We start from the raw sequence: 140878 nt of genomic DNA, 5'->3' as shown, positions 1-140878 counted from the left end.
TTTCTTCACCATTTTAGATGTACAAATGTGGAGTTTGTAGGACAGTGCCTTGCATATGGTGAGGCCTCTGTGTTTGTTAAAAAAATAAAACCACCCTCCATGAGAAAACCAAACACAGAGGGTTTTGCTGTATATCCTTTTTTAAGTCCCTCTGACTAATTAAAGTATTTGTTGATTTCCAGTCCATAGTTTCAATCAACCCAGGGGGATTTTCAAAGGCTTTGGTATGTCATTGGCAAAATACCCTTCAAATGAGGAATGAGCATTCCCCAGACTTGCAGAGGCCTGTCAGAGGGCAGCTCAGCATTCTGTCCCACAAGCGCCAATCGCCTCCTCAGTGTGAGGGGGAAGGGCAAGGCTGCTCCCAGGGCCCCCTGAATGTTTGCCCCACCCTTCCTGCCAACCCCAGCCAACTCAAAATTACAACTCGGACTTGCATGGCCCCTTTCCTTCTGCATCTGCAAACCGTGCTTCCTCCCAGTGTGATGAGGGAAACGACAGTGCAAGGCCAGGCTATGTGTCTGGGGTCCCAACAGTGCAAGGGTTCCCTGTGGACCTAGACATAGCCCAGAGTAGACCCACAAGCTTCTCTACCTAAACTGTAGCCCACAGCTTGTGTGAAGCCCTTGCACCAGAAAAGTCAGCTCCAAGGGCCCATTTATGACCATGACCCAAGTAACAGCAATAGGACACCACCTCCGAAAACCACCCACACCAAGGCAAAGTGGTTGCTTTGCTTGGGGACGTTTGCGTTCCTAGCCAGGTCTGTTTCCAGCTGGGGGTTTGACAGTCGCAGAGAGGTAGGGAGGCCCTCTCAGCAGCATGGGGAGCCCCAGCACACATGGCCACAGGAGGGTGGGCTGGTGTCACCAGCTCCCCAGTCTGCAGAGGGGCTGGGCTCCTCGATGGCCCTGCAGTCCCGAGAATCTAGCCGAGATCAAAGCCGGGACCCAGAGTTGAGGTGGGGGGCAGGATTCCACTGACTCTGGGTGGAGGCAGGAAAAATCTTCCTTCGGTTCTTCCCCGAGGCAGGGCTGTGTGAGGAGGCGCCAGGGCTGGCACACGGCCCCTCTGCCCTTGCCCATCCTGCTGAATCTGGCTCTGTACTCCCAGACGGGGCTGCCAGCCGCTGCCCAGTGAATAGGGTGATTCATGCTCTAACTATTGCTCCCCACTTTTTGTGCTGAACACGCATGGGATAGAAAGCCTGCAAAGGCGAGGACGCTACCACTTTTTTTCTCTCTCAGAGGGTATGGAACGGCTGGGGCAGGGCATAGGGGCAGTTAGGGAGCTCAGGTGCTGAGTGCTCACAGGGCCAGAGGTGGTAGAAGGAGAATGGAGTGAAGGGCAAAGGACAAAGAGTCATAAGCTCTGCCATCAGAGGGTGCCCAGACTAAAGCGGACCGGGGCCCACCTTCTGGACATGGATCCAGGGAAGGAAGCTGATGGATGGGACTCAGAGACACAGAATGGGCCTAGGGAGAGCCTCACACCAAGATCTGGGGAAGGAATGGAGGGAAATGCCTTATGTCTGCCAGGTCAATTCAACAAACGTTTGCTGAGCACCTTCAGTGTGTCAGGCTGGGCTGAACGTGTGGTGGTAATGTGAAGGGGAGCCAGCTGTGTTTCCTAACCTTGGGGCATGTCCGATTCAGTGAGACCCAGAGGCTGTGTGCAAAACCATCTTCTGTTACCTGTGGGGTCTACTCCTCACATTTCCTGAGAGGCTTAAAGATTGCAATGGGGCTCCGAGGAGGGAACCTTGGGCTGGAATTGCAGGATGAGTCCAATCCCTGCCTATGGACACCTGGATTTACCCTTCTTACTGCCTGCTCTGTGAGGGAGGTTAGGGTGTCCTGCCCCCTCTGTGGGCAGACCCACAGCGCCAGCCACTACAGCTTACTTAGCACTGTGCTCGTCTTTGCTGATGGGAAAGGCTAGGCAACGTGTGCTGCCATGACTTGGTCACTCCCTCCGTGGGTGCCCGGCAGAGCAGCTCAGTGAGCTCGCTGTAATCCCTCCCTTCCTGCCACAGTGCAATGCCGGGCTGAGGTGGGACTCTCCCACACTGCGGTGTTACCAGTGCCTGGCTCCCCACCCCCGTTATTTATAGCTGTCCAGGTCTGGCACTGCAGGAGAGACCACCTTACCTGCTGGGAGGAGGGTTCCCACAAAACTCGGACTGAAAAGTGCCACCTCCCCCCACCCCCACCCCAAGTCAGGCACCTAAACACTCCCTGCCACAGTTACTCACCACCCACACACTCTTGATCCCTGGCATTAAATCTGAGCTTGGCACACTCTCGAGATTCTCAGACTGGCCAGAATGCATTCCTGTTCCACTGAGTCCTTCTCTTTCCTCTACACAGCTGGGAGGAGGAGGGATGGAGGAAAGAGAATGTCCCAGTGTCTTGGGAGGGGTGGGGCTTCCCCGAGGGCAGCGGACTGAACCCAGGACCTGTGCGGGGGTGCAGGGTGCTTAGCCTGATGGTGATCTTCCAGTGGAGAGGGAGAACCATGCTAGGAGTCCTCAGACACCTGCTTTCAGCTTGGATCTGGTCTCTCAGACCAGATGACCCTGTCAGGGTCCCTAAACACTCACATCGGTCCCCCAAGAAGCAACCAAGTGTGAAATTGGCAAACTCAGCAAAATTAATCTCCGAGAGCTTCAGGAATTCTCCAGGTGGCAAGGCAACCCAGACCTCATTGCCCAAGACCTGGGAGGTGAGCTCTGGCTATCGGTCTGTCTGTCTGGATTTACCTGTCCACTGCTTGCTCATCACAGCCCTCTGGTGAACAAGCACATCTTAGCTGATCCCCGGTAGCCTAGAGTCATTTTCCCACAGCTGCGGCTTCTCTGGAGACAACCACAAGCCTGACTAGAGATTCTCCAGTTTGGGCTGGGTTCTCATTCCTTTACTCTTGAGAATGTACTTCCTCGGCCCCAAGGCTCTCAATCCATCCCCTACGTCCCCAGGAGCACCCTGGCCCTGTCCCAGCTCCTAATGGCCCAGTGCTGTGTGGACTTAGAGTCCTGCTTCTGTATTAGGGAGGCCGAGAGGTGGCCTCACTCATGTCTACAGCTAAAAGGGGGACGTGCTTTAAGACAGACACGTGCTCAAACCTAAGCAGACCACTCTCCTCCACGTGGTGCCCACCGGGACCAGCACAGCAGAGGGGACTAGCAGGAGTCCTCCCTAAAGAAGCTGTGTCAGACTGTGATGCCGGCTGCCCGGTCCCCCGGGTTGGTTCCACGGGGCCTAACTGGCAGGACAATCCACAGTCTCAGAATTCCACTTCCCATGCCCCCAGCCCTCAAGGAAACTCTGGGCTGGCGCTTAGAGAGAGCGCAGCCGTCCCCGCTGCTCGCAACGGGGTGGTTCTCCGTTATAACAGGCCGGCGGATTCTCAACATGTTCCTGATGAGATTAGGAGCTCCTGCAGGTATGTGTTTGTGGCAGCCTTTAGCCTGTATCAACAGATACGATGACTCATTTCTTCCCTAGTGGAATAACTGAGGGCTTGCTGGAACACACCTGGGGGGCTGGGGGAGCGGGCAGAGCAGCTCCCTCTGAAGAGAGACATAACTGCCAGACTGAGTCTAAGGACCTTTTATGAGGGCTTGCATGGGGACCCCGGGTTTGCTAAGGCCCCGCGGGGTCCTGGAGAGGCTGAAGAGCAAGGGGAGAGGTCAAAGCCACGGAAAATACTGAATCAGGAGGAGATGTGGAGGGATTGGCCTGGCCCTGTAGACCTATAGACCTGGGACTAAGAATGTCCCACATTCTCTGTTTCTGGAGCTTGTGGCTTGGGGAGATTTCCTGGCCCAAATCCTGCCAGAGAATCTGCCGAGTGGGCTCTGGGATGATAACTTCACCTCCCCCCAGGAAAGGGAATTCTGCAGTAAAGGACAGAAGTCTATTCTCCCCTCTAGCACATAGCTGAGATGTCAGGTCACATTGCCTTTCCAAGTGCCAAGGTCCCTGCAACAGCCCTCTGCCTAAAAGAGTACAAAGAGCAGATCTCTCGCAGTGGGAGACTCTCTTGGCCTCCAATTCATGGACAGTATGCCCCATCTTGAGATGGCTGACGATATCCCCAGTCCTGTAAGGAGCCCTCCGGACATTGGTCAAATGTACCCTGCCTTTCTAGTGTCCTTCTTGGGTGCTTACAGCCCCAGGCCCCCATGGTGGAGAGAGACTGGTTGGCAACATCGCCAACTTTCTGCCAAGACATCAGTGCTGCAAGGCAAGGTTATTCCTAACTGAGCACAGCCTGCCAGGAAGCAAGCGTTTGCTCCCCACACCACTGTGCAGGTGTGCCGGTGAGCTCACAGCTGCCCCCCGGGCATGCCCAGCCCACTTAATCATTCACAGCTCGACAGCTCTCCCGCCCAACCCAGTTCTAGAGAATAAAAAGGGGGGATTGCAGTTCCTGGGTAACAGAGCCACTTTCTGCATCCTGCTGAGCTCTGTTCTCTCCAGCACTTCCCAACCCCAAGTGCCCGGTACTCTTGCTCCACCAGGAACGAGCCATTATGTCCCGCCAGTCGAGTGTATCCTTCCGGAGCGGAGGCAGCCGTAGCTTCAGCGCTGCCTCTGCCATTACCCCGTCTGTCTCCCGCACCAGCTTCACCTCTGTGTCCCGGTCCGGGGGTGGCGGTGGCGGCTTTGGCAGGGTCAGCCTGGGGGGTGCTTGTGGAGCTGGTGGCTATGGCAGCCGGAGCCTCTACAACCTGGGAGGCTCCAAGAGGATCTCCATCAGCACAAGTGGTGGCAGCTTCAGGAACCGATTTGGTGCAGGTGCTGGTGCTGGAGGAGGCTATGGCTTCGGAGGTGGAGCCGGGAGTGGATTTGGTTTTGGCGGTGGAGCTGGTGGAGGTTTTGGGCTTGGTGGCGGCGCTGGCTTTGGAGGCGGCTTTGGTGGTCCTGGCTTCCCCGTGTGCCCCCCTGGAGGCATCCAAGAGGTCACCGTCAACCAGAGCCTCCTGACTCCCCTCAACCTGCAAATCGACCCCGCCATCCAGCGGGTGCGGACTGAGGAGCGGGAGCAGATCAAGACCCTCAACAACAAGTTTGCCTCGTTCATCGACAAGGTGAGTGGGATCGTTTGTGAAAAACCACCACATGTGTGGAGTAAATGCCAAAGAAAGTGGGAAGATGGGAGATTTTCTGACTTTGTGCAAAGACCTCCATAGTTGGCCGTTACAGTTTTTTCTGTGTCCTGGATTTGTGGCCCATTTTCTTAGTTAGACTGCTTCATTGGCTGCTTAAGAGAGAGGGTCTTATTTCTTCTCCTTCTGAGATGACCTCATAAGGGCTTCTTGATGACTATAGGGCAAAGGGAAGAGTTCTGTGCTCTCTATAACAGGGCTGATTGAACAGAAAGATAGATAAGTTCATCCGGCAGTAGCTTGAGAGTCTTTACAGCTGCCCAGCTGTGTCCAGTGCAGTCTGGGAGTCTTGTCTCCCATAGAGGAGTGAGGCAAAGCACCTCACTCTGGACCTCCATTCTTGGGGCCCAGGGCCTGGCACTGTACATGGAAGGAGTAGGGGACCAGCATGAAATGGGAGGGAAATTGGTGAACTGATCATCAAAACATGAAATTCAGGTTTCTCCACCTTCAAACCCTGCCCTCTCCAGGTGCGTTTCCTGGAGCAGCAGAATAAGGTCCTGGACACCAAGTGGACTCTGCTCCAGGAGCAGGGCACCAAGACCGTGAGGCAGAACCTGGAGCCCTTGTTTGAACAGTATATCAACAACCTCAGGAGACAGCTGGACAGCATCCTAGGGGAGAGGGGCCGCCTGGACTCGGAGCTGAGGAACATGCAGGACCTGGTAGAAGACTTCAAGAACAAGTGGGTTGCAGGGAGCAGAGATGGGGCGGGTGATATCCTCTTGACACCAGATGTACTTTATAAACACGCTGCCACTTATGCCTTCCCCACGGGCTAGATGCATGTATGTTTCATGGGTACCTGAAGCACTGGGGAAAAAAATCCTGCCCATGTTTATAAAGTACCAGCCCCAAGCTCAGTCCTTTGGTACCACCAGCACTTAGCCACCAGTCAGAGCAAGAGGCTCAGTGCCCTTGGTACTGCCTGGTAAAATGAGCCATAATGTAATCCTTATTCTTTGGGGGCTTTTCTCCCCAGTATACCCAAAGTCCACAGCATGGGTGCTCTGATAGATTTTCCCCAAACCCAACTTAGTGACTCAAATAATTTCTTTAGTCCTTATGAAGCAGCAGCTGGGTTGATAGTTTTTTGGTTTTTTTTTCACAAGGCTATGAAAGTTGAAAAAAAGCACTAGGGAAATTGACTAGATATGGAATTGGGGAGAAATAACACAGCTTCTTTATGGGAATATCCTTGAACCAACTGAATGATAGCAATAACATAATGATGATCTGGTAAGCAGTCGCAGAAAAACTGATGTCCCTATAGGTGGGGACCATGCCGAGGGGCTCATACAACCAGCACTCTCTCCCTCTCTGGCTGTATGGTGTGAGAAGACCCTTCCTAGCATGAAGGCAGGCTGACAGTGGTCTTCATGCAACAAAGACCCCACCCCCACCTGTCCCTCATTCTCTGATCAGCAATTCCCATCCTTTTTACCACCAGGTATGAAGATGAAATCAACAAGCGTACCACTGCTGAGAATGAGTTTGTGATGCTGAAGAAGGTGCGTGGGTAGAAGACAGTCCACAGCCCAAGGCTATGCTGTCTTAAGGGGTCGTTCATTTAAGGCAGGGTAAAATAGGGTGCAGTGCCAACAATCCCTGTTTCTCTAGGATGTGGATGCCGCCTACATGAACAAGGTGGAGCTAGAGGCCAAGGTTGATGCCCTGATGGATGAGATCAACTTCATGAAGATGTTCTTTGAGGCGGTAAGAAATGCCTCCTATTTGGGACCTAGAGACATGGGACGTCACCAGGAATTAGGGGCTCTAGGATTGACTTCAGTGTCTCTCCTTCCCCTTTGGTACTACTCACACTTTATTACTTTATGAAGCCAACAGTTTAAAAAAAGAAAGTCAAATTTAAAGCAAAAGATGTCTTCAGCAGTCATTGTGCAGAGTGAGGCGTGAAGTGCATTACTAAAGGCACGGCTTTCCTGGCCACCTCCCCTTTCTGGAGTGGCGTCCCTTCTCTGTTTTCGCCTAGCATGCAATCCATGCAACTAGACTATTCTAAAAATACGTTATGGTCCAAGAAGATGAGAGTCTGAGAGGTTACATGAGAGGGGTTTCTTGGAAGCTCAAAGTTGTTTAAGTTTTTTTAAAAAACTAGGTTGAGTCATGATCTGGATTGTTTATTGACTTATCTTGCTTTTTGATGTAGGTGGTTATTATTTCTTTTCTCAAGTTAACATACCACAATGAGTGGAAGATTTGAATGGACCCAACATTAAATGACAGAATGACTGACTTCAAATCTCCCCACAGGAGCTGTCCCAGATGCAGACGCATGTCTCAGACACATCTGTGGTCCTGTCCATGGACAACAACCGTTCCCTGGACCTGGACAGCATCATCTCTGAGGTTAAAGCCCAGTATGAGGAGATCGCCAACCGCAGCCGGACAGAAGCTGAATCCTGGTACCAGACCAAGGTGAGTGCTGTGGCAAATGCATCCTGAGTGAAGGATGGACATGTGTCTAGGATTCCAGGCCATTGACAAAATGTTAAGGATAAGGCTCCTGAAACCTGCTGAGTGAGGCATTGTGGGGTGACTTATGGGAATAGTCATGCATGACATTTGCCACATAAATTTAAGAACCTTAAGAATCTCATTCTGAATCCCACACCTCTGTCTCCATGAAAGCAAAGGCACTAAGGGGAAAAGTATCTAAGACCAGGACCACCTGGACAAAGCTGAAACCAGCCACAGCCCTCAGATAAGGATACTACTTGCCACTTCTTGGTAGCTCCTGCCTGTGAGTGTTGAGAAATTGTTTCCATTCTTAAACAAATGGGGTCTTTCCTCTTTTCTGGTGGCTTCAGTATGAAGAGCTGCAACAGACAGCAGGCCGGCATGGAGATGATCTCCGCAACACCAAGCAAGAGATCTCTGAGATGAACCGGATGATCCAGAGGCTGAGAGCTGAGATCGACAATGTCAAGAAGCAGGTAGGGAGAGGTTGCAAGAAGGCAAGGAAGGGACCTGAGCTCTGAAAATGAGACCCATTTGTTTTATTTTACTTTTTATAAACATACACACACATGGACGTGCACACGCGTGCGCATGCACACACACACACACACACACACACACACACACACACACACACCCCAGAGCTGGAACAAGTACCAGCATTCAATGTTCCACCATGACCAAAGTTCCACAGGAAAAATGTGCTGGCTTCTCCCTGGGATCCCAGAAAGAGACACTTCAGGCTTAGGTCAGCTACTAAATGGTTCCCACTCACTTCTTTCCCTCTGTAGTGTGCCAACCTGCAGAATGCCATTGCTGATGCTGAGCAACGCGGGGAGCTGGCCCTCAAGGATGCCAAGAACAAGCTGGCTGAGTTGGAGGATGCCCTGCAGAAGGCTAAGCAGGACATGGCCCGTCTGCTGAGGGAGTACCAGGAGCTGATGAACACCAAGCTGGCCCTGGACGTGGAGATCGCCACCTACAGGAAGCTGCTGGAGGGCGAGGAGTGCAGGTGGGCATCATGACGTAACTTCACAAGCCCAGGATGGCCTCCCATTTGACAAAATGGAGCTTCTTCTCCACTACAGGGTGTAAATCACACACACGAGTGAGCACTATCTTGTACATGATAATTATTCTTCACTAATCCAGTTTCAATCCAACACCTAGGCAAACAGCTGACCTGGGGACCCCAGGTCACCCCAACTCACTTTTCTGACCCTGTTCCCACCACTAGGATTCTTTCTCACCCTGTTCCCACCACCAGATTCCTCTCCTTCAAATAACTCAACAAATGTCTTCCCCATTCTTCAAGTACCCCTTCCTTCAGGAAATCTTTCATGATCACTCCCACTGACTTAAATTCACTTGCCTTTGGATTCTCAAACTACTCTGTTTTCTGCAATCTTCTGACACTACCTATTGCATCCTTCCTGTTAGAAATATTTCTGTCCATGCCAAATTCCCTCAAAGAATGTAAGCTCCTACCAGGCCAAAACTGCTTGATACATATGCATAGTTCCCATAACCTCTTACTCATGTTTTCCTGATAATGGGTGGAGGAGAATGTGAATTACAATCTTCTTTCAATAACCTGTTTTCAGGTCAAACAGGCTGATACTCCTCTTCATTGGGAAGTCACTTTAGAGGGCTCTCTTTCTCTGATTTTAGCAGCTTTGGGGTATGCAGGCTTCTTGCTTGTAGGACAAGCTTTAAACATGACTACTACTGTCTTTTGGGGGAGTTTTTAACTCTTACTTTAATTTTTCCCATTTTAGACTGAGTGGGGAAGGAGTTGGACCAGTCAACATCTGTAAGTAACTTTGAATAAACCTTAACAATGATGATTATATGTGGGTATTTGGTGACAGCTCAGAATCCTATTGTTTCAAGATACCAGAAACTCCCATCTCAGTATATAGTTATTCAGTATATTAGAGAGAGGGACGTAGTGGAGGGAAAAGAGCACAAATTCAGACATGAACCAACATGGCTCATGTCTTATTTCTTAAAGCATAGACCCAGTATTCCATACATCCTGTACCCTCTCCTCTCACTGTCCTACCTCCTGAGGACCATCCCTCGCCTTCTATGCTCACCAACCTTTGTTAGGGACCTTAACTAAATGGCATAGTCCTGAGCCACATTTGCTATTCTGTGAAAGAGGCCAGGTACAGTGCTAACACTAGTGGGATCAAATAATTTGGATGTGTATGATCAATCTAGCATGCTGGTCTCACCAAGTTCTCCCTCCTTTCTCTGCAGCTGTCATCACAAACAGCGTGTCCTCTGCCTATGGCGGCGGCAGTGGCTTTGGTGGCGGCAGTGGCTTTGGCGGTGGCCTCGGTGGAGGTCTTGGTGGTGGCCTTGGAGGAGGTGGCAGCGGAAGCTACTACTCCAGCAGCAGTGGAGGTGTCGGCATGGGCGGTGGGCTCAGTGTGGGGAGCTCTGGCTTCAGTGCAGGCAGTGGCCGAAGCCTGGGGATGGGCTTTGGCAGTGGTGGGGGCAGTAGCTCCAGCGTCAAGTTTGTTTCCACCACCTCCTCTTCCCGGAAGAGCTTCAAGAGCTAAGAGTCTGCTGCAAGTCACTGCCTCCCAAGTGCAGCAACCCAGCCTGTGGTGACTGCCTCTTCCAGGTGGCTGCCCAAGCCAAGTTTTCTTTTTCTGGAGTGTGGTCTAGACCACTGTATTGCAGAGCAACGTTCTTGGTTCCTGGCAGTATCTAATCCTCGGTCCCTAGTCTCCCATGTTGTGATTCTATGTTCTGCTTCAAATCGGCCTGTGGGTCTCTATAGCATGGTCCTTGACGAGAGAAGAATCTAAAGTTTTCTGGTGTCTAAACCTTCAGAACAGGGTCCCCATTCAAATCACAAATTTTATTTTGGTTCTGACTACCTCCAGAGTGTGTTCAATAAAATGCTTTTATAATATAAGCTGTTGCGAAGAATAATTTTTTTTCAAGGTCTACAACCAGCCTAGAGACCCCATGAGGGTCAATTTGTCCAGATGTGATTGGTTCCTCTGATGATTCATGGGGAGACTAGAATGACCATCAAGATCCAGTGGCCAACATGGGTGGTCCAGAGACTCCAAGAGGCATGAAAGGATGTTGCTAAAACCTCTAGAATGAGGTAGTGTCTGGGGGGCATGAACGGTAATGTCCACTATATTGCAATTTGGACAGATTTTAGAGCTTTTGTTGGAGAGGATCCCCATTCAAGGTGGGCTGACTTGTAAGTAATAGCTTAAATGGGCTTAAGTAAAATTTGTAAATAAGGAATATGTTACTTTCACAACTCAGAAAGGGCCTCAAATATGTTAGGCCTGTTCTAGTATTGTGGGTGCCAAGCAAGTCAGTAGATGTTTCTTGACAGTGTCCAGGTGGCCTTCAGATTACCAGATAATTCCAGGTTTTTAACTGAGGTAGCAAGAATTTGAACTGTGTGTGGAGAAGTGACCTATCCTTCTTTGTGACCTCCTTTGTATTTGCATGTTCTGAATGAATGTATCAATGAATCTCTTCCAAGGAGGATTCATCAGTGTAATATTATACCTGTGCTCCTGGAGAAAGTCCAGGCATTTAAGATCTTGCCTGCAAAGATTGTGTGCAATGGCAGGGTTATGGAGGCTTTCCCTGAACATCTGAGTTAAAGATGTATAGTGCCCCATCAGGGGTGAAGGCAAACTGTGGCTGAAAGGCTGTGGGAATGGGTACTGAACAAAATATTGTTAGCCAAATCCATAAAAGCAAAGTATTTACCAGTTGCTGATTGGGTAGAGTCAGCAATTTCATTAGTATTGGGTAGGGGCCTTATTGGATGTGACCATTAGATTAAGGCTGTGGTAATCCATTGTGAGATACCTTTATTTTTTCCACATTTGAAACCAAACCAAATTGGTTGTTGATGGAGAAACAGTGAACATAATCCCCTTTCTCTAAACAGATCCCATATAATGGGTTTTACTGTTTGAAGACCCTGTTCTAATTTACATTGGGACATATTAACTGGTTTTTTTTAAACTAGGGGAAGGTCTATGGAGTCCCATTTTTTCAAGCCAATGTGTAAGTGTTGAGGACTTGATTTAATTTTAGTTTGTTACTTATTGGTTTTAAATGTGCATAACCACTGTGGGAAGTTTTAGTGTCCATGAATGAAATTTAGGCAAATCAATAGCTCTGATAATTAAGGTGAGGCATATCTGCCTGTTCTCTATTTTGGGTTCAAAAACTCCCCCAAGATTATACGGGTACCTTGTTTAAATTTAGTGAGATCCCAAGCAGAAGTGTAATTTGACCTCTAGTATGAATTAAGACCATGAAGATTTTCCAGCTAGTGTATTTCAGATGTTAAAGTTAATTCAGAACTTATATGGTAGATGCACAAGCCAATTCATGCCTTAAAAAAAATCTCTTGATGTATAAATTCTTTTAGTAAACTGAATTTCCAGTTGCATCAGATTGTGTTTCAGCTCTTTGTTTCTTCCTTGTTTCCAGATTTCTTTCTTTCATTCCTTTCTTTCTCATCTCTTTATCTCCTTTTCTTTTTCGCTTTTTCTCTCTTCTTTCCTTCTTTCCTTTGTTCCTTCCCTTCCTCCCTCCCTTCCTTTATCCCTCCCATTCTCTCTTTTTTTCTTTCTGTGTTTATCTGATATCCTTGGGGGAGAGAGGGATTATTCCCTACCTTGCTCAAATCTATGACTGTCTTCCTCCAGAGAACTTCAAATTGGTATCATCAGGGTTTAGGGCTTCCTTCATGGAAATAGTTGAATTAACCCCTTAGTTGTGTTATAGCTGTACCATATGTGTTTTCCCCTATAGCCCTGAAGGTGAGGACCTTTTTTGGCAACAAAGTAGTGAGAAGCAGCAGTCAAAGTCATTTTGCAGGGTCCTAGTAAACCACCTGCTTTTCACAGTGTAGCCTTAGCATGCCACATAGGAACTGCTCTTTCTCCACATAAGTGATCACCTGATGGGACAATATATTGCACAGATTATTGATCTTTCCTTTGAGCACTTCACAGGATGGAGACCAACATCTCCTTGAGACACACACTAATGTTCACAGGGTAAGAGTCATTCTCATGATCTTAGCATCAGTCATTGTTTTTGGGAGGATCGAGAAATACAGTTCTATATGAGACATACAGACAGTCTGGGATGAGTGCATGGCCCAGTGCCATTTTAAGGAGGGCCCCAGCCCCACACTCTTGTCTCTAAATGACAATTATTGACACTTTTGACATAGGTCAGTTAAGTCTGTAGCAGATGTCTTGGTAGAACTCAGTAAATGTAGCATAAAACAGTGTAACTCAGAATGCAAGTTTGAGAGCATGCAGCAATATGACTCAAAGAACCTACCAGATAGAAAGCAGTAGCTCAAACTGAATGCTCACAAGTACACAGCAGAGCTATATTACAAAGCAAAGCAAGAAAAGAAAGACCTCAATGGTAACATCATCCTCTAGACAACCTGCTCACAGTACCAATCACTGTGGCCCCCCTAAAGAGGCAAAATGGATCTCCACTCAAAATTTGGTTCAACTATTGAGACTGATGACAGTGCAAACACACACACACACACACACACACACCCCTCAACATGGTATGAAAATACATCACTAACATAATAAGGGTTTCTGGGGAGAGAAGGGAAAGCCTCACAAGCTAATCCAAATGTGGCTTGGAAGAGCAGAGAATGGAGATGGAGTGGGGTTTTTATGGTAACTAGGTGTGAGGCCAGGCTGAAGATTCCCACACATGGCTTGAAGTTCTCACTGATCACAAAAAAGGGAACACCCAGGCTTTTTTATCTGTTTTCTCAGATTTGGGAAGAGGAGAAGAGGTAGTAATAGGGCTTAGAAGCTGTCAAATACCATTACAGTAAGGGTGGTTCTTGTGGAACATAAGGAATTACATAGAGGATGTTGGGAGATGGAGTGGAGAAGTGAGTTGGGGGAAAATGGAGGGGGAGACAAACCATGAGAGACTGTGGAGTCTGAGAAACAAACTGAGGGTTTTGGAGGGGAGGGAGGTGGGGGGTTGGATGAGCCTGGTGGTGGGTATTAAGGAGGGCACATATTTAATGGAGCACTGGGTGTGATGCATAAACAATGAATCTTGGAACACTGAAAAAATAAAATAAAGTTAAAAAAACCATGCACACAATTATGTAATACACAATGTTAACAGAATAAAAGGAGAGAAACCAAATGCTCTCCTTCTTTCTCTCTCTCTCTCATACACACACACACACACACACACACCAGCAAATATCATGCTAGTGCAATGAGGCACGACAAAGAGGTAAACATCTTAAGGATTAGAAAGAAAGAAAACAAGCTGCAGTTATTCACATATGACATGATTATGTATGTTGAAAATGAAAATATTCTCTATTAGAATTAATATGTAAATTTATCAAAGTTAGTAGAAAATTAATATAAAAATCATTGGATTTCTATATACTAGCAAGAAACACTTTAAAAATTAAGTTCTAAAAGTAGCATCAAAAATGCCTCCATCAGGGCGCCTGGGTGGCTCAGTGGGTTAAACCGCTGCCTTCGGCTCAGGTCATGATCTCAGGGTCCTGGGATCAAGTCCTGCGTCAGGCTCTCTGCTCAGCAGGGAGCCTGCTTCCTCCTCTCTCTCTCTCTGCCTGCCTCTCTGCCTACTTGTAATCTCTCTCTGTCAAATAAATAAATAAAATCTTTAAAAAAAATGCCTCCATCAGAAAGGACGAATACCCAACTTTTGTATCAACATGGACGGGACTGGAAGAGATTATGCTGAGTGAAGTAAGTCAAGCAGAGAGAGTCAATTATCATATGGTTTCACTTTTTTGTGGAGCATAACAAATAACACGGAGGACATAGGGAGATGGAGAGGAGAAGGGAGTTGAGGGAAATTGGAAGGGGAGGTGAAACATGAGAGACTATGGACTCTGAAAAACAATCTGCAGGTTTTGAAAGGGAGGGGGGTGGGAGGTTGGGGGAGCCTGGTGGTGGGTATTATGGAGGGCACATATTGCATGGAGCACTGGGTGTGGTGCATAAACAATGAATTCAGTTACACTGAAAAGAAATTTTTTTAAAAAAGATAAAACAATCTGAGGGGTTTGAAGTGGCGGGGGGGTGGGAGGTTGGGGTACCAGGTGGTGGGTATTATAGAGGGCACGGCTTGCATGGAGCACTGGGTGTGGTGAAAAAATAATGAATAATGTTTTTCTGAAAATAAATAAATTGAAAAAAAAGATAAAAAAAAATCTGCTACCTAAGAATAAAGATATGCAAAACATATACACAGAAAACTATAAAAGCTTACTGGAAATGACTAAAGAAAATTAATAAAGAGAGGTATACACAATCTTCATGGATTGGAAAACTTAATATTGTAAATATGTCAACCCCTATTTGAACTATGGATTCAAAGTACTTTCAGTGAAATTTCAGGTGGTATTTTATGGAAATTGATAAAACTATTCTAAAATTTGTATGGAAATGAAAAAGATCTGAAATAGTAAAAAAAAAAAAAAAAAAAGAACAACTTTAAAAAGACCAAAGTTTTTAGAGTTCCGGATATTGAGACTTACTATAAAACTATATCGAGTAAGAGAGTGTGATGTTGGGAAATGAATGAAAAATGGATTAGTAGGATAATATATAGACTCTACAAACAAAATGCATACAGACTCACTTGATTTGCATCAATGGTGCCATTGCAGTGTAATAGGGAGAGAAAGGCTTTGCACAACAAATGGTATAAGGTCAGTTGAGTCTTCATATGATAAAAACTGTATCATGAGTCCTAATTCACAACATGGACAAAAATCAATTTAACTATATTAATCGTCTTATATGTGAAAGAGAAAATGATAATGTATGTAAAATAAACAAATTTTTTGTGATGACCTAAGGATAAACAATATTTCTAAACATCATAAAAAGTGCTTACCTTACCAAAGGTATAAACTTCTACTCACAAAACAACAAAAAGAGCAAAAAAGAAAGCCACAACCCAGGAAAAGATGTTTACATTACATATATCTCTCCAAGAAATTGGATTCAGAACATAAAATATCTATATGATATTCAAAAACTATCCACAGCAACATTCTTTTCAAGTATACATGGGACATTCACAAACACAGACCATGTTCTGAGCCCGTTTTATAAGATTGACATTATATGAAAAATGAAATTATATGGATTGTTTTATAACTGGTACATTAAGTTAGAAATAAAAAAACAATGAAATATCTCAAAAATCCTAATTATTTGGATACCAAAACAAATACTGCTAAATAACCCATGGTAGTTTATAAGGGGATAGTTTAAAGGAAAGGGTCTAAAGTTCAGTCATTACCTATTGCCTGCTCCTTTACAATAGAAATCCAGAGCAGCAGCCCAATCACCAGTGCCCTTATCTGTAGTTCAACATGAGGGAAGATCTATATTGGTGTATATCAGTGTTGCCAGAATTAGAAAATAAAAATATGAGATGTGTTCTTCAATTTGAATTTCAGATAAATGACACATAATTTTTTGGTGTTAGTATATTCCGCGCAATATGTAGGACATACTGAATTTCTTTTTTTTTTTTTTTTTAGATATTTATTTATTTATTTATTTATTTTTCCAATTTATTTATTTTCTTTTTTTTTTTTTTTATAGCAAGTGATTTTTATTTTTATTTTTTTTTCCAATTTATTTATTTTCAGAAAAACAGTATTCATTATTTTTTCACCACACCCAGTGCTCCATGCAAGTTGTGCCCTCTATAATACCCACCACCTGGTACCCCAACCTCCCACCCCCCCGCCACTTCAAACCCCTCAGATTGTTTTTCAGAGTCCATAGTCTCTCATGGTTCATCTCCCCTTCCAATTTACCCAAAAGCACATACCCTCCCCAATGTCCATAAGCCTACCCTCCTTCTCCCAACCCCCCTCCCCCCAGCAACCCACAGTTTGTTTCGTGAGATTAAGAGTCACTTATGGTTTGTCTCCCTCCCTATCCCATCTTGTTTCATGGATTCTTCTCCTACCCACTTAAGCCCCCATGTTGCATCACCACTCCCTCATATCAGGGAGATCATATGATAGTTGTCTTTCTCCGCTTGACTTATTTCGCTAAGCATGATACGCTCTAGTTCCATCCATGTTGTCGCAAATGGCAAGATTTCGTTTCTTTTGATGGCTGCATAGTATTCCATTGTGTATATATACCACATCTTCTTTATCCATTCTTCTGTTGATGGACATCTAGGTTCTTTCCATAGTTTGGCTATTGTGGACATTGCTGCTATAAATATTCGGGACCCTCAACTCTATGGTCAACTAATCTTCGACAAAGCAGGAAAGAATGTCCAATGGAAAAAAGACAGCCTCTTCAATAAATGGTGTTGGGAAAATTGGACAGCCACGTGCAGAAAAATGAAATTGGACCATTTCCTTACACCACACACAAAAATAGATTCAAAATGGATTAAGGACCTCAATGTGAGAAAGGAATCCATCAAAATCCTTGAGGAGAACACAGGCAGCAACCTCTTCGACCTCAGCCACAGCAACATCTTCCTAGGAACATCGCCAAAGGCAAGGGAAGCAAAGGCAAAAATGAACTTTTGGGATTTCATCAAAATCAAAAGCTTTTGCACAGCAAAGGAAACAGTTAACAAAACCAAAAGACAACTGACAGAATGGGAGAAGATATTTGCAAACGACATATCAGATAAAGGACTAGTGTCCAAAATCTATAAAGAACTTAACAAACTCAACACCCAAAGAACAAATAATCCAATCCAATTTATTTATTTTCAGAAAAACAGTATTCATTATTTTTTCACCACACCCAGTGCTCCATGCAAGCTGTGCCCTCTATAATACCCACCACCTGGTACCCCAACCTCCCACCCCCCTGCCACTTCAAACCCCTCAGATTGTTTTTCAGAGTCCATAGTCTCTCATGGTTCATCTCCCCTTCCAATTTACCCAAAAGCACATACCCTCCCCAATGTCCATAACCCTACCCCCCTTCTCCCAACCCCCTCCCCCCAGCAACCCACAGTTTGTTTCATGAGATTAAGAGTCACTTATGGTTTGTCTCCCTCCCTATCCCATCTTGTTTCATGGATTCTTCTCCTACCCACTTAAGCCCCCATGTTGTATCACCACTCCCTCATATCAGGGAGATCATATGATAGTTGTCTTTCTCCGCTTGACTTATTTCGCTAAGCATGATACGCTCTAGTTCCATCCATGTTGTCGCAAATGGCAAGATTTCGTTTCTTTTGATGGCTGCATAGTACTCCATTGTGTATATATACCACATCTTATTGATCCATTCATCTGTTGATGGACATCTAGGTTCTTTCCATAGTTTGGCTATTGTGGACATTGCTGCTATAAACATTCGGGTGCACGTGCCCCTTTGGATCACTACGTTTGTATCTTTAGGGTAAATACCCAGTAGTGCAATTGCTGGGTCATAGGGCAGTTCTATTTTCAACATTTTGAGGAACCTCCATGCTGTTTTCCAGAGTGGTTGCACCAGCTTGCATTCCCACCAACAGTGTAGGAGGGTTCCCCTTTCTCCGCATCCTCGCCAGCATCTGTCATTTCCTGACTTGTTGATTTTAGCCATTCTGACTGGTGTGAGGTGATATCTCATTGTGGTTTTGATTTGTATTTCCCTGATGCCGAGTGATATGGAGCACTTTTTCATGTGTCTGTTGGCCATCTGGATGTCTTCTTTGCAGAAACGTCTGTTCATGTCCTCTGCCCATTTCTTGATTGGATTATTTGTTCTTTGGGTGTTGAGTTTGTTAAGTTCTTTATAGATTTTGGACACTAGTCCTTTATCTGATATGTCGTTTGCAAATATCTTCTCCCATTCTGTCAGTTGTCTTTTGGTTTTGTTAACTGTTTCCTTTGCTGTGCAAAAGCTTTTGATTTTGATGAAATCCCAAAAGTTCATTTTTGCCCTTGCTTCCCTTGCCTTTGGCGATGTTCCTAGGAAGATGTTGCTGCGGCTGAGGTCGAAGAGGTTGCTGCCTGTGTTCTCCTCAAGGATTTTGATGGATTCCTTTCTCACATTGAGGTCCTTAATCCATTTTGAATCTATTTTTGTGTGTGGTGTAAGGAAATGGTCCAATTTCATTTTTCTGCACGTGGCTGTCCAATTTTCCCAACACCATTTATTAAAGAGGCTGTCTTTTTTCCATTGGACATTCTTTCCTGCTTTGTCGAAGATTAGTTGACCATAGAGTTGAGGGTCTATTTCTGGGCTCTCTATTCTGTTCCATTGGTCTATGTGTCTGTTTTTGTGCCAGTACCATGCTGTCTTGATGATGACAGCTTTGTAATAAAGCTTGAAGTCCGGAATTGTGATGCCACCAACTTTGGCTTTCTTTTTCAATATCCCTTTGGCTATTCGAGGTCTTTTCTGGTTCCATATAAATTTTAAAATTATTTGTTCCATTTCTTTGAAAAAGATGGATGGTACTTTGATAGGAATTGCATTAAATGTGTAGATTGCTTTAGGTAGCATAGACATTTTCACAATATTTATTCTTCCAATCCAGGAGCATGGAACATTTTTCCATTTCTTTGTGTCTTCCTCAATTTCTTTCATGAGTACTTTATAGTTATCTGAGTATAGATTCTTAGCCTCTTTGGTTAGGTTTATTCCTAGGTATCTTATGGTTTGGGGTGCAATTGTAAATGGGATTGACTCCTTAATTTCTCTTTCTTCTGTCTTGTTGTTGGTGTAGAGAAATGCAACTGATTTCTGTGCATTGATCTTATATCCTGACACTTTACTGAATTCCTGTATAAGTTCTAGCAGTTTTGGAGTGGAGTCTTTTGGGTTTTCCACATAGAGTATCATATCATCTGCGAAGAGTGATAATTTGACTTCTTCTTTGCCGATTTGGATGCCTTTAATTTCCTTTTGTTGTCTGATTGCTGAGGCTAGGACTTCTAGTACTATGTTGAATAGCAGTGGTGATAATGGACATCCCTGCCGTGTTCCTGACCTTAGTGGAAAAGCTTTCAGTTTTTCTCCATTGAGAATGATATTTGCGGTGGGTTTTTCATAGATGGCTTTGATGATATTGAGGTATGTGCCCTCTATCCCTACACTTTGAAGGGTTTTGATCAGGAAGGGATGCTGTACTTTGTCAAATGCTTTTTCAGCATCTATTGAGATATCATATGGTTCTTGTTCTTTCTTTTATTGATGTGTTGTATCACATTGACTGATTTGCGGATGTTGAACCAACCTTGCAGCCCTGGGATAAATCCCACTTGGTCGTGGTGAATAATCCTTTTAATGTACTGTTGAATCCTATTGGCTAGTATTTTGGTGAGAATTTTTGCATCTGTGTTCATCAAGGATATTGGTCTATAGCTCTCTTTTTTGATGGGATCCTTGTCTGGTTTTGGGATCAAGGTGATGCTGGCCTCATAAAATGAGTTTGGGAGTTTTCCTTCCATTTCTATTTTTTGGAACAGTTTCAGGAGAATAGGAATTAGTTCTTCTTTAAATGTTTGGTAGAATTCCCCCGGGAAGCCATCTGGCCCTGGGCTTTTGTTTGTTTGAAGATTTTTAATGACTGTTTCAATCTCCTTACTGGTTATGGGTCTGTTCAGGCTTTCTATTTCTTCCTGGTTCAATTTTGGTAGTTTATATGTTTCTAGGAATGCATCCATTTCTTCCAGATTGTCAAATTTGTTGGCGTAGAGTTGCTCATAGTATGTTCTTATAATAGTTTGTATTTCTTTGGTGTTAGTTGTGATCTCTCCTCTTTCATTCATGATTTTATTTATTTGGGTCCTTTCTCTTTTCTTTTTGATAAGTCTGGCCAAGGGTTTATCAATTTTATTAATTCTTTCAAAGAACCAGCTCCTAGTTTGGTTGATTTGTTCTATTGTTTTTTTGGTTTCTATTTCATTGATTTCTGCTCTGATCTTTATGATTTCTCTTCTCCTGCTGGGCTTAGGGTTTCTTTCTTGTTCTTTCTCCAACTCCTTTAGGTGTAGGGTTAGGTTGTGTACCTGAGACCTTTCTTGTTTCTTGAGAAAAGCTTGTACCGCTATATATTTTCCTCTCACGACTGCCTTTGTTGTGTCCCACAGATTTTGAACCGTTGTATTTTCATTATCATTTGTTTCCATGATTTTTTTCAATTCTTCTTTAATTTCCCGGTTGACCCATTCATTCTTTAGATGGATGCTGTTTAGTCTCCATGTATTTGGGTTCTTTCCAAACTTCCTCTTGTGGTCGAGTTCTAGCTTCAGAGCATTGTGGTCTGAAAATATGCAGGGAATGATCCCAATCTTTTGATACCGGTTGAGTCCTGATTTAGGACCGAGGATGTGATCTATTCTGGAGAATGTTCCATGTGCACTAGAGAAGAATGTGTATTCTGTTGCTTTGCGATGAAATGTTCTGAATATATCTGTGATGTCCATCTCATCCAGTGTATCATTTAAGGCCTTTATTTCCCTGTTGATCTTTTGCTTGGATGATCTGTCCATTTCAGTGAGGGGAGTGTTAAAGTCCCCTACTATTATTGTATTATTGTTGATGTGTTTCTTTGATTTTGTTATTAATTGGTTTATATAGTTTGCTGCACCCACGTTGGGGGCATAGATATTTAAAATTGTTAGATCTTCTTGTTGGACAGACCCTTTGAGTATGATATAGTGTCCTTCCTCATCTCTTATTATAGTCTTTGGCTTAAAATCTAATTGATCTGATATAAGGATTGCCACTCCTGCTTTTTTCTGATGTCCATTAGCATGGTAAATTCTTTTCCACCCCCTAACTTTAAGTCTGGAGGTGTCTTCGGGCTTAAAATGAGTTTCTTGGAGGCAACATATAGATGGGTTTTGTTTTTTTATCCATTCTGATACCCTGTGTCTTTTGATTGGGGCATTTAGCCCATTAACATTCAGGGTAACTATTGAGAGATATGATTTTAGTGCCATTGTATTGCCTGTAAGGTGACTGTTACTGTATATTGTCTCTGTTCCTTTCTGATCTACCACTTGTAGGCTCTCTCTTTGCTTAGAGGACCCCTTTCAGTATTTCCTGTAGAGCTGGTTTGGTGTTTGCAAATTCTTTCAGTTTTTGTTTGTCCTTGAAGCTTTTAATCTCTCCTTCTATTTTCAATGATAGCCTAGCTGGATATAGTATTCTTGGCTGCATGTTTTTCTCGTTTAGTGCTCTGAAAATGTCATGCCAGCTCTTTCTGGCCTGCCAGGTCTCTGTGGATAAGTCAGCTGCCAATCTAATACTTTTACCATTGTATGTTACAGACTTCTTTTCCCGGGCTGCTTTCAGGATTTTCTCTTTGTCACTAAGGCTTGTAAATTTTACTATTAGGTGACGGGGTGTGGGCCTATTCTTATTGATTTTGAGGGGCGTTCTCTGAACCTCCTGAATTTTGATGCTCGTTCCCTTTGCCATATTGGGGAAATTCTCCCCAATAATTCTCTCCAGTATACCTTCTGCTCCCCTCTCTCTTTCTTCTTCTTCTGGAATCCCAATTATTCTAATGTTGTTTCGTCTTATGGTGTCACTTATCTCTCGAATTCTCCCCTCATGGTCCAGTAGCTGTTTGTCCCTCTTTTGCTCAGCTTCTTTATTCTCTGTCATTTGGTCTTCTATATCGCTAATTCTTTCTTCTGCCTCATTTATCCTAGCAGTGAGAGCCTCCATTTTTGATTGAACTTCATTAATAGCTTTTTTGATTTCAACTTGGTTAGATTTTAGTTCTTTTATTTCTCCAGAAAGGGCTTTTATATCTCTGGAGATGGTTTCTCTAATATCTTCCATGCCTTTTTCAAGCCCGGCTATAACCTTGAGAATTGTCATTTTGAACTCTAGATCTGACATATTACCAATGTCTGTATTGATTAGGTCCCTAGCCTTTGGTACTGCCTCTTGTTCTTTTTTTTGTTGTGAATTTTTCCGCCTTGTCATTTTGTCCAGCTAAGAGTATATGAAGGAGCAAGTAAAATACTAAAAGGGTGGCAACAATCCCAGGAAAATATGCTTTAACCAAATCAGAAGAGATCCCAAATCATGAGGGGGGATTTCTCCCCCCTCACGATTGGGTGAGGGATCTCCTCTGATTGGGATCTCCTTTGATTGGGATCTCCCAATCTCTTCTGATTGGGATCTCTTCTGATTTGGGGATAAAAAGAGGTTCAAAAAGAAAGAAATAAAAAAAAAAAGAATTAAAAAAAAGAGATTGAATTAAAAATTCAATCAAGAATTTAAAAAAGAATTAAGAAAAAAAAAGATTGAAGAGATTAGGATCTCTTCTGATTTGGGGATAAAAAGAGGTTCAAAAAGAAAGAAATAAAAAAAAGAATTAAAAAAAAAAAGAAAATGAATGAAGAAAAGTATAAAAAAGAAAAATATATATATTAGATATTCTAGTTAAAAAACGTTAAAAAAGAAAAGGGTAAAAGTTATAAAAAATTTTAGCAGAAGAAGAGAAAAAAAAATGAAAAAGAAAAAAATTAAATTAACTGCAAGACTAAAAAATCACAGGCAGAAAGCCATGAGTTCCGTGGTTTGTTTTCTCCTCCTCTGGAATTCTGCTGCTCTCTCCTTGGTATTGAAACTGCACTCCTTGGTAGGTGAACTTGGTCTTGCCTGGATTTCTTGTTGATCTTCTGGGGGAGGGGCCTGTTGTAGTGATTCTCAAGTGTCTTTGCCCCAGGCGGAATTACACCGCCCTTACCAGGGGCCGGGCTGAGTGATCTGCTCGGCTTTGCTTTCAGGAGCTTTTTTTCCCTGAGCGCTTTCCGTAGAGTTCCGGAGGACGGGAATACAAATGGCGGCCTCCTGGTCTCCGGCCCGGAGGAGCTGAGAGCCCAGGGCCCCGCTCCCCTGTGCGCCCTCAGCGAACAGCTCCTAGTAACTCGCGTCTGCCTAACCTCCGGCCGCGCTCCAAGCTCACCGAGCTTGCGACCGGTTCAAGGCAACTCCAAGCTGTGAGCTTACTGTGGGCTCTGTCTCTGCAGCCAGCTTTCCCGTTCCAATAACCGCAAGCTCTGCGACACTCAGACACCCCCGATCCTTCTGTGACCCCGCGGGACCTGAGGTCACGCCGACCCCGTGTGGGCTTCGCCCCGGTTTAGCCTCCGGAGCGATGTCCCTCAGCGGAACAGACTTTTAAAAGTCCTGATTTTGTGCTCCGTTGCTCCGCCGCTTGCCGGGAGCCGGCCCCTCCCCCGGGGGTCTATCTTCCCGTCGCTTTGGATTCACTTCTCCACCAGTCCTACCTTTCAGAAAGTGGTTGTTTTTCTGTTTCTAGAATTGCTGTTCTTCTTCTCTTCGATCTGCCGATGGATTTGCAGGTGTTTGCAATCTTTAGATAAGCTCTCTAGCTGATCTCCTGCTAGCTGAAGTAGTCTCAGCCCGCTACTTCTCCGCCATCTTGACTCCTCAGCCCATACTGAATTTCTTATGTTTATGTGAAATTGAAATTTAACTATATGTCCTCTGTTTTGGCAGGGTGGCCCAATTCATAGGTGACTGGGATAGTAATGCCTGCCCTGAGTATCAAACCTGCTGGTAAGTAGTTGTCCTTCATAGAACTAGGAGTCATTTGGGCTTTACTCAAGGATGTGAGGGAGGCCTGTAGGGTAACCAGCTGTTATAGAGCTTCTCAAACAGGGAAGGACAACCAGAGTCTAAGTCTGACTCATTAAAAGTTTCCCTGTCAGCTTTTGGGATTTTGTTCAGCATGGCAGTTCCTAAGCTCCTCTTCCACCATACCCTTGACCTCAAATTCTAGAGCTGCATAATCGAAGGATAGGGAGGTAACTAATATTCAAAAGTTTCCCTCAGCACCAAAAGTTCTGTCTAGCAACCTAACCCCCTTCAGTAGCAGGGGGTGGGGGACAAAATCTTTTCTGTGGCTTCAAATTAGCAAAATATTATTATAACAGAATTGGTTATTGTTGTTCTTGTGAAATTTTTTTCTGCATTTTATTATTTGGCATATAGGTAAGCCGCAAAGATAAACTCAAAATGGATAAAAGACCTCAACGTGAGACAGGAATCCATCAGAATCCTAGAGGAGAACATAGGCAGTAATCTCTTCGATATCAGCCACAGCAACTTCTTTCAAGATATGTCTCCAAAGGCAAAGGAAACAAAAGTGAAAATGAACTTTTGGGACTTCATCAAAATCAAAAGCTTCTGCACAGCAAAGGAAACAGTCCAAGTAAACAAAGAGGCAACCCATGGAATGGGAGAAGATATTTGCAAATGACAGTACAGACAAAAGGTTGATATCCAGGATCTATAAAGAACTCCTCAAACTCAACACACACAAAACAAACAATCATATCAAAAAATGGGCAGAAGATATGAACAGACACTTCTCCAATGAAGACATACAATGGGATTCAGTCTTTTGGGGACAACCACATTTTGTGAATTTTAACTCTGGGAGTTCTATCAAGGGCAAAGACTAGAAAAGAGTAACAAATATGGTAGCTATTAATCCAACTATATCAATAATCACTTTAAAGATCAATAATCTAAATACATCAATTAAAAGAGAGATTATCGGAATGTATCAAAGCCACAAGACCCAAGTGAAGATTGAATACAGCAAACTCATTTTAAATATAAAGACATACACAGAGTAACAGTAAAGAGATGGGGAAAGATATACTATACTAAGACTAATTAAAATAAGGTTGGTGTATTTGTATTAATTTCAGAAAAAGCAGACTTCAGAGCTAGGAAAATAATCAGGGAGAAAGAGGGTATTACCTAATGATAAAGGGATAAATTCTCCAAAAAGATACAGCAATCCTTAATGTATATATACCCAACAACAGAGCACCAAAATACATGAGGCAAAAACTGATAGAATAGCAAGGAGAAATAGATGCCTGTACTCTTATAGTTGGAGACTTTAACAACCCTCCATTATTAATGGAGAGATCTAGTAGGCAGAAAATCAATAAGGACATAATTGAACTCAATAGCATCATCAATCAACTGGATATAATTGACATCTATAGAATACTTCATCTAACAACAGCAGAATACACATTCTTCTCAAACTCACATGGAGCATTCAGCAGGATAGAAAGAACAGGAGTCATGCAATCTATGTTCTCAAACCACAACAGAAGTAAATAAGAAACAAATAAGAAAAAGATAATGGAAAAATCCCCAGTTATGAGGAGATTAAACAACACATTTCTGTAACATGTGAGTCAAAGAAGAAATGCCAGGAAAAATTTTAAAATATTTTGAACTAAGTGAAAATGAAAATATAATTTATCAAAATTTGTGGGATCCTGCAAAAGCAATGCTTAGAAAGAGATTTATAGAACTGAGTGCATACATTAGAAAAGAAGAACCACCTAAAATCAATACTCTACGCATCCATCTTTGGTAAGTAGAAATAGAAGAGCAAATTAATTCCAAAGTAAACAAAGGGAAATAAATAATAAAACTAGAGCTGAAATAAATGGAATAAAAACAAGAAATTGATAGGAAAAAAATCAATGAAACCAAAATCTGATTCTTTGAAAAAAAATCAAAAATATTAATGTGCCTCTAGCCAGGTTAACTAAGAAAAAAAAAAAAGAAAAGAAAAGACACAAGTTGCTAATATCTGAAAAGAATGAGTGAACATCACCATGGATCCCCTGCACCTTAAAAAGATAATAAAGGAATACTATGAACAAACTCTATAACCACAAATTTGATAACCTAGATGAAATGGGGCAATTTCTTGAAAGACACAACCTACCAAAATTCATATAAGAATAAACAATCTTGACAAGTCTCTATTTATTGAAGAAACCAAATCAATAATTCATAGCCTTCCAAAATAAAAAAAAAATCAGGCCCAGATGAGTTCACTAGTGAATTCTATGAAACATTTAAGGAAGAAATTATACCAATTCTGCACAATGTCATTCAAAATAAAGAAACAGAAAGAACACTTCCTAACTAATTCTATGAGGCCATCATTGACCTAATACAAAAACCAGACAAAGACATTATGAGAAAGGAAAACTATAAACCAAAATATATCATAAACATGGATTAAAATATCCTCAGAAAAATGTTAACAAATTGAATCCAGCAATGTTTGAAAAGAATCATACACCATGAGCAAGTGAGATTTATTTAAAGTGTATATATAAGGTTGGATCAACATCCAAAATCAATGGTTATAATCAATCACATCAACAGGCTATAGAAAAAAAGATCACACAATTTTATCAGTAGACTCAGAAAAACCATTTGACAGAATCCTATACCATTTATGATAAAAAAAAAACCTCTCAGCAAGCTAGAAATAGAGGGCAACTTCTTCATCTTTTTTTAAATTAAATTAATTTATTTATTTTCAGAAAAACAGTATTCATTATTTTTTCACCACACCCAGTGCTCCATGCAATCTGTGCCCTCTATAATACCCACCACCTGGTACCCCAACCTCCCACCCCCCTGCCACTTCAAACCCCTCAGATTGTTTTTCAGAGTCCATCGTCTCTCATGGTTCACCTCCCCTTCCAATTTACCCCAACTCCCTACTCCTCTCTAACACCCCTTGTCCTCCATGATATTTGTTATGCTCCACAAATAAGTGAAACCATATGATAATTGACTCTCTCTGCTTGACTTATTTCACTCAGCATAATCTCTTCCAGTCCCATCCATGTTGCTACAAAAGTTGGGTATTCATCCTTTCTGATGGAGGCATAATACTCCATAGTGTATATGGACCACATCTTCCTTATCCATTCGTCCGTTGAAGGGCATCTTGGTTCTTTCCATAGTTTGGCGACCGTGGCCATTGCTGCTATAAACATTGGGGTACAGATGGCCCTTCTTTTCACGACATCTGTATCTTTGGGGTAAATACCCAGGAGTGCAATTGCAGGGTCATAGGGAAGTTCTATTTTTAATTTCTTGAGGAATCTCCACACTGTTCTCCAAAGAAGCTGCACCCACTTGCATTCCCACCAACAGTGGAAGAGGGTTCCCCTTTTTCCACATCCTCTCCAACACATGTTGTTTCCTGTCTTGCTAATTTTGGCCATTCTAACTGGTGTAAGATGATATCTCAACGTGGTTTTAATTTGAATCTCCCTGAGGGCAAGTGATGATGAACATTTTTTCATGTGTCTGATAGCCATTTGTATGTCTTCATTGAAGAAGTGTCTGTTCACATCTTCTGCCCATTTTTTGATATGTTTGCCTCTTTCGTGTGTGTTGAGTTTGAGGAGTTCATTATAGATCCTGGATATCAACCTTTTGTCTGTACTGTCATTTGCAAATATCTTCTCCCATTCCGTGGGTTGCCTCTTTGTTTTTTTGACTGTTTCCTTTGCTGTGCAGAAGCTTTTGATTTTGATGAAGTCCCAGAAGTTTATTTTCGCTTTTGTTTCCTTTGCCTTTGGAGACATATCTTTTTTTTTCCAATTTATTTATTTTCAGAAAAACAGTATTCATTATTTTTTCACCACACCCAGTGCTCCATGCAAGCCGTGCCCTCTATAATACCCACCACCTGGTACCCCAACCTCCCACCCCCCCACCACTTCAAACCCCTCAGATTGTTTTTCAGAGTCCATAGTCTCTCATGGTTCACCTCCCCTTCCAATTTACCCAAATTCCCTACTCCTCTCTAACGCCCCCTTGTCCTCCATGCTATTTGTTATGCTCCACAAATAAGTGAAACCATATGATAATTGACTCTCTCTGCTTGACTTATTTCACTCAGCATAATCTCTTCCAGTCCCATCCGTGTTGCTACAAAAGTTGGGTATTCATCCTTTCTGATGGAGGCATAATACTCCATAGTGTATATGGACCACATCTTCCTTATCCATTCATCCGTTGAAGGGCATCTTGGTTCTTTCCATAGTTTGGCGACTGTGGCCATTGCTGCTATAAACATTGGGGTACAGATGGCCCTTCTTTTCACGACATCTGTATCTTTGGGGTAAATACCCAGGAGTGCAATTGCAGGGTCATAGGGAAGCTCTATTTTTAATTTCTTGAGGTGGAGACATATCTTGAAAGAAGTTGCTGTGGCTGATATCAAAGAGATTACTGCCTATGTTCTCCTCTAGGATTCTGATGGATTCCTGTCTCACGTTGAGGTCTTTTATCCATTTTGAGTTTATCTTTGTGTACGGTGTAAGAGAATGGTCGAGTTTCATTCTTTTACTTATAGCTGTCCAGTTTTTCCAGTACCATTTATTGAAGAGACTGTCTTTTTCCCACTGTATATTTTTTACTGTTTTGTCGAAGATTAACTGACCATAGAGTTGAGGGTCCATATATAATCTCTTGAAAGCCGCCAGGGCAAAGAGGCTCCTTACTTACAGAGGGAAGCCCATCAGAATAACATCAGATCTGTCCACAGAGACCTGGCAAGCCAGAAAAGGCTGGCAAGATATATTCAGGGCACTAAATGAGAAGAACATGCAGCCAAGAATACTTTATCCAGCAAGACTGACATTCAAAATGGATGGAGAGATAAAGAGTTTCCAAGACCGGCAAGGCTTAAAAGACTATGCAACCACCAAGCCGACACTGCAGGAAATATTAAGGGGGTTCTATAAAAGAGGAAAAATCCTAAGAATAGCATTGAACAGAAATATAGAGACAGTCTACAGAAAGAAAGACTTCAAAGGTAACTTGATGTCAATAAAAATGTATCTATCAATAATCACTCTCAATGTGAATGGCCTAAATGCGCCCATAAAACGGCACAGGGTTGAAGATTGGATAAAACGACAGGACCCATCCATATGTTGTCTACAAGAGACCCATTTTGAACCTAAAGATACACCCAGACTGAAAGTGAGGGGATGGAGAAGCATCTTCCATGCCAATGGGCCTCAAAAGAAGGCTGGGATAGCGATTCTCATATCAGATAAATTAGACTTTAAACTAAAGACTATAGTCAGAGATACAGAAGGACACTACATAATCCTTAAAGGGACTATCCACCAAGATGATCTAGCAATTGTTAGATCTATGCTCCCAATATGGGAGCAGTCAATTACTTAAGAAAACTGTTAATCAAGATAAAGAGTCATATTGATATGAATACACTAATTGTAGGAGATCTTAACATGCCTCTCTCAGAAATAGACAGATCATCGAAGAAGAAAATCAATAAAGAAACAAGAGCATTGAATGACACATTGGACCAGATGGACCTCATAGATATATACAGAACATTCCACCCTAAAACAACAGAATACTCATTCTTCCTAAGTGCACACGGAACCTTCTCCAGAATAGACCACATACTGGGTCACAAATCAGGACTCAACAAATACCAAAAGACTGAGATGATTCCCTGCATATTCTCAGATCACAATGCTTTGAAACTGGAGCTCAATCACAAGGAAAAGTTCAGAAGGAACACAAACACCTGGAAGCTAAAGACCACCTTGCTTCAGAATGCTTGGATCAACCAGGAGATCAAAGAAGAACTGAAACAATTCATGGAAACCAATGAGAAAGAAGACACTTCGGTCCAAAACCTATGGGATACAGCAAAGGCGGTCCGAAGGGGGAGGTACTTAGCCATCCAAGCCTCTCTCAAAAAAATTGAAAAATCCAGAATGCAGCAGCTCTCTCTACACCTTAAAGAACTGGAGAATCAACAACAAATCAAACCAACTCCACACATAAGAAGGGAAATCATCAAGATTAGAGCTGAGATCAATGAGGTAGAAACCAGAGATACAGTAGAACGTATCAATGAAACTAGAAGCTGTTGTTTTGAAAGAATCAATAAGATTGATAAACCATTGGCCACACTAATCCAAAAGAAAAGAGAGAAAGCCCCAATTCATAAAATTATGAATGAAAAGGGAGAGATCACAACTAACACCAAGGAAGTAGAAACAATCATCAGAAGTTATTATCAACAGTTATATGCCAATAAGCTTAGCAACCTAGATGAAATGGATGCATTCCTGGAAAACTATAAACTACCAAAATTGAACCAGGAAGAAATCTTCAACCTGAATAGACTGATATCTAATAACGAGATTGAAGCAGTGATCAAAAACCTCCCAAAAAACAAGAGCCCAGGACCTGACAGATTCCCTGGAGAATTCTACCAAACTTTCAAAGAAGAAATAACACCTATTCTCCTGAATCTGTTTCAGAAAATTGAAGCAGAAGGTAAACTTCCAGACTCTTTCTATGAAGCCAGCATTACCCTGATCCCCAAACCAGGCAAAGACCCTACCAAAAAGGAGAATTTCAGACCAATATCACTGATGAATATGGATGCTAAGATTCTCAACAAGATCCTAGCAAACGGGATCCAAGAGCACATTAAAAAGATTATCCACCATGATCAGGTGAGATTCATCCCTGGGCTACAAGGATGGTTCAACATTCGCAAATCAATCAATGTGATACAACAAATTAATATGAGAAGAGAGAAGAACCACATGGTCCTCTCAATTGATGCAGAAAAAGCATTTGACAAAATCCAGCATCCGTTCCTGATTAAAACGCTTCAAAGTATAGGGATGGAGGGAACATTCCTTAACCTCATCAAATCTATCTATGAAAGACCCACAGCAAATATCATCCTCAATGGGAAAAAGCTTGCAGCCTTCCTTTTGAGATCAGGAACAAGACAAGGATGCCCCCTTTCACCACTCTTGTTCAACATAGTATTAGAAGTCCTAGCAATAGCAATCAGACAACAAAGAGAAATAAAAGGTATCCAAATTGGCAATGAAGAAATCAAACTCTCTCTATTCGCAGATGACATGATTCTTTATATGGAAAACCCAAAAGACCCACCCCCAAACTACTAGAACTCATACAGCAATTCAGCAACGTGGCAGGATACAAAGTCAATGTGCAGAAATCAGTGGCTTTCTTATACACTAACAATGAAAATACAGAAAGGGAAATTAGAGAATTGATTCCATTTACTATAGCACCAAGAACCATAAGATACCTGGGAATAAGCCTAACAAAAGAGGTAAAGGATCTGTACTTGAAACTACAGAATACTCATGAAAGAAATTAAAGAAGACACAAAAAGATGGAAGACCATTCCATGCTCTTGGATCGCAAGAATAAACATTGTTAAAATGTCTATACTGCCTAGAGCAATATATACTTTTAATGCCACTCCGATCAAAATTCCACTGGTATTCTTCAAAGAGCTGGAGCAAATAATCCAAAAATTTGTATGGAATCAGAAGAGACCACAAATCGCTAAGGAAATGTTGAAAAACAAAAATAAAGCTGGGGGCATCACGTTACCTGATTTCAAGCTTTATTACAAAGCTGTGATCACCAAGACAGCATGGTACTGGCATAAAAACAGACACATAGACCAGTGGAACAGAGTAGAGAGCCCAGATATGGAACTTCTTCATCTTGTTAAAGAACATCTACAAAAATTCTACAGCTAACATCACAGTTAATGGTAAGAAACTAGCAGCTTTCCCACTAAGGTCAGGAACGAGGCAAGGATTTTCCTCCTCATGGCTCCTTTTTAATATCTGGATTTCCTAGCTAATGCATTAGGACAAGAAAAGGAAATAAAAGGTACACAGACCAGAAAGAAAGAAATGAAACTTTGTTCACAGAAGATTAATTGTTTATGTAGAAAACACAAAAGAATTGATTTAAAAAATACCCCTAGAATTAATAAGTGATTATAGAAAGGCTGCAAGGTATGTAGTTAATATATAAGCCAATTGCTGTGCTGTATACATCAATGAAAATTGAAATTTGAAATAAAAAACCCAATTCCATTTTTATTAGAAGCTCCCAAACTGACCACCAATGAACAATTGAAATTTGAAATTAAAAGCCCAATTCCATTTACATTAGCAGCCCCCAAACTGACAAAGTATATATAAGATCTGTATGAGGCAGGGCACCTGGGTGGCTCAGTGGGTTAAGCCTCTGCCTTCAGCTTGGGTCGTGGTCTCAGGGTCCTGGGATTGAGCCCCACATCGGGTTCTCTGCTCAGCAGGGAGCCTGCTTCCCCCCCTCTAACTCTCTGCCTGCTTCTCTGCCTACTTGTGATCTGTCTGTCAAATAAATAAATAAAATCTTAAAAAAAATCTCTCTCATGGTTCATATTATGGACTCTGAAAAACAATCTGAGTGTTTTGAAGAGGCAGGGGGTGGGAGGTTGGGGGAGCCAGGTGGTGGGTATTATGGAGGGCACATATGGCATGTAGCACTGGGTGTGGTGCATAAACAATGAATTCTGTTACGCTGAAAAGAAATTTAAAAAATCTATATGAGGAAAACTATAAAACTCTAATGAACAAAATCAAAGGACTAAACACATGAAGAAACATTCCATGTTCATCAATAAGAAGACTCAATATTATTTTTTTTTCAATTTATTTATTTTCAGAAAAACAGTATTCATTATTTTTTCACCACACCCAGTGCTCCATGCAAGCTGTGCCCTCTATAATACCCACCACCTGGTACCCCAACCTCCCACCCCCCCCGCCACTTCAAACCCCTCAGATTGTTTTTCAGAGTCCATAGTCTCTCATGGTTCATCTCCCCTTCCAATTTACCCAAAAGCACATACCCTCCCCAATGTCCATAACCCTACCCCCCTTCTCCCAACCCCCTCCCCCCAGCAACCCACAGTTTGTTTCGTGAGATTAAGAGTCACTTATGGTTTGTCTCCCTCCCTATCCCATCTTGTTTCATGGATTCTTCTCCTACCCACTTAAGCCCCCATGTTGCATCACCACTCCCTCATATCAGGGAGATCATATGATAGTTGAGAAGACTCAATATTATTAAGGTGCCAGTTTTTCCTCCAACTTAATCTATAAATTCAATAAAATTGCAATCAAATTCACAGCAAGTTATTTGTGGATATTGACAAATTGATTTTAAAGTTTGCATAGAGAGGCAAAAAAATTAGAATAGCTAATACAATATTGAATGAGAAGAACAAAGTCAAAGGACTGATACTATCTAACTTTAAGACTTACTATAATGCTATGGTAATTAAGACAGTGTGCCATTGGTCAAAGAATAGATAAATAAGTCAATGGAATAGAATAGAGAGCCCAGAAGTAGACTTACACAAATATAGCCAATAGGTCTTTGACAAAGGAACAAAAGCAATACAACGGAGAGGCAATCTTTCCAACAAACGGTGCTGAAACAACCAGACATCCACGTGCAAAAATGATTCTAAACGCCTTTCATCTTTTACAAAAGTTAACTCAAAATGCATCATAAACCTAACATAAAATGCAAAACTATAAACCCTGAAAGACAACATAGGAGAAAATTTAGATGACCTTGGGTTTGGCAATGACTTTTTAGAAACAATATCAAAGGCATGATTTATGAGAGGAAGAATTGATAAACTAGATTAATTAAAATTAAAAACTTCTATTTTGCAAAAGGCACTGTCAAGAGGCAGAAGTCAGGCAACAGACTGTGAGAAAATATTTGCCAAAAAACCCACATCCAATAAAAAGACTGTTATCTGAAATATAAAGAATTCTTAAAACTCAACAGTAAGAAAACAATAAGAAAAAAATTGATAAACAATAAGAAAAAATAAGAAAAAATTGATAAACTAGATTGATTAAAATTAAAAACTTCTATTTTGCAAAAGGCACTGTCAAGAGGCAGAAGTCAAACCACAGACCGTGAGAAAATATTTGCAAAAAAACCACATCCAATAAAAAGACTGTTGTCTGAAATATAAAGAATTCTTAAAACTCAACAATAAGAAAACTAACCACCCAGGAGCACCTGCGTGATGCACTCAGTTAATGCATCGGATTCTTGGTTTCAGCTCAGGTTGTGATCTCAGAGTCATGGGGTCTGAGCCCCAACCGAGGCTCTGTGTTTGCCATGGAGTCTGCCTGACACTCTCCCTCTGTCCCTCCCCTCCTAAAGAAAATAAATAAATCTTGGGAAAAAAAAAGAAAAGAAAACAAAGAACCCAATTAGAAATTAGGCCAAAGACCTTAACAGACAGCTGACCAAAGAAGATACACAGATGGCAAATAAGCATATGAAAAGATGCCCACATCACATGTCATTAGGGGAATGCAAGTTAAAACAATGAGGTGCCATTATGCACCTTTTAGAATAGTGAAAATCTAAAACTCTGACAATACCATGGTGATGAAGACCATAGAGCAACAGGAACTCCATTCCTTGTTAATGAGAATACAAAATGGTACAGCCACATTGGAAACAGTTTGGCAGTTTCTTGCAACACTAAACGTACTCTTGCCATATCCAGCAATTATGCTCCTCAATATTTACCCAAATGAACTGAAAACTTATGTCCGTACAAAAGCCTACATGTGATGTTTATAACAGCATAGATTCCTCAACTGTAACAAACGTACCACTCTGGTGAGGGATGCTGATAGTAAGGGAGGCTATGTATGCGAGGGGTCAGTATATATGAATTCTCTGTACTGTCCACTCAACTTTGCTATGAACTTAAAACTCTAAAAATTAAAAAATTAAAACTAAAAAAATTACCAATTTTTAAAAACGGTACAATCATTTTGGGAGACTGAAACATGTTTCGTGTGCGTGTGTGTGTGTGTGTGTGTGCGCGCACACATGCGTGCGCACATGTTTATGGTATAGGTGAGATGTACCTGGCTGGGCTGGTCATACATTTACTTTTGATGCAACAGTTCTATTTCCAGGTATTTATTTGTTTTAACTAAAAAGGTATGTCCACACAAAGCCTCACGAGTATGTTCATAACCATTTTATGGAAGGTAATAAACTGGAAATACTCATCAGTCAGAATGGGTAAAGAAACTGTGGTATATTTATACCATGGCACATCACTCAGCAATAAAAGAGACTGAGCTATCAATCAACAATGAACTATCACAACAATATGGGTGAATCTCAAAAACATTTTGCTGAGTCAACAAATCCAAACACACACACATGTAAATAATATATAAATATATAGAGATAATAAGCAATAAATATATTTTTTAAAGTATATACTGTTGATTCCATTTAAAAGTTCTAAAATGAACACATTAATCTAAGATGGAAAAATTCAAAACAGTGATTGCCTGGGAGCAGTGGGATTAAAGGACATAGATTTCCTGGTGTAACAGAAATCTTCTCTATCTTGGTATTGTGTGGGTTACAGAAGTGCATGGGTTTGTCAAAATTGATTGAACCCCCCACTAAAGATCTGTGCATTTCACTGTACATAAATTATATCTAATAAACTTCTTAAAGATCTTGAGAAAAAGAATGTCTCACTTTCCAAGTTTCTATAGTGGAGATGGGAAGGAAAGTATGGAACTGGGAATGGACTCTAGAATACCCAGTCAACAGATTCTACCACAGGGTACAAACGCTCTGCTCTTCTATGCCTATTTGGAAAAATCCAGGCTGTTTCCTGGAAGCAGCTGAGGAAAGTTTAGAGGAAAATGGGAAAGAAGTTGAACTTATCAGATCCCCCGAGGCTTCCTTCAGCACATTAGTTCCACAGACTTGTGCCAAAGAATCTATTGAAGGGAGAAAAAGGAAGCAAGGGCCAGACATGGCTGGCAGTCTCCAGGCAGAATTCCTGAGGCATACGGATTGCAATAGTCCTACAGCTCTTTCAAGGACTTGCTTCATTGCTTTACCCTTGTAGCTTTGCTCTTGTTAGTGTCACTCTCCCCGATTGCTGCAAATGCTCCTCAGAATTTGTTGTCAATGACCTCCAGGGCATACGTGCCACTGATACACATCTGAAGAGTGTCAAGACTGTCTTTTACTAGGCAATAGTAAATAACCCTATCTTAGCAGTGGTTAGTCCCTTGTGGTCCTGAAAGCCCTGTTTCCAAATTTCTTAGAGACTTCCACTATTCTTAGCCACCAATAACTAGAAGGGATATAATCAGCCACTCCTCATGACCCCAGTGCAGCTCCTTCTGCCCACGGGTCCTGTCCCTGTGCGGTAATAAAAGCACACTTTTTGCACCGAAGACATTTCAAGAATTCTTTCTTGACTGTTTGCTCCTGGCCCACATCACATCATTGAAGATCTGTCACTAATCCTAAACCCAGGCTTAAAGTGAGATTGCAAAGGATTAACAGATGGAAGTTGCCACTAAATGCCAAGAAATCTCAGAGGAACACTTCTGAGGCATGTTTGCTCTCTAGGATATTCATAATAAGAGCCAGATGATTTTGAGATGCATTTTTTGAAGTAGGAATTACTGTAAATCATCCTGAATTTGGGGGACTTACTCAAAGTACCCATCATTAACTAGATGTCTTCCCCACCCTCCATACTGACATTAAGGAAGTCTCACCAAAAGGCAGATGTAGTAAGACATCATCCCATAGGCTGCATCTCAACCAACCACTTACAGTATTTAAACCAGGTCTTTGTGCATCTCGCTGGAGGGTTGTTGGAGTATTTTTACCCAACTATAATTGTTGTTTCTATGACACAGACTAGTGAGGTGGACACTTCAGTGTTGAGGAGGCAGGATACAGATAGGAGGTGGGGGACATGAGGGAGTTGGCGGAGAGAAGCAGAAACCAGGCTACCTAGAAATTTTGCCAGTGCCAGGCCACCTAGAACTTTTGTCGGTGCCTGGGGAGGGCTGGCTAGGCTCTCCTCAACCCCGGTTGTTATGGAGGACCTCATAACATGATAGGAGGAGGCTCCCCATCCATGCCCTTTCACCCTGCTCATCCCAGGCCTGATCTACACCAGCCCTGCTGTAAGGCTTCTCAAATCTTTTTGAAAGATCTTTCTGCCTCCAAAATTGCTTTTTGCCTCAGAGCCTCAAAATGTTTCACTTCCTCCAGACAGTTTCCATACTGTCTGAATTGCTCTATATGTCATAAAGGGCTGTGTTTCTACTCCAACTTGAGTGCTACTGGCTCTCCATGTTGATCAGGGAAGGCAAGCATTGTCCCCTTCATCTGAATCTGTCCCAATCCCAGCTTAATTTTGCACCTTTCAGTTATTCAACCATTCAAATGCCCTTACCGACCCAAGACCAGTGTGTACAGGGTGAGTCAAAAAGAAATGAACACTTTCAAAAATGTGTTATGCAGTAACTAGGTTTTATAGGAATATGCACCAAAATCAATGTTTAAAGGAACATCAGAGTTTTTCTATAATTGTACAAACACTCAATTTGTGTCCTTCAAGGCACATGACATGCATCAATCCTAAATGCTAATAATTGTAACCCAATTCATCCCAGACCCTTTGTGCTTATTACTTTTTGTGGTTGAAATGATAGCCACAATGCTTCCCTTCATTACTTCCAGGCTGTGAAGAAGAAGCAGGACAAATATGAGGTTCTCAACTTATACTAGAGGTCACATGGGGTGGTGTCAGGGGGTCCAGGACCACAGTTCCATGGACAGGCAATGCTCTGAACTGAACATCTCACTGAGCACCATGGAAGGTGTTCTTTTAGTGACCTCTGGACTCCATGACTGACCTGAGGTAGAGCCTCATCCCACTGGAAGACAGGAGTTGTCAGAAACTTCCAGCAGATGTGGGTAAAGCCACTCAGATTTCATGCCCAGATATATGATCCTGTCACTGTATTCTCTGCAAAAATGGATGCACCTTGTGTGTGAAAATTGAGAAATACAAGGGAATTTCTACAGTTTAGTGCAACTATATGTTCACGACAGCCTAGTTACTAAGTCATGAAGCTTTGGAAGTTTTCATATTGTCTGAACAGCTCTGTAGATCATAGAAGGCTGCCTTTCTACTCCAACTTGGGTGCTACTGTCTACAGTCTTTACACAGGTGGCTGCATGTGTTTTTCTTTCAGTGGGTGCTCCCTAGGGACAGGACTGGGTCTGTGGGATTCCCTCTGAACAGCATCATCCTGCGCTGGGGCTGGCAGGGTTAGGCACTCAGTCTTAAACTTTTGATGGATAGTGACAATAGCCTAGCCCTTAGTCTCATCTGCCAGATCCACCCAGGGAGGCAGAAAGACAAGGCAAATTCCTCTTGAGGCAGACTTTGCATGGACTCGGGCTTCTGGGCTTCCTTGCTGCCTTCCTCCATGCTGGGAAAAATGCAAGGAGTGCAGGTGAACCCCTGGGCCCTAGAACAAAGGCCTTCTTCATTCCAAGACCAACAGACAGCAGCAATGAATGGAGGATGTCCTGGCAGAAGAAAGAGGCTGGGTTCGGCAGCCTTCTGGGGAGGAGGCTAGCTGTCATCGGTGTTACTCACATTGCTTGCTTTAGTTTCTCTCACATATTTGCCTGAACTATCACCCTTTGTTTCAATCTTGTTATGAAGGTCTGGCCTTCTCCACCCTGCTCCTCTGGGAAAATATAACCACCACGGGACATGATTCAGGAACGCTGGAGAGATTTCATTGAAGAAATCAATTCTCTAACCATCCAGCAGGTCCCCTGTGAGCACATCCCTCTCCTGAGTGTGGAAGCAGGAGCAGAGAGCAGAAGACTGGACTATAGAGGAGGAAAAAGGACAGCTTATCCCCGAACGGCAGTGTCAAACTAGAATGCAGAAGAGAGGGCACCTCCCTGCAGTCAAAGATACAGAAAATCAAGGGCAAATGAATCAAGTACAAAGAAAATAGTGAAATCAGAAATGGATCTGCCATGGGGCCCCTCCACTGTAACTCCTTCTCTGCTGTTGTAGGAGCCTACAGCCGCTCTTATGAGCCTTCCTAGCTGACCTCACTAATGGTCAGCATTTCCAGAATTGGTTTTAAGGCATCATTCCCTGGCAGGTAGTGATGCGAATCTTGGGGAAAAATGTATCTTTATATATATCTTAGAGAGAACATAATGTAAAATAATATATTACAGAGTGTCTTAGAAATCTATTGATAGGAGAAATACTTGTGTGGGGAAATGAAACTTAATAGTTTATATTGCTGGTGCTCTCAAGTGCACATGCCAAGCTGGGAAGTGGGTAATATGTTCAAGACAAACCATCCTCTGACCAGATAACTGGTTGAATGTGAAGTTTCTGCTGCTACTACTGAATTACACACTTATTCAGGGATGAGTCTTCCCCCACCCTAGAGAAGATATAAAATCAGTACTAAAGGAGGCACTGATCTGGTCATCCATGTTGGTTGATGGCAGCCTGTCCCTCCATGCAGAGTCCTGAGAACAGAAGAGGGTCCAGCAGAGGATGGCCCAAGGGAGACTGATTCCACACAGGACAGAGAGAGCAGTCTGCTTGGCTCCTGTCAAAGACACAGATCCTCCTCTCTGGCCACTGCTTCCTTCCAACCACTTGGGCAGGAAGCTGCATCTGCACTAGAGCAGAAATTTTCCCTGTCCTGTTGCTTTGAGCACCAGCAAACTTATAACTCATACTTCTGCTTCTGTGGCTCTTCTGACTTCCATGGTGCTGTGCTGCTTCTGGGAGCAAGTGCAAACCCCCACATGTGGCTTCCAGGCTTACCAATAGGACACAGACCTTCAGTGCTGGCATCATTTCTTCTGTCTCCGTCCCCTCCACCACAGGCACAGCTATACCTGTAGTTCCAGTTCTTGAGGATTCTCATGTATCCCTGAACTCACCAATCTTCTTCCTACTTGCATTGTAATAGTGATATTAACTCAGCTTAATGGAGCACTTCTGTGCAGGCCCTATGCTAAGGCTTCTGCATTATTTCCTCCAATCCCCACTGTGAGGTAGATATTATTTTCACCCCCACTTTACATCTATAAAAATGAATAATTTTCAAAGACACACATGAGCCTAGTTAGGAGCCTGAGCACTCCATCTCCAACCCCTATGCTCTTAACCAGGGGTTGATATACTTTTTCTTTAAAGGGCCACATAGTAACTCTTTTAGGTTTTGCAAGCCATGCAAACTCAGTGGCAACCACTCCACTCCACCACTGCACTGTGAAAGCAGCTATAGATATAAATACTGGGGAAAATGTGTGCTGCTCCCACCTGACTTGCCAATCCTTCCTACCCCTCCTGTATCATCTATGCCAAACTTCTATCTCAAGACAGTAGAACAGAGCAGAACACCATGCCATGGAAAGGAACACTTCTTTCCCAGAAATGGGTGGAAGCACATTGTGCAACGAGGGTGGAGAGAAGGGAGCTGTTTCCGTTGTCTTGAGAAGGTATCTCTTCCCTATGCTTAGATAACACCTCTTTGGGGCAGGAAATGACCTGCTCTCCTGGATATTGTGCACCCCAAAACACTGGGGAGATGAGACATTTCTAAGATATTAACAAGAGCTTTTCTCTGGTCATCTCAATGTGCGAGTTTGTCCTTCCTCTGCTAGTTGCCATTGACCCATGTGTTCTCACAGAACAGCATGCCTAAAACTGCCCTCAGTGCTCCTGGTGCTTAGTACCTAATGTGTGGGCTGGGGGAAAAGGACTTCATTCCTCTCCAGGCCAAACACCACACTCACTCACTGCCTTCTTTCCCTCTGAGGTGTATAGCCATTTCAGATTTTAAGTACTGAGATTAGAAATATAAATTTGGAATTTACATGTGACATAATCACACATGTAAGGGCACATTATTATGATTCACTGTTTCCATATGCCCCTCAACTTTCTGTACACACCCCATTAAGGTGTCTGCTTTTTTATTCCTTAGAAGTGTCAAAGTGTGTTGGAATCAAAATTCAGTAAATTCCTCAATAATTTTTGTCATACTCGTTTTAGATTTCTTAAGTTCTAAGTGATCATTCTAAAACGAGAGAAAAAGGTGTTTATGGTTTCCAGTTGGACAAAAAATTAGCATAATAACAAGTCATTGGGAAGCAAAAATTGGGGAGGGAGGTGCAGGTCTCTAGACGGAGTTGTCTTTGGTGATGTCTCCTGTCCTTTCAGGAAACTGCCAATTGGCGAGCTTATCACATAGGACAGAGAGCAAACGCTGACTACACAGTGTAAAAACCCAACTCTTCCGGCCCTTTGTTTTTCAAAGGAAGATTATGTCCCCAGTATAGCCCCCATATTCATGCCCAGGCCACCAGGAAGAAGCCAGGAGTTACAGAAGGACAGGCAGAAACATGATGAAAAACACTGCAGGCCACTTCTTGTGCAGGCCTTTGGGCAAATGCCTATAAGAACTCAGAGTCAGTCCCACCCTGATGGGAAGGGTGGTGCTTGTAGAGGAGAAAACCTGTGTGGGAAGGGGGCACACAGAGGAGTGTCTGAGTAAGCAGAAGGAAGGGACAATTATCACAAATCAGCTCCTTGTTTCCTTTGTTTGAGAACATGACTAACTCATGACTTCAGTGAATTCACATCCAGGCTTATTGTGTTGGGATCATCAAGGCTGGAAGGCAAGAGAATTTCTCCATGACTAAAGGAAGCCAAAGAAGCAATCTTCATGTTTCATACCTTTAAGAGGCTGGGGCTGATCTCACTATTTGTAAAGATCAGCCCTTCCCAATCTGCAAGCTCACCTTCCAGGACGGAGCCCAACCCATTTCCACCATATATAAACTGCTGCCGGGAGGTTCATCTCACAGATCTGCTCCTCTCAGCCCTACCCTTCAGCCTCTCACACTTTCTTCAGCCTTCTCCTCTTCAGAAACCATGTCTAGCAAATCTACCATGAGGAGCCAAAGCATCAGCCACCGTGGCTTCAGCGCCAGCTCAGCCAGAGTGCCAGGGGTCTGCCGCTCTGGCTTCAGCAGTGTCTCCGTGTCCCGCTCCAGGGGCAGTGGTGGCTTCGGTGGAGCATGTGGAGGAGCCGGCTTTGGCAGCAGGAGCCTCTATGGCCTGGGTGGCTCCAAGAGGATCTCCATCGGAGGGGGCAGCTGTGCCATCAGTGGTGGATATGGTGGCAGAGTTGGAGGCGGCTTTGGCTATGGAGGTGGAGCCTCAAGTGGATTTGGTTTTGGTGGTGCAGCTGGTGGTGGCTTTGGGCTCGGTGGTGGACCTGGCTTTGCTGGTGGCTACGGGGGCTCTGGCTTCCCTGTGTGCCCTCCTGGAGGCATCCAAGAGGTCACCGTCAACCAGAATCTCCTCACTCCTCTGAACCTGCAAATTGACCCCACCATCCAGAGGGTGAGGACTGAGGAGCGGGAGCAGATCAAGACCCTCAACAACAAGTTTGCTTCCTTCATTGACAAGGTGAGCCACGAGCACCTGCCTCCACTGGGATTCCAGAGTCCCCAAACTAGACAACTAACCAGTGTCCTAGCAGGGGGAGACTCAGGAGGAAGGGAGGAGAAGGGGACTGGGACTCGCTCTCCCCTGAGATGCCAGTTGGGCTCCATGTTCACAACAGGCAGAAGGTGATGGAAATCATTTAAAACCACTGGGTCTCTTAAGTGTCCATCATTCCCAGGGAAGAATATTCTACTTTTGATAAGCATGAAGCAAAAGAAGGCAGTGAGAGAATGGAATCGGTTAGCTTTCCCTTCTGGAGATTCCTAGAGATTAAAAAATAATGCCAGCAGAAATCTCCTCGAGGACTCTGGGCATGAGGAAAGAGTGAGAAAAAGAAAAGAAAAGGACTTCTGCCTGGCTTAGAAGGAAAAGACCTAGGAATACTAACTGTGTAGAACCAGAGCATGACCATTAAGGTGTTTCTTGTAGAGGGCAACCATGTACTAAAACAGAAGTTATTGGAATCGATCATTAGCTACATTGGATTTAATTGTTAGATTCTGCACATTTAATATGCTTTTAACTGAAGTACGATTAAAAAAAAAACTGTGCAACATAATGGGGAAATATATGATTGTGTTTTTCAATGAAAAGAAAAGAACTGTTAAACATCATTGATAAGCAGCATAACTTACCTAGTGAGAAGACTTCATATGTCCATGGAAGAATTTCACACAGCATCACTGGAGTGGGAAGGCAATAGGTTTGTGGGTCCAACACTGTCAGCCTGAGCCTCTGTATATGCTGTGTAGTAGCCCAGGTGCTGGGTGACACCCCAGGTGTGCCTGGGCACCTGACAATGCCTACCTCTTTCTCCTTTGCTTTCTCCGGCAAATAATCACCTTGTCTTCCTCCAGGTGCGGTTCTTGGAGCAACAGAACAAGGTCCTGGACACCAAGTGGACTCTGCTGCAGGAGCAGGGCACCAAGACTGTGAGGCAGAACCTGGAGCCCTTGTTTGAACAGTACATCAACAACCTCAGGAGACAGCTGGACAGCATCCTGGGGGAGAGGGGCCGCCTGGACTCAGAGCTGAGGAACATGCAGGACACAGTGGAGGACTTCAAGAACAAGTGAGTTCAAGGAGAAAAGGGGCTTCCGTTCCCTGAAGCAGACGCTTGAAGACTGCCAGGTGACCAGGTCCAGATGTGGGCATGGCTCCATAGGGAAACAGGTCCATGGAAATGAAAATCACAATCATTGTCCCAAAACAACGCCCAAAGAACAAATGGGCCATATAAGTGGGTGGGAGAGAAAAGATATGAGGAATTGGGGGAACACACACACACACACACACACACACACAAGGGGTGTGTGTGTGGGTCAGTGGCAGGAAAGCTCAATTTGGACCTATCTGTTTTGTGGAAAGTGGGGATCCCAGGCTGATCTTGCTGTATGCTCTCCAGCTCTGGCTCAATTATGTCTTACCTTCTTCTAATTCTAGATATGAAGATGAAATCAACAAGCGCACAGCAGCAGAGAATGAATTTGTGACTCTGAAGAAGGTGAGCTGATAAAGATCAGGGGCTCATGCTCCTTTGTAGAGGGGGAGGACTCTGGGTCTCTGCACACATCCAAGAGGGGAATAGAGGGGGAGACTCAAAGGTGTGGAGACTGGGAAGGAGGGCTCAGCTGACTCCAAGTTGTTGGCTTATTCCCCAGGATGTGGATGCTGCCTACATGAATAAGGTTGAACTGCAAGCCAAGGTAGATGCTCTCACAGATGAGATCAACTTCACCAGAGCCCTGTATGACGCAGTAAGCATCACCACTCCTCTTCTATTTGTTGTGATGGGACTCTGCAAAGGGTGGGTGATCTTGGGACTGGATACATCAGTCAGTGCCACAGGAAAAGATGATCTGACCATCTTCTGCTCTGCAGGAACTGTCTCAGATGCAAACCCATGTCTCAGACACTTCCGTGGTCCTGTCCATGGACAACAACCGTAACCTGGACCTGGACAGCATCATCGCTGAAGTCAAAGCCCAATATGAGGAGATCGCTCAGAGGAGTCGGGCTGAGGCTGAGTCCTGGTACCAGAGCAAGGTGAGCCTTGAGTTGACAGCCGCCCAGGAATGTCCCTACCTGATCACTAGCGAGGCTACAGACTTTGCTGGACAATCTGCTATAAGGATGCTGATATTTTCTCATAAGATGTGTACCCTGCCCTCTTAGACCACGCATTAACAGAATTTATGTCCAAATTTGATAATCCAAGAACCCAAGTCACTAGATAAAGACCTAGTGTTCTTTGCTTTTGTCCTCTCCCTTATCCTGGCTCTCAGAAACAGGATACAGAACATTGTTGGTCCACAAATGAACTAGGCAGACAGTGGTCCATTAGAGAGAGGGTCTGTGATCAATGTACAGTATCCAATGACCATGGACCACGTCAACTTTCCCTAAAAACCCTGGTTGAGAAACCACTGGCTTCATGGTCCAAATGTGTTAAATGCCTCGTTTGGAAGGCAAGCCACTGTTGGGATGTGAAAGCCCATATACACCATCTTCTCTCTCTTTCTCTCTCCCTGGATTTCAGTATGAGGAGCTGCAGCTCACAGCAGGCAGACACGGGGATGACCTGCGCAATACCAAGCAGGAGATTGCTGAGATCAACCGCATGATCCAGAGGCTGAGATCCGAGATCGACCATGTCAAGAAGCAGGTATGGTGGGGGGCTCTGGAGAGGAAAAACATCCTTTCCTTGCTACACCACTAGGTGGTCGTCAGCCACCTTTGGGAAATGCTCGGAATTGAGGGAACAGCAGAGAGAGGGGAGAACACACAGCTCCCACCCTTGAGAATTCCCACAGATCCGGGCACATGGATGCCAACTCTACAGAATGATACAGTCACATCACAAGAATAATCCCAGTTAGTCAGATGTAAAAAGATAGTCTTGGAGCTTTAAAAGAGATTAGTTAAAACAAAAGGTTATTTTAGGAATATAAGAAACAAGTCAGTAAAGAAAAGAGGTCAGGACGAGGCAAGATTGCTTCAAATCTGCTCAAGATTCAATGGAAAAAGAAAGTTAAGCAAGGACCCAGGGTGAAGATCAGTGTTGCCCAAGTGTGATAGAATCTGTTAGGAGTGAGGAAGTCAAGATCTCCACAGCTAGATGTGAAGCTCATCTGCTTAAATGAGGATGTTCCTAATTTTGTATAAGTTAGTGTGGCATCCACATGAGATCATCAGAAGAGATTCTTGTCTGGCTTTGAAGATGGCACAAAAGAAATGAGTAGGTCCATTTCTTCCAAATCTGCTGGTATTTTGTCCAGTGTAGTGCAGGGAGGTTAAAAAAGGGCACAGGTTTTCTCATGTGGCTCCCAGACTAACTCATTTGTGAAGAACAGAGAAAGACTGGACAAAAAGAGGAAGAAGGCTCTTTCTATGATACGGGACTTTGGAACTCTTCCTCACTAGAAAGATGTGTGTTTAGTATCCTCTGGAGGACTATATCTCGAGTTCATCCTGCCTATGTTCCTCCTCTAGTGTGCCAACCTGCAGTCCGCCATCGCTGATGCTGAGCAGCGGGGGGAGATGGCCCTCAAAGATGCCAAGAACAAGCTGGCTGATCTGGAGGATGCCCTGCAGAAGGCCAAGCAGGACATGGCCAGGTTGCTGAAGGAGTACCAGGAGCTGATGAATGTTAAACTGGCCCTGGATGTGGAGATCGCCACCTATAGGAAGCTGCTGGAGGGCGAGGAGTGCAGGTGGGTGACTTACCACACAAGCCCCTCAAACATCCTGGATCCAGGGTTAGGATGTTGGGCCATGAGCACAAGTTGAAGGCACCCTAGTTACGGCCATAGCGGCTACTCTCAGAGAACCACTTCCAAGGCAGCTTCCCCATGGGCTATCCTCACATCGAGGCTTCCCACTCTGGTCCCTTGGTAGCTCTCTGAGGTCTCATGCCCCCCCCCGTGTCTTCTCCCTTCCTAGGCTGAGTGGTGAAGGCGTTGGACAAGTCAACATCTGTAAGTACCTTTGCTCACCTCCTTCCCTTGCCCTTATGCTCCTCTGACTGGACTGAAGCTGGCAGAATGAGCTCACTGTGTCCTGTGTGTCTTTGTCCCTCTCTCCTTCACAGCTGTGGTGCAGTCCACCGTGTCTGGAGGCTATGGCAGTGCTGGTGGCTATGGCAGTGCCAGCGGTATGGGCGGTGGCTCAGGCCTGGGCGGAGGCAGCGGCTACTCCTATGGCAGCGGCCACAGCCTTGGAGCTGGCTTCAGTTCCAGCAGTGGCAGAGGCATAGGGGGTGGCTTCAGCTCCTCTGGAGGCAGCAGTTCCACCATCAAGTACACCACCACCTCATCTTCCAGCAGGAAGAGCTACAAGCACTAAGCCCTGCCATCGGCTCTTGGTCCCACGTTGTCCCCATCTACAGCTGCATTGCCCTCTCTTGGGCCACTTCTCCTCTCTTGTCTCTGATTTCTCTTACTTTCTGAGTTTGAGCTGAAGTTGCTGAGCACCTTCATGTCTCCTCACTGTCTCTACCTGCCCCACCTGAGCTTCCATTGCTCCCCATCAGATGGTCACTGCCTGGGTCTTGGTCCAGAAAAAGGCAACTCTTGCTTTTACTGGTCCAGGAATTCCCATCTTTCCAACATTGAGATCCTCCCTCACAATGGTTATGAAAGCACAAGTAATCAGGTGTGTGATAAACATGGTTTGTATCTCTGTAACATTTTCTGTTCTTTGCTCTCTTCTAATTGCAATAAAGCAGATTTATAATATAATTTATGGTGTAGTATTGACTTGCTTTATCACTTTTAAATCTTTAGCTTTTTCATTGCACAAGTGTCTTATCATGTGATAGATACTCCCAATATCCATGTACTTTACTCTCTTCCTTCAGACAGTTTCAATAAACTGCCGTTTGGTATCCTGATGTTCAGAATTCCTTCCCAGATCAGATTCCATATACATTTTTGGCTAATGGAGTGGCAAGGATCTGGTCTACCATCATTATAAAGTTATTTTTACTGCCTGTATTATGTAATAGTAGCTTAGTTTCTCTAACTTAGTCTCTAAGACTTCTCTGCCACTTGCCCAGTGGCTACCCATAATGCCCAGAGAAAATAGTTCAAATGCAGGAGGGTGTATGTATATCGATGTGAATTCCAACGATCTTCACAATTTGAAAAAATTGAAAACTCTGTAACTGGACAAATTAAGGGTCCAAAAATGCAGGCACAAAACTTATATGCTGATTTCTTGAAGTGTGAAGGCAGAATGAGAATAGAAACTCCCTCTTCCTTACCTCCTAAGGTTTTCATGGTGGCTCAAAGAAGCCAAGTCCTGTTGCTCTGGCGAGATGGTTCCACATCCCTTCTAGGTGTGCCCTGGCCTGCTTTGACTTCTAAGAATGGTTAAAGGAAAATAGGATACAGTGCAAGGATGGTCTGTTAACTTCTGCTTCCTGAGGGCCAGTTACTGTTTCCAGTACATTTTCTCCATGCCCCTAACCCCAACTCTCAGTACAAGAGAAATTCTCAAGGATTGGCTAATTTATTAAGGTATTTCTGGATCCCACTGTACCAGTATTTTTCTGTGTTCTCCTCTAACCATTCCTGCAGGGAGCAGAGGTAGCCTTTCATTTTGGCACTGACTCACTTTCTGCACAGGGTTCATCTAATACCAGATTTATGACATTTGGCTTCCAAAATCTAAGCCCACTCACCACACACTAATATTCCCATGAAGAATAATGGAAAGTAAAATAATTGGCAAAAACAGGGGCTTAAGTGGGTAGGAGAAGAATCCATGAAACAAGATGGGATAGGGAGGGAGACAAACCATAAGTGACTCTTAATCTCACGAAACAAACTGTGGGTTGCTGGGGGGAGGGGGGTTGGGAGAAGGGGGGTAGGGTTATGGACATTGGGGAGGGTATGTGCTTTTGGGTAAATTGGAAGGGGAGATGAACCATGAGAGACTATGGACTCTGAAAAACAATCTGAGGGGTTTGAAGTGGCGGGGGGGTGGGAGGTTGGGGTACCAGGTGGTGGGTATTGTGGAGGGCACGGCTTGCATGGAGCACTGGGTGTGGTGAAAAAATAATGAATACTGTTTTTCTGAAAATAAATAAATTGGGAAAAAAAAATAATAAATAAATAAATAAATAAAATCTTTAAAAAAAAAATAATAATTGGCAAAAACAGACACATGAAAAAATGCTCCAAATCACTTGGCATCAGGGAAATACAAATCAAAATCACAATGAGATATCACCTCACACCAGGCAGCATGGCTAAAATTAACAAGTCAGGAAATGATAGATGCTGGCGAGGATGTGGAGAAAGGGGAACCCTCCTACACTGCAGGTGGGAATGCAAGCTGGTGCAACCGCTCTGGAAAATAGCATGGAGGTTTCTCAAAAAGTTGAAAATAGAACTATCCTATGACCCAGCAATTGCACTATTGGGTATTTACCCTAAAGATGCCTGCCTCTCTGTCTGCCTGTGTTCGCTCTCTCTCCCTCTCTCTCTGACAAATAAATAAATAAAATCTTTAAAAAAAAAAAAAAATGTAGTGATCCAAAGGGACACATGCACCCGAATGTTTATAGCAACAATGTCCACAATAGTCAAACTATGGACAGAACCTAGATGTCCATCAACAGATGAATGGATAAAGAAGATGTGGTATATATATACACAAAGGAATGCAGCCATCAAAAGAAATGAAATCTTGCCATTTGCGATGACATGGATGGAACTAGAGGGTATCATGCTTAGTGAAAAAAGTAAATCAGAGAAAGACAACTATTATATGATCTCCCTCATATGAGGAAGTGGAGATGCAACATGGGGAGTTAGGGGGGTAGGAGAAGAATAAATGAAACAAGATGGGATCGGGAGGGAGACAAACCATAAGAGCCTCTTAATCTCACAAAACAAACTGAGAGTTGCTGGGGGGAGGGGGGTTGGGAGAGGGTGGTGGGGTTATGGACATTGGGGAGGGTACGTGCTATGGTGAGTGCTGTAAAGTGTGTAAACCTGGTGATTCACAGACCTGTACCCCTGGGGATAAAAATACATTACATGTTTATAAAAAAATTTAAAAAAAAACTAAAAAAATAATTGGCAAAGAATTTTATCTGGGATATAGCAATACACAGAAATGAAGTTTCTCTAACTTAGTTTCTCTAACTTAGTATATGCTGAGAGAAATGAGTCAAGCAGAGAGAGTCAATTATCATATGGTTTCCCTTTTTTGTGGAGCATAACAAAGAGCATGGAGGTCAAGGGGAGACGGAGAGGAGAAGGGAGTTGAGGGAAAATGGAAGGGGAGGTGAACCATGAGAGACTATGGCCTCTGAAAAACAATCTGAGGGTTTTGGGGGGGTGGAATGTTGAGGGAACCAGGTGGTGGGTATTGCAGAGGGCACGGATTGCATGGAGCACTGGGTGTTGTGCAAAAATAACGAATACTGTTACACTGGAAAAAAATTAAAATTAAAAAAAAACTGTATATGCATATATGGATTTAAATTAAAATCATATGGTGCAGGGACATCAAAACTATAATCAAGAAAAACTGCAAACAACTCAATACTTACAAATTTGATAATTTAGATGAAATTGGCCAAATTAGAATGACACAAAACTACCAGAGTTTACACAAGGAGAAACAGATAATGATAATAGTCTTGTACCTATTGAAGAAATCAAATCAATAATATATAACCTTCCAAAAAAGAAAGCACCAGTCCTGGATATTTTCATCAGTTAATTCTACCAAAACAATTAAAAAAGAAATTGTACCAATACTTGACAATCTCTTCTAGAAAATAGAAACAGGAAGAACACTTTCTAACTCATTCTATGAGGACAGCATTACTTTAATATCAAAACCAGATAAAGATGTTTCCAGAAAAGAGAAGTACACTCCAATATCTATTCTGATCCTGGACATGAAGGTGTTCAGCAAAATATTATCAAATTGAGCCCTATGATGTATAAAAGAATTCTATACCACAATGAATGAGGCTTATTATAGACATGCAAGGCTGATTCAACATTCAAAATCAATCAATGTAATTCACCATAGAAAAGGCTAAAGAATAAAAATCATATGGTTACATTAATAAATGCAGAAAAAAATTATATAACATAATGTAACATCCATTCTTGATTTTTTTTTTAAAAAAGGCAACTCACCAAACAAGGAATAGAGGACAAGTTCCTAATCTTAATAAAGAACATTAAAAAAAAAATCTTATAGCTCATATCACACTTACTGGTGAGAGACTGGACCCTTTTTTTCTGAGGTTGAGAATGAGACAAGCATGTGTTCTCTCTCCACTTTTATTCAACATTGTCTTGGAAGTTCCAGCCAGTGCAGTAAGATGAGAGAGAGCAATAAAAATTATACAGATTAGAAGTGAAGTAATAAAGCTGTCTTTATTCCCAGATGACATGATAGTCAATGTTTAAATCTGAAAGATTTTGGGGGCGCCTGGGTGGCTCAGTGGGTTAAGCCGCTGCCTTCGGCTCAGGTCATGATCTCAGGGTCCTGGGATCGAGTCCCGCATCGGGCTCTCTGCTCAGCAGGGAGCCTGCTTCCCTCTCTCTCTGCCTGCCTCTCCATCTACTTGTGATTTCTCTCTGTCAAATAAATAAATAAAATCTTTAAAAAAAAATCTGAAAGATTTTGTCAAAAATCATTTGCGGGGCACCTGGGTGGCTCAGTTGGTTAAGTGACTGCCTTTGGCTCAGCTCAGGTCATGATCCCGGAGTCCTGGGATTGAGTAACACATCAGGTTCCCAGCTCCATGGGGAGTCTTCTTCTCCCTCTGACCTTCTCTCTCATGCTCTCTCACTCTGTCTCTCTCTCTCTCACTCAAATAAATGAATAAAACCTTTTTAAAAATAAATAAAATAAAAAGTCATTTGCTTTTTGATATACCAGTAGTAAAGAAGTGAATGTTGAAAATTTAAGAAGTATCATTCATAGTAGTACCAAAAGATTAAGTACTTAGGTATCAATCTAATAAAATATTAAGAGCATCTGTGTGTGGAAAATTATAAAATACTGATGAAAGAAATCAAAAGTGTAAGTGTAGAGTAGACATTGTATATTTATGGATTAGAAGATTCAGTATTATTCAGATGTCAATTCTTCCCAATTTGCTATATAGAGTCAACACAATTTCAATTGAAATTTTAGCAAGCTCTTTTGTTGATCATCAACAAGTTGATTCTAATTTTTTTTCATTTTTTTAAATTTATTTTTTATTTATTTTCAGCATAACAGTATTCATTATTTTTGCACCACACCCAGTGCTCCATGCAATCCGTGCCCTCTATAATACCCACCACCTGGTACCCCAACCTCCCAACCCACACCACTTCAAAACCCTCAGATTGTTTTTCAGAGCCCATAGTCTCATATGGAAAGGCAAAAGACTTTTGCAAGGTTAAATAAGTGAAGCACAGGATGACATATTGAGGGCAGTTAAACTTTTCTCTGTGATACTGTAATGGTGAATTAACAACACTCTGAATTTGTTAAAAACTCACAGAATTTTGTAGTGCAAGAGTGAAATTTAATATTTGATAATTAAAAAGAGGGTGCCTGGGTAGTTTGTTTGGTTAAGCATATGCCTTTGGCTCAGACAGGGTCCTGGGATCAAGCCCCATGTTGGGATCCCTGCTCGATGGGGAGCCTGCTCCTCCTTCTTGCTCTGATGCTCTCCTGCTTGTGCTTGCTCTCTCTCTCTCTCTCTCTGTGCAAATTAAAAAGGAATAATTATAAGATTGAGCAATCCCAAGATGAAATGTAAAATGTGGAAAAAAGAACTACTGTATCATGGATGTATGAAACAACCTCACGGAAGGGGTTCGAGCTAAAGCCTGACCTAAGCAACTTTGGAAATGAGTGGAATCTGTAAGACTAAAGGCTAAGAGGAACTATACATACATGCTATGGTTGATAAGGTTGATTCCCATAGGGATAAGGTATAATAATTGTGAAGCCACTATACACATATACTGCCATTAAATAATTAAATAAATGGATGGCATATGCTTAGAGCCGGGTTTCTCACTGTTGGTGCAAGTTTACATATAAGCAAAGGAAAAAGCTAAAATGATCTTTATGATAATAAATTAAAGATGTAGACATCAGCATGGGTTTATGGTTAGTTTAGCATAGATACAGATGGTTACATAAGGTAACATTTATAGATATGTGTATATGCAGGAAATGCTAGAATGTACACATTGGTTTTTTTACTTCCACCACCTAAGGGCACCTGGAAACAATGACACTCTAGTGGCACATCTAGCACCCAGATCTTGGTTTCTAATACCATGACCCATATAAGTGTGATGGTTAATTTTATGCGTCAAGCTGACTAAGCCATAAGGTGCCCAGATATTTGGCCAAAATTCATTCCGGGTATTTATATTAGGAAGTTTTTAGATGAGATTAACATTTAAACTTGTAGTTTGTGTGGAGTTGAATGCCCTTCATAATGTGCATGGGCCTCATCCAGTCTTCTGAAGGTCTGGAGAGAACAAAAGTCTGACCCTCCCCTAAATAATCAATTCTCTTGCTTTGAGGGCCTACAAACAGGGACATCAGCATTTCCTGGCTCTGCAACAGCTTGCCAGCCTTCAGACTTGAACTGGAACAGCAACTAAGCAGATTTTGGACTTGCCAGCCTCCATATCACACAAGTGAATGGCTTGTAATAAATCACTTTATATATAAATATATATATAATATATGTGCATACAAATATCATATATAGATATAGATACATGCAAAAAAGATTTATTATAAGGAATTAGTTCATGTGATTATATATTATATAAAAAGCATTTATTATATATATAAAACATTTACTATAGATTTATGATATATAACTATATGTATTTATATATAATTATCTGTATTGTATATGTCATAAATCTATAATGTGTTTTTGTACATATATATGTGGTATATGTGTGTGTGTGTGTGTGCGTGTGTGTGCGCGTGCATGCGCGTGTGTATCTGCTTGGCTCTGTTTCTTTGGAAAACCCTGACTAACACCATTAAGAATAAAGAAGGCGGGGCACCTGGGTGGCTCAGTGGGTTAAGCCGCTGCCTTCGGCTCAGGTCATGATCTCAGGGTCCTGGGATCGAGTCCCGCATCGGGCTCTCTGCTCAGCAGGGAGCCTGCTTCCTCCTCTCTCTCTCTGCCTGCCTCTCTGCCTACTTGTAATCTCTCTCTGGCAAATAAATAAATAAAATCTTTAAAAAAAAAAAAGAATAAAGAAGGCTCCCTGGAGAAATGACTGATTCTAGGACTGGGATAAGAAATACACAAAATAACTCTAAAGCATCTTTCAGTGCCAAAAATTTAGGAAATAATCAAAAAGCCCACTGAAAGAGCTCCTAATGGTCAAACTGGAACAGTTTTTTACCAGAAAGGAAGGTAGGAGGGAAGGAAGGAAGAGAGGGAGGAAGAAATATCTGATTGTAATAAAAATATAAAATAAATAATCATGAGCCCATACTGATACAAATAAATGATTTAATTAATTAATTAATGAGGGAAGATAGACTACTCTGGTGCAGAATCCCCAGTTATTTACATTGGTGCCTCCCTTCCTGCAGATAGTGAGTAACTCCTCCCCTCCCGAGTGTGAGCTATGCATGCTTTTGTTCCAAAGAGAATGAAGGAAAGGGGTGAAAGAATGACTTCATAATGACTTTACAAAAATCTGAGAAACACTTCTTCAGCCAGATGATCAAGGTTAACATCAATAGTGATAAATCATGTCAATAGCATGTACCCTTGATAATATGTGATGAGAATGGCAATTCTCATTGCCAAAAACGTCTTCCTCTCAAAATACCATAACATCAGGGTCATCATGAAAAAATAGGAGACAAAGCCCAATGTCCAAATGTGGAAATCTACAAAATATCTGGCCACTGCTCCTCAAAACTTTCAAGGTCATCAAAACAAGGAAAGCCTGACAAACAGTCTCAGACAAGAGTTAAGGAGACATAATGACTAAATGTAATGTAGTATCCTGGATGAGATCCTAGAATAGAAAAAAGAACATCAGGTAAAAGCTAAAGAAATCCAGATAAAGTATGGACTAGTTAATAATAATAATAAAATATACATTCCTTCAATGTGACAAATGCACCATACTAATGTGAGATTTTTTTTTTTCACACTTGAAGACCAGTTTTATTTGGGAAGAATTTCTAAAAAGCTGCAAGCAAGTTTTTTTTTTTCCCCACAATTACAGTTCTACAGACCTAGTAGTTCCAGAGACCCCAGTGTTCAAAAATATTTCAAAATGAATAAAAACCCACATCAAAAGGAAAGACCTTTTAGATCTGGAATGTACAGCCACAGATTTCAGGTGTTCTCAGATTCAAGCCAATTACTTCCTTGGAAATCAGATAGGATGAACTCCACATCACAAAAAGAAATGTCTTTAAATAAGTTAGCTACTTGGACAAGATTATTCATTCGGTAGAAAATACAGCAAGGTATCGAGTCCCAGTTGGTGGGATACATTGGACAGCACCAGTTTCACAGGGAGCGCATGGGATCCGAGGGTCAGCAGCTGCTGGCATATGGCACACAAAACAGAAGCAGTCACCAGAAGTGGGCAATGCCCTGCAGGGCAGGCAGTCTCTGCCAGTCTCACCCCCACTTTTCACTTGCTAACAGGAGAGGCTCTGTGCTACGGTATCTTTGGGAGAATGTTTGCAATAGTTAAAAAAAAAAAAAAACAGATCCCCCCTCCCCAATTTATTCCCCAGAAAGTCCACAGCTGCAAAGAAAGAGGGACCTGGTCAGGGTTCCCATGGCGGACTGTGCCTCCCATCCACCTCTGTTTCCACATGATATAAGACATCAGCCAGAGTATGCTCTACCACAGCGCCCCAGCCCATGTCACTCATAGGGCGGTAAGTGAGATCCTTTGGAGGATACTTGAAGCATGGTCCAAAGTTAATGGAAACCGTGCAACTCTTATACAGTGAGATGGCTGGAAAATAAACCCCCTCAAAAATATCTTTGTAGGCTACACCTTGATTGACACCGTTTTTATAAAATATTATCTCACTATGGGGAGTCTGCTTTAAGCTCTTCTCTGCTTTATCCACAAAGTCTTTTTCCTCAAAATACAAATAACTCTTGAACTTTATCAAAGCCTTATCTTTATAAGTATCAGGAAGTGACTTGGCTGTTTCTGTGTCTTCCGGAAGATTGATATAGAATCCTAGGACGTCTCCCTGTCCATAGCCAGAAGAGTAGTGTTTGCCAATTGACTGGTGGAACTTGGTTCCTTTTTTGCTCCGCCATGAATAGCTAAATTTATCATAACCTAAGGGAGCTTGAAGGTTACCTAAGGGCTGGGACCAGCCCAGTCTGGCAGCAGTGTCTGGAGGCATCTCATCCACTGTGATTTCAAAGTACCAGGCACCTTTCCGAACCCCGTGAGAAGCCCGGACCATGGAGTAACCCTTCTCTCCAATCACAGTGAGTCGGTCATCAGAGATCTTCAGCTGGGGAGCTCGATCATGTAGGGCTAACAAAACTCGTTCATACAAGCAGGCTCTGTAGAGGTCTCCAGGAATAGGCTTTCCTGCCCAGCAGTCAAGTTCAAGCTTCTCAGGGTCAGGAGCATGGGGATCGGGCTCAGCTAGAATATACCGATAGCCATCTTTGTTAAACGGGTGTTCCAAGGGGTAGCCATGAGGGGGAAGGCGCTGAGCAGAAAACAAAGGGTCACTCCGGGCCTTCTTGGTGGTCCCTGTGGTCCCGCCGTCCTGCTGCTTGCGCTTGGCTCCTCTTCCTTTACCACTGCTTCCTGCTGCAATTCCCCCATTTAGATTCCCACTTGTAGACACAGCACTGCTTTGTTTTTGGTTGTCGTAAGCAGGAACAATGTTACTAAGATCCTGATCCAAAAGTCCAAATTTGGGGTAATCTTCTTCTGGGTCCTTACTCCCAGGATCAGGATGTTCCTTTACTAAGAATACATCTCTTTCTTTACTCATTGTCTTAACAATGTTATTCGGCCAAGTCATTTTCCCAGGTCTCTGTCTGGTCGTCATGCACTCCCAGTATTTATCAATAAATGGAATGATATCCTTATCTTTGGAGAACATGGTTTTCGGATGCTCATCCTGTGTTCGGGACTGCCATGTTAGGTTGGCCAAAGCACTAAGGCACATTTCCTTCAAGTTTGCTTGTTTCCGGAGGAAATAGGTATTCCCACTATGATGGCACACATTGCAGTGAAAACTATAGTTGGTCATGAAAGGTAGACAGGATGAAGTATCTATGCCAAAGGTGTCCGCTGTGAACCATTTTGTACATATCCCACACTGCAGCTCTACCTCCCCCAGCTGTCGGCCATTCTCTTCATCCACCGAGCCCGCCTGGGTATCCATCACCTCTGAAGTATCCCCAGCACCTTCTAGTGTATCTTTTCCATTAGAGGATTCTGTCTCCAAACCACCACCTACATCGACTGAATTTGCATCCCCGCTTTCTGCCTCTCCAGAACCGGGTTCCGTTACTGGAGCAACAGATGTCCCCTCTCCAGCTGGGGCAGTTGCCACCGCTACCACCGGTTTTGTCTCCCCTTCTTCCGCCGCTGTTGCCACTAATGTGAGATATTAATAATTGGGAAATTGGGTGTGTGGGGTCTACAGGACCTCTCTGTATTATCTTCACAATTTTTTAATAAATCTAAAATTGTTTTAAAGTAAAAAGTTTATTACAAATGTCCTTAAGGTGTGGGGCTCAAAGTATTTTTTTAAAGATTTTATTTTATTTATTTGACAGAGAGAGATCACAAGCAGGCAAAGAGAGAGAGAGGAGGAAGCAGGCTCCCTGCGGAGCAGAGAGCCCGATGCGGGACTCGATCCCAGGACCCTGAGATCATGACCTGAGCCGAAGGCAGCGGCTTAACCCACTGAGCCACCCAGGCGCCCTCAAAGTATTTTTAACTAATGCCAAATTTGTAAGCAAAATTACAATACAAATAAGGTAGAGAGAGAGAGAGACAGAAGCAGAGAAATAATTGAAGGACATATGCTAAAACAATAATACCGATTATCTCAAGTTGGTATAAACCTAAATAACCTGTATTAATTTTAAGTTGTGTACTTTCTGAATATTTAAATGTTGAACATATATCCTTTTCATCATGAAACATATTTCAAAAAAGGAAAAAGAAAGTGTCTGCCAATGATGTCCTAATTATAGGAGATCTGAGATTAAATGTGGTTATGCTTTTTGGTACAAAGGGAGAAAAGATTTATTTAAATCTTGATTTAAAGCCCTTGTGAAGAAAATATTGGATTTTATTCCTTTCCCCCACTGAGAACTGAATAAGAGGGAATGGATTTCTTTTGCAACAACAAAGACTTGTTCTTGAGGCAAGGATTGAGCCCTCAGAACCAATGGTGGTTAGATACTAGATTTGGTTCCTAAGAAGCCTAACCAATTGCCTTCTTCAGTACAGAGTCCAATTATCTGGAAAAGATAGAAAACACATCTTTTTAATAACATTCTCAAGTAGAAGAACTTTTAGCTAGTGAGACAGCATACCCAAAGTCTACCATACCTGCATCCTCTGTGATTCAGCATGATTGATAGTGGGCAGTCCAATGTAGATTCCAGCTGCATTTAGGTAGAATCCTGAGCACATCCCTATGCGTGGAATCACATCTCATAGCAGGGAAGGCTGCAGCATAATCAGGGGAGGGAACCCTTCAGAAAGGGTTTAAGAGCAGGCTGCTCTTCTCTGCCCTACTCCACGCTCCAGGAGGCAATCCCTACAGACTTCCTTGCTAACTACCTATTCATCGTATTTGACTTTATGAAAAGCTGGCAGTTGATCCAAGGATGGGATGACAAAGGGTTGAAGTATCTCTGGAAGTAGCTGTACCCTTTTGACCATGACTCCTGTCGGGCAGTCCCTTCTCAACGTTTTCACTTACTAGAGTAGGAATGGGGCAGGAAAAGCATCCTCTTTAGGTCTTGGAGGCATGCCCACTCAAAGGCTCCATTTCTCTTAATCATTTTACAGTCCCCAACCTCTTCATGCTCCTTTAGCAGGCCACTTCTTTAAGGCTACTGTCATCTGTGTCTGTACTCCTCATTGAAGAAACTCTGTTCCATCAGTTGTGGTAATGAAAGACCTTACATTCCTGCTTCTTTCTGAAACCACCAGCCTAGAATTTGGATGCTCAAGAAAGTTTTCTTTCACCTCTTTCTCTCTCTCCATTCCCTTTACCTAATTTGTTTTTCTTTGTAGTACTTGGAGAAAGTAGGCCTAGAGAAATCACAAACTGCATTCAGTAGATTTATTTTTAATCATAATATTGAAAATATTTTGATACTTTTTATTTTGTTACTTTTATACTATCCTAAGTATGATGCAGAACAAAGCAAATAAATAATATGTTTATGTCATTCAGGACAAAGATTTTAGGGTGAGAAACAATAAATACAGGTGTAGAATCATCCTGTAATTTTCTGTTTGAATTGAAAATATTACTACAAACTTTTGATTTGTTTTTAAATATATTCTTACATCTTAAATATATTCTTACATCTTTCCCAGTTCTGTCCATTGAAAATATTTCAAGGGGCACCTGGGTAGCTCAGTGGATTAAAGCCTCAGCCTTCAACTCAGGCCATGATCCCAGGGTCCTGGGATTGAGCCCCATAACAGGCTCTCTGCTTGGTGGGGAGCCTGCTTCCCCATCTCTCTTTCTGCCTGCCTCTCTGCCTACTTGTGATCTCTGTCTATCAAATAAATAAATGAAATCTTCAATAAATACATAAATAGGAAATATTTCAAAACAAAGACAACCCAGTAACAATGAGTGCTCCTATCATCCAAATTCTAGTTTATGAATATTATTTCCCAATAAAGGAACCACAGTTATTTGGCAAAATGACTGATTCCATGTCTGTTGCAAGGTAAGTACAAGGTAAGCAGGAGACATCTCATCACAGAAAACAAGGAAGTTATTAAAGCTGAATGGGTCTTGTCAAAAGGACACTGAAGCCAATCTGAAAAACTTCCATTGGCCTAAAATGGGACACATTAAGCACCTGAAGGACTAATGGCTGCAATGGACTAAAACATATCAAATATATATATATATATATATATTTTTTTAGACTATGAATTTATAATTATACCAAAAAAATAAAACAAATTACCAAACTAAAGTCTTCCTTGATTACCTTTGGAAATTGCTGGACTCTTAATCCGTTAGTCTAAAAAGTGATTTTTAAAAGGGAAAGAATCAAGTACTTCTTTTGACTCTCCTGGATGAATTAACTATTAATTTACCTAAATAGTAAACCTGAAGAGTCCTTCTTCAAGGATGATCCCTGGCTAATAAATACAGAGGCAGGATGATAAAATCAGAAAGTTGCCTTTGTGCAGCCCCTAATGAAATAGTGAGTCTAGGGAGATATCAATGAATACTACAATCTTAGATGAACTTTATTGTGTGCCTTTCAGTGGAGGGAGGGAGCCAAACCACAGAAGTCCCCTGATCAGTCTTTATGTTGCTAAAAATTGGACAACTAGTACTGTGTACCCCATGGTCTATGTGACAGGAATACAGAACACAACTAGTGCTAATCTTGCCTGAAACAATGGAGATAAATCTAATTGACTGTAGCACAGATACTGTTACACAGGAACACTGGGGCTAGAATTTACGTGACACCAACAGGAGACAACGAATCAAATCCAGCATGTAGACATTCTATAGAAAAAAATAATTTCTCTACAAATCAATGGTCTAGGAAAGAAAAAGAAAGAGTTTGTTATCAAACCAAAGAAACCTAAGAGACATGGCGGTCAAGTGCAATATGTGAACCAAGTTAGCCTGTTGCTTCCAGCAAAACAGGATCAAATGACTGTTTCTTTGCTGTGCAGAAGCTTTTGATCTTATTTTTAATTTATTTTTTATTAATTTTTGGCATAACAGTATTCATTATTTTTTCACCACACCCAGTGCTCCATGCAATCCGTGCCCTCTATAATACCCACCACCTGGTACCTCAACCTCCCACCCACCCGCCAATTCAAACCCCTCAGATTGTTTTTTAGAGTCCGTAGTCTCTCATGGTTCACCTCCCCTTCCAATTTCCCCCAACTCCCTTCTCCTCTCTAACTCCCCATGTCCTCCATGCTATTTGTTATGCTCCACAAATAAGTGAAACCATATGATACTTGACTCTCTCTGCTTGACTTATTTCACTCAGCATAATCTCTTCCAGTCCCGTCCATGTTGCTACAAAAGTTGGGTATTCGTCCTTTCTGATGGAGGCATAATACTCCATAGTGTATATGGACCACATCTTCCTTATCCATTCGTCCGTTGAAGGGCATCTTGGTTCTTTCCATAGTTTGGTGACCGTGCCCATTGCTGCTATAAACATTGGGGTACAGATGGCCCTTCTTTTCACGACATCTGTATCTTTGGGGTAAATACCCAGGAGTGCAATTGCAGGGTCATAGGGAAGTTCTATTTTTAATTTCTTGAGGAATCTCCACACTGCTCTCCAAAGAGGCTGCACCAACTTGCATTCCCACCAACAGTGGAAGAGCGTTCCCCTTTCTCCACATCCCCTCCAACACATGTTGTTTCCTGTCTTGCTAATTTTGGCCATTCTAACTGGTGTAAGGTGATATCTCAATGTGGTTTTAATTTGAATCTCCCTGATGGCTAGTGATGATGAACATTTTTTCATGTGTCTGATAGCCATTTGTATGTCTTCATTGGAGAAGTCTCTGTTCATATCTTCTGCCCATTTTTTGATCTGATTATCTGTTTTGTGTGTGTTGAGTTTGAGGAGTTCATTATAGATCCTGGATATCAACCTTTTGTCTGTACTGTCATTTGCAAATATCTTCTCCCATTCCATGGGTTGCCTCTTTGTTTTTTTGACTGTTTCCTTTGCTGTGCAGAAGCTTTTGATTTTGATGAAGTCCCAAAAGTTTATTTTCACTTTTGTTTCCTTTGCCTTTGGAGACATATCTTGAAAGAAGTTGCTGTGGCTGATATCGAAGAGATTACTGCCTATGTTCTCCTCTAGGATTCTGATGGATTCCTGTCTCACATTGAGGTCTTTTATCCATTTTGAGTTTATCTTTGTGTACGTAGTAAGAGAATGGTCAAGTTTCATTCTTCTACATATAGCTTCCCAGTATTCCCAGCACCATTTATTGAAGAGACTGTCTTTTTTCCACTGTATATTTTTTCCTGATTTGTTGAAGATTATTTGCCCATAGAGTTGAGGGTCCATATCTGGGTTCTCTACTCTGTTCCACTGGTCTATGTGTCTGTTTTTATGCCAGTACCATGCTGTCTTGGTGATCACAGCTTTGTAGTAAAGCTTGAAATCAGGTAATGTGATGCCCCCAGTTTTATTTTTGTTTTTCAACATTTCCTTAGCGATTCAGGGTCTCTTCTGATTCCATACAAATTTTTGGATTATTTGCTCCAGCTCTTTGAAGATTACCGGTGGAATTTTGACCGGAATGGCATTAAAAGTATAGATTGCTCTAGGCAGTATAGACATTTTAACAATGTTTATTCTTCTGATCCAAGAGCATGGAATGGTCTTCCATCTTTTTGTGTCTTCTTCAATTTCTTTCATGACTGTTCCTCGAATACAGGTCCTTTACCCAAATGACATCCTTGAGATAATCAGAGAAATTCAAATGGAGGTGGCTATTAGATATCATTTACAAAGGCCTATTCACAACGGACTGTTGCTGAAGAGAGCTATAGGACTTTTATGCAGTTAAATTAAAAAAGCTCTTATTCCTTAGACCTGCCTGCAACTGTTTACAAGTGAACTGCTTTTATGTCTGGATTTCCTTTAAGTTACTTCAAAAAAAGTAGTAGAGGATATAGATATAAAAAGAAGGGGGATTGAGGAAACAATAATGAGAAAACATTGATAATTTTTTAACCTGGGTGATTGGTACCTAGTAGTTTCTATGCTATTCTCTGTGATTGTATGTACTCAAAATGTTCACTGATAAAAATTTCAGTTAAGCAATTAAGCGAGTTGTCACACTGAGGAAAGCATTTAATTTAGGGTTTAATTCCTACTGACAGGAAATATGATGTCCTATAGAAAACTGTCGGGTGACTCCCAATCTGGCTCTGGGGAAGAGAGGCCCTGAGGACAAAGACGTCTGCACTGAATATAATTGTTTCCATGCAGTGTGAGAGAAGAAAAAGTAATATTTCTACTTTAAGTTATTAGCTTGATATTTTGGTTAGTATGATATTTTAAATACAAATATGTGAACGGGAGACTTCTGAATGGAATGTAGCTGAAGAGAAGGAGGCATTTCCCGCTTCTCAGAAATTACCTGAAAACAAGAACAAGAAACACAAAGGTAAACCCCACCTTCAACCATCAAAATGAAAACATCTTAAAATCCCTAAATTAAAAAAAAAAAAAGAACAATATTCTCTCAGAAATAGAGACTCACAAGCACAGCTGTTGAGAAAACTCAGAGAGAAGATGGCCACAGCCACAGATCTCAGTGAAGAACATTCTCCACCAATTGACAAATCAAAACCAAAGAGCCTGGTAACCACAAAGGAACAGCAAACAAAGCTAATGCAGGTTTCCCTACATGCCAGCCACTGCTGACTCACTGAGCTCCTGCCAAGTCACCATAAAGGACACTTCATCAAGTGCAAATCCACAATTCCCTTGTCTGCAACAGTCAGAACTGGGTGTGTGGGCGGGAGGCAGGACCCCATTTGTCATGAAGGTTCTAGAAACTGTGAAGGCAGAGCTGAATAAGGAATCAGTCGAGGCCTATTGGCAGCATTTTATTGGGAAGAAAAGAAGGCTGAGAATGAATTGTGAGCCACTCTCCAGTACCCTTTGTTGGTTTGTCTGATTTAAAGCATAAAGGAATTATTCCCACAGCTCTGTGTTATAATGAGAATCCCTGTTAGCCTGGCTATAGCTCTAGCCCCTATCCCAGAAGACTTCCTATAAGTGGCAGGTCCAGAAGGGGTTCACTTCTTTCAAAGATGAGCACTGGTCAGGAAGGAACCATTCTAGGACCTTAATAGATATCTTATATTTAAGCAAACACACAAAAACAAAACAAAACAAACAAAAAAACGAGGAACAGGAAAAACAAGAGGCACATGAAAAACACTCAACAGAAAAAAGTTCCAATAAAATATTAACCAAATCTCAATGAAATAGACACCATGATACAATAAAAGAATGAAGGAACAAATGAATGGGATAATACAGGAGAAAATGTGAGCTTGTAGAGCTCAGAAAAGGAGCAAAGAAACAAGACAGCCCTAATAGAAATGAAGCAGACAAGGAGACCAAGGTGCTACTGAATGTACAGTAATGATGTAGAAGGGGAGGCAGGGAGAGGGGAGGGGAGCAAGAAGGCAGGAAGCAGCCATCCTAGAGCACTGAAGGAGAGTGAAGAGAAAACACCAATAAATACAACACAGGTGTAGCTGAAAAGAGAATATATGGGTGGGTTTTATATATACATAAGTATGCATACAATATATACTTTTTTAACAATAGGGGCACACTCTCTACATATACACTCCTGCCCAATATCTCTCTCCATCTCTCTCTCATAAACACACACACACACACACACACACACACACACACCACATAAGCTAGGAAAAACACAGAAACATATCCAAATGAGGTTACTACAAAGATACACAGAAATTGGGAATGCTGCTTGCATCCATATATTGGCTGGTGGGACAATAACCTGGAGCATGTATTTGTTTCTTGAACATCTATGACTTCTTCAATTTTTGAATATACAAATAAGTGTGTAAGTAGTAATATTCAATATAAATAGGAAGTGTACTACATCTACCTCTGGAACGTTTAAATATATAGCGTATTAAGTTTTTGGTTTTAACTATCACTTTATGGGATATAAAAAGAACACAGTAGGGTGTTAAGTAAGACATCCTGTATATGCTGTAAGAAAACTTCAAGAATGAAACAAAGCATGGGACAAATAGCCTGGTTTCTTTAACAAATAAACTGTAAGAAAATTATGAAAGAGATCCAATGACTAAAAAGATTTGAGATATATGATCTAAAATACATATTACCCACGTACAACATGTATAGAGCTTATTTGGGTCCTGGTATGGAAAACCAAAATATAAAACATAAATAATCCTGACAGGACTATTTGAAAATTGAATAGATACTTGGTAATGTTAATGAATATATGAACTTTAGAGATATGAAAATGATATTTTGGTTATATTTTTCTAAAGAGTCTCTCATTTAGTCATAAATATGAAGTGATATACCAAAGAGACAATATGATCTCTGGTATTCATTTTCAAATAATTTACAGTTGCTAAGGAATAGGGTGGGAATATGGAAGCTGTAAGATGGAACATGAGATAATGGCTTTATAAAGCCAGCTGATAAGAACATAGGAACTGAATATCTTGCTATTTTACTCCTCTATGTGGGTAAAATTTTACATAAAAGGAAAAAAGTCATATTTAACTTTACTAATTATGAAAAAGAACAAGAATATTTTTATGATGGCATATGCAATAGAATATTTCTATCTCCTATCTCTGCTGGGTACAACACAGGTGGAGCAGAGAGCACTTAGTATGTTCTGAAGCACAAGCATAACATGCAGATCCTTTGTCTGAGACAGTGACTAACTCCTAGCTCAGTGAATTAAGAATGGTCTCATTGTACTGAGATCAAGTCAAAGTTGGAAGACAGGAGATATTTTTCCCTGACTAAAGGAAGCCAAAAATGCAATCTTCATATTTCATAACTTTTCTAATAATCCAGATGTGACATCACTGTTTGTAAAGCCCAGCCCTTCCCAATCTGCAAGCTCACCTTCCAGGACGGAGCCCAACCCATTTCCACCATATATAAACTGCTGCCGGGAGGTTCATCTCACAGATCTGCTCCTCTCAGCCCTACCCTTCAGCCTCTCACACTTTCTTCAGCCTTCTCCTCTTCAGAAACCATGTCTAGCAAATCTACCATGAGGAGCCAAAGCATCAGCCACCGTGGCTTCAGCGCCAGCTCAGCCAGAGTGCCAGGGGTCTGCCGCTCTGGCTTCAGCAGTGTCTCCGTGTCCCGCTCCAGGGGCAGTGGTGGCTTCGGTGGAGCGTGTGGAGGAGCCGGCTTTGGCAGCAGGAGCCTCTATGGCCTGGGTGGCTCCAAGAGGATCTCCATCGGAGGGGGTAGCTGTGCCATCAGTGGTGGATATGGCAGCAGAATTGGAGGTGGCTTTGGCTATGGAGGTGGAGCCTCAAGTGGATTTGGTTTTGGTGGTGCAGCTGGTGGTGGCTTTGGGCTCGGTGGTGGACCTGGCTTTGCTGGTGGCTATGGGGGCTCTGGCTTCCCTGTGTGCCCTCCTGGAGGCATCCAAGAGGTCACCGTCAACCAGAATCTCCTCACTCCTCTGAACCTGCAAATCGACCCCACCATCCAGAGAGTGAGGACTGAGGAGCGAGAGCAGATCAAGACCCTCAACAACAAGTTCGCCTCCTTCATTGACAAGGTGAGCCACGAGCACCTGCCTCCACTGGGATTCCAGAGTCCCCAAACTAGACAACTAACCAGTGTCCTACCAGGGGGGAGACTCAGGAGGAAGGGAGGGAGAAGGGGACTGGGACTTGCTCTCCCCTGAGATGCCAGTTGGGCTCCATGTTCACAATAGGCAAAAGGTGATGGAAATCATTTAAAAACCACTGGGTCTCTTAAGTGTCCATCATTCCCAGGGAAGAACACTCTTGATAAGCATGAAGCAAAAGAAGCCAGTGAGAGAGTGGAATGGTTAGCTTTCCCTTCTGGAGATTCCTAGAGATTAAAAAATAATGCCAGCAGAAATCTCCTCAAGGACTCTGGGCATGAGGAAAGAGTGAGAAAAAGAAAAGAAAAGGACTTCTGCCTGGCTTAGAAGAAAAAGACCTAGAAACATTTATATAGCCATAGGAATACTAATTGTGTACCAGAGCATGACCATTAAGGTGTTTCTTGTAGAGGGCAACCATGTACTAAAACAGAAGTCATTGGAATCCAATCATTAGCTACATTGGATTTAATTGTTAGATTCTGCACATTTAATATGCTTTTAACTGAAGTACGATTTAAAAAAAGTACGATTAAAACTGTGCAACATAATGGGGAAATATATGATTGTGTTTTTCAATGAAAAGAAAAGAACTGTTAAACATCATTGATAAGCAGCATAACTTACCTAGTGAGAAGACTTCATATGTCCATGGAAGAATTTCACACAGCATCACTGGAGTGGGAAGGCAATAGGTTTGTGGGTCCAACACTGTCAGCCTGAGCCTCTGTATATGCTGTGTAGTAGCCCAGGTGCTGGGTGACACCCCAGGTGTGCCTGGGCACCTGACAATGCCTACCTCTTTCTCCTTTGCTTTCTCCGGCAAATAATCACCTTGTCTTCCTCCAGGTGCGGTTCTTGGAGCAACAGAACAAGGTCCTGGACACCAAGTGGACTCTGCTGCAGGAGCAGGGCACCAAGACTGTGAGGCAGAACCTGGAGCCCTTGTTTGAACAGTACATCAACAACCTCAGGAGACAGCTGGACAGCATCCTGGGGGAGAGGGGCCGCCTGGACTCAGAGCTGAGGAACATGCAGGACACAGTGGAGGACTTCAAGAACAAGTGAGTTCAAGGAGAAAAGGGACTTCCGTTCCCTGAAGCAGACGCTTGAAGACTGCCAGGTGACCAGGTCCAGATGTGGGCATGGCTCCGTAGGGAAACAGGTCCATGGAAATGAAAATCACAATCATTGTCCCAAAACAACGCCCAAAGAACAAATGGGCCATATAAGTGGGTGGGAGAGAAAAGATATGAGGAATTGGGGGAACACACACACACACACACACACACAAGGGGTGTGTGTGTGGGTCAGTGGCAGGAAAGCTCAATTTGGACCTATCTGTTTTGTGGAAAGTGGGGATCCCAGGCTGATCTTGCTGTATGCTCTCCAGCTCTGGCTCAATTATGTCTTACCTTCTTCTAATTCTAGATATGAAGATGAAATCAATAAGCGCACAGCAGCAGAGAATGAATTTGTGACTCTGAAGAAGGTGAGCTGATAAAGATCAGGGGCTCATGCTCCTTTGTAGAGGGGGAGGACTCTGGGTCTCTGCACACATCCAAGAGGGGAATAGAGGGGGAGACTCAAAGGTGTGGAGACTGGGAAGGAGGGCTCAGCTGACTCCAAGTTGTTGGCTTATTCCCCAGGATGTGGATGCTGCCTACATGAATAAGGTTGAACTGCAAGCCAAGGTAGATGCTCTCACAGATGAGATCAACTTCACCAGAGCCCTGTATGACGCAGTAAGCATCACCACTCCTCTTCTATTTGTTGTGATGGGACTCTGCAAAGGGTGGGTGATCTTGGGACTGGATACATCAGTCAGTGCCACAGGAAAAGATGATCTGACCATCTTCTGCTCTGCAGGAACTGTCTCAGATGCAAACCCATGTCTCAGACACTTCCGTGGTCCTGTCCATGGACAACAACCGTAACCTGGACCTGGACAGCATCATCGCTGAAGTCAAAGCCCAATATGAGGAGATCGCTCAGAGGAGTCGGGCTGAGGCTGAGTCCTGGTACCAGAGCAAGGTGAGCCTTGAGTTGACAGCCGCCCAGGAATGTCCCTACCTGATCACTAGCGAGGCTACAGACTTTGCTGGACAATCTGCTATAAGGATGCTGATATTTTCTCATAAGATGTGTACCCTGCCCTCTTAGACCACGCATTAACAGAATTTATGTCCAAATTTGATAATCCAAGAACCCAAGTCACTAGATAAAGACCTAGTGTTCTTTGCTTTTGTCCTCTCCCTTATCCTGGCTCTCAGAAACAGGATACAGAACATTGTTGGTCCACAAATGAACTAGGCAGACAGTGGTCCATTAGAGAGAGGGTCTGTGATCAATGTACAGTATCCAATGACCATGGACCACGTCAACTTTCCCTAAAAACCCTGGTTGAGAAACCACTGGCTTCATGGTCCAAATGTGTTAAATGCCTCGTTTGGAAGGCAAGCCACTGTTGGGATGTGAAAGCCCATATACACCATCTTCTCTCTCTTTCTCTCTCCCTGGATTTCAGTATGAGGAGCTGCAGCTCACAGCAGGCAGACACGGGGATGACCTGCGCAATACCAAGCAGGAGATTGCTGAGATCAACCGCATGATCCAGAGGCTGAGATCCGAGATCGACCATGTCAAGAAGCAGGTATGGTGGGGGGCTCTGGAGAGGAAAAACATCCTTTCCTTGCTACACCACTAGGTGGTCGTCAGCCACCTTTGGGAAATGCTCGGAATTGAGGGAACAGCAGAGAGAGGGGAGAACACACAGCTCCCACCCTTGAGAATTCCCACAGATCCGGGCACATGGATGCCAACTCTACAGAATGATACAGTCACATCACAAGAATAATCCCAGTTAGTCAGACATGAAAAGATAGTCTTAGGACTTTTAAAGAGGTTACTTAAGGAGACTGGTTGTTTTAGGAATATAAGAAACAAGTCAGGAAAGAAAAAAGGAGGCCAGAAGGGGGGTAAGATTGCTTCAAATCTGCTCAAGATTCAATGTAAAAAGAAAGTTGAGCAAGGACCAAAGGTGAAGATCCGTATTTCCCAAGTGCGATAGAATCTGTTAGGAGTGAGGAAGTCAAGATCTCCACAGCTAGATGTGAAACTCATCTGCTTAAGTGAGGATGCTCCTAATTTTATATATTAGTGTAGTTTTATATCTTAGTTAGTGTGGCATCCACATGAGGTCAACAGAAGAGGTTCCCGTCTGGCTTTGAAGACAGCACTCAAAAGAAATGAGTAGGTACATTTCTTCTAAATCTGCTGGTATTTTGTCCAGTATACTGCAGGGAGGGCACAGGTTTTCTCATGTGACTCCCAGACTAGCTCATTTGTGCAGAACAGAGAAATACTGGGCAAAAAGAGGAAGAAGGCCCTTTCTATGATATTGGACTCTGGAACTCTTCCTCACTAGAAAGAAGTGTGGTTAGTCTCCTCTAGAGGACTGAATCTCAAGTTCATCCTGCCTGTGTTCCTCCTCTAGTGTGCCAACCTGCAGTCTGCCATCGCTGATGCTGAGCAGCGGGGGGAGATGGCCCTCAAAGATGCCAAGAACAAGCTGGCTGGGCTGGAGGATGCCTTGCAGAAGGCCAAGCAGGACATGGCCAGGTTGCTGAAGGAGTACCAGGAGCTGATGAATGTTAAACTGGCCCTGGATGTGGAGATTGCCACCTACAGGAAGCTGCTGGAGGGCGAGGAGTGCAGGTGGGTGACTCATCACACAAGCCCCTCAAACATCCTGGATCCAGGGTTAGGATGTTGGGCCATGAGCACAAGTTGAAGGCACCCTAGTTACGGCCATAGCGGCTACTCTCAGAGAACCACTTCCAAGGCAGCTTCCCCATGGGCTATCCTCACATCGTGGCTTCCCACTCTGGTCCCTTGGTAGCTCTCTGAGGTCTCATGCCCCCCCCCCCGTGTCTTCTCCCTTCCTAGGCTGAGTGGCGAAGGCGTTGGACAAGTCAACATCTGTAAGTACCTTTGCTCACCTCCTTCCCTTGCCCTTATGCTCCTCTGACTGGACTGAAGCTGGCAGAATGAGCTCACTGTGTCCTGTGTGTCTTTGTCCCTCTCTCCTTCACAGCTGTGGTGCAGTCCACCGTGTCTGGAGGCTATGGCAGTGCTGGTGGCTATGGCAGTGCCAGCGGTATGGGTGGTGGCTCAGGCCTGGGCGGAGGCAGCGGCTACTCCTACGGCAGCGGCCACAGCCTTGGAGCTGGCTTCAGTTCCAGCAGTGGCAGAGGCATAGGGGGTGGCTTCAGCTCCTCTGGAGGCAGCAGTTCCACCATCAAGTACACCACCACCTCATCTTCCAGCAGGAAGAGCTACAAGCACTAAGCCCTGCCATCGGCTCTTGGTCCCACGTTGTCCCCATCTACAGCTGCATTGCCCTCTCTTGGGCCACTTCTCCTCTCTTGTCTCTGATTTCTCTTACTTTCTGAGTTTGAGCTGAGGTTGCTGAGCACCTTCATGTCACCTCACTGCTGATATCTGACCCACCTAATCATCCATTGCTTACCATAGAAGGTCAACCTCTGATTTACATCATAATATAACCACAACTGGGTCTCAGTTTGTTACCAAAATATTACTCTCTTGCCTCCACTACTTTGTATATGAGGCTGAGAATCAGAAGTAAATTATCTCTGCCCATTTTCATTACAGAAACACTGCCTGGGTCCTTGTCCAGAACAGAGCAATTTTCCCTTTGCTTCCAGGTACCCAGGAATTCCCCAAGTTCCCAGTGTTAGGTTCCTCCTCTCTTGCAATGGTCTTGAAAGCAAAAAGTGACTAGTTTTACAATGTATAGAATCTCTATCCCTGTGACATTCCTTCTACTCTTCGCTTTCTTCTAATTGCTAAATAAAGCAGATTTATTACATAATGCATTGTTTTATGACCTTGATTTGTTAGCTTGAGCTTTTCAATGGACAAATACCTGTTTATTTATTAAAGATACTCCCACTCCCCACTTACTTCACTCTTTTCCTTGAGAGAGGCACAAAAGCCTACAGTTTAGCATCCTAACACTCAGATTTTTTTCCTAGATAAGATTTAATTTAAATATTTGTCAAATGGAATTGGAAGAATCTGGTCTACCACCATTTTATACTCTGATTTTTACTGCCTGTATCTGTTTGAAATGGCTTGGTCTCTAAGTAATATAATTACTTACATTAAGATGTAATTTCATTACATCCCACAGGGATGAACCCTATACTGTCAGTTGGGGAAGTGTATTTTTGACCTATCAGATCAAAAGAACATTTAATAAGGGATAAGATATTTGATTTTTACTTGGAATTAGCTCCATGACCACGAAATTTGCCTGACAAGGTGTATCAAGAGAAGTTAAAGTGTACATAATTCTGAACTGCAATTATCTTTCTAGAAATGTATACTGAAGAAACAGCACAAATGTGGAAATGTGTATGTACCTGGATGTGAATCCAAACAGTCTTCACAACAATGAAAAATTGAAAATACTAGAGGTTCTCAAATTAAGAATCCAAAGACTCAGGCACAAAACTCATATGCTGATTTCTTGGTGTGATGGCAAAATAAGAATGGAAATTCCCACCTTGTCACACCCTAAGACTCTCTTGGAAATAGATAAAGTTGAGTCTTCGGTCCTCGGAAGAAATGCTTCCACATCTCCCCTCTGGTGTGGCATGGCTAGGTTTGATTTCTATGAATGAGAAATGAAAATTCAGAGCATGGTGCAAGGCTCATCTTTCACTCATCCTGCCATTGTCCACATCAGTTCCTATTGCTTCAGGAGTGATCATTATCTTCCTAGTCCTCAGGCTTTCACATCACAAGAGAAAATTTCTTCAGTTCGATACATATAGGGGGTGTTTCTGGATCTGTTGTATCAGTATTCTCCTGTATTCACCTCTAAATGTTCCTCCAGGAACATGGGTAACCTCTCACATTGGCACGTCCTCATTCTCTGTCAGAACTTCCCAACAACAAATAAAGTAATGACTGGGTTCCAAAATCTAAGCCCATTTAACGTTCATATTATTATACACTCATGAGGAATAATGGAAAGAAAACAACTAACCTAGAAAATTATATAAGATATAGCATCTAACAGAAAAATAAGTTACAAAAACAGTATGTATACATGGATTTATTTAATTAAAATCTTATGATGCAATTAATCATAGCAAATTGGCGGACTAGAAACCCCCAAACTCTCATTCTGCCACCAGAAACATCAAAAAATAACCAGAAACTTAGTAAATTCTTGTAGGAGCTCTGGAAAACAGTCAAAAGTTTATAATAGCCAAACATATGCCCAATAAAGAACATGCAATTTCTAAATTATAGCAAAGGTTTTTTGTTTTGTTTTTTAACATTTTTCTTAACCCTTGCTCTACCCTCTACCTGTTGCATGTTTGGTCTTGAGAGGGCAACAGCCTGTTCCTAAACTCTTCCCCAACCTCCTTCTTTCCCTTCAACCCTCTCCCCTCCCCCTACCCTCTGCCTCTGATCCCCCCTGGCACAATTACCTTGAACTACAGAAATCAATTGTCGACCCTATTTGCAAATAACAGTATAGTCTCTTCAAACATGTCTACAGGAGTTCCTAAGAACTAAGGCAATGTTCTTAACTTCATTTCACATAAATCCAAATGTAGATAAGAGATGTAGTTAAGAGATAAGAGAAAAGAGAAAAGATAAGAAAAAAGAGAAAATGTAGATAAAGAAAAGAAAAAACAGCAAGGAAGAACTGCCAGGAAGTCTACAAACCCACAGAGGCCAGGGGCAAGAGATTATAGGAAGAAACAAACAATAGACCACCTGCCCTCTAAGATCTAGAGACTCTTTGGGAAATTAGCACATTTAAAAGTTGGTCTGTGTATGAGAGAATTTAGGAAGTCATGCATATATCCAGGAAGACACATGCTCAGAAAAGTTTTGAGAAAATTTTATGTATTCACCTTGTACTGATCTGTAGGTTCAGAGTAAGCCTAGCTAAGTGGTGAAGGAGAGTCCCATCACAGGGATAATATGCAAACATTGAGAGATGAGGTTTCCTCAGTTTTCTTATTTTGTTTTTGTTGTTGTTGTTTCAGCTCATGGAACACAAGAAATTATCTATCAAAATAATCACTGAACACAAGCTAAAGAAGCAGCCTGATGTTGAAGTTTTATTATATGCCAGGCACTGTTGACTCATTTAGCCCAAGTATGTCAATGTGAAGGACAAGTAATCATGTGCAAATCCAAGAACTCCTTATTTGCAATGGTCAGAACTAGGAGTGTGACTTGAGGCAGGACCCTATTGGTCATGAAGTTTCAAGAAATGCAGAGGTAGAATTGAAAAACTAATAAAAGACAAGGCCTATTGGCAGCATTTGTTAGTGAAAGAAAAAATCAGAGTGACTGGGAAATGTAAGCCACTCTGCAGTTGTTGGGTAGGGTGTTTTGAGGAGTAAGAATTATTCACCCAATATGTTAGCCTGCGTATGGCCCAGCCCATGCCCCAAAATACTTTCTACAAATGACTGACTGGTCAAGAAGGAGTTCACCTCACTCATGGATGAGGAGTAGTCAGAAAGGAACCATTTTAGGACCCACAAAAGATAACATATGTTTGAAAATGAAATGAATATGAAAAAAGAAAGACAGGTAATGATCACTCATCAGCACAAAGTTGCTATAAAACATTACCAAAATTAATGAAAAAACCCTCTATTAAATTTGAGAATAAAAACCATATAATGAGACAATAATAGCTAAAACTTTACTTAGGGAAGTCAGATATGAGGCAGAGAGAAAAATAAAGCCACGGTGCAAATGAAGGCCAAATTAATATCAATACAAATGACAATAGGTATGTTAAAGACACAATAAAGGACTTACAGGACAATATTGAGAAAAGAGAATTTCATGAACTGGAGGATGGGGCAAAGTGTGTTAAAGAAGAGTCAAAAGGAAATACAGATAAAGAAGATAAAGTAGGTGCAACACAAGCATAATTGAAACACCTAAAGGAAGTATACACGCAAACAGTCCCCTCAAAAAACAGAAACATCTTCAATCATATGGCTAGAGACTTGCCTTGAGAATTTATTTTGATGGACAAATACACATTATTTAGTCATTTCTAAATATGTAAATATTTATTAAGCATATATATATATAACATTCATTATTTTTTAAAATATTTGTTCTTTTATTAAGATTTTATTTGTTTGTTTATTGAAAGAGTAGGTGTGTGTGCAAGTGGGAGGAAGGGGAGAGGGAGATGTAGAGAATCTGAAGCAGACTTTGTGCTGAGCAGGGAGACTGATGTCAGGCTCAATCTAATGACCTTGAGATCATGACCCAAGTCAAAATTAAGAGTCAATCACTTAACCAACTCAACCACACAGCCACCTCAGTTATAATATTCATTTTTATACACTTTCAACTACACCTACTTCTAAAAAAGTTTAAATACATAAAATAACTTGTTACCCTTCTAGATTTAAGTTCCCATTGACAGGAACACAGAGGAGAGAGTAACATATTTAATGACACCAGTGGATGCAAAGACAAAGAATAAAAAAATTCTATGGAACAATTAACATAGTCTATTTAATAAATAAATTGCAAGAAAAAATATGTAGGGTTAAATTATTTAAAAAGACATATTATTTGGAAGATACATCACTCAAACAAATATGTATGGACCTTCTTTGGATCCTGAATTGAACAAATTATAAAAAAATCAATGAAATACAAGGCTTTTAGATGTTAGACACTTCATGATGTTAAAGAATCACTGTTAAACTTTAAGATATAAAAATAGTATTTTGGTCATTTTTTAAAACAGTGTGCCATTTAGAGATAAAAACTGAATTATTTACTGATGAATCATGTGGTCTTCTGGAATTTCCTTTCAAATAAATTTAAGGTGGATGAAGAAAGAGGGGGAAGTTATGAATGAAATAAGGCTTACCTTGAGATACAATAACAAAATCTGGGTGATGGGCATCCAGGGCTTTATTAAGTTCTTCTTATCCTTTTCTGCCTATCCAACATTCTACATAACAGAAAAAAAGCAAGTCAAACTTCACATATTTGCAATTATTGGAAAATATTAATATTTTTTTCGGTCATAAGCAATAGATAACTTTCAGATTTCTAGTTCTCAGCTGTCATAAAATACCAGGTTGGAGAGGATAGCGCTCAGGACACTCTGATACACAAGCAAAACATTCTGAACCTTTGTTTGAGACAAAGTCTAACTCCTGGCTTCAGTGAATTCAGAACAGTCTTATTGTGTTGATATCAATCATAGATTAAAGATAGGAGAATATCTCCCTGGCTAACAGAAGCCAAAAAAAGCAATCTTCATATTTCATAACTATTCTAATAACAAAGATGAAGAATCACTGTTTTTAATAGCCAGCCCTACCCAAAGTCACCTTTCAGGATGAGCCCAGTCCAGTCCACCCTGCACAGTGGCTTCTGGAAAGCATCTCATGTTCCTCCTCCTTTCAGCTTTACCCTCCAGCATTCCATGCTTTCTTCAGCCTTCTCCTCTTCAGGAACCATGTCTAGCAAATCCACCATGAAGAGCCAAAACATCAGCCACCATGGCTTCAGTGCCAGCTCAGCCAGAGTCCCAGGGGTCTGCCACACTGGCTTCAGCAGTGTCTCCGTGTCCCACTCCAGGGGTAGTGGTGGCCTTGGTGGAATGTGTGGAGGAGCTGGCTTTGGCAGCAGGAGCCTCTATGGTCTGGTGGCTCCAAGAGGATCTCCATCGGAGGGGGCAGCTGTGCCATCAGTGGTGGATATGGTGGCAGAGTTGGAGGCAGCTTTGGCTATGGAGGTGGAGCCACATGTGGATTTGGTTTTGGTGGTGCAGCTGGTGGTGGCTTTGGGCTCGGTGGTGGACCTGGCTTTGCTGGTGGTTACGGGGGCTCTGGCTTCCCTGTGTGCCCTCCTGGAGACATCCAAGAGGTCACCATCAACCAGAATCTCCTCACTCCTCTGAACCTGCAAATAGACCCCACCATCTAGAGGGTGAGGACTGAGGAGCGGGAGCAGATCAAGACCCTCAACAACAAGTTTGTCTCCTTCATCAACAAAGTGAATCAGGAGGACCTGTCTCCACTGGGATTCCAGAGTTCCCAAACTAGACAAGTAACCAATGTCCTACCAGAGGGAGACTCAGGAGGAAGGGAGGGAGAAGGGGACTTGGACTCGCTCTCCCCTGAGATGCCAGTTGGGCTCCATGTTCACAATAGGCAAAAGGTGATGGAAATCATTTAAAACCACGGGGTCTCTTAAGTGTCCATCATCATTCCCAGGGAAGAATACTCTACTTTTGATAAGCATGGAGCAAAAGAAGGCAGTGAGAGAATGGAATGGGTTAACACTTATCACTGAAGAGTCTATGATGAGATACAAAGAAAAGGTCAGTCATAACCTGCTCTGAGGCTCTGGGTAGGAAGAAAAAAAATCAAAAACAAAAAGAAGAAAAGAAAGATAATATTATTTTCAGTCCATATGAGAAAAAGAAATATTTGAGATAAACAAGTATGTATATTCCGTTAAAAGTGAATTTATTCTAGAAACAGAACATGACCATCTATCAAGAATGTTTTCAGAGAGATACTTACACTAAATGGAAGTTTAGATTAGAATTGAATCATTAGATAACATTCAACATCCCTTTTACTGACATCCTCTGGAAAATAAAATCTTTGCACAACGTTATCTGGTAAAAACTATTTTAAATTACATTTGTGATTCTGCTTGTCAAGAGAAGGAGAGGGAGTGATGAAAAATCATTGATGGCCACAATAACTTATAGGGAAGGATCGTCCCAAAGGTCTTTTGGGGGAATTTCATTGAGGAGATCTGTGGGTTGAGAAGGAAAAAGATTTGGGGAACATGCATCCCAAACTGAACCTCTCTACATTGTTTAGTAGCCCAGCACCATGGAGACCACCCTGACCTATTTAGAAATCTAACAGTACAAACATCTTATTTTCTTTCTATGTCTGGGAAATGACCATCCTGTCTTCTTCTGGGTGTTGTTCCTGGAGCAGTAGAACAAGTTACTAGACACCAAGTGAACCCACCTTCAGAATCTTAAGGCCAAACCTGAAGCCTATGTGCGAGCAGTACCTCAACAACTTCAGGAGGCAACTGCAATGTCTTCCCTCCTTTAATGATTGCCTGTTTTACCTGAGGTTCAGACACATGCAGTCCTGGTGGAGAACTTCAGAGATAGGAGCTTATTTCTGAAGCCCATATTTCAAGTCTATGAGTGGCCAGGTTTAGTTGTGGGCATGATTGCTTAGGAAAAAATATCCATTTGAAATAAAAATGGTAAATTATTGCCTAAGAAAAATCAGAATAAACAAAACAAATAGTGGGTTTCATCACCAAGTACACAATAAGGGAGAAAATGAGAGAGTAGTCACTTTCTAGGCTCCATGAACTGATGGAGTTCAAGAACCCATAGTTCTTGAACCATAGTTCAAGAACCATCCATTTAGTGTGAAAGGTTGGGTCAAGACAGGCTCTTTAAAAATTCTTTACTTATTGGCTCAAGTATCTTTCCTCTTCCTCTTTTTAGATACAAAGGATAAATCAATAAGCATGAAGCAGCACAAAATGAATTCACCCAAAGATGGTGAGTTTATCAAGATTAGGTGTCTTAATCCCTTTGTTGAAGGCTGGAAGAGTAAAAAGCAAGAGCCAAAAATAGAAGAAAAGAAATATTTTAATGACATTGTACTCCTGAGCTTTGCCTTTAACCTCTCCCTGACTGTGAACACCATAGATATGAAGAACATCACTATTTTTTGCAACATTAGATGCTCAATGATCCCCCAGAACTATTCATTTGTGAAACAGCAGATAATCTTGTGCCATCTACTTTTCTTAGAGATGTAATATTATTTGGTACAAACTTATTAAATGATTGGGAATTGAAAGCCATTGTTCATATGTGAAAGCCCATACTTTCCTTTCTTTCCTTCTGAACTCCTGCAGGTCAAGGTGAACAGACCACCTTGTTACAAAGTACCAAGAAGGAAACTACTGAGCTCAACCAAATGATCCTGAGACAGATATCTGACCTTGATGACATCCAAAAGCAGGTAGGATGGAGCAGAGAGTGGGAGTGGGGAAAGGAAGAAAAGTACTATCTCTTTGCTAGACCATCAGCCAGTAATCAACCATCATTTGGACATATTCTGGGCACTAGAACCTACAAGGGAGGAAAGACCATCCTGTCCTTAGTAAGTGCCACTGGGTCTCTCGGGAAAATTGGGCCCAATCCCAAGAGCATGATACAAACACATAGAAACGTCTCTCCTGGTCACAGGAGTAGACTATGGGCTAGAAGCATAGCAACAGGATTGATCTTAGAGGAATGATTGTACTGGGAGCTGCAAAGGAACAAATTGGGAGGAAAGGTAGGCTGTACAAGTTGAGAAAAGATGTTGCAAATCTGCTCATGATTCAAAAAAAGAGGCAAGAGTAAACGTGGAGAGCAGGGTTTTCCAAACATGTGACTCTGAGCTGGGATGAGAGCAGAGTTTCAATAGTCTTATGGAAAATTCACCTCCTCAAGGAACCATATTTTTAATGTGCAAATTTAGTTGTGGACATGCCAGACACATTTGTGTCTGTGGTCCAGATTTGGCTTTGGAGACAACACTCAAAAAAATCCAGTTGTCCAGTTCTTCTAATGTGTAGACTGTAGGTTCAATCAGTCACCATCCATGTCCTCATACAGGTGGTTAATACAAAAGGCATAGGGCATTAATAACAAGCTCAGAGATGTGAAAAGGTTAGCAGATAGTCAAAGAGCTAGACAGGAAGATGCAGGGTTCCCTCTCTACCAATTCTACACTCCAGAATTCTTCCTCACTAGAAAGAAGTGTGGTTAGTCTCCTCTAGAGGACTGAATCTCAAGTTCATCCTGCCTGTGTTCCTCCTCTAGTGCGCCAACCTGCAGTCCGCCATCGCTGATGCTGAGCAGCGGGGGGAGATGGCCCTCAAAGATGCCAAGAACAAGCTGGCTGATCTGGAGGATGCCCTGCAGAAGGCCAAGCAGGACATGGCCAGGTTGCTGAAGGAGTACCAGGAGCTGATGAATGTTAAACTGGCCCTGGATGTGGAGATTGCCACCTACAGGAAGCTGCTGGAGGGCGAGGAGTGCAGGTGGGTGACTCATCACACAAGCCCCTCAAACATCCTGGATCCAGGGTTAGGATGTTGGGCCATGAGCACAAGTTGAAGGCACCCTAGTTACGGCCATAGCGGCTACTCTCAGAGAACCACTTCCAAGGCAGCTTCCCCATGGGCTATCCTCACATCGAGGCTTCCCACTCTGGTCCCTTGGTAGCTCTCTGAGGTCTCATGCCCCCCCCCCCCCCGTGTCTTCTCCCTTCCTAGGCTGAGTGGCGAAGGCGTTGGACAAGTCAACATCTGTAAGTACCTTTGCTCACCTCCTTCCCTTGCCCTTATGCTCCTCTGACTGGACTGAAGCTGGCAGAATGAGCTCACTGTGTCCTGTGTGTCTTTGTCCCTCTCTCCTTCACAGCTGTGGTACAGTCCACCGTGTCTGGCGGACACGCTATGGCAGTGCTGGTGGCTATGGCAGTGCCAGCGGTATGGGCGGTGGCTCAGGCCTGGGCGGAGGCAGCGGCTACTCCTATGGCAGCGGCCACAGCCTTGGAGCTGGCTTCAGTTCCAGCAGTAGCAGAGGCATGGGGGGTGGCTTCAGCTCCTCTGGAGGCAGCAGTTTCACCATCAAGTACACCACCACCTCATCTTCCAGCAGGAAGAGCTACAAGCACTAAGTCCTGCCGTTGGCTCTTGGTCCCACGTTGTCCCTATGTACAGCTGCCTTGCCCTCTCTCAGGCCACTTCTCCTCTCTTCCCTCCAACTTCCCTCGGCCCCTGAGTTACAGCTGATGTGTCCTCCTTCTCATTTTCACTGTCTACACCAGCTGTATCTGAGCTCCCATCATTCACCATCAGAAGGTTAAAAATCACTGACACTCAGACAAGCACCTGTCCACTTGATGTGCCCATCTTATGATCAGCTGTTTCTGTCTTCCACGATTCTGGGGTGAAAATGACCTATGCCCCTCTTGAAAACCGAAACTCAGTGTGGATCGTGCTACAGAATAAGGATTCTTCCCTTTGATTCCTAATTGTCCTGCCCGTTGGAGCTACACTCAGGAGTTCCCCATATGACAAGTTGTTATCCCCCCTCAGTAGTATTGACACAACCCTCTCAGGCACACATTTATAGTCCTGCATAGACCTGCAATGCTTGCTTTCTGCTTTCTGCTTTCTTTCATTGTGTTAAATAAAGCATCAAATAACGATTCTATCAGATTTTGTGGCTGATTATGTATTGGTTCTGAAACTGTCCCATCCCCATCTGATCCTCGTCTTCGCGGAACCTTCTCTCAGCTCCACTGACAACTTATCCTGCTTCATACCAAACTCTGTCAGTCAACATTATGTGATACTAGTTATCCTGTGGGCGGTATGACTCCCAGCAACTATTCAGCCCTCTGCCACTCAGGGCTTTCTCAAAATGGAATCTTCTAAAAAGCTTTAGGAGAGAAAGGGAAGTTGGGATCCTGGAAAGTAGATTAGCATAATCTGATAACTGAGGGGTTTTGTTTTTCCAACTGGGTCACTCCGTAGCTTGGTCCTCAGCCTGGTCTCTCACCTCCACCCAAGCCCCAGCCACCGCCAAGAAAACACTGCACTGATCCAGCAGGACAGAGGCCAATTGGTAGGAAGGCAAAATGCTTGGTTTGGCTCTGTGATAAAAAAGATTTGCTGCAAAGTTGCTGCTTTTAAGTAACTTCTCGGATGCTTCAGCTGAACCAATAACCCTGTGCGGTGGAAGCATTGAAAGCCTGGGAGCAGAGCAGTAAATGAATTGAAAATGGCTCCTTTGCACGCAAAGGCATTAGGGTCACACTGAAGAACTTGACACATGCTGGTTACAATCCATAGAACTGCACACCTAAACACAGGGAATCTGACTCTTTTTAAATTAGGTCATGATTTCCTTGAAACAAAGTGAAGCTGTCAAGAAATTAATAGAATGAGCTAATAAAACCTCCAAGCAGTGTTGGTTGGAGACTTTGTTTTGAAGTGCTGTTGGCAAAAGATGAGACTGAAAGATGGTCCATGTTGACAGATGGCTCTCAGATTAGCACGGGGGCGGTTCTGGCTGGGGAACACTCTGCTTTTGTGATAGGACACCCAAAAGCCATTTTCAGTGTAAACTTCATGCAAGTTCTGGCAAGTGAAGGCAGATAGTGGAGGCTCATTCAAATCTTCCCAGATATTGGTGTCAGAGTTATAATTTTGACTTTTGCCGAGAAATGGGCTTCCTATCTTTTAGGCTATGTTTACACAAGTTTATTCTAGAATATGGCTACCAGACATTCCATACCGAGTTATCTGTATGCAAAGGAATAAAATGGAAGAGAAACTTTCACAAGAAAAATAACAACTGATTCTGTTATAATAATATTTTGCTAATTTGAAGCCACAGAAAAGACCTTCTCCCCCACCACCCCCTGGTCATGAAGCAAGCTGCAGTCTAGCCTTATTCCATGGTTGCCTACAGGTAGGAAATGGTCTTGCTACTGAACAGGTTAGGTTGCTAGGCAGAAGCTTTGGAGCTGAGGGAGACTTTGGAATATTAGGGACCTCCCTACCCTTCTATTATGCAGCTCTAGAGTTTGAGGCCACGGGTTTGGTGGTAGAGGAGCTTAGGAACTGCCATGCTGAACAAAATCCCAAAAGCTGACAAGGAAACTTCCCAATGAGCCAGGCTCAGACTCTGGTTCTCCTTCCCCCTTTGAGAAGCTCCATAACAGCTGGTTACCCTACAGGCCTCCCTCACATCCTGGAGTAAAGCCCAAATGAGCCCCAAGTTCTATGGAGGCCAACTGCTTACCAGCAGGTTTGATACTCAGGGCAGGCATTACTATCCCAGTCACCTATGAATTGGACTACCCAGCCAAAACAGAGGACATACAGTTAAATTTCAATTTCATGTAAACAACATAAAAAATTCAGTATGTCGCAAATATTGCACAGAACATATTTACACCAAAAAATTATGTATCATTTATCTGAAATTCAAATTGAACTGTATATCTTGTATTTTTGTTTGCTGAATCTGGCAACCCGACCTACGAAGTAGGTAAATCTGTCCTCATAGTGACCTGCAGACAAGGGCATTGGTGGTTGGGCTGCTGCTCTGGATTTCTATTGTAAAGAGGCAGACAGTAGGCAAGGACCAAACTTCAGACCCTTCCCTCCAAACAGCCCCCTCCCCCTGCTACCTCAAGCTTTAGTCCCAGGCTGCTGCTACTACCTGCCCCTATAATCAGCTCAAACAGCCTCAGAGCCGCCTGGGCTTCATCAGAGTTTTTGTGGTTGTCACTGGTAGTTTTTAGTTCCCAGGCCTTCCATGTGTTTGTAAAATTTCTCAATATTGATCCTGAGGGAGGGAGACAAACCAGGTCCAGCTGGTTACCCATCTTAGCAGGACTTTGAGCCATGGATTGTATTTAAAGGACATTGTGCTTATTTATTCTATATGTGACTTATTAAAAGACATTAGCTTGGAAAGAAGGATGAAAGTAAATACATTAAAATAATCATAGCAATTGATACTAAAGAGTGGGAATTTGAATAATGGCTCTTTTCCTTTTTGTACATTTCCGCTACATAAAGGTAAACATCCTCATTTCTATCCCCCCCAAACACACACAGACATTTTAAATAAAGAAAAAATAAGTTATACTTTATTTAAAACTAAAAAATACCACTTTCATTACGTGCTGAATTCATACATTTTCTCTTCTGCTCCATTGATCTCATTACGTGATCACACCATTGTAATTACAAATGCTTCCTATTCCATGTTGGTTTCTGGTACAGCAATTCCTACTGTTGGTTTTCAATCTTCTCTGGTCATTCTTGTGCATTTTGTTTCATTGGTACTGTTGCTGTTGGGTCCCTAGGCACCTCAAAGAGTTTTTGTGATGAATGAGAACCCTTTCTCTTCCATCGTATTTTCTTATCGCTGGAAGGCAGTGCCTGAGAATTACAGATTTCTGGACCCACTCACATCATTATACTTTATCCCAGTTACAACGATGAGGTTAAATGAGTAAGAGGCAGAACTAGCATCCAAGGACTGATCTCCCTCCTTTCAGAATCTATCTCTCCCCCAGGATTAGAGAGGTATGTGTGGTCTTGCCCAGGACTCTGGCTCCATCACGGGGAGAGGCGCAGGAGAGGAGGGACTGAGCTTGCCTTCCCCTACCACTCCAGCCCTTCCTTGCTTTGCCTGCCCTCTGGTGGAAGTGCTATACCATGGGGTGCTGCCAGCAGACACCGGAGTGGGCCCCTCACCTAGCTGGGTCATCTGCCTGCATCTGCCAGGTGATGACCTCAGCTGGTGACATACTCACACACTGAGGGCAAACACCAAGCTGCGCTGCCCTTCAGCTTGAGAACCCCAGCCCACACTGGAAGGAAGAGGAATGACTGCTTTTACCCAAGCTGGCGAGCTTACGGCTCTCTCCTCCCCCAGCTCTGGACTCTGTCCAAGCTTTATTTTGTCTTGCCTTTCCCTGAGAGCACTTGCTTGTCTATGAAACCTTATGTTCCCTACTCTGACTTCTCATTCATTCTTCAATGATGAGGGAGTGATGAGTGGAATGTGATTGTCTTTAGCCTAGGTTAGCCTTCCTTCACAAAATATCTCCCAAACCTTATATATGCCCTGTGTGGCTCAGCAACCCAACAAAGCTACCCAGCAATACAGTTTCAGATGGCCGGTGGCATAGCCAGATCATAGGCACTGCAAATAATTTAAAGAAAGGAGGGAACACTATTAAGTTCATCTTGGATTCAACTGAATCCTGTGACAACCCTTGAAAAAAAAAATCCCTCTTACCTGGCAGAACCAGAACACACATACACACGTGCATGTGCACATGCATACACACACATACACAAAAACACACACACACCAGAAGACAAGGACAGTGTGTGCAAAATTATGAAGTTATGTGAGCCATGTCAGATCCACTTTGGAGAGGCTAGGTGGATATCGGTCCCTTCAAGGGGAAATTAAAAAAAATTTTTTTAAATTAACGTATAAGGTATTATTAGCCCCAGGGGTACAGGTCTGTGAGTCCCCAGGTTTACACTTCACAGCACTCACCATAGCATATACCTTTCCCAATGTCCATAACCCCACCCTCTTCCTATCCCCCTTCCCCTGGCAACCCTCAGTTTGTTTCGTGAGATTAAGAGTCTCTTATGGTTTGTCTCCCTCCTGATCAAGAGGAAATTTTTTTAAGATGTAGGAAAATCATAGTTTAAAACCAAATCCTTAAATACCACAATGCCTAAACAACTTTATCGGGATGCAGAACATAGGTGCTTATCTCAAGAGACATTAATTGCTCCAGAGAAAAACCAAACCAAAACAAACAAGAAAGAACTCCATTTATTGCAGAATCATATCTTTTATATCATTCCAGAAAGAATCTATAGAAGTCTCACCATTTCTCTGGAGAGAAGATTTCCCTGTTGACCATTAAAGTCCAGAGACCCTCAGATTCTGAGTTGAATTCTTCTAGCTGAGGTTTAAGGGTATCTGCTGGCGACTCCAACAACAACCAAGAAACTGACTGGTCTACTGTAGTGCTCTTCCCCGCTCCCCATACCTCCTATTTCCCAATTCCCTCATCATATTCATTAGTCTCTGGGCTCACTCCAAGTTGGCCAACTCTTGCTTAATAAACCAGCCCTCCGGGGGAGAGAGAGGGGGAAGGAAAAGCATTTTGATGCATTCCTTTAAAAGGAGTTAGTGCCTCTCATTGGCCCAATGGGAGCATACCCTGTATACCCACCACAGGAAATCACACAGAGGCTGCTGAGACACCTGCCTGTGGGATCACGCCCCCTTTCACCCCTTTTCCGGGAAGGCAGGTCACAGCAGTGTCTGGGCTGCTCAGATGAAACCTGCATGAAATACGTGGTGCTGGGCCTTTCAGAATTGCTTCATCCCAACTGATTCCAGAAACATGCTTGGTTTTGCACCCTTGAAGCTCCCCCTGCAAAGCTGCATATACATCCATTGCCCTTTGAGTGCACACAAAGAAAGCCAGCTAATTCGAAGTGTCCTCTGCTGCGTGGCTTCCTCTAAGAAATGGGTTTTTTTTTTTTTAATTTTGTAATCATGAGTTATTCTTTTTTTTTTTTTCATTTTTTACCCTCTGTCTCTGGGCTTTCAAGTGTTTATCCCTCTTAAAGCAGAGCACAAAGAGCTACCTGCTCTCCAGTGTACCTTGACTCAATCACTCCCAGCTCAATGGCTCTCAATTTCCCGACATCATCATCCATTGTCACTGACCTCAGCATCAGTGTGTGCTCACGTGGTGCCCACAGGGCAGCTGGGAGTCAGGTGGCCCAGTGTGACAGCCTTCATGAGGCAGGGACTCTCAGGCCCTCCAGGGGATGGTGGAAAACACAACCCCACATCCAGAAGCAACTGCCCATAGAAACTCCCCGGTGAATGATGCAGCAGAGATGTCTCACATAGTAAGACACAACTTTACAGACAAGTGGGTGTGCATTCAGCAGATAAATGCAATCCCATCTTGAGTATCCACAGATGGATTCACTCTGTGATTTATCTGTGAGAAATGCTAAACCAACCCAGTGTCCCAGTCTCTCCTTGTACACTCGGGCTGTGTTCTCATACGTGTGCCATAAACGTGGCCTCTGGAGTCCACAGGGGGAGTCAGGCTCATGTGAAGCCCTCAAGGTCTGTCCTGTGATCAGATCACAATGTGCACGGTTTGAACTGCAGATCTTCAGTTCTGTTCTAGGGCCTCTTACACGACTCTCACTGCACCACAGGCGTCCTTTTTCTCTTCCTCACAGCCCAGCAGGCCTGTGACGGGAAGAGTCACATGGAACAATGGCTGTATGTCTAGCACACTGAGGAGTGCTGTGGCATGGGCCCAGACCCTTTGCAAGGGAAGAGGAGACAACAGTCCTGGTTCCAGCCTTACTCTCCACTTCATGTGGGACTCCAGGACCTCGCTCTCCTCATCCAGAAATGGGGAACCTCTTGAAGGCGTATGTCATGAACTTTTCTAGAGCTGAAGTGAACAGCAAGGGCCAGGGGGTCTAGACCCCAGATCACAGCCTGCTCTCCAAGGAGGAGGGGTCCCTGCCCGGCATCCCAGAGCTCCCCATGCACGGGCCGTGCCTGCTTGTGTTCACACAGTGACTCCATATCGTGGTGGCTCCTTTACTTGAGGCAGGGCGGATAACAGCGTCTCCTCTGCGGGGGTAGCCCAGTACCTAATACACTGTAGGTCCCAACCAGTGTTCATTGAAAGAATAAATGAACAAACGAACAGATGCACCTTGGTTGAAGGCACCAGTCAGCAGTGCCCCTCAGATGTAACCAGGAGTGAGGGATGACCCTGGAAGGCAAGAAGGAGGGAAGGTCTTCCATGTTGTCCAAGTTTACAAGACCCTGAGGTAATGCCAAGCCCTGCACGGCTTCTGGCTGTTACTTCCCAGCTGGTGACAAATACCCCAGACCTCGACAGCACCCCCAAGCCCTGGAAGGAGCCAAAGGATGGTGTCAACAACCTCCCATGGTGCAGCAGTGTCACCCAGCCCACCCAGCCTGTTCCCCTGGACCGCGGCAGCGTGCCATTCCACCTGTCCAGGGATTCTGGGTATTGTGCTCTCTATTCACAGAGGTCCAGGAAGAGCCATAGGGGGCATTCTGGTTGCCCCCACTTTCCTCTGCCAGCAGTGTCCCTGTTTGGCTGCTCCTCCTTGGCACCAGCGGGAGGGACCTGGTGAAGCGCCCTGATCCAGGGAACAAATGAAGCCATTAAAGGGTCAGAGGTGGCAGCCAAGACACACCTGAAGCCTGTCTTGTCTGAATCCCTGTGTCTGCTTTCTGTGGGACCCACAGGGGGACTGGAGATGCTGGCACCGCACCATCCCATCCCCCCAGGAGGGGACCCAGCTGTGCTTCCTGGGCAATGGGGGCTTTTCTCACTGGCTGTGAAGTGAAGGAGGCACCGGGCAAATGTGGGCAGCCCAGGGAATCAGGATTCCTGCTAGGCTACCAGACAGCTGCATCGCCTTCAGATGGCTCTTGTCCTGGGTGCCCTCATCGCTGAGGCTCCTTCGGGCACAAAGGCCTGGCCCTACTCCTTCATGTCACTTCTCTTCCTAGACACACCCAGTCTCTAGACACACCCAGTTGCTACCACATCGCAACAAGACTGTTCTTCCGTGAATGTTCTTAAGACATGCGTGTCTGTGTGTTCATGCTTCGCACGTGCACGTCTGTTGGGTGTTTCTGGAGAACTTGATTTTGGAGGAAAGGGGCTGTTCCACCTTCACTTAAACACAAACTTGAATGAAAATAGCATCCCATTTTGTCACTAAAATTGGCTGAAGGGGACTTGAGGGCTGCCCTCCCACTTGCCCAAGGCACGCACCTGCCCATCAAATCTGGACCACAGGGAAAGGCCTGTTTATATGGACAGTAGAAGGGAGCGGATCAAGCGAGGTCTGGCCATGAGCAAGGAGAGGTCCCAAGTGGTAAATCTTGGTGGCTTCTTGAGAGCGACGGGCACATCTAGTGCCCTTTGGACAGCAGTGATTGCCTCTTAACGCAGTGGGAAGGGGACCGTGGGATGGAGAGTCTGACCCCCTCAGGGGCAGGCTGGGTGGTGCCTCTCAGATGTCCCAGACATGAAGAGAGTTGGCTGCCCTGGCATGCACCAACAACCCAGGTGGGAAAGGATTTCTGGTTGCAACGTCTCCGGCAGCACCACAACAGAACTCTCTTCTCTCCATTCAGCCACTGGGAGTTGTAAACTGGCAGAGCCACATGGGGTGCCCCCCCATCTGCCCCGACAGCCTCAGTTCCCCTTTCTCTTTCAGCACATACTCCAGGAGGAAGGCGCTGTGCACACTTAATTCACCACTGTATCTCCCAGTGCCTGGAACAGTGAATGTCTGTCACACTGTAGATGTTGAGAAATAGTTATTAACCAGAGGAGCGGTCCATCCCTGTGTATGGAAGGATTGGGGGGGGTGGTTTGGGGCTTGGGTCCTCTGAGATTGTACGCAGAGACTTGGCTCTGTGCCTCAAAACTCTCTGCTCTAAGGAATTACCTAATCTCTTCTGTCCCCACCAAGCCTGCCTTACCTTCTCTGGCCTTGGGTGGTTGGAAGCCAAAGCTCCTTGGTGTGCCCCCCCCAACTCCTTCGGCCTCAGGAGGCATGCCTCTGTGCCTTCATTGCCTCCTCCACCGACTTCCACAGCCCTGACTGCCACTCTAGCCTGGTCTCCTTGAAATCTACCACCACCAAGGACCTCAGTGTCCCTCTGGGGATGGGAGAGCCCACCCTGAGCTGGATGGACGGGGAATAGCCTGGGGCAGCAGAGCACACACCATAGCCCTTGACCCACCACTCCCCAAAACCTCCAAAAAATTCTTCTGGACAGACCCAGGAGCACCGTGTTGTAGCAACTCAGCAGACGTGGAGAACAGAGAAGAGTATGTAGTTCTTCTCTGAACTAGTCAACCTAACTTGGGTGAACTGCACCTTCCATATGGGGTGGTAGGAGGCAAGTCCGGGGGGAGGGGTGGTGGTGGAAGAAAAATACCCTTAACCCTCAGGGGGGTAAGCTAGCTCCTGGACCACCAGAAAACCAAAGCAGTGGAAATACACAGTGGCGGGCAAGCCTAAACAGGTAGTCTCAGGAAACATGCAGAAAGGGGTCAATACCTGAGTGTGGTTCATCTGAGAAGCCTTCTTGAGGGGGAGTTTTAGGCGGAATTATAAAGGAGGTTAATATCAAAACAGACAACCTTCCGTGGCAGAAAGGAAAGAAGATGGTATTAATAGTCTCAAGTTTTGAGGTTTTGAAGGAGACAGTGACACAGGCTGTCAGGGAGGCTGGGGTGTCCTCAGCATTCATGTAGACATTGTTCACTGGAGAGAAAGCCACCATGAAGGTCAAAGGCCACAGAAGAGGGAGTAAAAGAAGAACAAAAGTCAGAGGCTTATTCATTTCCATCCATGTCACCAAAGTCCGTGAGGGAGATAGTCCAGCTCTGGAAACAGTCCGGGTGGAAAAATTAGAGAGAAGAGGGAGGGGAAGAAGGGGGTCATCCCAGACACATGATAAATGGAAACAGGACGAGAGGTAATGCCTGGGAATAGGGTTCCCCAAGAGGGCATAGGGAAGAAAGGAAGGAGCCAGGCAGGAAGGCGGACTGGAGTCAGCTCCCACACAGGAAGTGTGAGGGGAGAAAGTGGAGGTGGCCCCCATTGCCACAGGCTACAGCGCTCCCTAAACCTCTCCACCGGCCTCTGTTGGTGGAAAGCTCTGAAGGGTTTCCTCAGCACAGGTCAGGAAACGAGCGTCTCTTCTCTGGGAGAAAGATTATCATGAGGTGAATACGGAAAACAAAGACAATTATTCTTTCCGCCCCAGACGCATGAACCACCCGGCTCAGACCTGGGCACCCCGACAACCTGGTGAGAGAACTCCCATGCTCCTCTCGCCCTGTATCAACAAAAGCTATGATTCATAGGTTCCCTATGGAAACTGAGACTCTCAAACAATCTATCCACGGAGGAGAGCTCCCCCCACCCCTGCTCGCCTCAGCCGCAAGGAGGAAAGAGCTCCGTGAACCAGGGCCAAGCTGTCATTCCAGGCCGGTGAGCGTCAGCTAGCCCATCATTCCACGTGCGTCTCTGAAAGGACACCTGTGTGGGAAGACCATGGAATCTGGCTCAACTTCTCCATAGCTGGGTACCACTGGTCTGTTGAATTTACCATTCAGGGACACAGTTTCCGGCAACTGAATATACTGCCATTCCTCTCTCGCTTTGCTAGCTTTTGAAACCAGTGCAAGGAGCAAGCGGTCAGCAAGATAAAAGAAAACCTAACAATTTCTCTGTTTGGCTCCCCTACCCCAGGGTAGAAGCAGTGGGGGGAGAGGAAAAGAAAGGGAAGACCAGAAGTGTGCAGGCTTCCTATCGGTTTCCACTGACAGGGATGTGGGCTCAGTCCACAAGACGAACAGGGAAAAACAAGACAAATTTCTTGGGCACCCTCCACTCAGTGCAACCCCCAGAGCTCTTACGATCAAGACTGAAAGCCAGGGACCCCCGGCCTTCAGCCGGAGTGACCAGTCTGGGAAGTTTCTGGAATAAGGCAGCCTCAGATAGAGCTGGGAGGCAGTTTATGGTACATCACTTTTGTATAAATTAATGAACTTCAGTTCTTTCTTCCTACTCATACCACAAGCCTGTTACTAAAGAAAAAGAACGTGTATGGTGTTCGTTTCAAATCCCCACCAGACATGCCACAGGGAGGGACATCCAGCTGGCTCTTCATTCATACGTGCTTGATGCACCAGAAGGAGAGAAATCTCCACAAATGCTTCCTTGGCATTCGCACGTTCTAGGCCTTGCAACAGTTGTTTTCCCACACGAATCCTCGTCACAAACCCCACTTTACATACACCTGAACTGAGGCTCAGGGAAGGCTCGGCGCGGCGCAGGGCCTCATGACTAGTAAGTGGGGCTGGGACTCAAACCCATCGCCCCACACTCACAGCTTCCCTCCGCAGCAGACAGACAGAGGGGCTGGTCCCAAGAGTCCTGTTGTGGAGCAGACAGGGCATATATGTGTGCATGGCCGCCCGCTCCAGGATATCAAGTGTAACCTACACTGTAGAGAAGGACGCTTATGAGGAAAACAAAGGAGCAATCAAAACTGGATGGTTTCTTAAGAAAGGTGAGTGTGAAGCAGGATTTTTAGGACCTGGAAGGACAGTGTGGGGCAGGGGACACAGTGGGCACTTGGTGAGAAAAGGCTCAGGGGCAGGAAGCACAGGTGGGAAGAGGAAGGCCTGGGAAACAGGGAATGGAGGCACTTGTTTTGACACACGATGTTTGCCCAGGAGGGGGTGGGTCCCAGGCCTAAGGAAGCGGTTTAGAAATGAGGCGGTGTTTTTAGAGCCCATTAAGAGATGCATGATTAGGACATGACTGAAAGCAATTAGCGTGCTTCTCATTCGTCTGCTGATCAAGTTGCAACTGGAAAGGAGTTTCCACGTGGGGGAGGGATGCCAGGGAACCAACCAGTGGCCTTGACACCGTCCCAGAGGGGCGCTGAGCGTGAGCTCAGGGCTGGCGAATGCCTGGGGGATGCCATCAGAGGCCTCCCTCGGCAGCGCCCCACCCCTCCCGCAGGTCCATAAAAGTCAAGGCGGTCCGGAGCTCCCCAGGTGCCCCATCTTCTCCATCCCCCCATCACACGCGCCCGTGTCAGGAGCTCTCCTCGCCAGCCTCGCTCAGCCACCATGTCCAGGCAGTCCAGCATCACTTTCCAGACCGGCAGCCGCAGGAGCTTCAGTGCGGCCTCAGCCACCACCCCAGCCGCCGGCCGCTCCCGTTTCAGCTCCGTCTCCGTGGTCCGCTCTGCAGGTGGCGGTGCAGGGCTAGGCAGGATGAGCAGTGCTGGGGCCGGCTTCGGGAGCCGCAGCCTCTACAACCTGGGGGGCACCAGGCGGGTCTCCATTGGGGGGTGCGGCAGCAGCTTTCGAGGTGGCTTTGGTGGCAGGGCCAGCAGTGGGTTTGGGGTCAGTAGTGGATTTGGCTATGGTGGCACAGCCGGAGGAGGCTATGGGTCCTCCGGCTTCCCCGTGTGCCCGCCTGGAGGCATCCAAGAGGTCACTGTCAACCAGAGCCTCCTGACTCCCCTCAACCTGCAAATCGACCCCGCCATCCAGCGGGTGCGGAAAGAGGAGCGGGAGCAGATCAAGACGCTCAACAACAAGTTTGCCTCATTCATCGACAAGGTGAGCTGGGGGGATGCATGTGTGCCATTGGAGTCGGGTGGCAGGAACGTTTGGAGAGGCCCTCCGCACGGACAGGGAGCAGTAATGCAATGGCCTCCCTGTGGAAAAACACATCCACTCAACAAGTACCTTTGCAAGTGGGGCCAGATGGCCCCACGGGACCTTGTGGAAAGTTCCTTCATCCTCCCTGGGAGCCACGCAGTTGGTTCAGCCAACACCGAGGGAAAAGCTACATTGTTCTCCACAGGAGGAGTTTCCACTGAGCCAACTAGCCTCACTCAGAGCAGGTGTTGTCAAGACACTCAACCCAAGAATAGAGTCTGCCCCAAGAGACCTCTACGCCCACCACACCAGTTCTATGGTAGCCCCGAAGAACAGTGGGGCAGTGTCAAGGGCTTCCCCATTCTGATTTGGAGTGGTCAGTTATATAGTTGACAGATGGGTATCAGGTGAAAGGCGGAATTTTCTTCTCTCCCTTATCAGTTGGAGTGTCTGGCACTGCCTCCCCAATTTCTCAAGATTTCATTCTCCTGGCGTGCCTGGTTGACTCAGTTAAAGCCTCTGCCTTCGGCTCAGGTCATGATCCGAGGGTCCTGGGATTGAGCCCCAAGTTGGGCTCTCTGCTCATCAGGGAGCCTGCTTCCCCTCCTTCTCTCTCTGCCTGCCTCTCTGCCTACTTGTGATCTCTGTCTGTCAAATAAATAAGATATTTTAAAATATTTCATTCCCCCTCCCTCCAGGTAAGGTTCCTGGAGCAGCAGAACAAGGTCTTGGAGACCAAGTGGGAGCTTCTTCAGGAGCAGGGCTCCAAGACGGTGAGGCAGAACCTGGAGCCTTTCTTTGACACCTACATCAATGACCTCCGCCGGCAGCTGGACAGCATCACCACAGAGAGGGGCAGGCTGGATGCTGAGCTGAGGAACATGCAAGATGTTGTGGAAGATTTCAAAGTCAGGTAAGGGGAAGATGGGCTGCTGGCCACACACAGTCGTCTCAGGACTCCTTTTTAATAGGACCAACAAGGTGCAAAGCAGCAAATACCAGTGCCCACAGGGAGGTTTGGAACTTGGAGTCATTATCCCGTGATTGGAAGATAGCATGGCATAGAGTAACAAAGAGACTCGCATCTCACCCATCGCTATTAACAAGAAGCCTATTCTGACCTGTCCACATGACCACAAAGGGATGTCTGCATCATCTAACATAACATGGCTATGATACCATTTCACAGCCAGAATATTCTTTAACTCTGCTGGCACAGGCCCTATTATTGAGCTGGTGCATTCCCAGTGTAAATGAGGCAATTCTCCTGGGGGAGGCAAAATTTGACTGGCCATATCATCCACGCTGCAGTAAGTGATGTATCCAATCAAAAGGGATGTCCCCCCTAACTTCTTAGCTGGCTTACCCTTGGTTTCTGAATTAAAGCCACTCTTATTTACTGAAAGCATGCTGATCACACAGCTGCTCTGAGGCTCAGTGAAAAGACCTCACAATCTACCAGGAATGGTTTTCTTCCTGAACAAGCAAAATTTACCCCGCAGTTCCAGCAGCCACTAGAGGCAGAAACATTTTTTAAAGACTGCAACTGTGCATCTCTAAGAAGATGGAGTTGCCTAAGTACGTATTTCTATTCCCATTAGTTCCATGCTCACCTTCTACTCTTACAAAAGGAATAATAAGAAGAAAAAAACTGCTGGCAGAAGAAATGATTCCCCTTTTATAGAGGGAGAAATAGAGGTTAAGTGAATCACCCCAAGTCACACACAGGTCAGTGGAAGAGCTGGAAAGGATCTGAGGTCTCTTAACTCTTGCTACACCAGAAATGGTCCTCAGTCGGGGAAGAGTTCAACTGAACGCTTGCTCAACATCACGCCCCCTCTCCTCTGTGCTTACAGGTACGAGGATGAAATTAACAAGCGCACCGCTGCCGAGAATGAGTTTGTGGCCCTGAAGAAGGTGGGTGGAAATGTCTCTCAAAGGAGAAGATTCGAAACTGAATCTTGGAGTATGCAGTGACTTCACCCTTGAAATGGCACAGAACCCTTCAGAGTATCCGGAGAGCTCAAATCTGCCAAAATGCTCCCTCTGTATTTATGTCCCCCTGACCCTGCTAGGGTTTCTGTTAGCTCAGGGGACTCAAGCCCCCAGTTCTCTACAATCATCCACCACAACCCCAAGCCCCAGATCCAGAGTTTACTAAAATCTAACCTGGAGGGGCCAGGGAGGAGTCTGCCCAACTTCTTCAGGACTCACTGCTTGGGGCCGGGTCTCAGAGGAGCGTCTTGTGCTGTTGTTCTAGGATGTGGACTCAGCCTACATGAACAAGGTGGAACTGGAGGCCAAGGTCAACTCTCTGACTGATGAGATCAACTTCTTCCGGATGCTCTTTGAGGCCGTAAGAGCCTGCAAATGGTTTTGTCCCTCCTAGGTCTGCAGCCTCGGAAGAAAAGGATGCTGCAGAGAATGTCATCTATATGGGGCCTCCATCTAGCATCTTGCCCCAGATGGTCCAAACTGGGGCTTGGGTGGTCATGGGCACCTGGGAGAACTGCTTGCAATCTTGCCACACTAAACCCTACTTCAGCTCTGAGGCTGCTTCCCCTACCCCACGGCAGCAAAGACAGAGTGCTGATTTTTGAATCCCAGATCCCTGGGTAGCATTTCCAAGGAATCAAGGCACACCTCTCCCTCTCCTATCCCAGAAAAGTTCAGAAAAGGCAAGTTAACCCTCAGTTCAGGGTGCTTCTTGCCCTCTGAAGATGCCTCCTCTGGGCACTGCCACTCTGAAGGCAGAGACCTGGGTCTTTGAAGGGGAGAAAGAAGTAGGGAACGATGAAGTCACACTGTACAGGGGGAAGCAGGGTCCTAAAACTCACTGTATCCTAAAGAAGGCTTTTGTGCTGGCCTATGAATCAACATATGTCATATTCAACTCAGAATAATTTGAACCAGAGAACACTGGCTCACCTTTCACACTCAGGGAAAACACATAGGTGGGTGTCTTGAGAAGCTATGGCGGGGCACACACCCTCATTGCACTGATCTGTGACCCAGAAACTTTTCTGGGATTGACATCGGAGTCCCTAAATGGCTTCAAGTGCCCAGGGAAGGGCTGGAAGAATCCCTCCAAGGGAAGCCAAGAAGGGATTCCTGACCTTGACAGGTAGTCGGTCATGTGATTTCAAGAACATTTCTTTGTATGCCTTGGTGATGCTGAATTTTCTGGCTCTACAGGAGCTATCCCAGATGCAGACCCAGGTCAGTGACACGTCTGTGGTCCTGTCCATGGACAACAACCGCAGCCTGGACCTGGACAGCATCATCGCTGAGGTCAAGGCCCAATACGAGGATATCGCCAACCGCAGCCGGGCCGAGGCTGAGTCCTGGTACCAGACCAAGGTGAGTGTAGGCACCTCTGTGATAGGTTCCAGGACTAGTGTTATCTGAAGCCCTGAATAATCATTTAACTATTAGCCATGAGCATCAGGGAATACAGGAGCATTTCTGTTTCTTTTGACATGGCAGAAGTATCCGGTGCTATGAAAAGTCAACTTGAAATGGGTGTGGAAACCCAACCATACCTCCTACCATGTGGTCAGACAATGTTGGGTGCTCAGGTCAGCCCTTGTCCCCATATCACTTATGATGTGGTTGGGCCTGGGTGAGACTCCAAAACAACCAAGAAAGAGTCACAGAGATATTTCTAAATGGCTTATTTATTCAATACACTTGTGTCAAGCAGCATTGCAGAGTTGTAAATAAATAAGCTGCAAGCAGTTTATTTTTGATTAATAAAAAGCTTCCAAGATGAGGTGGGTCTTCCTGGCACTTGGAAGCATCCAGGGACCATAGATGGCCAAGGACGGGGGAGGCATTTAAGGGAGAATAAGCAATCCTGCGGGGGCTGGAAGATAGAAATGAGGACTTTGCTGAGAAAAAGACTCTATCAAAAAAGGGGGCATTGGGAGGACCAGTGAGAGCTACTGTCCGAAGTCACATATGGCCGGAAGAAGGTTTGGCATTGGAGGTTGTAGTGACTGGATAGTCCAATCCATGAGATCACCTCTTTGCCCAATGTAGACCCCTCTCAGGGCCAGCTGCTCCCCTACATGTGGCTTCCATCTTTTACCCTGCTGTGCACACTGCCTTAGTCCCTACCACTGCAACATGGTAGGAAGAAAGAGGGTATCAGGTCCTGGGGTGCACAATGCAGAGGGACATCCCCCTTAGAGGCAGAGGCAGATGGTGAATAGAGGCGAGGTGTACCTAAGTTGAAATTTACAGTGGTTGAGATTTACAGTGAACATTTCCTTTTGTTGGTAGGGTCTTTTGTTCCCTTAAACCATATGTATCTAGAAATGGAGGAGCTGGGCCACCCAGCACCTTCAAAGCCAGACAGATCTTCACTTGGGCAGGGGCTCTTCTTCCCTGGGAATTGTGTGGGCTGGAGACAGGGGGTGTTGTTTCTCCTAAATGAGTGCATCCTGGATATGCCCCACTAGGCAGAGAGCTCCCTCAGATGGGGGATCCTATTACAAAGTCTTCAGAACTGTGCCCCCTTCAGCCTGGCTCCATCCAACACCCCCACCACTGATGTCTGGAGAGCTACCAAAATTCATGGTCACCTGGGTCTGGATGTATGTCCCGTGACCGGGATCCCTAAAGGACACTGACCAAGTCACCTTTTCTCCCCCACTCCCACCTGCCCAGAGCTCACCATGCTTCTTCCTGCCCCAGGGTCTTCACACAGACTATCTCCCCTATCTGGAATGTTTTCTCCCCAGCCTATCACTTAGATCACACCTTCTCACCCTTCAGCACACAGCTCAAACAGCTCTATCTCTGGAAGGACTTCCCTGAGCTCCTCCCCACAACTCCATATCTGGGTCAGATTCCTTTGTTACACTGCCCATTCATTTCCTAAGGGACATTCATCCCAGTTTGGAACTGTAAATTCAATAATACTTCATTAACATCTATTTCCCCAATAATCTGTAAGCCCGGGTCTGATGATGCTGTCCGTGATACTCCCAAAGCCTGGCATATGCTTGGCAGGTAGGTGTGCCTAAGAAATACCACCCAAATGACTGAGCAAGGGAGTGCGTGAATGATCAGCGAATGGTTGGGTCTGCAGGTGGCCCTGAGGGCCAGGCTGTGCACGTGGAGAGTACCCAGCCCAGGTTTTGACAAGGGGACTCACTCTGCTCTGATTCTATCAGTATGAGGAGCTGCAGGTCACAGCCGGCCGGCACGGCGATGATCTCCGCAACACCAAACAAGAAATCTCCGAGATGAACCGGGTGATCCAGAGGCTGAGAGCCGAGATCGACAGCGTCAAGAAACAGGTAGAGTTTTGGCAGGGCCCAGAGCTCCTTGCACATTCGTTTCTCCCGGGTCATCCTGCCATGCTTCTAGGACCCCTAGCCAAGAAGCACCACACCTCCAGGGGTTGTCAGTTAGGTTCGTGGCTTCCTCCTTTTCTTATAGTGTTCCAGCCTGCAAACGGCCATCGCTGACGCAGAACAGCGTGGAGAGCTGGCCCTCAAGGATGCCCGGGCCAAGCTAGTGGACCTAGAGGAGGCCCTGCAGAAAGCCAAGCAGGACATGGCCCGGCTGCTGCGCGAATATCAGGAGCTCATGAACGTCAAGTTGGCCCTGGACGTGGAGATCGCCACCTACCGCAAGCTGCTGGAGGGCGAGGAGTGCAGGTGAGGACAGATGCACCACCTCTGTTCCAGCTGCGCGAGCATTCCTAAGGCCTCAGGTTGCTGTGGCCCCCCCTCTTCTCCTAAAATGCAGACAGAGCTGGGCTGTGAGAAAGAAAACAAACAAACAAACAAACAAAACAAGCAGGTGCAATTTCTTTCCAGGTTAGTAACTCATTATCAAAAGCCATTATTTGAAGCACAACTGCTTTTCATACCCCATAAAAATCTAGCACCTGATCAGGTCCTAAGTAATAAAATTCTATCAAAGGAGAAATCGTGTTATGCAGCAGGTCTGGTATGAAAATAAACTGTCCCAGGATTTGGGCAGACAGGCCTACGACCAACTAGGTACGTAACCTCAGGAAAGCCAGTGTCCTTTCTCTGGTCCTCAGATTCTTTATGATGGAATAAAGAGGCAAATCATCTGATCCCCAAAGTTCAGTGTTCTGCCGATTACTAGCTGTGTGACTGAGGGCAAATTACTTTACTTTTCTGTTTCTCACCTATGAAATGAGGCTAACCGTGGTTTCCATCCTATATGTTATTAAGAGTGTTAAAATAAGGGGTGCCTAAGTGGCTCAGTGGGTTAAGCCTCTGCCTTTGGCTCAGGTCATGATCCCAGGGTCCTGGGATGGAGCCCCGCGTGGGGCTCTCTGCTCAGCGGGGAACCTGCTTCCTCCTCTCTCTCTCTGTCTGTCTCTCTGCCTACTTGTGATCTCTCTCTGTCAAATAAATGGATAAAATCTTTAAAAAAAAAAGAGTGTTAAAATAAGGGAATACACATGAAGTCCTTAGAACATTTCACGATCCATAACAAGTGTCAAAAAATGCTAGTGATCATTCAGTTTTGTAGCCAAAGATATGGGCTTTGGAGCCAAGGGAGTCTGGCTTCAAATCTAGCTTTGTGAACACGGGCAATTAATTCACCTCTCTGAGCTTCGGTTTCCCCATCCATCAAATGGAGGTAGCGACACCTACTGAAAGGGGTCATGAAGAGAATTAAGTGTCATAATGTGGGTATCAGGTATGTAGTCCTTTTTAATGTTCTAAGTATGTGTTTATGAATGAAGGCCAGCTCTGTCCTTAGCATGCGAAAGCAAAATTACTCTGGTTGCTACAATAATGGGCTGATTATTGTTATTGTTATGTTTATGACTCAGTCTCCTCTCCACACCTCTAATCACCCAGGCACTGCCCCATGCCTGACAACGGTCCATTGTTGAGAGGGAAATCTTATTCCTCAAGGAGCCCTGCCTTTCCACCCCACTCTAGTGTATGATTTCCTTTCATTTCCTCCAGGTGTCTACCTAGTTTGAACCCCCCCCAAAAAAAAAGTGTTTCTGAAATTACAGGTTTTCCTCCAGATTGTTATTTTTAATACTACTACTATTTAAATTATTTCAACCTCCACTCACAGCTGCAATAAAAATAATAGAGGGTTTTTCAATGCGCATCATTACAAAAATGTGATTCAAATGCCCACGAGCTGCTGGATGTAATAGTAACCTTCCTTCTCCCTCTTCCCCCTGATCAGGCTGAGCGGAGAGGGCATTTCTCCTGTTAATATCTGTGAGTATGATGTCCTCTGTGTCAGTTCACATGCATGTGGTTGGGGCAGGGAGGTGGCATCACGGAGGAGGGGAGAGGGCATGCACAAGACATCGGAGGGGACCCCCCTCAGACAGGGTTCATTTTGAGGTTTGAAGTCTTGACTTCTTTATAAGGAGAGCCATATTAGAAGTCTTTTTCTTTCTTTCTTTTTAATTTTTTTTAGGAGAGAGTCTTTAAGGTCCCACTTCTTACCTCTTTGCAAGGGACAGAGCACCAAAGGAAGGTTGAGCGGAGGTTTTCTCTGACCCTTCTGCATGGGTTTAGACCTACAGGTTCTTCCCCCCATGTCCCTGGACCCCACCCCTTTCTCACTGGAGGTGGAAGTCTAGATCAGACAAGAGCATTCACTACAGACAGGATTTAGGAAAGCCTGCTATGCCCTCAGCCTGTGGAGGGAGCCTCCATGCTGGGCCGAAGGGCATGGCCAGGAAGGCCACACCTTCTGGGAATGGTGTGGGGAGAAGCCCTGCTGCTCCAGTTTGCAGAGTATAACAGCAGAAGGTCACCCAGGTTTTTCCAGGCAGCAAAAGCATATAGGACAGGGCAGGTGGGTACAGCTGCTCAGGAAGGGAGAGGGGTAGTAAGCTGGTGAAACCCCATGCCACTAAGGGTGGAGGTCACTCACAGAGCTCACTGCTGGCATCATGAGGCTGACTGGGATGACTTTTCCAGCTTACATCCTACAAATGAGTTTGGTATTCCTGATACAGGATTCACAAAACCAACGATTATGTTAACGGATGACTCTAGAAGGCAGAGCCCTCTAAACTACCCAGCTGTCCTCCTTCACTGATATCCTTGTCTAGTGGCTCCCGAGACCCTCAGAGCTTGTTTTGGGGATGGCTGCCATAACTTCTAAAGTTCCTTTTCTCTTGAAAGCACATAAAAGTCCGTGTTTGTTATCCAGGGCTGCGGCATTGCAGTACCACAAACTGGGGGGCTTCAGATAAGAGAAATGTACTGTGTCATGCTTCTGGAGAGTTCTCGGTGTTCCCTGCCCCGCATCACGCTGATCTCTGGCTCTGTGATCACATGGCCCTTTCCCTATGTGTCTGTCTTCACGTGGACGCCCTTCCTCTTCTTATAAGGACACGAGCTCTATTGGGTAGGGCCCTCCCTAATGATTGTATCTTAACTGGATTCCATCTGCAAGATCCCATTGCCAAATAAGGTTGCATTTGCAGGTACTGGAAGTGAGGAATTCAACCTATTTTTCTTGGAGAACACAGTTCATTCTGTATCCATCTATTTTTATTTCAGTTTCCCTTCCGAAGAGCCCAGTGTAGTGATTGCATGTTGAAGGTGATGCATGGTTCTAAGAGCTAGAAGAAGAGCAGGTTGGGGAGCGGGGCAGAATGGGAGCAGAGTTGGCTGGCCAGTGGGTCATCTGTCACTTGGTCTAGCAAGATTACTCCAGCTCCATTCTGGGATTCAGGGTGCAGAGGCTGGGGACATTGAGGGAAATATATATGTGCCCCCGGGAAAGAAGAGAGACGCCAGAGCCAGGCCCACAGAGGGAGAAGGGGACAGAGTGGTAGGGGACTGTGAAGGGATCAAAGAGAAAGGCATGTGGACTAGAATCGCTTCCTGAATGTAAGACATCCCCATTAAGTTCTGAAAGGAACAGCTAGGCGCCAAGTAGCAGAGAGGAAGCAGGAAGCCATTCCAGACAGGAAGAGTGGCCCAGGGAAAACCAGGCTGAGCACAGACAAGAGCTCCCACTAAGTGGGCGGGGAGCCTGGAGAAGGCAAAAGTCTGCCTGACCAGACAACCACATCCTCACCCCACAGACACAGGGGCACAGGCCCTGACACTCCAGGTCTCTTCTCTCCTGCCCCGGGTCTTGACTCTCTCTCCTCTCTTCCGGTAGCTGTGGTCACCTCCACTGTTTCCAGTGGCTACGGCGGCGGCAGCAGCCTTGGAGGCGGAAGTCTGGGTCTCAGTGGGAGCAGCGGCTACTCCTTCACCACCAGCACTGGGCACAACCTGGGCTCGGGCCTGGGCGGCTCCAGCTTCAGCGCCAGTAGCAGCCGGGGCCTCGGGAGCAGTGGCTCTAGTGTCAAGTTTGTCTCTACCACATCCTCCAGCCGGAAGAGCTACAAGCATTAAATGCAGCCACCCCACTCCCCCACCCCTGCCCTGAAGCCTGCTTGCTTGCTGACCTGGCCTGTCTATACTCACAGACACGATACCTGGGTCCTTCTCCTTCTTCACCCCTGGCCCACCTGCGCTGCCAGGAAGCAAGCCTGGCGTCCTGGCTAAACCCCATTCCCCAGCTTAAGCTAGCCTCTGCCCTCCTGACAGTCCCCAGAGTGTCCCCACCCCCACCCTCTCTGTGCCAATGCCCTCCCTCTCTCAATATTTACATTTGGCCTATCTTGCAGAGACCACCCCCCTTCAACTCCTCCTTCTTCCTCCCCACCTTCCAGACGCAAAGATGAGGAGTGGGTGTTTCCCAGGCCATCTCAATGCCAGGTTGGCAACCCACCTGTCTCACGATGCTTATAAGCTGCCTGCTGAGAGTGAGAGCTCTCTCTCTTCCCTGCCGGGGATGTGTCTATTAAATGCATGTGTATTGTGTTTGGTGTCCAGCCCTCTGTCTGGCGTGGTTATGCAGCATAGAACGCTTCTCCTCCTCCCCGGGCCACAAAGAGAGCCCAGGGCACATCAGATCTTCCTCACTTCGCTCAGAATGAAGAATGTTGGGCTGGGGAGATGGAGGGATGGAGGGAGGCCGACTGCCAGCCAGACTCCAGGCTGGTGTTTCTGCCCACTTCCTCCTGCCTCTTGTTGGAATGCCTTCTTTGAGAAGCCCAAGCCCCTGGGCAGCTCTGTCCTCCCCACTCTGTATGTCATTCAGGGCGATACCATCCCCTCCCAAACACAGATGGTTTTCTAAGGACACTGACGTAGGGTGGGCAGCCCAGCCCTTCTCCAGCAAAGGGGCTGATTGTTCCCTGACAGCTTCAAACTTGCAGACCTGAGCAAAGAAATAACAGGCCAGGAGAGGAGTTAAAAGTCAGCCCTGGGGGCAATGCTTTCACCAAGCAGAGGAGCCGCTGAGACCTATAATTGCAGGGGGCAGTGAGGCATCCAAGAAGTTCCCACATTCCTGAGTTTACAGTCTCTGGAACCCCTCCCATAAGGCAAGAGCCTGGCATCACCCGGACTGGGGACCACTCATGTGGGCTTAGAGAAAGTGGGCTCAGGGCTCAGGACCTGGTAGGAACCAGGAACTAGAAACCAGGACTCTGAACCATAACCAACCAGATGCCATGCAGGGAGCTAAGTGGCAGGCAGGGAGAGGCCATGAACAGAGAGAAGATGGGTGTAAAACCAGGGGCTAAAGGCTGGGAGGGGTGGCAGGAAGGAGAGAATTGAAACTGTGGGTAATTGTTAAATGTCCCTGGTCCCCAGGGACAAGAGGAATAGAAGGGATAGGAATTTTGAGAAAAATCCTGAGTCTGCCACCCTCAACAAGCCACATCTCCTCCACCAGCATCAGGTACAAAGATCCTGTGGTCAGACCACTGCACCCTAACATCAGCCCAGCACCCACTTAGCCATGCGCCCGCGGCCAAGTCTCACAACAACTCTATGCCTCAGTAGCTTCATGAGCAAAACAAGAGTAATAATAGCTACCCCATGGTGCTGCATGAAGATTAAATGAGAAGACAGGTGAAAAGCAGCTACCTATCATAGCTGCTCAATAAACTTTGGCAACTATTAGTCTCCTCCTTATCCTCACCAAGTCTTTATGTTAATCAAATGACATAATGCTTACAGCTGACCTGCCCCGTGGTCTGGCAAAGACTGAGTCCTCAGTAAATGAGGTTTCTCTTCTTTTCCCAGCAACAGGAAGGGCATAATCCAGTACTTGGGTTCAGAGTCCAAGACCTAGGAATCCAAAGAGAGGAGCAGCTCAGAAAGAGTGGGAGTGCCTGCCGTGTGAGCCTGAGAACTTGGGTGGGCGGGGGGCTCAGGACCCACGCCTACCCCGGGCCTGAATCCCCAGGCCTGGTCCTGCCCTGGGTAGGGTGTTCCCCATGATGATTAGGGGGCAGGAAAATGGGTGCTGGCCAGACATGCCATTGAGGTGAACTCAACAGAGTGGTCTTTGATCTTCTCCGGCCAAGCCCAGTTCTTGAAAGGGATAAAAGTCAAGGAGAGTCTGGGACAGCTAGACTTGGAAAGCTCCTCATCCCTTTGACACTTGTGCTCCTCTGACTCTCTGGCACCAGCTCCCACCATGACCCAACGATCTTCTGTCACCATCAAGTCAGGAGGCACTCGGAACTTCAGTGCTTCTTCGACCAGCCTCCTCCCAGGCTGCCGGCCCAGCTTCAGCTCTGTCTCTGTATCCCAGGGCGGGAAGAGCTTCGGGGGCAGCTGTGTGGGTGGCTTCGGGACAAGGAGCCTTCACAGCTTCGGGGGTAGCAAAAGAATCTCCATCAGTGGAGGCTACCGCTGTAGCCGGGCCAGCGGTGGAGGTGCCAGCTATGGGCTGGGGCTCGGAGGCATGGGCTACAGGGCTGGAGGAGCCTTTGGCGGGTATGGATTTGGAGGCGGGATGATGTCTGGCTCCGGGGGCATCCAGGAGGTCACTGTCAACCAAAGCCTCCTGACCCCCCTCCACCTGGAGATCGATCCCTCCCTCCAGCGGGTACGAAAGGAGGAAAGGGAGCAGATCAAGACCCTCAACAACAAGTTCGCCTCCTTCATTGACAAGGTGAGAGACAAGTGGGATCCCCACCAGAAAAGCAGCAGGTGCTTGGGGTATCTCTACTTTCTGTGCTTTTCTGAGGTAACCTGGGACTTGCCCAGGACCTGCAGTCCTGGGGGCTAGGAAGACTGCTGACTTGGTGAAAGAAGGAGTGGTTTCCCACCTTGTTGAGGTGGGAGCAGAAAAATGTTCATCTCCACACTCCAGAGCTGTCTGACCTACTGCAAAGCCATTGCTCTTTTGATGGATAATGAATGTGTACTCAAGTCAGACAGCAAAAAGGATCATTTTAAAGGCAAAGGAATGAAAGGTTATGAGAAGCGTGCTGGGGTCACTTTTTCCTGCAGTTAATAGGGGCAAGTCCTCCTGTGGTGACTTCCCTGGTGACTTGGGTATGTCGGGGAAGCTGAGTGGTTGACAAGGGGCCGGCCTTCCCACTTTTCTTCTAGTGAGAGCTGACCTGTGACGTCAGCCCTGAGGGTGCCCTGTGGAATGACCTGTCCTCCTAGGGATTTCCCCAGGTCTGGGAAGAGAAGCTTTTCTCTTCTGTTCTGCCACTGGTTCCCCCGTAAGCTTGTTGCTTTGTCTGGGAAGAACAAATTCAATGATATGACTTATTCTGGCTCTATAGATGAGACCTGGAAAGAAGAGTGCTAGACTCTTCCAACCTAGATTCTAGTGCTAGGAGGACATCCCCTAACTTCTTGGGCCTTGGTTAGGTTGGACAGATGGACTCCATGGTGACTCTGCAGGTCTAACAGGCTATAGAATGTCTCATCCATATCTACGAATATGCCAGTCTAACCAAAGGGACCGTTGAGCAACAGGTTCTTCCATTTGATCACCCATGTCACCCCGCTTGACCTGGTATTTGCACCAACAGATGTGAGGTTTCCAGGAGACTGGCTCTGAGAGAAAAAGGCAGGCTCTCCTTTGCTTGGTTCATCTGGAGGGGATGTGGGGGAAAGGAGATGTGATAGGGAGGGACTTGAGGCCGGGATTACCCCTCTTCTTTTAATAACAGAGAAGAAAGGTGAGCAGGGCAAGAGGGGCATTTGTTAAAGGCTCTCTGGAGGTACACTGCCATCTCCAAAGTTATGGAGGCTCCTTCATTGCTTCATTCAGAGGCTGTGTGTCATTCCAAGGGACCCCAAAAGAAAGACTTTGCATAAGGAGAAAGGTTTTGCATATTCCCAAGGCTGCCTCCCAGATGCAGGAGCAGATAGATGAGTACAACTCAAGCAAACCAGACTAGTAGCACAAGACCACAAGGGACCTGAGAGAGCAGAGGGGGCTTCCTAGGCCACACAGCAGGCCAAAGACATGGCTGGCATTGTGGCCAGGTCCCCCAGTGCAACTTTAGGATGACCCATTTTGGCATTCCTGGACTGTATGGACAACTGAGTCCAGGTTCTAGATCTGGAGAAATCACGTGGGAAAAGAAATGGACAGACTAAATTTTCTGCCAGGAACCTCCTACCCATTTAATGGAAATCAAAATCCCACCCAGCCAGATTACGGTGGAGTGTTCTTTCCATCAGCATTGTTTGGTGGATGCAGATGGTTTCCAGCCCCTCTGGTCCCAGTCCTCCTTACTTTTCCCGCCTCCTACTTAAGCCACTGCCTGTCTCCCAGGCCCATTTCATCCACATTTGTGTGGTTCTCTACGTTCCAGTCTCCTCCAGGATGACGACAAGGGGGAGACTGACACCTGGGCTCCAAGCTCCTAGAGGGCCTCCCTGCATTGTTGGGGGGCCCTGTGTCACAGAGCCCTCTGGGAGGCTGCTGCAGGGCAGCCCTCATGGTCTCTCCCCTCCGGTCTGGGCAGGTGCGGTTCCTGGAGCAGCAGAACAAGGTCCTGGAGACCAAATGGAGCCTCCTGCAGGAGCATAAAACCACTAGGGCCAACATTGAGCCCATGTTTGAAGCCTACATCAGCAACCTGAGACGGCAGCTGGACTGCCTGGGTGGCGAGCGGACACGGCTGGAGACGGAGTTGAAGAACATGCAGGACGTGGTAGAAGACTTTAAGAACAAGTGAGTAGACGCTCAGCCAGCTCCGGCAAGGGCCCTGCCCCAAGGGTCCTGGGGAAGCCCTGCTCTCTGAAAGTGTCCAGTCTAGTGGGGCAGTGGGATGCACACTCAGGGCAGCGAGGCAGAATCAGATAAAGAACTGGGACCCTGTGGTCAAGAACAGTGAGGCTTTGGGGAGGGGGGTGATGGAGATGATGATGACCTGCACGGGCACTAAGAGTGGGTTTTGTACAACCACGGTGTGAACTCTGCAGATGGGGACAGTGAGGCTTGGAGACAGCCCCTGACTTAGCCGACGTTGTGCAGGTGGCAACTCATGAGTTCAGAATCAAACCCATAGACTCTCACTCTCACATCTGTTCAACTCAGCCCCATTGCTAACTTACATGAGGGCACGCACTCATCCCAGTCTTGGCCAAGGTCAGGAACAAAGCAAAAGGAGACAGATTTGCTGCCTTCTCTGCGGAACCACACACACACACAGCCCACTAAACATGATGGCATGCTTTTGCCTATAGATTCAAGCAGTTTCTTACTTCTGTTGTTTTAATTTATGTCTAATTCTCTTGGTCCAAACAAAATAAGGGATTTGATAAGGAGTTTCAGTTATAGTTTTTATAATGTAATGAGAATTCAGGTCTGAGATGAATTTAAATGGTAGCCACCACACACCTGTGGCTGTTTAAATTTTAATTAATTGAAATTAAATAAAATGTTAATGTTAGTTCCTCAATCACACTAGCCCCATTTCAAGGGCTCAGTTGCTGCATGTGGCTGATGAGTCCCAGACTGTATATAGATATAGAGCATTTCCATTGCTGCAGGAAGTTCTATTGGGCAGCACTATGGAATCTAAGCTCCACTACTTACTAATTGAATTACCTCAGACTCCCTGAACCCTAGTTCCTTTGTCTGTTAAAGAGCATATTAATAGCGCCCACTCTGTAGGAGTTGAGAATATTATATCAAAATTTGCATGTGTCAAGCGGAGAAAGACAACTATCATATGATCTCCCTGATATGAGGAAGTGGTGATGCAACATGGGGGCTTAAGTGGGTAGGAGAAGAATCAATGAAACAAGATGGGATTGGGAGGGAGACAAACCATAAGTGACTCTTAATCTCACAAAACAAACTGAGGGTTGCTGGGGGGAGGGGGGTTGGGTGAAGGGGGTGGGGTTATGGACACTGGGGAGGGTATGTGCTTTGGTGAGTGCTGTGAAGTGTGTAAACCTGGCGAATCACAGACCTGTACCCCTGGGGATAAAAATATATGTTTATAAAAAATAAAAAATTTAAAAAAAAATTTGCATGTGAAATACTTGGTAGGGTGTCCAGTGCCTAGTAATTTTTAAATAAGTGTTAGCTATTTTTATTATAGGGATGATTGTGTGTTTAATGATGCAGACACAGGCAAGAGAAACAAGTGGAGATGGATAATTTATAATATGTATGCAACATGGAATAACAGTGTTTCAGTCTAAGAAGTCTTCCTGGAGGAAGAGACTTAACACTCAAGCTGGAGAAAGACAGAGGCACTGGGGAGGACTATGGGGGTATCAGTTGAAGAGTGTGTCCTGGTTAATGGACAGTGATATTCCTGTGGCAGGGACCTTAAGAGGCCCATGCAGGGGGAGGGACTGTGAGACAGAAAACACAGAAGGTGAGGACAGTTACATGGAGTTGGGGGAGGAGAAGATTCAGATTTTATTAAAAGGCAGCATGAGGAAACAATAAGGAAAACCTCATCTGCTCTGGAGAAGGAACAATACTGAAGATTCAGTGGCAGGAAAGGGCTTTTCTCAGATCCTACTGGACAGTGGAGGCAACACAATATACTTAGTGTATATACTTATATATACACCATATATATATATATATATATACACACACACACACACACACACACACACACCACATATTCTTAGTATATATACCACATATACTTAGTGTGGGATAGTACCTGGTGTTTTAAAAAAAAATAATAACAAGCCATTCAGAGGTGAAAAAGAGCCTCTGAAAGGTTAAGTGACCTGACCCAGTGTACTCTGATGGAAGGAAGAAGAGACAAACCCAAACCCCAACCACCCAGAGCTGCTAAGAGGGTAGGACTCGTTGATGCTTAGGAGGGCTGGGGAGGAAATGAGTCACCTAGAGCAGAAGGGAAGCTTCCTTCCCAGAGTTCAGTGAGCAAAAGTGCACCTCCTCTCGCCCCTAGGGGGCAGGACGGGAGAAGGGCTGCTGTCTAGGGGCAAATTGAAGAATGAGAAGCCTGGGCAGAGGGGGAGGAAGGACCCCTATTAGCCTGAGGATGGTTCCCTCTCTATAGTTCAGTTTAGCTAAGACCAGAGCGGCAAGACAATGTAGAGGTACCACGGAGTACAGGAGCCAGTCAAGGCCTGTGACTGTTTGCCTCAGGCCAGACCACTCCTTTTTCCTTCCTTCTTTTTGGCTTGGGGTAACACGAGGAGAAAAAGGAAGGCTGCTGGCCCCCTTATGGGGACATCATCACTCTATGGAACAAAGCCTTGAGAAAGACAATCTCAGAAGGAATGAGGGTGGTTCTGCTTTACTGTTGTTTTGGGCTTGAGTTGTATTTGGACAGAAGTGGTTGTGTCATTGATGGGGCATGCGGGAACACGTGTACAGTGGCTCACTTTCCATGTTTTTTCTGGAGACCCACACCGCCTACCCCCCTATGGCCCCAACTGTTGGACCTCACTCCCAGAAACCTGCTCCTAAGACCCATCTGCTTTTTTTTTTTTTTAAGATTTTATTTATTCATTTGACAGAGAGAGAGATCACAAGTAGGCAGAGAGGCAGGCAGAGAGAGAGGGAAGCAGGCTCCCTCCTGAGCAGACAGCCCGATGCGGGGCTTGATCCCAGTACCCCAAGATCATGACCTGAGCCAGAGGCAGAGGCTTTAACCCACTGAGCCACCGAGGCGCCCCCACCCATCTGCTTTTTTGTATTGATTTATGATTGGCCTACAATAGGAGATTCATTTCAGGTATCCAACATACTGATTCCATATTTTCATATATTAATCAGTGATCACCTTGACAATCCACTTCTTGATCCTTCCCACAGGTATGAGGAAGAAATCAACAGACGTACAGTGGCGGAGAATGAGTTTGTGGTGCTCAAGAAGGTGAGGCGACAGAGTTGCTCCCTCCTGGCTCCCAGGCCCAAGGAGCCCCTTCTGGGAGTGACGCCACTGAAGCCAGTGGCCTGGCACCTTTTAATTCATGTAGCTGATCTTTGAAGCAGGTTTTACTCTAGTGTAAAAACTCAGGCTCAGGGAGGTCAAGTAAGTGGCCCAAGTTTACCCAGAAAATCAGAAGTGAGTCACGATCTGGGACTCCAGAGTCCAGGCTATAAATCATGACACCAGCCCCTACCCACGTGGAGTCCCTGCGGAGAGAAATGAGCAAAACGGGCCCTGTGTTGAGCTGAGGCTCAGTCAGGCTCAGAAGGACAGGAGCAGGACAGGGAATGGCTCCATGGAGTGGTGGGCCTTTCTGCTGAGCAGGGGCCGACAGAGGGAGGGGAGAGCAGCTGGGGAGGGAGAACAGAGCAGCCCTGTGTGCAGCCCAGGAAGGGGCTGAGAGTGTGAGGAGGAGGGCCTGGGGAGAGGCTGGGAGAGCCCAGAGGCAGCCGAAACCCACAGACCCAGGATAGTATTGACCTCACCAGTGCAGGTGACCTAAGATCTGTCCATGTAACATGAGCTAGTGAACAGGTGAGCATTCCCTGACAGCCCTGGTCCCCACATGGTCTTCGCCCCCCTGCAAGTTCCACTCCAAAGCCTGGAACAAAGAAACGCTCTCATCCCTGGGTGCTGACATTCTCCAGCCTAGCTCTCGGCCAGACAGGCTGGCTGCCGCACCAGGGATGAACCTCAGAGTGAAAGCATGTTCTGTGCCCAGGACGTGGACGCCGCCTACATGAACAAGGTGGAGCTGGAGGCCAAAGTGGATGCCTTGATGGATGAAATCAACTTCCTGAGAGCTTTCTATGATGCGGTAAGCAGTGTCAGGGGCTGGGGGCCTGGGCTGGGCACACAGGCTGCCGGCTCCTTCCCTCATCTCCTCTCTGCTCCCCACCATGTCCCCAGGTTGGAATTCATGGAGCATAAGCTGCTTTCCCTACCAAGGAACAAAATGAGTTTCCCTAGAGCAGCTGGGGGGTCAGGCAAGATATTCAACCTTGACCATTTGGACCATGCATGTGCTATTGGTCAGGCAAAAAACAAAGCAAAACAAAACAAAACAACAACAACAACAACAAAAACAAAACAAAAAACTCCTGTTGATGAATTGCACATGCTTTCCAGAGACATCGCTGGGCATCCTGGCTCACCCAAACCCAGCACAAATTTACCAGATACTCTTCCTAGAGGGTGAGGTTGTGAATGATGCCATTTCACAAACCAAGTGGCAATTAGTGAACCCTCGGGTGCTTTTAAAAGCACCAAGGGCAGATGTCCAGCTCTCCTGAAGACACGTATCACTTGCAACTCCATATGCCAGACACTATCCTTGGGGCTGCAGGGGCAGTGCTGAGCAAACACAACAAAGCCCCTAAGTTCTTAGAGCTTCTATTACAGTAGAGCAGCACAGAGAGGATGGGATAACTATGCCATTTCAGGAATAGTAGGACTGATGGAGAGAAACAGGGAACAGTGACAGGCAGGAGGTGGGTGACAGCTGACGAGAAATGGGAAGAAATGAGGACTCAGGAATGCCAGGAGGAGGCCTAGGTGGCTGGAGGAGAGTGGTCAAGATGGGGTGAGAGGTGCATTGTGTGCCCCCCAGTAGGCCTGATAAAGACAGGTGATATTCCCATGCATGATGTATGTTTGGGGCCCAAGAGAAGTGGGTCATGTTCCAGGAGCAGGAGCATGGGCTCCATGGCTTTGGACAGGTACAGTGACCACCCTGCCGCCCACATAGGAACCAAAAATAAAAAGGCATCATTTTTCTCTGCTTGTTCACTACAATGCTGACAGCTGTAAGCATGTGGGCTGAGACAACCCCCCAACTCAGACTAGGTCAGCTACTGGGAAAACTATGTAGGAAAAACATATTGCAAAACAACAACAAAATAATAATTGCTTGAAGCAGGGAATGCATGAACCAATCCTTAATAAACAAAGGAAAGGAATATTTTTACTTAGATTTGTGCCGTGGACCAGGGATTCTCAAATTTTAAAGTGTATCAGAATCTTCTAGACCACATGTTAAAATACCAGTTCTGATTCGGTGAATCTAGGGTAGAAACCAAAATATTGCACTTCTAACGAGTTCCCAAGTAATGCTATTGCTGTTGCTGGTCTCAGGATCCAGCAACCATAGTGGTGGAACCGACACCTTAGATGATTCTGGAAAGTGTTCAATAACAAATAATTTGTGGTTTACTGTTTCAAAAACAGTGTTATGTAGACATGAATTGGTTTAATCCTCACAGAAGGCATGTGAAACAGTGCTAGGATCAGCCCCGCTGATCACAGAGAAGTGATCTAACCCAGACTCCAGTGTTTTGCTCTGGTGCCCTTTCTGCTATCTTGAGCTGATTTCCATTTTCCATCCCTGGGGAACAGGGAGGAGCCAAGTTGGGAAATAGGATTGAGATGCAGCTGAGCTTTCTGGCTCCTTGTGACTCAGTTTTCTGTCACAAGAGGATTTCTTTATTTGGTATAAAAGGTTGTGTTTTCTCAGAACCTGAGACAGCCCGGCACTGACAGGTCACAGCAAGGTGCACTCCCTTGATAGCGGGAGTGGCTGCTGGAGGATGCCGGCTAGAGTTCCCTGTGTGGCTGCTCCCCAAGTGCAGATGAGCTGATGATCAAGTCCGGGTGTAAACTCAGTGACTTCCTTAATGTCCTTCCCAGCCCTTTATGCCAATACAGAGGACTGCACCTCAACAGTGCAAGTGAGGTCCTTGACACTAATGTCTGTTTCCTGGGCCTGGCCACTGTCTCCCAATACACACACACACACACACACACACACACCCTGCTTCAACTATTCTGTTTGGCCCGCAACACAGGAGCTGGCTCAGCTTCAGGCCCAGATCTCAGAAACCTCCGTGGTCCTGTCCATGGACAACAACCGCAAGCTAGACCTGGACAGCATCATCTCTGAGGTCAAGGCCCAGTACGAGGACATTGCCAACCGTAGCCGGGCTGAGGCCGAGTCCTGGTACCAGACCAAGGTGAGATGTCAAGGTCAAGTCCATGAAACAGTCTTAGAGAACTGGGATTTCAAAGGCAAATTAGGTAAGAGCCTTGTCCTGTGGGGTGTCCTGTTCAGATGGGGTCAAAGGGATATGAGTTCAGCCTGAGTTTACCCGATGTCAGGAGCACCCCTTGGGCAACACCATCAGGATCCCAGGGGAGCAACCAGATGAAGCAGGAGGTGGTCAGTCCTCTGCAAGGGGGAGGATGGACACACCTCAAATGCCCTATAGAGGCCAGCAAGGGACAGGTAGACAGCACCAGCCAGCAGGACCCAGAGAGGGAAGGTAGGAACTAGACCAAGGCTCAGCCTCCTGGATCTGGAGAAGGGAGGTACAGCGTGCAGTGGCTGAGGCGCTGGGAGCAAAGGGTTGACATGGGCCACACCAGGAGATTTTTCAAGTTAGAGAAAACTCTCTGAGCGGGGGAGCCACAAATATGAAAGAGCTTAAAAATCAGAGAGTGGAAAGCACCCCTGCGTGCTGCTGAGCTCGTGAGGAAAAGATAACCTATACAAAGGGGGAAGGATGAGAGACCAGACACAGGGCGGGTCCAGCTGTGGGGTGGGGTCAGCGGGCATGGAGGGGGCAGAGCCGAGAGACAGTGCAGATGGAATCTGATGGAAGGCAGCTGTGGGGACAAAGGGAGGCACTTCCAAGCAGCACTCTAGAAGACTGTCAGGCCCTGGGAGGCCACAGCCATCTTGCCTCTGGCCTGACCACGCCCTCCCTACCCCACCACGTCCCCCCAGTACGAGGAGCTGCAGCGGTCAGCTGGCCGGCATGGGGATGACCTCCGCACCACCAAGATGGAGATCTCCGAGCTGAACCGCGTGATGCAGAGGCTGCGCTCTGAGATTGATAACCTGAAGAAGCAGGTAGGGCTGAGCTCCCAGCAGACATCCCACCCGTGCCCCTGCCCACTGGCGGACCTGGGCCTGGTCCCAATGCAGCCCATGCAGAAAGAAACCTCCCCAGATGAAGGACCATCCAGGAGTGTGACTGTGCTGTCTCCCACCCCACCAGGGAGGTCAGGACGTTCTTTCTGAGATCTGCCCATCAGTTGCTCCTCAACAGATGGGTCTGCCCTCTGGGGACATACAAGACAAAACTATGCAGAGAAGTGCAGCAACAGAAAGGGCTATCCCCCCAAAAATCATTTTCTCCCTTATGGTTAAGTCTCAAATTATCCACGGAGGACAGAAATTAATCTTTTATTTATTTGTTTGTTTGTTTGTTTTTATTTGACAGAGAGAGAGCTCACAAGTAGGCAGAGAGGCAGGCAGAGGGAGAGGGGGAAGCAGGCTCCCTGCTGAGCAGAGAGCCCAATATGGGACTCAATCCCAGGACCCTAAGATCATGGCCTGAGCTGAAGGCAGAGGCTTAACCTATGAGCCACCCAGGTGCCCTGATTAATCTTGTTTTTAAAGATGATGAAACTCCAAGTTCCTTTGCATAAATCCATTTCAGGAAATTCTCCCATATGTTTAACCTTAAATGCACATCTTACTCCGTTCTCTGGGGACGACCTCACAAACTCCCCTGTGCCCCTGGCAGTGTGCCACACTCCAGAATGCCATCGCCGATGCTGAGCAGCGTGGGGAGCTGGCCCTCAAGGACGCCAAGAACAAGCTGGCCGAGCTGGAGGACGCCCTGCAGAAGGCCAAGCAGGACATGGCCCGGCAGCTGCGCGAGTACCAGGAGCTCATGAATGTAAAGCTGGCCCTGGACATCGAGATCGCCACCTACCGCAAGCTGCTGGAGGGCGAGGAGTGCAGGTGGGGGGCTTTCCCGACCATGGCTTCTCAAGAACCTTGGCTCCCACCGTGGCTCCAACAGATTCCACAGACACCAAGAGCCCCAGTGTCAGGCCCCAGAAGAAATTCCAAAGGCAGAAACAGAGTTAAGATGCAGCCTTTCCCCAGAGGCACTCTGTAGTCTCAGCCTCTCCTATCGTTGCTACTGGACCCAGGGCAGAGGATCGGGGTGATGATGTCAGGCAGAGGTGGCCCATGACCACCTGGAAGGCCACTAGCAGAGCCATTGCTACCCAGCCCCCAGGCTACACTGGGGATGGGCCACTGGGGCTCTGTGCTTGCTGGAGATGCCTACAATCAAAGTGTCCCTCTCCACCTAGCAAACAGGCATCCCTCTCCCCATTTCTATGTATTTTGATTTGGTCTCTCTTCTAGAGTCCCTTCGCGGGTTAGATGAAAGTGACAGCTGGAGACGCAAGAGCCCAGGGCTTTTCAACTTCTCAGCAAATGAAATGTCTCTTTCTCTCCCCTCTTCCCCCCGACAGACTCACTGGGGAAGGTGTCGGACCCGTGAACATCTGTGAGTAAATGTCTTGGGATACTAGAAAAGTGGGCATCAAAATAGAAGCAATAGCATCACTAACAAGGTGTTGGGGATAGATATGGGCAGAGATGTCATGAAGACAGAGAGGGGAGGTCGAGGCATCTTCGAATGTTTGACAGGCTGTGGGGAGCTATGTCCCATGGTAGTGAGCTCCCTGTCCCTGAATGTGGTTAAGTGGATACTATAAACCATTGCCTCTCAGTGATGTGTCAGAACGATTGCAGTTAGGGGACACCCACCCAGGTGGCCCTCAGGCCTCTTCCATTATGGGAGCCTATGCTCCTGCCCAGCACACAAGGCCTTGTGCTCCATCCAGTACGAAAACCCTGTGCAGCCGAGAAATGGACACAGCAAGTATGACCCTGGACTTGCCACTTGATGTCTCTGCACCCCCATTCTCCCTCTGGAAAGTAGAGGTGATGGTAGTAATGGTGTTCTCTCAGCCTGATGAGATCAACATGTTCACAGCTGTGAAAGTGCTTTGAAAAATGCAATGTCCTCTACAGACGCTCAGGAGGGGGGGCCACGTGTCACGGGGATGGCGAGTCCATGACCACCCTCTCAGACCCTGGCCCCTGGGTCCAAGACATTCCTGTTCTGGGGGCGGGGCGGGGAGCCCCCCCAGGGAGGGAGCTCCTAGGGACCCAGAGGAGCCTACCAATGTGCCCTGTGCCTTGTCTCCACAGCCGTGGTCTCCTCCAGTGGGGGCACTGGCTACAGCTCAGGCGGCGGCCTCTGCATGTCAGGAGGCGGCAGCTACAGCAGCAGCCTGGGCTACAGCTCCGGGGGCGGCTTCAGTTCTACCAGCAGCCGCAGCATGAGCGGCAACAGCTCCAGCATGCGCATCATCTCCAAGACATCGTCCAGCAAGAAGAGTTACAGGAGCTAAAGGGCCCCACCCTCCAGGCTCCCGCCTCCAGACTCCCCTGATCCCCCACCCTAAGGCCTGCCGCTTTGCTGATGCCCCATGCACAGAATCAACAGTAGGAGGCGTGGGGAGTGGCCTTTGAGTTCTAAGATCATCTTGTCCATCCCTCTGCCTCCAGACGAGTCCCCACAGGGATACCCCCCACCTTGCTCCTTATCCCAGGGCCCTCCAGAGGCCCCAGGTATCCACTTCAACTAACGCCCACTCAACTCCTCTGTGCTAAGACCTGGGCTAGGACTTTGCCAGAGCTGGAGCACCGTAGGGTCATCCTCCCCACCAGAGCCAGATCCATGCCGCCCAAAGTCCTTTATGGGGGAGGAAGGAGCTTAGAATTGACCTTGGTGCCCCCAAAGAGGTTGCATGTAGTCTAGACCAGAGTTCCCACGCATGTGCTCTCTTGCCGCAAACAAGATCCTTTCCTGCAAGCCCCTCCAACCAGGGAAGTCTGCCAATCCAAGCAGGATGTCGTGTCCTCACTTCCTCCCATCTTGTCCCTTGCTGGGCCCCCAGCCACTTCCCCTGACCACTCTCCCACCACCAGAATATTGCAATAAGGCATCAACACCCTTTGAAATATGACCAACTCGATTATTCATACTAGAATAGAATGATTTTATCAAGAAGGCAAAAGTTCTCCATGGCCTGGGGCTACACTCCTTGATAGTTCATAGCCGAATTCCTTTCAGTTCTGCCCCATTTAGGCCACTATTAGAATTAGCGTCCCACACAGAACGGCTCCGCTGCTGAGCGGGAGGGAGGCAGGCTAACCCGGGTGTGGGAAGGTAGCCGGGCAGCAGATGACCGGGAAAAGGAACCCAGTCAGCCTGTGTTAGAATGGCCCTGGGAGAATCCTCCCACAGAAGGATTCAGGAGACTTTCTCCTTGCTCCTTTCTCCTTGCTCTGTGGTAGCCATATCTCTTCTCTGGAAAGTTCTCTTCCCTTCTTACCTTGCTCTTTCCACCTCCCTCCTTGTTCTGCTCCTCCTCCGCAACCCTGTGTGTCTCCTCTCTTCATCCCTCCCCTCTGCTCCTTTATTTCTCTCTTTTCTTCCCCTCCCACTCATCCATTTGGCAATATATCCCCTGTTCCCTCTCCCCTGACCTTTATTTTTCCATCTCCCCATCTCTGACATGTCTACGGTGTGCATTTGCCCGTGCCGCAGGCCTGGCTAGAACTGCACTCTCGAGGTAGTCCACCAAACCCTATGCCCCACAGGGAAGGCCTAAGAGGGCAGACTCAGGAGAGAGACAGTACTTCCTCTGACACCTTTGCTCGCTCTCAGAGGATGCTGGTTCGGCCTGTGAAGGAAGCAGAGGTAGAGGAGCGGTGGAGGAGGGGAGCTGCATAGGCCCAGAGATCTTTCTAAGACCGGCCTTCACAGAGTGGTTTCCCTACTTGAGGATCTGGGAGCTCTCAAAACACCCGCCATGCATTCAAGACCAAAATGAATTCCAAAGGCAAGCAGGGCCTGGCTGTCAGCTGTGGACATGAAGCCAGGAGAGATATGAAGTCAGAAAAAATGTCACCCTGCTCTGATTATCTCAAACCTTCCCAAACTGCCTACTTCCCATGCCTGCCTAGTTCCTGAGACCGCTTCAATAAAGTATCACTGAGCTCTTTAGGTGTTGGTAGAGTCTGTGTCTTATCTCACATTCAGAGGGCAGCCTTGGAACCAGGTGCCTTCTGCCCTCAACAGATCCAGACAACAATCCCCTACTCTCTGATCCCCAGCTCTGGTCCTGGGCTCCCGGGGACCCAACATGTCACTGCACCACGCTCTGGCCTTGGAGTGGTGGGGGACTGCTCTCCGGTCTGGCTTCTTAGTGTCACTATCCACTCTCACACCGTCTCCTGGGCCAACTTCTGTGACACTTACCCCAGGGCAGAATGGGAATCCCCCTCTCCTGCCATCATGCAACAAGATCCATCCCATCTCACCTCTGCCCCCCACCATTGCCCTTGGCCTTCTGTGACACCCCTGACCTCCCCAAACCTCGATTTCCCTCCCCAGCATTTTAGGACCCAAAGTCAAGACTAGGAAGAAGGGGACGGTGAAATAGCACAGTTAGACCAAAACTATGGAGCTCCAGGCTCCTAATCTTCAGGTGGAACAGAGAAGACATAGTGCATATTGGCGGGAGACTCACATTCTCAACCAGGCTTCTCTCCACCAGCGCAGCAGAGCATGGTGCCAACAGAAAGAATAGGACCGAACCCCAGTCTACCACGAATGTGCTGTGTAGTTCGGGTTACTTACTTAATCACTCTGCTCCTTACGTTCTCATCTATAAAACAGAAACTACATCATGATGCCGTCAGGCAATTAAATGAGATCGTGGGTGTAGAGCTTGAGGTGGTCCCAGCACTCAGTAAACGCCCAATAAATATTATTATTATTATGATTATTATTATTATTATTTTGGCTTAATTGTGACCTGGAAAAAAGCAGTATGGCAGGGAAAGACAGCGACAGCAGAGGTCTCATGGAGGAAACTGATGGAAAGGGAGAGGGAAAAGAATTAAGGGCGGAGGCACTTCAGGCATCTCCAAAGAGCTATGACCTGGGTGCTGGGGAGGAAGCTGGTGTCCCGCACCCATCTGAGCAATTCCTGAGGGCAACAACGGTCCCTGGAAATGTCCTCAGGTTAGAGAAGGCTCTGTCTACCTCAGGGAGGCTAGGGATTGGGTGGGGACAAAAGGCAAAAGGCTAGTGACACAATAATGTCAACCCAATGGCTGACATCAGGGCATCTTTGGGGGGCCAAGGGGTCCTGGGGAGAGCATTTCTTCCTCCCCCTCCTCTTGAGTCCTCTGCAGGCATTTTTGGGCTAAACGGGCCCCAGAGACAAGAGTCCGTTCAGGAGCCCCAGAGGTACTGAGCCAGAGCCAGCTCCCACCTGGCCTGAAGAGGGGCAGGTCCCAACCTGCTTGTGGGGGCCTCTCCCTCCTCAAAACCCTCCCTCCCAGGGAGCTTCTAGAAACACCTAGGATCCTACAGAGGTCCCTTGGATCTGGCACATCTGCAGAAAAGCAGCTTTGGGGGAAAAGAGCATCCCCAAGCATAATTAATTTGGCCTCTAATCTTGGGCAACCAGGGTGTGTGATTCATGCCTCTCTCCCCACCGCAAAATGGCATAAAGTCCTAAATCTCCCTTTCCTTGAGGCTGAGCCACCCAATATGCCAAACGTCTGTCTGGCTGGCCGCTTTCATTGCCCCCATAAACGAGGAAAGAGGACAGCAGCACTGCCCATTGGCTCCCACCCTTTGCTCTTTGCTACCCTAATTATCCACCTTGGTACTTAGCAGCTGCCAATAGCCCAAGCTTATAAACCTGTATATAATGGTGATTTGGGGTTTGACTCTGCCTGGCCCTCCATCCCCAACGAGATAAAAGGTGGAGAAGCTGTGCTGGCTTGATAACTCGGTCCTCCCGCTGTCCCCGTCAGCCGCCTCTCTGCGTCTCTCCCACCATGTCGTGTCGCTCCTTCCAGCTGGGCTCCCGATGCGGTGGCCGGAGCTTCAGCTCCTGCTCAGCTGTCCTCCCCCGGATGGTCACCCACTATGCCGTGAGCAAGGGGCCGTGCCAGTCCGGGGGTGGGAGCGCCCTCCGCGCCCTGGGCTGCCTGGGCTCCCGGAGCCTGTGCAACGTGGGCTTCGGGAGGCCCCGTGTGGCCTCCAGGTGTGGCCTGCCCGGCTTTGGGTACCGAGTGGGGGCCCCCTGTGGGTCCTCACCCTGCATCGCTCCCGTCACCATCAATGAGAGCCTGCTGGTCCCGCTCGAGCTGGAGATCGACCCGGCTGTGCAAAAGGTGAAGAGGGACGAGAAGGAGCAAATTAAGTGCCTGAACAACCGCTTTGCATCCTTCATCAACAAGGTAACAAGGAGGAGCCATGCTCGGGGCTGGGGAACACAGAGAGCACTTTGCATCGGGGCCAAGGAGAGGCCGGCAGCTGAGAGGGCGCGGTGGATGATGCCCCCAACTCGTAGAAAGTTGCTTAGATCCAGCTCAGTGCTAGACATTTCTTCCTGCTCATTCTTTTTTCACTCTCTTGTCATCTCCCTTTGAGTATTAGCTGAGAAAATCACCAGGGCTGTGTGAGGTCAGACTATAACAGGAACTTCCAAAGCAATGATAGATACTGAAAAGAAAAACCAATGAGGCAGAGGAGGCTTTGACAACAGAGTCGCCTTCTGAGGGTCTGAGCTGGGGTGAGAGCCTTGGGCCTGGAGGCAGGGATGAGCACTGCAGCCCCAGATTTGCCCCCCGAGGAGGCCTGGTGTAAGGAGAAGGTAGAGCAGTCAGCACAGTCACTGTCACCAAAACCACAGCTCCGAAAGGCTACAGGGAAGGGTGGTGTGCAGCCTTTGAAAGGCCAGATGTGAACCCAAGCAGCTGCCTTTGCATCTGTTTCCACACCCCAGGGAGGCTCTTGGGATCAGGGCCTGAGCCAGTGTTTTTGCTGACCCCTGGCTATAGGGCAAAGAATCCTGAGTCAGAAGTCAGGAGGCCTGGGCCCTGGTATTGGCTCCAGTCCTGACTGCTCCCCTGAGGTCCTGTGCAAACATCTCACTTCTCAGCCTTGGGGCTCTTGCTACCTGGTGGGAAAGGGGTCCTTGGTGGTGGGGAGTCAAAAGAGGTAAGATACGTAAAAGGGCTCCAAAAAGGAACTCATTTCAGTAAATGGGAACTGTTCCACTTACAGTTTTATTTTTAAAGCTCGTTAAGTTCTGGGCTCTGACTTTCCGCAACATCACACCACCTTCGTGAGGCTGGGAGCCTCTTGGTGATGCGGCCGTTGACCGGAAATAGGGCAACATTTCTCCCTCTGCAGATTTCTTTCAAGGATGGGACGCTGGTTCCCTCTGCCGATGGCCAAGAGGGGTGGCCGTGATCGCTCACTGAGCTTCTCTTCTCGGTTCCTAAGTCACCAAAATGGAAAAGCCAGCCGGGAGCTCTCCATGTTCCCAGGATGGGGATGTTTTTTGGACACAGCCTCGCAGGGTGCATCAGAGTCAGGCGAGAGAGCTTAGAGTCTCATGACCATGCTTTTGATCTGACCTCCCCTGAATGCCCCTGGGCTGTGACCAGAGAAAGCCTGAACTCCCAGGCATCATGTCACCCGCTTGCATTAATATGAAGAATCCTGAAGAGCTTCCCATGCACAATACCTAACCTTAGGAAGCCGAGTGAGGCTTGAAGGGACAGGATGTATTGGCCGGTCCCTGGGCTCCCTGCTCTCGGTGACTCCCTGATCTGGATGGCAGGTGCGGTTCCTGGAGCAGAAGAACAAGCTGCTGGAGACCAAGTGGAACTTCATGCAGCAGCAAAGGTGCTGTCAGAGCAACATCGAGCCCATCTTCCAGGCCTACATCTCTGCCCTTCGGCGGCAGCTGGACTGCGTGGCAGGGGACCGGGCCAGGCTGGAATCCGAGCTCTGCAGCCTCCAGGACGTGCTGGAAAGCTACAAGAAAAAGTGAGTGTGGCCTACTTTCAGCCCACCAGGGAGCCTGGAGCAAGTTCCATCAACAACCTGGGCCTCAGTTTCCCTATTTCTACAGTGGGAGGCCTCCAGCTTCATTGATCATGTAGCAGCAACAGTGTGGTGGGGTAACACAAGAGAGCAGCTAGGACACTGCCCATTGGGCACACGGCAGAAGCTCTGAAATCGTGTATTGGTCTTCACCTCCCTTCCTGCCGCCCTCCCTCAATAAGGCCCTGTCCATGTCCCTACAATAGTAGCTCTTTCTTCTGCCATTCCCCTCCCTCCAGGGCTCTGCTTGGCCACCTGGTCTGCCGTAGCTTCTAGCAATCCCCGTTCAGATCCAGAACCATATCTTATTCCCCAAACAGGCGTCCAAACCTTCTCTCCATGCTTTTCCTCCCACTGTCCCTTCCTCCTGATACGTCCCTCTCGGTACCTCCTGGGACTACATCCAAGATAACCTGGCCCATATTTTTCTCTCACTCCCCGATGCTCAGCTCCCGGACCTCAACCTCAGAGTCCACAGCGGGAAGCCATCCCCCTCCCCACGAGCAGGGCTCTACGTCCCCAGTGCTTGTGGCTAAGGTCAGGTAGCCTGCTAGACTTGCCCTCTCCAAGGGAAGCTCCCAGCCTGCCTCCCAGGAGAAGGGAGCTAAAACAGATGTTAACTAGGAGCTTGCTGGCTACTAGGTCTAGCGCCTATAAGAGGCTTGAGGCCAGGACACATTGCCTCACAGGTCCTAGGTGGGTGTCTCTGGTCCAGGGCCCCATGGGAGCACATGTTGGTGAGTGAGGGTTGAGAGAGATACATTTCCACTGACAATCAGCAGTACAAGTAGGCTCAGAGCCATGGTCCGTAAGGGATGTGCCTCAGTGGAATAGAGCCACATGGTGGTCACTCACGCTGCAGGGGTCAGTCCTATGCCTTTCTGATACCAGTCACTGTGCCGAGCTGGCTCCCACCCTCCAAATGCCCCGGTCCTGCACAGACCTCCATGCACACCAGCCAACAGCTACAATGGGGTACGGGGCAGAAGCAGAAAGGAATGCCAGGACAATGAGGGCACAGACAGGGCCCAGGAAAGCTTCCTGGAGGAGGTGCCATTTGCTCAGGGCCATGATGAAGTTTCATTCTAGTTGGGCCTTACAAAAGGGGAGTCTAGAGTAGATTCCAGGAAAAGGGAAGGGATGGAAGCAGGGGACAGGAAGGGCCAGAGTATGCCAAGAGAGAGAGGACCACTGCAGCAGACCACAACAGGTGAGATGTGGTGAGGCCAGCCCTCTCGACCAGAGCAATGCCTTTCTTGGCGGGTAACATACAAGGTGGGCAGGACACATGGTTTGCAGCTCATGATGAGGACTTTGGATTGGGCAAGTAGGGGTAGAAGGATGAGACTAAATGCTGTTTTGATAGTAGCAGCCGATACTTATGAAGCCTGTGCCCCATGCCAGGGGCCCAGTGCTTGGCAGACGCTACCTGTGGCACATGTTAGCTCACTGCCGCTACATGAGGCTGGATTGGTGTCATTCTCATTCTGTACACAATGAAGCGGAGACACAGAAAAGTCCCCCACCCCGGACCCTTCCCCAAAGTCACAAGACTAGCACCTGCCCGAGCTGGGATTCCCGCCCAAGCAGAAGTCTCCAGCTCCCAGGGCCCATGCTGAGGCCGAGGTCTGCTGGAATAAGGAAGGATGGGCGTCAGGAAGCGCAGCAAAGCTATTAATGGATCAATAGCACTCATCAGACTGAGTCATCCCCGTCAGACTGAACCCCCTGGCCCTGATTCCATCGCCCAGAGGGACAGGGAGTGGGCGGGGAGTTCCCTCGAAGCCTGGAGGTGGCCAGGCTGTCTCTACAGCTCTGGTGAAGTTGGTAATTGCTACCTCGACAAATAGAGGCCAGGCTCGGACCTCTCCTGGCGGGGAGGGCAAGGGGCAGGCTGAGGTTCCAGTGTCTGCAGCCAAAACTGAGAACAACTCAGTGAAAGCAGCCAACTCTTTACCACCTTCCCAGAGGAAACAGCTGCATGTGAGGCTAATGGTGCAGTGGGCATGACGTGGGCTTCCTTAGCAGCAACAAGGAAAGGAGGTGGCCTGGAGAAGGACTTCCCAGAAGATGATAATCACAGGAATGGGCTACACGGGGTGGGGAGGGAGGTCAACACGTACAGTGGCTAAATGAGAGGCTAGGATGACAATCGTCTGTCCTGAGTGGTCAGAGGAGCTACAGGTGTCCGATGATGAGGAGGAGTGGGCCTGGCAACTCCTTAGGGCATTAAGTCACTGAGAGGCAGGTTTGCTCCCCAAGCTCCTTCCCTTGGGACACTTCTGAACCCCTAGGCCAGACTAAAATATTTCTTCCTGCCCATCTACTAGGTATGAAGAGGAGCTCTCCCTGCGGCCCTGTGCTGAGAATGAGTTTGTTGCCTTGAAGAAGGTGAGGGAGGGTGGCACAGGGAGAGAGACGGCCCCCCGAGTTGGCCCAGGTGACCTCACCACACTCAGCCACTGGCCGGGTCCCAAAGCGTCTGCAGCCCACCCACCCCCGACAGGGCCTCTCCCCCGTCGGATCCCAGGGCCAACCTCACCGACCCTGGGAAAGAGGAAAGCCAGCCTTCCCCCACTTCTTGCAGAAGGGCAGTGATTGACCTGGCCTCCGCCTCCCAACGCATGGGGGCCTGACCCGGTTAGGGTTGTGTCTACACCTGCCCGAGAAGTTGGAGGTAGAGCTAATGCCAAACTGAAAACCAAACAAAAACTCTGACTCTGATACAAAAGAGGAAAACAATAGCGATGGTTTCTCAAATAAACACCAAGGTAATCTATGGCCCGTGCACAACACAGCAGGCTCTGAGAACCTACACTCAAGGATCCTTCAAAACCCACTCCAACAGATCCTTCCCCATCAGGGTGCCAGGCCCAGGCATGCGGTCCTGGGGTTGGGGCCCCTCCCCGGGTTGGGGCCCCTCCCCCCCATCCTTGGCTTTGTCACCTTTTCCCTTCCATGTGCGCCTACACCTGGGTCCCTCAGCTGCCACCAGCTTGCCTGGGAGGTGACCCAATGGGAGGAGAGGGTGGCCTCACCTGTTCCCTGGGCCCCAGATTATGGTTGTCCCTGCTCTGGCCGCAGGATGTGGACACAGCCTTCCTGATGAAGGCTGACCTGGAGACCAACGCGGAGGCTCTGGTCCAGGAGATTGACTTCCTGAAAGGCCTGTATGAGGAGGTACCTACAGCCCCACTGCCCACAGGTGCTCGGTCAGGGGCCAGTTCCGTGGGCACGATGGAGTGGGAAGGCTTCCACTAGCGGGTATGGTCCAGGGCAAGCTGACTCAAAAGTGAGCATGGGAAGAAATTCTCAGGCAGTGAGACTCCCAGAAGTCAGAGGGCCCAGACCTTGGCTCTTGAGTCTATGTAACTAGTGGGGGGATGAAGAACAGGTTGGTGATGGAAGACTCAGGACAGCTATGCAAATTCCTGTGCAAATCTGCTATGGTAAAGTCAGAGCTGTTTCCGTCCTCCGCTCCTCCACTTTTGTCCTCAAAATGCTCACGCATTCCCACGTGCCCCTCACCCAGGAGATCTGCCTGCTCCAGTCTCAGATCTCTGAGACCTCGGTCATTGTGAAGATGGACAACAGCCGGGAGCTGGATGTGGATGGCATCATTGCTGAGATCAAGGCCCAGTATGACGACATTGCCAGCCGCAGCAAAGCTGAAGCCGAGGCCTGGTACCAGAGCCGGGTGAGGACGTGGGCAGGGCCCGGCTGGGACCCCAGACCTGCCCCCCCAGGGACTAAGTGAGATGATAACGAGGGCTGTGTCACACCACAATCACAGGGAACCTCATAAACCCCGGGGTCCTGTTGTTTCTGCCAGGTCCCTGCAGAGCATGTGGGAGGGGACCCCACGGACAGCCCAAGCCTGTCATCAGGGTGCTGGGGCTTCCCACCTTTACCCACGCATAGACACTGGAAGCATTCCTTTAGGCTGCACTCGAGAAGCACTAATTGCCAATGACTGCAAAGAGGGCCCTGGGCTTCAAGGCGTGAGGGAGGCTAATGGTGCAGTGGGCACTAATGGCAGGGCAGGAGCAGTCATTAAGGCAGCCCCAGACTTAGGCAATTAGGGGCTTGCTGGGACAGAGATGGATACCCTCAAGGGCAATTTGATTTTGCAAATATTATCATCTCTGTCTCACCGGTCCTGTCTGCGAAAGGCACCATGCATTCATTCGCTCAGTCATTTATTCATCCAACAACTGTTTATTGAGCATCCATCACACTCCAAACATTGTTCTAATTGCTGGATTCCAGCAGGAGACAGAATAGACAGCAAACCCCGCCTTCCAGTCACTTTCATTCTAGAGGCAGGGTGGGGGAGGGGCGGACTATACCCAAGGTATTGAATCAGTAAGCTTGGAGTACGCTAGATGGTGATGTGTGCTTTGAAGAAAATCAATCAGCATGAAGTGCAGGGAGTGTTGTGGGAATGAGGTTTTGGATAGGGTGGCCAGGGAAGGACGGTCTTATTGAAATGTGTGGCACTGTGAGGGTACTAAGAGTCACACCATCCCTGTCCTCAAAGAGGTTACAGAAACAGACTGCCCACAGATGACACGGGTGTTCTATGTTCCCATCAGGGACACAGTCTTCTTCTCGCTTTCTGTTCTGCTATCCTTAAAATTGCAGTAATCTTCACGGTTGCCTCATGTCCCAAGAAGGCTGCCTTATCACTGATCTCACATGTTCTTCCAGGCAGGAAGAACACCAGGCAAAAGAAACATGCCAACTGGGTCATCCCCCACTTTAAACAGCTTTCCTGGAAGTGTTACCCATAGATCTCATTAATGAAAAGGCCAATAAATATTCTCTTATCTGGGCTCACTGCCACCTCAAATAAAAGCAGAGTTCTGTTGGAAGACAGAGAGTGCGTATTGCTAAGGCAACTGCAGGCTTTGTCACAACAGCCTAACAACAAAAGAGCCAAAGAGAGTGACTTTCTTATTACTTGTTTCGCCTTCTCTATGTGGAAAATCTAAAGTTGGCTACTTGTTTTAATCTATAGATGTAAATTGATAAAACATTATTCAGAAATTGAATTTGGAGCTGCCAAGGTAGCAAAGGTTTTTTAAAAATGTTAAGTCAAAGTAGGAAGCAGCATTGCATTTTGTTTTTTATTGTTTTGAAGGAGAATGTACGAAGGTACTCACCCTAGTGAGGTAGACATGGTCTGTCCTCACTCCCAGATCTGTCCGGCATCCCAGACTGAGCACAGAAACCCCTTCTAAGATCTGGAGGGAACTCTAAAGGGGAAGGAGCCCTCCAGAGACCTTGGGACTCTGGGCTTGGGAGAAAAAGATGAGCCACAGGACAGCTACACAGAGAAAAGGAGAGCTTAGAGGAGCATTTAATAAGCCTGAAGTTTCAGGGTTGGGGAAGGAAATAAGAAGCAGCCCAGAAAAAAACCCCAAAATTGACAGGAAATGGAGAGGGGATGGAGAGCAGAACAAGCATGAGAACCTAGAGAGCCCTGCGCTAGGAAACCACTGGAGGAGAGACTCTGGATGGTGAGAACAGGGGCAGTGAGGTGCCGTGGTGCAGATGCCTGCACCCAGGGCTCTGACCTGCCTGTCCCGGTCCTGGCAGTATGAGGAGCTGCGACTGACAGCTGGGAACCACTGTGACAATCTCCGCAACCGCAAGAATGAGATCCTAGAAATGAACAAGCTGATCCAGCGGCTTCAGCAAGAAATTGAGAATGTGAAAGCCCAGGTGAGGCCAGAAAGCCATGGTCCTGGGGCCCCATCACAGGCTCCCCCACCGGTGGTCCTGGGCGGGTGGCTCCATTCTCCCTGGGAGCACTTGGAAGTGGGAATGAACTCGTGCCCCTTGCACAAACCCTTTATAAAAAAAAAAAAAAAAGCTGACCAATAGCGGGAGCAGCCTAAGGAAAGAGCGAGGTCCCGACAGACACTAGGTCACCTTTGGTCACAGATGAAATAGCAAGGGCACCCCCCCTCAATGGGGGCACAGAAACGATGGTTGACATGGTTGACATGGTTCCTTTGGACCCAAAGTCTCCAGTCCTGTAATCCTCAAATTCCAGACAACTCCCAGGAGTCCATAAATGCAGACCCATTCTGTTCTCCCAGGCTGATGAAGGCCAGTCAGACGCTTCCAATCTATTAGCCCCAAAGAAATCACTCAGCTGTTATAGACAGAAGTTGGTCCAACATCTCTGGAAGAACCAGATGTCATAACCCTAAGCTGAAAGGTTCAGCAGGTTTGAATCTGGCATGGCCCCATGACTGTGAAGGAAATCTCCCTCCTCCTATGTGTTCCCATGAGTGTCACCTTCCTCCCACACTCACAAAGTTGCCCACCCAAGCAATTTTACCACCCCAGCTGGTGTCCTACAGTTCAGCTCAACTCAGACACTATCTACCTGGAGAGAGAGTCAGATCACACAGAGTAAGGGTCCCACCTCACTGCCCCTACTTCACATGCTGACCGCAAGTCCAGGTTGTGACCCCTCAGCTGTACATCGGAGGTTCCCATGATCCCCTCTTCAGGTTCGATTAATTCACTAGAATGGCTCATGGAACTCAGGAAACAGCTTACTTACTGTTCAGCAGTTTGTTATAAAAGGCAATGATAAAGAACACAGATGAACACCCTGTTGTAAGAGATGCACAGGGCAGGGTAGGCGGGAAGGAGATGGAGCTTCTATGCCACGCTCTGGGCATGTGAGTGTCCCACCACCTCTGGGTGCTCACCAACCTGAAAGCCATGCAAACCCCAGACTTTGGGATTTTACAGAGACCTCCTCTCCTGGGCATGATCAATGATTAAGTCCATTTCCAGCCCCTCCCCTCTCTCCGGGAATAGGGGGTGGGGCTGAAAACCCCAAGCTTCTAGTCATGACTTGGTCCTTCTAGATGAAGCCATTGGAGACTCAGCCAGAGTCACCTCATTAGAACAAAAGACACGGCTACCATCCAGGAGTCCCAAGGGATCGGAGAACTCTGTGTCAGAACCCAGGGTCAAAGACCAAATATGAAACCAAAGGATGCTCCTAATGCTCTTTATCACTTGTGAAATTACAAGGATTTGGGAGTTCTGTGCCAGGAACTGGGGGCAGAGATCCATATATGTATTTTTTATCATCTCACAATGACCATGTTCTCCCTTCTCTTCTGAGAGTCAGCCTGGGGCTCCTGGGGACTCCAGTAACTCCTTGCTGTGCCCTCTCCCCCAGCGCTGCAAGCTGGAGGCTGCAGTGACCCAGGCGGAGCAGCAGGGTGAGGCAGCCCTCAGTGACGCCAAGTGCAAACTAGTAGGGCTGGAGGAGGCCCTGCAGAAGGCCAAGCAGGACATGGCCTGCCTGCTCAAGGAGTACCAGGAGGTGATGAACTCCAAGCTGGGCCTGGACATCGAGATCGCCACCTACAGGCGGCTGCTGGAGGGCGAGGAGCACAGGTGGGTCAGGGCCATCCGTACTCCAAGGGTAAGTTCACCTGCCTCTGGTCGCCTCTGGTCGCCTCTGGCCACTGCTGAGGCTGCGCTGCGACGGCCCATCCCACAGTCAAGGAAAGTCCCAAACAACCCAGAATCCTCAGGCCCTCCTCCTGAACACAACGGTGGGGGTGAGGGGGTGGCCTAGGCAGGAGGAGGGGTGCCCCGCGTTTATCGGGCTTGTTCTCTCTGATGCAGTTACCCTGTGTCTTCTTTCCTCTTCCTCCAGGTTGTGTGAAGGCATCGGACCCGTGAATATCTGTGAGTAGTTGTGTACTCCCCTGGGGCTCTGGGGTCGTGGGGGCTGATCCACCCGACAAGGACAAGACCACAGCACCCTGGCCCAGACTTCGGCATGTTTTCCCCACCCCAAGGAGGACCTTTGTCTGCCAGGAGCTCCCGGTCAGATGGAGGGGAACTCAGAATTATGTGAGGAGCAGAGAAGCAACAGGGCCTCAGGGCTGTGGGGCCCCAGAAGCTGCGGGGAACCCTCATGACAAGAGGCTGCCTTTCTGGAGAAAGCAGTTTCAAAGCAGGTTCAGACAAGTAGAAACTGAGGGCATGAAGCAGAAACCAAGGCTGTGGGGAAAAAGGAGAGCTTCTAAGCACTTTTTGTGGCTAGTGTGGGAAGCAGGTGGCTGGAATGGGGGTGTGCTCGTCAGTGAGCGGCAGCAGGTGGGGACACGGTCTGGCTGAGAGGTTTGAGGGCCATGCCCTTCTAGCCACACAGTAAGGGACTCTGAGCCTCACTCCCTGTTCCCACAGCCGTGAGCAGCTCCAAAGGCGCAGTCCTCTACGAGCCCTGTGTGGTCAGCACCCCCGTGCTGAGGACTGAGTACTGCCCGGGGGGTACCAGTGTCCTCAAGACCAGCGGGGCCTGCAGCGTCGTGGGCACTGGTGAGGTCTACGTCCCCTGCGAGCCCCAGGGGCTGCTGAGCTGTGTGAGCACGCGGAGTTCCTGCATGAAGCTAGGGGCCGGGAGCAGCTCCTCCCACAAGTGTTAGCACGGTCCTGTCCCCGAGGCGGGAAGCCCAGGGACAGGGTGCCAGCACCCCTCCCCCACCAGCCTAGATGTTGTCCCCCAACCAGGGCTGAAGACAAGGATATTCCCAAACCCCACTTTCCTGTATTGACTAAAGCTTTCCCTCGGGTTTTTCGCTAAGAGGCGCCCTTCAGGCCTCTCCAAGGGTCACCTTTCCACACCTTAGCCGTGTGTGGACCCCAAGCTAGGCCCTCGGTGGGGAACACATCAAAGTTCTGCTCTGTCGATTATCCCCTGAAAGTTTTCCCACAAAGCCAGGATCCCACTCCCAACCCCTGAAGTTCCCCACCTCCCTTACATCTGGCTCTCAAAGCACCTAAGAAAAAGGAACTTCCTTTAACATCCGGCTAACACATGCACTATTGCAATGATCAAAAAGAGGTACCTCAAAATACTATTCTGATTTCCAAAGCCAAGGGCCAGCATTTCAGAATCACTCGAGATCTGTTAAAGGTCCTCTTGATTGGCACGCAGAATCAAGAGGTGGTCTTTGGGAAGTAATTCACCAGCTCGAGTGCTGAGCTCACACTATGAAAATACATCTTTTTTCCTGAGCCCCGTTGATGGGGAAACACCGAAACAAAGGCAAAGGGACTTGGAATACTTCCTGGATGGAGAGACAGTCACAAGCTGACATCACCTGCTCAATGGAACCAAGCTCCTCCCCCACCCTCTGTACATAGCCCTCCCCACCCCCTCCTCGCTCTGGTCCTGCTCCCCCTCCTTTTAGGTCCTCTTGCTTTGGATCTGATGTGAACATGTTTTCCCAGCTACAGTGATGTGGGGCTGCCCCCAAACTGGGAGGCTTTGGCTCAGGGATTGCAGGGAAGGATGTGTGTGGCTGACCCAATCTCCCCAGAGGTCCCTCATGCAACCTCCTGCAGAAACCCCACCCCCCACCCCACCCAGGGAACCACCATCTCTGCCATAAGCCTCTAGTCTTGCCTGTTCCCAATAAACTGACCGTACACACGCTGCAGGAGTCAAGATTATTCACTCAGCTCTGTAGGGTACAAGAAGGCTGGAGGGGAAAAAGTGAGCAGCCTTTGGGAGCTGGGAGCTGGGTGGGCTGGGGAGTGGAAATGAAGGTTATGATCCACATGGAAAAGCTACATATGAATGATTTGCAAACAGCCTGCGGAATAAATGTGGATCCATACAAGTTGCATTTAAAACCTGCATACCACACCCCGATAGACGGCAAGTCACTCGCCATGTTAAAGACCATGGCCTTATACACATGGGTCTCCTCACCACATGGTCCCTTGCACGTGTCCCAGAGAAACCCCGTGGGGCCCCGATCATGTCAGTACTTAGCAGCCTCCAAGCCCCATGTTCTGCCTCCCCATCCTGGACCAGTCTCGAGACAGGTCAGTTGCAGAGGAAAGCTGTGCAAACAGGGAGGAGAACTTTCTAGTCCCCTGTCCCTCTTAGGGAGCCCCGAGGCCAGGAGATGAGCCTTGGTAGTAGCAGCTCTGCCCCAAACCCTTCCTGTTGCCTCACTGATCCCCTAGAACACTTCCCCCATGACAACCCTTCCCTTGTGGCTCCTGTGTGTTGGGGTACAACTTCCCTCTCCCCACAGTCCCATGCAGAGCATTTATTCTATGCCAACCCCTGCATTAGAACCTGGTGATACAGAGGTGACTAATACCCTCTTTTAACCCCAGAGGGACTTTTGGCCTCCCAGAGGAGTCATAGATAATGAGAGGCAGAGAATATGGGAGCAACCAGAAAAGGCAACTAATGATTATGCCCAGAAAGGGGGTCAGAGCGAGGTTCACTGAGAAGGTTGTAAGGATAGCATCTGGGCGGAAGTCGAGGGCAGTATAAACTGAAAGGGAGCCATTCATTCACTCACTATGTATTTATCAAGCACCTGGCATGGGTCCAGCCACCCAGAGGCGAGGGACAGTGACGAACAAGACAGCTCCAGTCAAGGCAGAGTTACTCAGTCACAGGACCTAGAGCCCACGGTAAGGAGTGTGAAGCGTTGCAGCCACTTTGAAAAACATTCTGACAGTTCCTCAAAACGTTAAACAGAGAGCTGCCATAGGACCCAGACGTTCCACTGCTAGGTATACAGCCAGGAGAAACGAAAACATGCGTCCACAAAAAACCTGTATGTGAATGCTCAAAGCAGCGTCATACACAAAAGCCAGAAGGTGGAAACCACCCCAATGCCCCTCAATGGATGAGTGGATAATCAAGATGTCACAGAGCCCCAAGATCGACTACTACTCCGCCATGAAAAGGAATGAAGGACTCACACATGGTATCACATGGGTGATCCTTCAGAACACTGTGCTAAGTAAGAGAAGCCAGACACAAAGGTCACATATTCTATGATTCCATTCCTATGAAATTCCAGAATAGGGAAACCCCTAAAGGCAGAAAGCAAATTAGTGGTTACTTAGTGCTGGAAGGAGATGACGGAATGAGTGGGGGGCGGTGGCAGTAAAAGTTTCCATTTGAAGTGGTAAAAATATTCTAAACTTGACAATGGTGATGGTTGCCTATGTCCAAGCATATACAAGAACCACCGAACTGTACATTTTATTTTACTTTTTTAAAAAGATTTTATTTATTTGAGAGAGAATGGAGGAGAGAGAGAGGGCATGGAGGGGGGTCAGAGGAAGAAGCAGACTCCCTGCTGAGCAGGAAACCTGATGTGGGACTCGATCCTGGAACTACAGGATCATGACCTGAGCTAAAGGCAGTTGGTTAACCAACTGAGCCACCCAGGAGCCCCCGAACTGTGCATTTTAAATGAGCAAATTATATGGGTGCCTGAGTGGCTCAGTTGGTTAAGCATCTGACTCTTGGTTGCAGCTCGGGCCATGATCTCAGGGTCATGGGTGGAGCCCAGAGCTGGTTCTGTCCTCAGCAGGGAATCTGCTTGAGATTCTTTCCCCTTCTGTTTCTCCCCCTCCCCACCCCACGCTGGCACGCTTGCTCTCTTTCTAAAATAAAGAAGTAAAACTTTTTCAGAATAAAAATAAAAAGTAATGACCTAATTACATAGCATGTAAATTCTATCTCAACCAAACTGTTTGCTTGTTTGTTAATGGGGGCCCTGGCCCCAATCCATACCTCGCAAGGCTTACAGACCTACAACGGGGAATGACTGACGGGAGGATTGCTGTGAATCCAATGTAACTGAGGGTCCCACCTAGTCCCAGGCTTCGGGAAGGTCCCCAGGAGGAGAGGCAGGCCTACTGGACGGCGAAGGGCAGCAGGACTCAGGGGAACAAAGCCTGCTGGGGGTTCTAGGCTGAGGAATCAGCTACTGTGAGCAAGACTGCAGTGTGGCCCCGCCCGTGAGAGTCTGGAGTCCAGGCCTGCACAACCACACAGAGGGAAGGAGGGGACAGGAGAGCAGGGCCCCCCTGCCTCAGTTCCCATCCCCCGCAGCCCTGTCACTCTGGACCTGGTCCTAGACCCCGCTAAGCTCCTTGCTGATGAATATGCAAAGCTCTGAAACTGACAAGAATGTTCTGGCCTGGAGTCCGCAGAAACAGAGATTCTAAGAGACCGCCCACCTCTAGCCCACAGAGGGCTACCTGAGGCCCAGGAAGTAGGCCACTGGATTAAATAAGGAAAGGGAGGGTAAATTTGCAACCCTCACTGGGAGGTGGGCTCGGGCTTGGTGAGCAGAGAAGGCTGTCTGAACATTTCACTAAGCAAAACTCACCCCCAGTAGTGGAGGGACCCAAGCTTGGTCCTCGATGTGAGCTTGGAGGCCTGGGCAACATCCAACAATGGGGGGTCCCCTTCAGTGCTGTGCAACAGCTCCCCATTCTTCCTTCCTCCTCACTAGAAGCTGACTCTAGGCAGATGGGACAAAAGTGACTCCTAGTGGTGGCCTGGTGGCACACTCCATCCACCAAGGCAAACCTCTTGGAGCTCCCATGGGGCCCAGCCCCATGCAGGGTGCAGGGCGCTAGGTAGGATCCAGAGAGGACTGTCTTGGCCCCGTGCCCTCAGAAAGGAAGTCAGAGCTTCACCTGCATTCCACTGGGCCTCGGGAGTCCAAATCCGGCCCCCTCCAGGACACCCCTGTTGGGACAAGAGGGGCACAGCCCCAAGAGGCCTGGGGAGGATGGAAGCACCCAGAAGGGAGCTCCTCGTTTCTGCGTCTGTCTCTCCAGAATATCTTCCATTTCCTTGTCCCTCTTCTCACCTGGGGCCTCTCTTCTCCCCATAAGGCCCTTCTTGGCCCCACTGCCCCCTCCCTCATGGGCCCTCTGCCTCCACCCCTCAGAGGCCCTTGTCTTGCCAGAACCCCTTCCTCATCCCAGTCCCCTCCGTGGCCCCAGGTGCACCCACCACTGCCACTCTCCAGCCAGGGCTTGCGCTGGGGGCAATGGCTTCAGAAGAGGCACTGTGACCAGAGGAGGGGAAACAGGATCACCATGTCTGATGGAAGGGGGACAGCTGGGCCCGGGCCACGCCAACAACTAAATGCAATGCCAGGCACACAGCAGCACCCGTCAGAGGTGTGGAAGCAACCTGACCTGTGCACCTTGGAGGACCATCATTTTCACTCTGAACAGGTGACAGCTGTGTGGGCCAGGTGAGAAAACTGAATTACACCTGAAAAAACACTCATCCTGCCTGGAAGAGTGGGGATCCCTGAACAAGAGGGGATGCTCTATTTCTCCTGGGGAGGTGTTTAGCTTCCATCTAAGCGTCATTCGTCTGAGAGGGCAGAGAGGTGGAGGCCCTAGGCAGGAGTGGGCTTAGACTCTCCCCACCATCCCCCTCCTTCTGCTGGGGGACTCCTGAGCTTCCCGTCTCACAGCGGCAGGTCTCAGCATGAACACCTCCCAGTGAGTGTCTCCTTCCAGCACAGACTTGTCTCCAGGCAAAACGGAAACCCTCTGAAGACGGCGGCTTTTAGCAAAGCCTCTCAGCACCTGGGATTCCCCCATCTCCCTCCTCCCCTCCCACGCACACACACGCGCGCATACACACACAGTCCTGTGTGCCCAAGGTTCCCAGACCCTGCTTAGCCACCCAGGACCTGGCCTCTTCCTACCCTTCCACGTCAGCAGTTCCGCCCCTCACCCCACACCGCACAGACAGCATCTCGGGGAGCCCAGTCCCCATACGTCCAGATTCCATCCAGCCTGACCCACAACAGGAAGAAGAAACTGTCAGGGCAGCCAAAACTCCAGTCAGCCCAGAGTTTCCAGGCAACCCCTCCCCTCTCCCTCTCGGCCAGCCCCGAGGGGGAAAAAATGGCTGAGACTTGTGATATGCATCGTCTGGCGAAATGATGCCTCAGAACTAGAAACTGCTGATGGTGAGAGTTCATCCCAGAACGGGAGTTATGCTTGACTGGTCCCGACTGCCCCACCTGGTCAGTCAGGCCCCAGGGAAGCAGGGACTTGGGACAGCCCCAGAGCCGCTGGTTGCTGATGAAAGCACCGCTGGGGTGTGGGAGGAGGCGGGTGCTGAACAGGAACCCAGCCACCCGCCTAGAAGGGAAGGGAGGCTTGTGCAAAAGAGAAGGGAGGGGCGGGAGGGTGGGGGGAATGGATGGCCGTAGCCGCAACATCTGCCACAGCTGCACCCCAGACACTTTCACACTTATCCCTATGATACTGTGAAGGAGAAGCCGGTGTCAGTCCATCTTACTGATATGGAAACTGAGGCTGAGACAGGTTAAAGGACATCCCCAGGTCACCAGTACCCATGGAGGGGGCATGCTTGCTACCTCCCACTGTTCAGAATGGCCGCACAGTGATAATAAAAAGCAGACTGACTTTCAGTCAGTCGTATTATCATTTTAAGTTCTCGGCAGACAAGCACCCGGAACGGAGCCCTGTCCCCACCCTGCCCCTGGTGCACCACCGTCCAAGGTCACTCTGCTAGCAGGTGGCAAAACTGGGACTGAACCCAGGTCCATCTGACTCAAGGGCAATGTCAAGTCTCTGTCGTTGCCCTGGCACCCTCGGTGTTCTGGATGCCTCTCCTTCCCCTTTCATCTCCCCAAGGATCTGCCAGTCACCTTCCCAGTCTCCTGGATCCCCTTGACTGGCCCTTTTTTTCCAAACAGCCAGACTCACTGCACAAGAGGCCAGTCTTGAAGGGCAAACTGTGCCGACTTCCTTGTGAGCACTAGCATCTTCGAGGCCATGCCTGTCCATTTTGGAGCCTGGAGTCTCCTCTTCGTGACCTATCTCCAAAAGCAAATGCTCGAATTCCTCTTCTTCTCACTTCCTGCTCCTTTCTCCCCCCCTTTTCTCCTGCTTTGCATCTATGATGTGTATCCATGCATTCTACAGAACAAGCTAGCATTCCCTCCACATGTCCTGCTCTACCAAGCACTGGGGGCACAGAGAACAAAAGACACAAAGTGTCTGCACCCTGGAGCTCATATCCCAGCCTGGCAAGCAAGCAAATCCATGCAGGAAAAGACCACTAATGGTGACAACTACTAGGGGAGAAGGGAGAGGGAGGACATGGGGCAGGGAGATTTAAATAGGGGATGACCTATAAGCGAAGACCTGGAAGAATTGAGGGACCCGGTCATGCAGCTATTTGAGGAAAACAAGTTTCTGGCAGAGAAAAGAGCAAGTGGGAAAGTGTCTGAGGCAGGAGTTTTCCTGCTTATTTGACAGACAACCAGGAGGTTAGGGTGACTGGAGCCTGTTAGGATGGATAGAGGGAAATAAGGTTAGTGAATGTGGGAGAGCAGGCTGTGGAGGGTCCTGGATGCCACTTACTCTGAGTGGGATGGGAAACCATAAGAGCCTAGAAATGACATGATGGAACATGTTGTTAATGGATCACTCTGCACTGTTAAGAAAAGACTGAAGGGGAAAAGGGACACTGGCTAGAGGACACACCAATGGACCCTGTGAAAAGTGATGGGCTTGGGCAACATGGCAGTAGTGGGGTGGTAAAAGGAGTAGGAGCCCACATACATTCTGAAGGGGGGACTTGCCAATGGATTGAATGAATCCATTCAGTGAATTGAAAAAAAAAAAAAAAAAACAAAGGAACCAAGGATGACTCCTAGATTTTTGGCCTGAGCTACTATAGGGATAGTGAGTCTGGCAAGAGGAATGTATTTAGCTGGAACAATTAGGAAAACAGTTTCAGATACATGAAGGTTGAGATGCCTATTTGATACCCAAATAAAGATGTCGATTAAAATATACGTGTGGATAACAGAAGGTATGTTCACCAGCGTGCTATGCCTTGGCAGTCATCACTGTGGATAGACAGTATTTAAAGACATGAGATTGTGTGATGTCACCAAGGGAATGAGTGAAGATAAAGAAGTGAACAGGTACAAAGACTGGGCTCAAGGATGCTGCAGTGTGTAGAGGTTGGGGATACGAGGAGAAACTGGTTAAGAAAACCCAAAAGAAACGGTCAGTAATACGGCACGAAAATCAGGAGAGCATGGAGTCTGGAAACCAAAAGAAGAAAGCATTTCAAGGAAAGGGGAATGATTGACTATGTCAAACACTGCCGAGAAGTTGAGTGAGGGCTGAGGACAAACCACTGCAGTTATCAACGTGGAGATCACCAGCGATCTTCACAAGAAGGATTCTCTCATTGTTACTTTTCTGCTCTCTTTAGTCATACACCTGATAGCTGGGTCTCTGGAAAATAGCTGTAAACTAGGAACAGAGGGAAACATCCTCAATTAAATAAAGAACATCACCAAAGAACCCACAACTAACATCCTACTTAATGGTGAAAAACTTGAAGCTTTCCCACTAAAATTAAAAATAAGGCCAAGAATTTCGCTCTCCCCACTGTTTTTAACATCATCCTGGAAGTCCTAGCTAATGCAGTAAGACAAAAGGAAATAAACGCTGTAGAGACTGGAAAGGAGGAAAAGAGTAAATACCCAAGCCTGATAGCTTAGGTGAAAAGCACACACCCCCCTCCTTCCAAGTAGAATCCAAGCCTCCCAAAGGATGCCAAGCATCTAGTCAAGTTCAAGTTCCACCAGGCACAGGAAAAGTAGGATGAACCATGTCATGGACTAGAATAGAAAAGGCAAACACCTGTCTTGGGGTCCTGAAGTATCTGCCATATGGATAACAATGATAATATCCAGTTGCTTAGAACTTTTCCTTTTCTATCCAGATGCTTATTGCTTTGTCTCTCATCCAAGTATTAACCAGGCCCAATCTTGCTTAGCTCCCAAGATAGATGCATTCAGGGTAGTATGGCCATAGACCAGATACTCATTGCTTTGTGTCTCTCTATCCTAATCAAGGATTCATCAGTAATGGAAGAAACCTGCACAAAAGCCTATAGATCAGCCTTGATGTGTGTTTTGGGGATTCAAAACCATGTGGTTAACTTTCCACACAGGTACATGATCAAACCATTGGCATGCTTTGGCCTCATATTACACCCCGGAAGTATTGACCAGAGGAAGTCCTTAAGATAACTCTTCCTCTAGCATAGAGACTGTATTCTTATCTCTGTACCCTCAGCACCAACCACACTGCCTGGGACAAAGCAGGCAACTGATAATTGTTGAATGAAGTAATGAATTCATGAGTTAATCTCTTCTGAGTGTCTCAAATCAAATATGTGTCTATACTAACCCAAATGAACTTTACCAAAGATTCGACTTTTAGGTAACAGCCAAACCAGAGCACGGAAGACAGATAAGACAGTACAGAAGAAGGTTTTTGGACTACTTAATCCATCTACAGAGATGCAATAAACCGTATTCTTGCTATATCATTTCTTATTCAGAGCTGTGCAGAACCTGACCCTTCTGCATATGCCCCTCATGCCACCATCTGTTTAGGGGATTATAGCTGTATGGAATCACCTCTTTTGAGTCTTTAGCTAGAGGTGTTACGTTCCTAACTTTCTGGTGGTTAGCCACACTTGTAGTGAAAAAGTCCATTGGATTTATGACCAAAGCAAATTTATGTCCCCATAATGGCAATTGTGGTGGACTTGTGGGAAAAAATAGGACCATAATGTTTATGTGTTTATGTGTTTTTAATGTTTATAGGTTTGATGTTATAGCCCTGATCCTGAGGAGAATAGGTGTGTCTGAGATTAGCTCATTATTAACAAAGTTACAGGCATGAAGAGTTTCTAACTACCCAAGCTCATAAATGCATCCAAATGGATCTTCTGCGTTTTTATGGGGCCAATCCTCAGATCCCCAGACACATAAAAGGGGGAAAGGGATCCACTAGCCTCAGAGGGACTCTCAGCTCCAGCTCGCCCCACTCTGCAATCCCTGCTCTTCATCCAGGAAACCATCATGTCTTGCCGCTCCTACCGAGTCAGCTCTGGGTGCCGCATGGGCAACTTCAGCTCTTGTTCTGCAGTGAGCCCCCAGAACCTGAACCGCTTTCGGGCCAGCTCTGTCTCCTGCAGGAGTGGGCCCAGCTTCCAGGGCCTTGGCAGCTTTGGTAGCCGGAGCGTCATCACTTTTGGATCGTGCTCACCCCGGATAGCAGCTGTGGGCCCTCGTCCCATCCGCTGTGGAGTTGGCTTTGGTGCTGGCAGTGGGATGGGCTTTGGCTTCAGTGATGGGAGCGGTGCTGGTCTGGGCTTTGGGTCCAGCAGTTGTGTTGGTCTGGGATTTGGAGCCGGCAGTGGTCTTGGCTATGGCTTTGGCTACAGAGTTGGAGGATTTGGCGTCCCAGCAGCCCCATCTATCACAGCAGTGACTGTTAACCAGAGCCTGCTGACCCCCCTCAACCTGGAGATTGATCCCAATGCCCAGAGGGTGAAGAAGGATGAGAAGGAGCAAATCAAGACCCTCAACAACAAATTTGCCTCCTTCATTGACAAGGTACCTATGACAGCTCAATCTGTGGGTCTGGGTGAGAGCTAAAATGCATTGCGGTGTCCTCTCCTTTAAGAAGAAACATCCCAGGCCTGAGGCATTAGCCTTGGCCCACATCCTTCAGTAGGATTTTTGGGTCACTCTGCTGCAAAACAAGGACAATCCTGAGGAAATGCTGCAGGGTGGGATAGACAAAGACAGTGCTTGTGTCTTCTGGAGGAAAGAGGAACATCCAGCCAAATATAAGGGCATCTGGATAAACTAAGACCTGGCACCTAGTCACTTAGAAAAGTCTCCCAAACAGGCTAGAAACATTAGGACTTTGGGCAGATGTTGACTACGTGTTTAAAGGGCTTTATCCTTTGAGATCTTCCTGCTCTTTTTGAGATTGTCATAGTCTCTCAAACTGGGTAACCACATCTGTTCAGGCTCAGGAATGTAGAGAATGGAACTGAGAAAATTTTGCACAAAAGAAAGAATGTATACTCCTTACATGGAGTGCCCAGATTCAGCTGAGTTGCCTAGATTGAGGAAAATAGTAGGAAAGCACCATGGGAATTCATCTTCAGACTGATGAGAGAAATAGTGATGTGGAAATGATATCCCACAAACCATGTCTCCATGGAGCAGGAATCCTCTATATCTGAGAATGGAAACTCACCTCTGTGAGCTTTAGGCGCCTCATTTCTGAAATGAGGGGGCGGAGCTAATGATCCAAGTTCTCCTTCAGCTCTACAATTCTCAGCTGATGGAGTATCGGGTGGTGGATATGACTTATGACCTGAGAATTCCCACCTCCTAATACCTTATCTCCCACCCCAAAATACTTTACTCTGCTCCTCATTCCCTGTGAGGGACAGCCAATTAGTTTTTAGATATAGGCAAATCCCAGCTCAGGTAAAATCAAATTTTCCAGCTTCCCAGTGGGCTGGCTTACACCTTTCTAGGAGGGTAGAGGGGAAATTG

At 46.3% G+C, this 140878-nt stretch overlaps 8 protein-coding genes and 1 pseudogene across 8 annotated transcripts in view; 8 read left to right on the top strand and 1 right to left on the bottom strand.

The window, feature by feature from the left end:
- The first annotated feature begins 4453 nt into the window (after positions 1-4453).
- Positions 4454-10586, top strand: KRT5 (keratin 5). Its single transcript, XM_044228484.1, has 9 exons — positions 4454-5095; positions 5644-5858; positions 6624-6684; positions 6794-6889; positions 7448-7612; positions 8005-8130; positions 8446-8666; positions 9433-9467; positions 9920-10586. The coding sequence occupies exons 1-9, from the start codon at positions 4538-4540 to the stop codon at positions 10222-10224; spliced, it is 1782 nt and encodes a 593-aa protein (XP_044084419.1). The 5' UTR covers positions 4454-4537; the 3' UTR covers positions 10225-10586.
- Positions 10587-42164: 31578 nt separating this feature from the next.
- On the top strand, positions 42165-47565 carry LOC122892224 (keratin, type II cytoskeletal 6A-like). The gene is made up of 9 exons (XM_044228486.1): positions 42165-42787; positions 43684-43898; positions 44270-44330; positions 44488-44583; positions 44708-44872; positions 45366-45491; positions 46319-46539; positions 46769-46803; positions 46917-47565. The coding sequence occupies exons 1-9, from the start codon at positions 42248-42250 to the stop codon at positions 47168-47170; spliced, it is 1713 nt and encodes a 570-aa protein (XP_044084421.1). The 5' UTR covers positions 42165-42247; the 3' UTR covers positions 47171-47565.
- A 7447-nt stretch (positions 47566-55012) lies between these two features.
- Positions 55013-57436, bottom strand: LOC122892022 (set1/Ash2 histone methyltransferase complex subunit ASH2). Its single transcript, XM_044228128.1, has one exon. The coding sequence runs from the start codon at positions 57245-57247 to the stop codon at positions 55643-55645; it is 1605 nt and encodes a 534-aa protein (XP_044084063.1). The 5' UTR covers positions 57248-57436; the 3' UTR covers positions 55013-55642.
- An 8365-nt stretch (positions 57437-65801) lies between these two features.
- LOC122892498 (keratin, type II cytoskeletal 6A) lies at positions 65802-71392 on the top strand. Its single transcript, XM_044229104.1, has 9 exons — positions 65802-66423; positions 67345-67559; positions 67927-67987; positions 68145-68240; positions 68365-68529; positions 69023-69148; positions 69992-70212; positions 70444-70478; positions 70592-71392. The coding sequence occupies exons 1-9, from the start codon at positions 65884-65886 to the stop codon at positions 70843-70845; spliced, it is 1713 nt and encodes a 570-aa protein (XP_044085039.1). The 5' UTR covers positions 65802-65883; the 3' UTR covers positions 70846-71392.
- A 4668-nt stretch (positions 71393-76060) lies between these two features.
- Positions 76061-80333, top strand: LOC122890963 (annotated as a pseudogene).
- Positions 80334-91818: 11485 nt separating this feature from the next.
- Positions 91819-102367, top strand: LOC122892497 (keratin, type II cytoskeletal 75). The gene is made up of 9 exons (XM_044229103.1): positions 91819-92465; positions 93206-93420; positions 94364-94424; positions 94768-94863; positions 95703-95867; positions 97688-97813; positions 97956-98176; positions 99711-99745; positions 101658-102367. The coding sequence occupies exons 1-9, from the start codon at positions 91968-91970 to the stop codon at positions 101894-101896; spliced, it is 1656 nt and encodes a 551-aa protein (XP_044085038.1). The 5' UTR covers positions 91819-91967; the 3' UTR covers positions 101897-102367.
- Positions 102368-103862: 1495 nt separating this feature from the next.
- LOC122892427 (keratin, type II cytoskeletal 5-like) lies at positions 103863-117675 on the top strand. The gene is made up of 9 exons (XM_044228919.1): positions 103863-104516; positions 106339-106547; positions 109635-109695; positions 110474-110569; positions 112596-112760; positions 113534-113659; positions 114339-114559; positions 115084-115118; positions 115829-117675. Exons 1-9 carry the CDS (start codon positions 104037-104039, stop codon positions 116029-116031), a joined length of 1596 nt encoding a protein of 531 aa, XP_044084854.1. The 5' UTR covers positions 103863-104036; the 3' UTR covers positions 116032-117675.
- Positions 117676-119542: 1867 nt separating this feature from the next.
- On the top strand, positions 119543-129343 carry KRT82 (keratin 82). Its single transcript, XM_044228922.1, has 8 exons — positions 119543-119947; positions 121339-121547; positions 123935-123995; positions 124689-124784; positions 125137-125301; positions 127206-127331; positions 128818-129038; positions 129304-129343. The coding sequence occupies exons 1-8, from the start codon at positions 119543-119545 to the stop codon at positions 129341-129343; spliced, it is 1323 nt and encodes a 440-aa protein (XP_044084857.1).
- A 10038-nt stretch (positions 129344-139381) lies between these two features.
- KRT84 (keratin 84) overlaps positions 139382-140878 on the top strand; it is an 8113-nt gene continuing 6616 nt past the window's right edge. Inside the window, exon 1 of the mRNA XM_044228918.1 lies at positions 139382-139918. Within this exon, the coding sequence (XP_044084853.1) occupies positions 139382-139918 (537 nt within the window). The remainder of the gene's footprint in view (positions 139919-140878) is intronic.

Source organism: Neovison vison, chromosome 12 (genome assembly GCF_020171115.1).
Source record: "Neovison vison isolate M4711 chromosome 12, ASM_NN_V1, whole genome shotgun sequence".
Taxonomy (NCBI): Eukaryota; Metazoa; Chordata; class Mammalia; order Carnivora; family Mustelidae; genus Neogale; species Neogale vison.
This window is presented reverse-complemented; position numbering and strand designations above follow the sequence as displayed.

What these genes read in the sequence shown, in the direction of transcription:
- KRT82 (XM_044228922.1), top strand. Translation starts at nt 119,543, where the DNA reads ATGTCGTGTCGCTCCTTCCAGCTGGGCTCCCGATGCGGTGGCCGGAGC. An exon ending in CTGGAAAGCTACAAGAAAAA is followed by an intron (nt 121,548 to 123,934) that starts GTGAGTGTGGCC and finishes CCCATCTACTAG; the next exon opens with GTATGAAGAGGAGCTCTCCC. An exon ending in CTGGAGGGCGAGGAGCACAG is followed by an intron (nt 129,039 to 129,303) that starts GTGGGTCAGGGC and finishes CTCTTCCTCCAG; the next exon opens with GTTGTGTGAAGGCATCGGAC.
- KRT5 (XM_044228484.1), top strand. Translation starts at nt 4,538, where the DNA reads ATGTCCCGCCAGTCGAGTGTATCCTTCCGGAGCGGAGGCAGCCGTAGC. An exon ending in AGTTTGTGATGCTGAAGAAG is followed by an intron (nt 6,685 to 6,793) that starts GTGCGTGGGTAG and finishes CTGTTTCTCTAG; the next exon opens with GATGTGGATGCCGCCTACAT. An exon ending in AATCCTGGTACCAGACCAAG is followed by an intron (nt 7,613 to 8,004) that starts GTGAGTGCTGTG and finishes TGGTGGCTTCAG; the next exon opens with TATGAAGAGCTGCAACAGAC.
- LOC122892224 (XM_044228486.1), top strand. Translation starts at nt 42,248, where the DNA reads ATGTCTAGCAAATCTACCATGAGGAGCCAAAGCATCAGCCACCGTGGC. An exon ending in GTGGAGGACTTCAAGAACAA is followed by an intron (nt 43,899 to 44,269) that starts GTGAGTTCAAGG and finishes TTCTAATTCTAG; the next exon opens with ATATGAAGATGAAATCAACA. An exon ending in TCGACCATGTCAAGAAGCAG is followed by an intron (nt 45,492 to 46,318) that starts GTATGGTGGGGG and finishes TTCCTCCTCTAG; the next exon opens with TGTGCCAACCTGCAGTCCGC.
- LOC122892022 (XM_044228128.1), bottom strand. Translation starts at nt 57,247, where the DNA reads ATGGATACCCAGGCGGGCTCGGTGGATGAAGAGAATGGCCGACAGCTG.
- LOC122892497 (XM_044229103.1), top strand. Translation starts at nt 91,968, where the DNA reads ATGTCCAGGCAGTCCAGCATCACTTTCCAGACCGGCAGCCGCAGGAGC. An exon ending in GTGGAAGATTTCAAAGTCAG is followed by an intron (nt 93,421 to 94,363) that starts GTAAGGGGAAGA and finishes CTGTGCTTACAG; the next exon opens with GTACGAGGATGAAATTAACA. An exon ending in CATTTCTCCTGTTAATATCT is followed by an intron (nt 99,746 to 101,657) that starts GTGAGTATGATG and finishes CTCTTCCGGTAG; the next exon opens with CTGTGGTCACCTCCACTGTT.
- LOC122892498 (XM_044229104.1), top strand. Translation starts at nt 65,884, where the DNA reads ATGTCTAGCAAATCTACCATGAGGAGCCAAAGCATCAGCCACCGTGGC. An exon ending in TCGCCTCCTTCATTGACAAG is followed by an intron (nt 66,424 to 67,344) that starts GTGAGCCACGAG and finishes GTCTTCCTCCAG; the next exon opens with GTGCGGTTCTTGGAGCAACA. An exon ending in AGTCCTGGTACCAGAGCAAG is followed by an intron (nt 68,530 to 69,022) that starts GTGAGCCTTGAG and finishes CCTGGATTTCAG; the next exon opens with TATGAGGAGCTGCAGCTCAC.
- LOC122892427 (XM_044228919.1), top strand. Translation starts at nt 104,037, where the DNA reads ATGACCCAACGATCTTCTGTCACCATCAAGTCAGGAGGCACTCGGAAC. An exon ending in TCGCCTCCTTCATTGACAAG is followed by an intron (nt 104,517 to 106,338) that starts GTGAGAGACAAG and finishes CGGTCTGGGCAG; the next exon opens with GTGCGGTTCCTGGAGCAGCA. An exon ending in CTGGAGGGCGAGGAGTGCAG is followed by an intron (nt 114,560 to 115,083) that starts GTGGGGGGCTTT and finishes TCCCCCCGACAG; the next exon opens with ACTCACTGGGGAAGGTGTCG.